Genomic DNA, 123,353 nt, shown 5'->3' on the forward strand with positions numbered 1-123,353 from the left:
AGCAGTGAACCATGACTATTGATAGCCGCAGAGTCTAGGGAGTGTTGTGCTGCTGGTTCACAGAGCAGTCGCTCCTCAAAGCCCATGACCACGCTTCAGTGCCAACACACGCTTCGCAGTACACAGCAACAGGCAGAGAGCCTATGGAGCACACATATATGCGCTTCGATAAGCATGACTCCCACAGACAGCGTGCATTCGTGGGAGAGCAAGGACTTCTCTGGAGCAAAGGGTCCGTCTGATGTGGGTTTGGGGTGACAGAGCAGAGGCGGTTAAACAGATGAAGACTTGCAGGGTTGGATGGTTAAAAGAAGGAAGAGTTTACTGTGAAGTTAAGTGTTCAAAGAGTCCGTTGGGGATAAAATCCTCAGAGGGTGAAAAGAGAGGCAGAGACCCAGAGGACGGATGTGAGGGGAGCGAGGGAGCAGACAGCAAAAAAAAGAGCCCACCAGGAGCTGTCACTGAGAGGGAGCGAGAGAGGCAGCTAAGGAAAGAGGGGTTGTGAGAAAGCTTTGTGAAGGGAGGAGGGGGGGGCTTTTCTTCTGTTGGAGTTTCTAGGCCAGCTCAGCTCCAAAACAGGGGCTAACTCAGGCATAAAGAAAGGGAGAAAAATCTTCCACTCCCGCCTTTTAATTATTACACAGTATGATTGTCGCAACCAATCAGTTTCCCAGGTTATCATGCTGTTATGAATCACTTTCCACTGCCTGTGTGCGCTAACAAACGGGGCTATACCAAATGTTACTGCCAACCAATAAAACACACAAAAATGCCTGATCTGTGCTTAAAAAGGCATGTTTTTTTTTTTTTTTTTACATACATTGTATGTATGAAATACAAAGATGCAAAGGATTGGACAGTTTTGGTTTAATGTAGAAAAAAATCTTGCACCCAAGAAAGCCCTGGTTTACACAGATTACACGGTCATATGACGATTACAAAGCTGCTATTCAAAACTGCGCATACGTGTGCACACATGACTATAGCCTATGGCTGCATCACTGCGTTACTTATCCACTGACGAGAAGTGCTTCAACACTGCTTTGGTAATATTCTATTGCAATTTCACAGCAACAGCATGGTGATCACTTTTACTAGAATTCGTATGCTTAATTATGTTTGCAGGAAACAATTCATAGGCACCATTAACGGTAGGAAAGTTGTCACTTTAGATTAATCTTATTCGTACAGGTAGTGTAAGACTTTTGTTTTATCTCTTATACTCCTATTTTTGTACAATTTCAACTGCAAATTCAATGGATATTTTTATGGTCACTATCACAACTCAGGGGTTAACAGTCTGCATTAAAACGCACACAAAATCCTATTTATATTCTCCCACAAACACCATCTAATAAGCTTAGGCGCATTGTTCTCCATAATAAAATCTTGGTGTTTGTGAGCCATCACTTCCAAAAGTGTACAAACCAATTAGGGAGAAAAAGCAAAGCAGGGAGCGTAGGGGGTAAGGCAGGACAAGGGCTACTAAAGACTTCTGTGCAGAAGCCGACAGGATGGAGGGGGAGAGGAGAGCATGAATACATGCTTTAATGAGAGAGCAGGAGGACTTAAGGGACTGGAAAAGAGAGGGTAGGATTTAGGGAAAAGGCTGCTTATATAAGAACAAACCTAACTTTCTCAAATGGGAGGGCAAGTGTGTGACATGTAGGTTTGACCCCAGTATTAAATTGATGCAACACATGGCAGCATCAGTCCTAACCCAGTCCTAACGATGCAAAAAAAAGTCAGTTATTCCAAAGGTGAATATCATGAAAGCTACATTTCCTTTATTTCCCTTCACTTTTAACACTTTCCATTTACACATACATTTCACTGTCTTTATAACTTAATTTAAGCAAGCGGCCTCACACACCCACGCGTTGGGTTACACCAGCTATTCGTAAAGTCCTTCCTAAGACCTTAGTAGCTACTGACTAGTGTCACGTACGTACATTTTGTTTTTTGTGATATGTGTAATCCTAGTCTTCCCAATTCATATCATTATTAAACAGAATTTCAATCTCAAGACAGATATGTTGACAATATTAGCAAAGCTAATGTTAGTTACCCTAGCAAGCTAGTTCATTTAGCTAGTTACACATGGCAGTTAGTAAGAGTAAATATTAAGTAACAAATAATCTCTATGTAAGAACTTGTTTGTGTGGTGTAACCCTTTTTAAATTTAGTGATTGGTAATTTGACACTTAGTAATAACAAGGCCAAGTGCGAACAGTGGGTGAACTTGTTTCTGGACTGGGAGCATAAGTACATGTAAATCTTACTTGGACTAATACAAGTTAAATTTGTCATAAGGTTGTTGTTATTGTTGTTTTTAAATGGCTTAACTGTCAATCATAAGTCACTTAGGGGAAATCCACACTGTTCAGACTAATAGGTTCATTTCAGACATGAGTCATTCTTTGCCCTGCTCTCAGTGTCATTCTAGGAATTCTAGGTCATCCAGCAGCTCCTGACAGTCCAGGAATACCCAAGCTTTCAGGGTGACTCAGGACAGGACTGGTAGCATGCCTTAACATATCTGAAATAGCAGAGTGGCTCCGCAATGAAAAATTCATAGAGGAGGTGAGGGGGTGGGGGTGAGGTTGGGGGTCCAATTTGTCAGATGAGATTTGGAGAAATTGCGTATTTTAATACTGACTGCCCAAAGACTGTGCATATTTTTTCATTAGATGCCATGTGTCTGTTCTATTCTCCACTTAACAATAATGTTGAATGTAGATATTTTCTACAGAAACAAATTTTGGGAGTTTTGTCCCAGTTTCCAGAACATGTGAAGTAGACTGGCAATTAAGTTAACTTATAGTATTTACAATAGATGCATCTTTATGTGAGTGTGTGAGTATATTTGTGCTTATGGGTACAGTAAAAAAACGCTGCTAAGATCCTTTTGTGGCATCTCATTTAATGGGTTTGAGACAGATGTGCCTTGCAGACAAAACAATTTTTCGCTCTCACACACATGCTTTTTACGCATGTGTTAAGAGGACATGACCTGCTGAACTGGTGATGTATGTGGCCAATCCAAAAGGAGGCATGCTTATCTAGTTATATGACACACTCAGCAGTAGGACAGTATCATTTGATCTATTTAGTAGCTTCTATTACAATGACTGGGAACACAGAATATGCATGACAATCATGCAAAAACGCACCAGTAACTAACTCAGTATCGCATTCAAAAAATGTTATGGAGAAATGTTAAACTTTGAAGTCTCACATTTAATTTTTTTAATTAACGTATTGGATATGTTTCATACGACCTTCATTCAACTTCACATAAATAAAGTATATAGGCTTGAGCAGAACATAGAGAACGTATTCACCCACTCTCTTTTTTCAGTTCTACGGCCTTGTTGCTGCTTTTTACTTTGGAATACATTAGAAATAAAAAATGTTTTGTTACATGTGAAGATTTTCTTACACTACTGAGATGACTTAAGTAGATGACAATGATGCAGCAAGTTGCACAGCTTTATCATTGTTATGGAAATTGAAGATTGACAGATCTAAACTAATATGTTTGTAATCATTTGGATGCCCGTCTATTTCATGTGTGGGCTGCATGCAAAAAAAGCTAAATACTCGTATTACTGTTGAAAATCAAGTATTTAAGGGACAGACAGTTTGAAATTAAGAAACAATGATATATTACAGAGAATTCTTGCCACTTGTTCAGGATGCTAATGTGAGCGATTTGTGAGTCATTTATTGCTGATTCCAACTTTCTAATATTTTTTGTTCATAGCTAGTTATCAAAATGTAGCAACTCCCTTGCTTCTATGACAGCAAGCAAGTACACAATATTCAATCTTAGCTCCACAAAATATAACTGCTTTAAAACTCAGTGCCGCCACCCTTGTATCAAACTACTACAGTGAAACTTCAATCTAATGTTTTACATGCAGGGTTTTTCTGATTTCTGGTTTGAAAACAGAGATACTGTACATTTTGAATGGACAATGCTTTGACAGATGAGCTCACACATGAAGGCATACAGAACAACTTGTGTGGAGATGTTTCCTCAGCCAGCTGACGGAGGCAACAGGATTCTCATATTGCATAATATTCATTGGGCCAGGCGGTTGCTACACAGCCATAAAAATTCTGGAAGAATCCAGAAGACAAAGGGAAGAGACTGGCTCTGATGTAAGTGGACTGGGATTGGAGAGAGGATGAATTGAGTAAGCATGATAAACAGAGAGCCATATAGAGTGAAAGTAAAACATAAAACTTGAATTCAATTAGAGAGCTAACGCAATTTTGACTACATGATGTTATAAGGCTTTTGAAGGATTAAGTTTCCCAATAATTATGCATCTATGTGTAGAATTAACTTAACCATTGTTTTACTGTGCCAACAACACCACAGTGATCATGTGATCGTAAATTGTGATGGGTTATGGTGTGGCATGGTTTGGGGGTGTGAGAGGTTACGTAAAGGCAGAAGAGCGAGCGCTTTGTCTGCACGGACGGGGATAATTCAAGCCTGAGAAAGGAGACAACCATGACTCGGGGCTCAGGGCTTGCAGAACAATACTTTCCCCATGAAAAGAAGCTCCCTGTCCAACCCTGGCTGTCCAGTCCTCCCTAGTCTAAGCTCCAGTATAATCAATGGCCCTATTAGCAGTTACATAAACCACTGGGCACTTTATACACAAGGGCCATTATGACTGGCGAGGTCAGAGAGCGTGAAACATCTTAGTAGCCAACTTCAATACCAGCATTAACAAGAGCCAGGCAGGAAGGACAATAAACAAATGTCAATAAAAACCCAAACAATTAAATGTTCTTAGTCTTATTTCCTGTCTGGACACAGATAACAGTGAATATCAGTTTAGGGTCAGAGAAGTAAGCATGTCTGTGCCATTAATTAATTAAAGTATTAGTATGTTTAAAGTCTCTGTCCACCCAAATCACTAAACACAACACAATGTTTTCTAACTTACCACTTGTGGTATCAATTAGTTCAGATTTTGAGATATCTGATTTGGAATTTGAAGAATGACATTTGAACAACTTAACACAAACATGTCTTTCTGGGGAAAAAAAAACCCTGGTAACTCTGGACAATCCACATACCTTGACGTCAACTGTTCATGAACTACTTTCTACTAAAGAGAAGAGTCTGCGTAAAAGCCCTAGAGCTGATCTATGGTAAATACAGCTGATTACAGGTTGGAAAGTATAAGGGTCGGCTAAGGTACAGTATCATGTTGGAACATTTGCTAGTGAATGAAACACATTTGGTGGGTCACTGCCTGTGCATTTTACAAAGTGTAGAGAGATGACACTGGGAAGTACATGTATATCGGCCTGCCAATTTACCCCCAGTAGAGCTAGACCAATAAATAGATGTGCCTTTATGTAGGCTAATATCAGCTTATTGCAGATATAACCATGTTGGTGTATATATTAGCCAATAAGTAGTTTGGGTAATTAGATGTTTTGATGTCCCGCTAAGTACACTTTGTGGTCAGTTATTCAATTAAAAAAATTAACGGATCCTTCATTTGTTTGTTATTTACAGTACTTTTGTAAAAAAAGAAGAAAAAAATGATATTGTTGGGTTATAACCTTGAGTGTTATCTTTTTGTTTGTATACTGTATGTATGAGTATGAATGTGCAGGTGATGGTGTAATATGTGTAAGAGACAGTGTGGGTACATCGGGCAAGAGAAAGTGTGTATGTACAGCAAAGCAGTGTGTGTACATGAAGGGAAACAGAGTGGGTACGTGGGCAGAAACAATGTTTTTCCATCGGTGGTGGTTGGTATTTGTTGGAGCTGCTTGTTTATACTCTGCCCATCCTGGTTATGCAACATGGAAACAGAAAGGGCACTGGCCCAAAATGTGTGACTTTGTCTGGCTGGATGCTGTACAATACCCAGAGTACCATGAGGCTGTATGCAGGCCCAAACAAACTACCAGCCTATTCTTAAGCAGGAAGATGAAGAATCTAGAACAAACAGTCCCAGCCTTTTGGCCCTGAAAGATTATTTGGTCTGGCTATTTTCTTGTTCCCTCCACTCAAACCCGATGCCACTCATTGTGGCCCCAAGTTGACCTCGCTACCCACTTTGAAACAGACTTATTGGATAGTCTGGGCCTGTGCACTGTTTGGGAAGTTTTAGCAAAACTTCACTATGTGAAATAGGCCACTAGGAAGCAGAAGATTTCATAACCGGAGGACATATAATGAGGATTGGCATTTTGCTAATAGGAAGTTCTCATAAGCGCTTGACAGCTTTTACCTAATGAAAATCTTAGAGGGCATTCTATCATTGCCCATTCAGATTATCTAACAATGTAATGAACTGTCTCATTTACTGAAGCTAACTTCCAAAATGGAGCTCACAATCATCAGTCAAGATCAGAGTTGAAACTGGATCAAACTCTGCTCTACTTTGTGTAAAAACTACATGCCTTCCCTATTCACCTCCATGTCTGGTGCATCATATCGTCCACCATACTGAACACAGACGGTAAACAGATCTATATCCAATTATATTAAAATGTAACAGTCCATAAGATTATACAAGGCTTGTACAGTCTTGTACAATGCTTGGTGAATAACTATTCCAGGAATGAGATTATCATACCATTACAGAACAAAAAACCAAAATGTAACAATAAATGAATATCACAACTAACTACAGCCAACTTAAATATTACAACCAACTACAGCCTTAATCCACGAGGGGGAGCTAGAGTACAAAATATGCTACACGTGTCATCTGCTGTATGGACAATCGACTCGGTCAGCCTTTAACTGCACATTTCCTGACAGGTTTCCTGTCAATAACCCTTCTTCTCTTATTGCATTCTTTTTTTTATCATTCCTCCTACTGACAAATATGCAGCCCTTTATGCAACATAATTCCGACATGATGTGGCAGTCACATTAAGGCACACAGTTACTGAGAACAGGGAGGATATGTCAAGGAGATGAACAGAAGACATGACAAGAGTGAGGGCGTTAAATGGTGTAGCCCTTGTGGTGTATATATTATTTCAAGACAGATCATGAGAAAAGATTAGAAAAAGTCATAAAAGATGAGTGTCTATGTCAGCATGCAGAAAAAGCATATTTGCGATGCTATATCATTTCAGATGGAACATTTTCAACCAACTGCATCATTTGCTTGAACAAAAACAAACATACTGCCAATGTTGTTTCAGGGATTTAGAAGTAATTTTCCGTTCTGATGCAAACTGAAAAACTGAAAGATTCCTAGGATTCCTACTGGCTGACACACGAGAGACATGAGAGAATTGTTCTGGCTTTAGTGGACTCAAAATATGACAATATTTCCCTAGAGGCTGTGATCAGATTTGAATTGTGTGTGTGTGTGTGTGCATGTGTGTTTTAAGTGGGTCAGTGGAGCAGAGCTGAGCTCAGCGATCTATAGCCTCATCTATAATTCATCAGAATTACACAAATGATAAAGGCTAGACTGAGCAGGGAGTGGCAGGGATGCAGTGTGCCCTCTCTGAGTCTGTCTTCCTGTTTTTTCTGCTCTCCCTCTCTCAGAATGAGCAATTTCCCTTTGAAAACAATCTGCTGACCTCTGAGTAAAAAGAAGAAAACCAAACACACCAATCATTTTCTGTTAATAAAAGGTGCACAGCAGTGTATTCTAAAACTGTTGCCTTAGTTAAAGAAAACACTGTAGACCATAGAAATTAAACCAGCCAGAGGACTGTTTAAGGAACTAACATGTGGGTCAAGAGTGACCAGAACATCCTCAGTGACTGAGTATGACCAAGTATGTGGCAATCCTGCAACGGCTGAGAAAACAGCATAGATGCACGTGCGTGCCCACACTAATGTCCTCTTTCACACACACACAAACACACACCAGCCAAAAGAGGAAAGACCAGCTGCAGGCCAAAAATAAATACACAAAAGATTACCCATGGTGACTCACTGCTGACATGTACACATAAGTGCACATATTCCCTGTATACCAACAGCTGCACCTCCAGTCATCTGTCCGTCAAACTCCTGAAGTTCGCAGACAACACCACCCTCTTTGCACTCATCCCTGGTGGAGATGAGTACGCCTACAGGTGGGAGATTTACCACCTGGTGCAGTCAGAACAACTTGGAGCTAAACGCTCTGAAGACCGTGGAGAAGGTTGTGGATTTCTAGAAGCTGCCCTGTAAGCCCCCATCCCCCTGGGTGACTACCCAGTCAGCACTGTGGAGTCCTTTCGCTTCCTGGGCTTCACCATCTCCCAGGACCTCAAAAAAGCCAAGCACAGATGTATTTCCTGCGACAACTGAAGAAATTCCAACTGCCAAAGACAATGATGGTGCACATCTCCTCTGCCATCACTGAGTCCATCCTCACCTTCTCCATAACCATCTGGTACGCCGCTGCCACCGCCAAGGACAAGGGCAGACTATCATACGCTCTGCTGAGAAGGTGATTGGCTGCAATCTGCCGTGCCTCCAGGACCTGTAGGCCTCCAGGACCCTGAGGCGGGCAGGAAAGATTGTGGCCGATTCCTCCAACCCCAGACAAACCTTTTGAACCTCTCCTCTGGCAGGAGGTTGAGGTCCATCAGGACCAAAACCTCACGCCACAAACCCCAAAAACTGTTTATTCCCGTTGCAGTGGGCCTCATCAACAAGGCCTGGGACCCCAACTGACAGACTCTGACAGACTCTTAACCCCCCCACCCACAGACACTACACGTTACATTAACACAGATCCTGGACTATTATCCCTGACCATTGCACACACATTATAGATACTGTAAACTTTTGCACACCCCGATCAATATTTTTGTACACCCTGCACAAACTGTACTGTTAAAGTATAAAATTGTCAAAACTCAGGTGTTTCCTGAAAAAAAATGTGGGTGTAATGTTAGTATATATAAATATATTTTACATTTAAATGCCCTTGTAAAGTGAACTTGACCAGCACTAGTTTATCTGTCTATTAATAGCAGCAGAGAAGCAGGCAGAGAGTTGGAGCTGACTCCTTCCTCATTCAGACCCAGATTAGAAACCTATAAAACTAGAGACTTCAAACTCACAGCTTTTTCTCCCCCTCTACCTTTCCCCATGACTCCATCCACCCTACTGATCAACACCCCCCACACACACACACACACATACACACACACACACACACACACACACACAAACCCCTTTTAAACATTCCTCCACCCCATCCCTCTTTTGAGCCCTTATCTGGTCCTTCCTTTCACATCATCACACCCACCTTGATGGTTTCACGCACAAATTTACATGTTATGCATCATCATGTTAGCGTGAGTGTGTAAGCAGTACACATATTCCCACTGTTGCGAATGCCAATAGCAACCAGCACCGGATAAGGGCGTTGGCCTATATGTATTATCACATATGAATATTCAACAGCCTAATTAAAACAGGCTGAGGCTTTGCTTCAAAAGGGAGCACAAACTGTTGGGTGGGGAGTTTAACCACACACATGCACGTGATGCACACACATGCACGGCTGCAAACACAATATAAGCATCTTATTCAAGGCTACCGGTACACATTCACATTGCTTGTATATACTTTGTTTTGTTTATTCTCTTTTAAGTGGAAGACAGGAGTTCCATTGAGGTATTTTAACTATCAAGCACACACTTTTCTTTACTGACACTGCCACACAATTCACTACTCTTTTTGTACATCATTCATACGACTTCATTCAAATACGCATCAGAACAGGAACAGGAAACAGGCGTTTCTTTAGCATTGAGATCTAAGTGAGAGGGTGCCATTGCAACACGTCTCCTCCTGTGTAGCTCTGGCATGTGAAATACTTGACAAAAGAGAAAGCTTAATTACAAGGTTTAGAACAAACAGTGATTAAGACAAAGTCCGTGCATTTGGAAAACTGCACAGGAGTCTAATTTTAGAAGACACCCTTTCCCCGCTCTTAGAGGTTGCTATTCCACCACACAGGCTGATGAGGTGGCTGTGAGATCAGAGGGTGAACCTGTGAGCATTCAGCTGGGTAAAGCCGCTTGAACATTACCCTGTTACCATGGAGATGGGCAACCGGCTCCACTGTCTAAGAACTGGACACAGATGAGAGGGAGAGAGATGAAGAAAAAGTGAGAGCTAAAAAAACACAGTCTCTACATGAAGAAGGACAAACAGTGAGGAGGTAAAGGGTGAAGAGAAAGAAAGAGAGATGGAAGAAAAGAAAAGAGGTGAAGCACGGCAATACCAAGCAGTGTAGCAGATTGAGATCCTTATTCAGTGAGGAAAACCTCCTGTTTGATTACAGATCCTAGACAAAGCCACATGTGTTCCTCTCACAAATGCACAAATATGTACAGACAGCTGACAAATTGAAGGAAAAACTTAAAATAAATGCACGTGATGAGTATAAAAACGCTGTGAATCATACGCTCTGGTCTTCGTTGTCACCAGATGGCAATCCAGTTCAAGTTTCAAGTTCAAGGATCATTTGTTGTCATTGTACAACACACGGTTGCACAATGACATGCAGTTGTAGTCCCTTTATGCTAAGAAATAAAATAAAAACAGTAGTGCATTCCTGTAGTGCATTTTTTGAAAGTGTTTCCCTTATTCCAATCAAGGGTCTAAGGACTGAGGGAGTTGTATACTGTACAGATTGTAACGCCACTTGAGGCAAATTTGTGATTTGTGATATTGGGCTATATAAAATAAAATTGACTTAACCTGACCAGGTAAAAGTTACTAATCCTGAGAGAAACGTGGTTAATGTTTGGTTGTTAAAATGGAGATCCTGAGACATGACAATGAGATTGCTGGGTAGGGGTGTAAGAAAAAATTGATACACTTGAGTATTGTGATATTTTATTTTGCAATACTGTATCGATTTTTTTTTTTTTAAACGTTCAAAAATATTCATGTAAGACAGTGGTTCACGTTTATGTTGTGTAAACCCCCCACCGCTAGATGGTTATGCTGAGACGCCTCACTAGTGTCCATGCCTAACAGTGCCTAGCAGTGCCTGACTTTTTGCTAGAAGCTAACAACGTAGCTACGGCTGAACTTTGGCCTACTTTAGCATATAAAAATTTTATTTTCTGTGTACTGAATTGTTTACCTAAATTAAACCTCTTTGACTTTTATGAACATCATGTCTTTTTTTAAATATTAGTTTTTCTAAAATTATACTTTCTAAAAATCCCAATATAAAAATTGGGATTTTTATCCCTTACGCATAGTATCGGAATATATTGCAATATATTGAATCGTGACCCATGTATCGTATCGCCAGATTCTTGCCAATACACAGCCCTATTACTGGCACAACCCCACTCCACAATATACACTGACCGATGGAACATTGTAAGCACTACTTAACAATAAAGTGTAGAAGCCTTTAGACAGCGCTCTCCACCACCACCATTAAAACAGCAAATGAGGTGGTTATCTTTCAGAAGAATGGTGTTTGATCTCTCCTGTAGAGTTTGAAGACTTGTTGAATCTATGCTACGCTTTTTTTTTAAAAGATTATTTTTATGGCCATTTTCGGCCTTTATTTTTGACAGGACAGCTGAAGACATGAAAGGGGAGAGAGAGGGGGAATGACACGCAGCAAAGGGCCGCAGGTCGGAGTCGATCCCAGGCCCGCTGCGTCGAGGAGTAAACCTCTATATACGGGCGCCCGACTACCAACTGAGCTATCTGGGCGCCCAACACCTTACTAAATTTTACACCCATCTGAAAATGAACAAAGTACACAAACACACACAAACAAATAATGTATTTTAGGAGAAAGCAAAGAACAGCAGATCCATTGTGTTTAATTCAGTAGATAATGGTGTTTGTTCTTCTGATCAATGACTCTTTTTGTCTCCGTTTGTTTGTTGAACATGAGGGATAGAAGACTAGTGAGAAAAGACACGAAGGAAAATGACTAAAGGGTCAATAAGACGGCAAGGACAGGATGGGGGGGGGAGATTAAACAGCGGAGAAGGGAGATTAACACATTTGCAAAGAACATTTTTTTAGTCCTCCGAAACTCTGTAAAAAACCACAAGCCACAGATCTGCAAAACCCATTAGTGGCTTTATATTACTTCCTTATCTGACTGGAACACAGTAATAAGGCCTCATAATTAATGTCAACAACTCTGAACCACAGAGGGTCATGATGGTGCACTGACAACAGCAACTCAAACACACGCACAGTGCCTGCTTCAGGCTGGTAGTTGGCAAACACAGATGGAGTGACATCACCTCTAGTGTGGACTAAGAGCACATGCTTCATCATCCCCATGGCTGTAGCCCTCTCTCTGCTGAAAAGACAATCGAAACTCAGTTGTTTGATTATGCACAGGTTTAACTGTGTTTACTGTGACTAGAGGGAATGTGCTTTGGCAGTGCTTTGATAGGTCTTGATAGTTAGCATATGCATCTGCAGCCCTGGTTATATATGTAGTTTGCATTGCCAGACCTATCTCCACAGCGCTGTGTCAGCGCTGGAGTATGGTCTGGCTACAGCGCCTATCTATTCTGGGTTAGGGGAAAAACATTCTGGCTTGTTTGTATTCCTTTAAATGATTCACAACTGCCTGGATGGCGCTCCACCCCGACAGCGGAGAAAGCGCGAGGAAAGGGACATCCGAGGGCGTGAGAGATGTGACGGATGTCAGGCTATATCCCACCAATGTACATGTACACAATGTTGAGCTAAAATAAAAGTAAATGTGACATAGCAATGGCCTGTGTTTGTCTTTTGCAGCTTTTCAAAAAACTCAATGTCACTAACATAGTGTCAGGACGAGCAGTGGTGTCCTGCTGGAAAAGGGGCACAAATGCTTTCATCAACACACAGCCAGTAGCCTGGGGAGGTGAGAGATGATGAGAGCAATGATGAGGATGTTAAACTAGCAGGGACGGAACAAGCCTCAGGGGACCAGGTGATGTTCGGCGCCTCCCACTGACGCTTCTCCTTACTGCTCTGACAGTACAAAACAAATCCCTCATACAAAACATGGCTTGAAAAAAGTATGGAAATTGTAAGAGAAGGGAAAAACTCCTTTGTATTAAGGCAAAAAAAAAAAAAAACTAATGTAGAGTTTGAGGCCTTGTTAATGCAATTTATTTATTTTATCCATCCTACAATTTCTTCAACAAACCTACATGCATTTTCTTTCTTTCATTTATTTCATTTTTCAATTCATTAACCAATATTATAATTCATTTCTCCAAATCTATTATTTTATTATATTATTTTTTCAATCCAAATGCCAGCAAAAACATAATCAAGTTGACTACAGATTAATTCAATTCATTTTGTTACCTTACAATGTACCATAACATTTTTCTTGGTTCTTTTTAATAACGTGAGCTCATATGATAGACTAAAACATAATATATTTGCCTCTATTAGATTTAACCTAAGTACTCACAAATTCCCAGACCCTCTCCCCTGTGATTCAGTATTTTTCCACTACACATTATGTACAAACTATCTTGTTTCCAAGTTTTGTTTTTTTATTTTTCTCTTTGTCAATCAATCAGTTGATTTAAAGAATTATCATCTTAACTGCATGTTGCTCCAATAAATTGTTCAAATAGGAGGCATTTTGTTTTGAGATGGTTGAGAATTACTGCAGGAGAACATGGGATGTTGTTTTTGACATGGAAGCCAAAATATAGCGATAGACAAAGAAAGACAAAGGATGAGCAGGAAGACAGGTGGAAATGTGGCCTGGGGGAAAGACGCAGGGTCATATTGGCCCTGGAGAAGGTTATGTTCTTCAAAGACAAACACAGCTTTGGTCTCTCTCAGACACAAACATTCTATGGTGTGAGAGCCTCAAGGCTTGGCTTCTGTTTCATTTCAACTCACTAGCTCATATCCCATTACAGCCTACTTCCTGGTTCTTTCCCATCTCGTCTTCCATCCGGACTAGACATATTGCACCTGTTTTTACTCCTGTTTTATCTCTCCATCCCTCCCAGAAGAGAGGAAAGACCAGACAAGATCAGTCTGGAATCAGGCCTTCCAGTCTGAAAGTGAGACTGTGCGCGTCTGTCTGCCCATGTGCGCATTTGTGCATGTGCATGTTGATGCTTCCAGGCATATGGACCCCCAGCAGCACCATTAGACAGAACTGAAGATGAACAGGAAGGGTGTAGTCAGTCAATCAATTAATCAGCAGCTAATTGTAATTAATCCCACAGGCTGAGCGCCAGCTGCAGAACAGCGGGCTCTTAACAGAGTAATGCTGAGTTTTAATACAGTCCCTCTACTCTCTTTAACAACACTACCAAAAGATAGATATATCAAACTCATGGACAGTTGTAGAGCACAGTAAACTAGCCTGTTATTGCAAATTAGTCATAATATGCTGCAATCTGCAATAACCAAATTTTATATTTATTACCAATAATTAATTACATCCCCTGGTGACGGCTCCAGCGAACCTTCTACAGGTTTTCTGCAGGTTTTACCAAGTCAAATTTAAGACCTTTTTAAATCTATTATGAATGAAATGTAAGACCTAGCTAATTGGCTGCAATATAAGTTGCATGTTGGTCTCATTTGCAGTCGTAATACAGAGAATTATATTTGGACAAGCGAAAGAAAAACACCACAGAATAAAAACTAAACAATCTAAAGCGCTGCAGGATGATTTCAATGAGCATAAGAGGTTACTCTTTAGAGGTTATTAAAGGAACGCGCCAACTTATTGGGACTTTAGCTTATTCACCGTATCCCCCAGAGTTAGATAAGTCCATACATACCCTTCTCATCTCCGTGCGTGTCGTAACACTGTCTGACGCGCACACCGCTAGCCTAGCTTAGCACAGATCCTGGAGGTAACCGGCTCCATCTAGCCTACTGCTCCCAATAAGTGACAAAATAACGCCAACATTTTCCTGTTTGTATAGTCACAGCGTGTACAAATAACAACGTCACATGAGACACAGCCATCAAACTGGGAACTATTCTCAGAAAGGCGATGCACTGCTACTTCTGCTACTTGGGAGGAGTGATTTGCTCGCAGAACTCCAGGCGAACTCTCTGCTCCTCACCACAGGGTTTCAGGTGCTGCGAGCAAATCACTCCACCCAAGTAGCAGAAGTAGCAGTGCTTTGCCTTTCTGAGAATACAGTTCCCAGTAAGTATACGGTTAGAAGATGGCTGTGTCTCATGCAACCTTGTTATTTGCACACGCTGTGACTATACAAATCACAACATGTAAATAGGAAAATGTTGGAGTTATTTTGTCACTTATTGGGAGCAGTAGGCTAGATGGAGCCGGTTACCTCCAGGATCTGTGCTAAGCTAGGCTAGCGGTCGGTGCGTCAGACAGAGTTACGAGACGCACAGCGATGAGAAGGGTACGTATGGACTTATCTAACTCTGGGGGATACGGTGAATAAGCTCAAGTCCCAATAAGTCGGCGTGTTCCTTTAACAAGAGAGATAAAGTGCAAATGAACAACTCATTTACTGTATGGATAAGTAAAGGAAAATGGAAAATCCAAGATCCAAATCCAATCCAAAAAGTTAATTTCCAAGAATTACTAAAAAAAAAAAAAATCTTTCTCCCCAGTTGTCAACTGGCTGATATATTAGTGTACATTGTTTCTGCAACTAACAAAAGAGTCAATCTTTACTATTTTGACAGCTGTCCTGAACAAAGCACTGCTCAATCAGCCAAAACAACACAAACTCTTGACACAGTACCAAATAGATGGAAGACAGAAAGATGAACTACCACATAGGGCTTTGCCAACAGAAAATGTTTACGACAACTGAGCCTTTATCCATGAATGGAGTTGCATCATGGAGATAGAAAGACACAGACATGGTTTTAATGACTAAACAGCTTGTGTTTTTTAAGCTTACCTTGGAGTACTGTCTACGAAGACTGAAGCGCTGTACCATCCTGACTGATGGTATTGTACTCACAGCTGGAACCCCTGTCTAATCCTCTCCAATGATATCCCTCCAAAGTACACACTGCCTCACATGGTACAGTCTACATTCACACACCTATATACACACACACACACACACACACACACACACACACACACACACACACACACACACACACTGAAGGTACACACGCTATCCTCCTCTCCAAACATCCATGAGCACACACATTACTAGTCCACACCGCTTTCGTCTACTATGCAAACACAAGTGAGGACAGAAAGAGAGAAATAAAAAGGGAGGGAGAGCGAGCGAGCAAAGATAAAGACAGCTCAGCTGTGTTGCCCTCTACTCATATTCACAGTGATCCCCTGAGCTCTGTCTCTCACAGACACGGTCACTCACACAAGATGCTCACACCACATGGCTATCAATGCCCAAATGATTTCCAGTGTACACACGCGCTATTTGGAACACACAGAAAAATGAGGTCTTCCAGTCACACATCCTCTTCTAAGACATTCACACGACATGCATCACACACAGCCAGTGCTCAGCTCTCACATAACTAGGACGAGGCAAGGTTGCCTCCTGCTTCCTGTCAGTGAGCCGAAGGGTGGAGTGAAAAGGAGGTGGTGGTAAAGGAGGAGGGGGAGATGGGAGGGGAGGAGGGACCAGCTGACTGCCTATACTAACTATCTCCAGGGACATAGGGAGGGGGAAAGGGAAGGAAAGAGGAAGAAAAGGCAACAGAAGTGCAGGGGGGAAATTGGTGAGAAAAAGAAAAAAAGGAAAAAAGAGAAAGAAAGAAAGAAAGAATCATCATTTCCTGACACACACTCACATTTAGACAAGCTATGCCTCCACTGACAGCAGGATGTCACACACCTCCAAAGTCAACCCCACTGTTACTATGGCAACCCAGGCAGGGCGTAGCTCTAGGCAGCTTGCTGCAGGTTTCGGGGTAACCACGGCGACTGCTTGGATGACCTGAATGACATTGCTGTGTTGCCGTGCGGAGACAGGGCTGAGAGATGGGCGAGACAGGTAATCATCTCTGCCAAGAGCGAGCCACAGACCACACAGAGGCTGATGGTCGTCCATCACAGCAGCAGGACTAAAAGGAGCACAGATGTCTGGCTCTCAGCCCTGCCCTGTCATCCCAGGTGAGGTCACTCACATAGGACAGAAGGATACTTAATTTTACAGATGAAGAAAGGGGAAATAACTTTCTTAAATTCAGCTCACAGATTAAAGCCATCGCTTTTACTTGGATAGCAACGCGTACAGGTCTAGACTTACTGTCCAGTGCCCACTGCTGGATTGATAGACAACCATCACTTAATATGTGACACAATGATACGGAGTCCTTGGCATGGCTTATTTAATTCGCCCAAAGATCAGTCTTGTCTACAACAAACATGAGCTCATAATGACAACACCACCTCTAGCTCCACATGAACCAAGCCCAGTGCCGCTCACAGCAGGTTAGCTGATCTGACAGTGACCTCTAGTGGCAGACAGAACAAACTGTATCATGGTAAGGTGGTGAAAAATCTGAACTTGAGGTAAAAGATTAGATTGTTAAGGGCTGGGAGGTTTTAACCAACCAATCCCCAGTCCCCCACACACACACACACACCCACACACACACAAATTGATGCTGATTATTTTTACATTACGAAAGTTGCAGAACATGTAACCTCATTCAATACTTTTAATGATCTTTAGATTAAACACAATGTATTTTAAAACAGACTACATAAGTACTACATAAATAGATGATTATCCAAGCAGAATAGTAAAGAAAGGATTTTTAAAGTACATTGATGTATAAAATTGTTGTATGCAGCTTTTACTGTAAGTCTAAAACAAAACCATTAAAAACTTTTTATTCCTCCTGTTAATTCTGAACATTAAAAAAATGCCTTCCCTTCCAATGGACGTGATGGCACCTGACAATTGTTTTAAGACAGACTTAAAAAGTTGTGAACCTCTCATAAAAATTGGCTGTGTGTCTCATGTGTCTCATTTGTTAGCAAGCTGCACCATGGATATCTGGTGGTCTACTGATAATGGTAGACCTAATATCTGCATTTACAGCGGATACAGCAGGGAATGTTACATCAGCAGCAAGGTGAAACTTAGCTTTTGATTAACAGTTCACTGACAAACAAGGCCGGACACCAGTGAAAGGGTAAAAGAGACACATCGATCAGGCTGTGTAGTGAAATGATTCGCGGCTGTTGTCACTTACCCTGTCCGTCTCCTCGGTGGAGTGGTACCCTGATGACAGCACCACATCACCCCCAGTGCATCCAGGTGTGGGGCTGCTGGGTGTGGTTTCAGCGGGGGAAGAGGAGCGTGGACGTCTGATGTGCTGCTGTGGATCGTGGGTGTGGCGGCGGTGCGGGGCCTGGGGGCTACCTCTCAGGAGAGGATCGTGGTCTCCGCTCGCAGATCCCGACCCGGATCCTTTACTGCGACGGCTCTGCAGGCTGGTCCCACGCCTCATCATGCCCACAGCGCCTGAGCCCTGGCCAGCTGCAGAGGGAACCACAGGAGCAGAGAGGTGGTCAGATTCAGGACAGCAGGGCCCCAAGGCATCCTCAGGGGCAGAGGGGGAGGAGCCACCTGCTGACACTACAGAGGAGGAGGAGGAAGACGAAGAGGGGATGTTGGAGCGAGAGAGGCGTTTACGTTGCTGCTGGAACAGCTGTTTCAGTCCCTGGCCAAGAACCCCCATGCTCTCCCTGGCGTTTTGGCTCATCTTACTGAAGGAGGGGTGCTCTGACTGGAATGGGGCCCTCTTCAACCCTGGGCCTTGTGATCCCCCTGCTTCTCTTTGCGCTCCAGGACCTAAAATGGGGCCCACCCCCTCTGACTCCCTTTGACTGTCATCCCCCTGCTGCATGTGTCCCTGCTGACCTCTCATGCATAGCAGGGAGGAACTGTCCTATTAATCAGTCTGCTAACACTTCCCTCTCTATCTGTAAGACATGCAGCGGGTCATACCAGAAAAATGACTAAAGGAGAGAAGAAAATAGTAGAGAACAGTGGAAGTGGAGATGGGGCTCTCTGATGGAGGGTTGGATCGGCTCAGTGGCGGTCAGAGGGATGAATCCAAAGGGGGAGCATGCATCTTTGATTCAGGAACAAGTAGCCATGCTGGTCTAGCACAGAGAGAGAGGAGATGGATTATGAGAGGCTGGAATGTTTCCTAGATCCAGTGACATGAAATCACTACTTTTCACTTTTAACTTGTGACCATTTGTATCTTTGAAATTTCATGCAAATGGTAGAAAGTGTGAATGCAGAGTAATCAGTCTGCAGGTTGGACAGCATTAGGCCCCGATCAGATGGAGCGCTTTTGCAGGTTGCAAAATGCAAGGCGCACCGCTCTGCCTTTTTTGTTGAAGACGCCCCGATCAGACAGAGTAATGCTTTTGTTATTCTTGCTAGGCAACCACCGAATCACCCATCCTTAGCCAAACGTTATTTGGCTCTGAAGTTAAATTACGTCAGGCGCTTTTCAATTTTGAGTTGAAGTTTTTTCGGTTACACTTTACTTTAACTTTTCTACATAAGACTGACATGACACTGTCATGAACTGGTCATAAAACATTATAAACAAGTCATAAACGTTTATGACATAACTCTTTTTGAGTAAGTGTCATTCGGTTTTGTCATGACACGTTATGGTTAGGGTTAGGGTCAGGGTTCATGTGTCATGACTGTCATGACAGTGTCATGTGAGTGTCATGTATTCATGACAGTGTCATGTTACTCTTATGTAGAAAACTTAAAGTTAAGTGTTACCGTTTTTTCTACTCAAGGGGTGCTCCTGCAAAAACATGAGGTGCATGGAATGGAAAAACGTGAGGCGCTCACCACCGCTAAAGCAGCAAACAACGCTTCGCTCTCATTGAAAACAATGACAAAAAGGCACCTGGCTGTGAAAACACACTCTGTCTGATTGGGTCCTTACTCTGCATTTATGTACCAAAATGAATATGCAATTGTAATTTAAAAAATAATATAGGACAAATACTGTATCATCAGTTGATGATGGTATCAGACAAGCTGACTCAGTGACAGCTTTGCCAGGCATCTGAATCATTCTACATTCAAATAGGCAAATGTTACATGAGCAAATATAAAGTAATGAAGGAAAACAAGCTGGATCCAGGTTTGCTAGCATGATACAAAGATCACAAAACAAAGTACAAATTATTTCAAAAGTAAGCAGGTACAATAAATCAGGAGTTAGTATGGAATATGAGGCTGAGAAAGGATGCAGAGAAGAATATAGGGGTGAGAGAGGGAAAGATATAATAGCTCACATCAGGGAAAAACCCACCTACCATCAGCCCAACTGTCGGCCCAGCGTGACTCACTCTTGTGGATTACCTGGGATGGAGGGAGACCAAAGAAAGAAAAACAAGGGGTCATTTTTAAAATTCAAAACTTCAATTTAATCACCGACCTTAAGATTCACAAACAATCAGGCATATCATTTGCAATCAATAATCATTGATCAATTCACTCGGAGCTGCGAACACAATAGGCATACTGAACAGAACATGGGCGATATTGTGTGACACAACTTTGTGTACGTGTTCCTCCACGGGCTCATTTAGTATCCCCAAAGGCATCCCTTCCTTATCCTGTGGTGGTATCAAGACACAATGGCTTCCGTGTCACAAACACTGAACACAGTGCATGAACGCCTCCGGCAGCGTTGCACACTGCCTAGCTGACAAAACCAGAGTGGATGCCTGATAACATACAAGCTGCCTTCCTCAAGAAGGAACCTTATTGGTGGAACAGTAATCACCTCAGAGACCCATAGACACACAGGCAGGCAGCCCGAGCCTCCATGCAGCATCTCTCATTGAGAGAATAAAAACAAGCGAGGCAGGAACAGGAGAGGGTTATAGAGAGTTATATACTCAAACTTTATTCCTTCAGCTGAACTGTCAGGTCATGAAGAATAACACAAAGTTGGACAGACAGGGACAAACACTCAAATAAATGAAGCGGTTCACTATGAATACAATCAACTGTTCAGTTTTACACTATGTCCAGAGACAAAAGGAGAAGGAGCATGAAGCTACTTGCAGGTAGCATATCACTTTTCACAATAGCCACAATGTCACAGCCAAGAAAAGGCGTATCATGCACATAAACCCATTCACACAGCAACTTTTACTTTCTCCACAAGCTGATCTTAAATCTGATCTTGTTTAATCTTTTTCAGTTTATTAGGCAGATTCAGACCAGCAGATACTGATGTGCTTAAAGTGATGGTTCGGAGTAATTTCACCCTAGGGTCCTTTGCACCATGACCTCGAGCCAAACAACCCCCCAGAAGCTTTGTTCAGCTTGGTCGAACATTGGATGAGTTAGCGTGATCAGCTGAATAGCTTAGTGCAGGCGCTAATGGATCCACGTTTGTATCTCGTAAATGACCCCACTAATAATGCCCGAAATGATACCAAACTTCTACACTAGTACAAATAGGTTATGTACTCATAAAACGATGGATTGGAAAGTTTGTAAGTACACCATTAGTTAATGTAAATAACACTTGCCTGTTGGCTTCTGGTCTCTGCTGCTACCGGGCAGTAATAGTGCTTAGGGACGTCTACAAATTACAACACCGAAAAGAGATACAACAAAAATATTTATTAATTTAATGATTAAATAAGGTAATGTCTCCAAACTTACTTCAATTATAACTTCTCTCCTGCTAGTTATACTAGAGCACTTACTTTAAAAAAAAAAAAAGTTAAATTAATAAATATTTTTGTTGTATCTCTTTTCAGTGTTGTAATTTGTAGACATCCCTAAGCGCTCTTACTGCCCGGCAGCAGCAGCAGCAGCAGCAGCAGAGACCAGAAGCCAACAGGCAAGTGTTATTTACATAAACTTCTGGTGTACTTACAAACTTTCCAATCCATCGTTTTATGAGTACATAACCTATTTGTACTAATGTAGAAATTTGGTATCATTTCGGGCATTATTAGTGGGGTCATTTACGAGATACAAACGTGGATCCATTAGCCCCTGCGCTAAGCTATTCAGCTGATAACACTACGCTAACTCTCCCAATGTTCGACCCAGGTGAAAAAAGCTTCTGGGGGGTTGTTTGGCTCGAGGTCATGGTGCAAAGGACCCTAGGGTGAAATTACTCCGAACAATCACTTTAAAGAGGTTATGTGTTAATAATGTTGGTGCCAATCAGTTAAATGTGACTATGGCCTGCCAGAGAGAAAGAGAGCAGGTGTTAAACAGGTTCAGTCACCGGCTAATAGCTATTAAGATATTGTGCTGTCAACCATTTGGCAGTGCCTTTATACTAATAATAACACAGCTTTATTTACTGATTACAGCTGGGCAATATATTTTAATAAAACAACAAAAATTTGACAAAAAGTTAATCATAATACACAATTATGTTGCAAATACTCAACTAAATATATCCCTTATAAAATATATGAAGGACATCTGCGTATAGTACCTGGAAATAATAAAGAAATGTATGTATGTAGAAAAGTATTTAAAAACTTATTTTACAATGGAGTTTATTGCAATGAAAACATTCTTATTTAACATAACTGAGCATCCGTTTCTTTTTGCAAGTTAATCTTATTTTAAGACTCCATTTTAGTTTTCTTTCTCTCTTTCTTTCAATCCTCTTTTGTTTTGTTGTTGTTCCTTTCCTGCAGGAATAAATACAAACTCAAAGACTTACGCTTGCAGATATCAACAGTATAGTGTTATATGATTACTGCGATATGAATTTCCTGTATGACCGACCGAACGACCGACCGACCGACCGACTGACAGACCGACCATACACACACACACACACACACACACACACACACACACACACACACACACACACCGGCCTGAGGTTTAAGTACACATGCACACACAATCCTGTGTAGTATACATGCATACTTGTTTTTGCATGCACCCTCAAACTGATTGCCATTTTCTGGCCGTCAGTGAAGTGTAATTGATTATGATGGAGCACTGTGGGGTTTTCCGAGCTTGTGAGTGGAGGGGTAAACCTAAATTAATCCTGTCCTGAAGCTGGAGCCCTGTCCTGACCTCGGTGCCCATCCTTCCCTCTGTCTCTATAAATCCCCTCCTTCATCCCCAGGATGATCCCAAGCTAGATTGGATGTTTTCTTGATCGCCTACGGTTATATATTCAAACTAAATCCTCTTTCAGGAGCCTTTAGAGGACAAAGGTTTATTGTCAGACTTTGTGTACATGTATATTTGTGTATGTGTGAGATGTCTTGCATCTCTGTTTAATTGAAGCAAGGCTTGTCGTTCCACCTTTATGAGGTAATGACGCAAAAGAACACTAGATGGATCTTTGAATGACGACTGTCCTGTTCGGACCCAAATTACTTAATTTTACCAAGATATACTACTCTGACAGTGTGCCAACATGCTACTGAAAAACTGGGGCAGTTAGTATTATTTGAGAAAAACTAAATTAGAAAAATAATGTGAAAGAGAAAGACATCTTAAGTTCAATATCCTTTTTCCTAACACTGAAATGTTTAACAGTGTTTGCTCCAGATAATGTTAACAAAAATGTGATACTTTGGTGATCCTCTTAAGAACATTCTCTCTTCACCTTCTCCTCGGATCAACCTCCGAAACATGTATGGATGCATTTTGGTTTATTTAAGCCCTGTCCTCCACAGAAACAGACCAGTGATTATCAGTGAATAACAGGTGTCGGTGACAGACGGGATCAGTGAGTCAGCATGTTTCTCAGAAATGTCACAATACTGTCAAAGGTGGATCACAAACAACCATATGGACAATGGCCTCTCTGGAACTTTGTTACCCTCACTCATGCCCTTGTATAAATACACACACATACGTCCTTGTCCTTAGTTCTGCAGCTCATTCCATTCAGCTGAACTGCCACTCGTTCAAGCCTGCTGTCATTGTCTTTCGAGAGATGGTGAAAGCTCAGCACAGCTCTGGCAGACTGAAAGAAAAGAAAGAAGAAAAAAAACAGCTCACACTGACAATTTGTCATTTTACAGACTGTGACAAGCATGTGTGAATAACCGTAATATAATGGATCCAAGATTGAGTATTTTGATAAATACTTGATAAATAATCTTCTATTTAACTTCCTGGTTAATTTGCTTTATTTAAACAAAGCTCTGGCTAGTGTTTAACAAGGAATAACAATATCACAGCTCCCTGTAAATGTTCACTTTTGCTTTCCAGATAGAAAACAGCTGCAGCTTCATTCATTCAGAAAGGTTATATTAATTAAGCTGTGGAACTTCAGTGTTCTAAAATCACATCCATTATCATTATTGAAACAAAGAAGACCACCAAAGGTGATTACTTAAAAGGAGATTAAGCCCCCAGAGCTACAATGGTAAGAGATCAGCTCAAATAGCGTGATAAAGTGATAAAGCAGACAATGTGCAATCTAGCAGAACCTGAGATAAATTATGTATCATTACAATGCAAAGTGTTATAGTCTTTTCATGCAAATTTTGCAATAGTCACAGTACAAATATCTGCACAATAACCTGATCACTTACTCTTCTTCACTCTTGTATTTAGTTCTTCTCTTGACATAAAAAAGTTGCAAATTTAGCATGACCAGCACAAGTGGGGGTCAATCTGGCCTGTGCTCTTTTGACACCAAAGCAGCAATGTTGTTGTTCATTGCTAAACATACAGTCGGTTAACTCAAAATATATGGCCATAGCCTAAACAAGCCCATTCAGTGTTTCCAGAGGAGTCTGAGAGCTGGCATGGAATAGACCAGTCTTTGTTCCCTCTGAACCAAACACAGGCCCATCGCTGCTCTTTGTGCTGCGCCTCTTTCACTGACAGACACACATCAATAAGAGGGGAATTAGGCCAGAGAGTTCTGGCAGCGATGTTTGTGTGCGAGCGCATGCACAAATATGTGTGTGTTTTTAATCGGAGAAAGCCAGAAAAGGAAAGAAAAAGAGAGAGATAGCCGGAATTATATTGTGTGGAAATGTGCATATGTGTGCATACGTATGTGCTTGTTTGTGTGTGTTGTCTTTGACCGATGGAAACTGGACCATATCTCATTCAGCAGCTGCATAATGACAGCATAGGCAGGAAACGGGAACAATCGTTATTGTATTTATGTGCGTGTGTGCGGCAGTGAATAGCACAGTTGTGTCAGTTCTGACAGTGCGGGAGATGACTTCAGCATACTGCAAAGAGTGTGATAAGAGACACAACTCTTTGTATCAGACAGGGAGAGTGAGTAAGTAAAAGAAGAGAGATAGAGGTGTACAGAGGGACTGAAAGAATGGATAAAAGGCATCTCATCCACGGCGTGTTACGCCCAGCCGTGTCTGGTTCACCTCGGGCGCTCAGTACAGAGTGTGTCTGAATGAGGAGGTGAATGGCAGGTAGTTCCCTGACAGAGGCAGGCACAACGCCCTATTGTGCAAGATGAAACCCTAAGGGAGGGCCTGCTACCAGAGTTGCGCTCAGCTTTCCAGGAACAAGACAAACCAGAAGACACACAATCATTTACTCCTACACATGCAGACATTAAAAACCACAACCACACATCTGTATTTTCTTAAGGGCATCACAGACTTGCATTCAAAAGAATGAAAAATGTTGTCTGCTTGTACAGCTTCCAAGAAGACTATTATTGAAGACTGATTCACACCTGATGATGTTAAACTGACCTGGATACACTTTTTCAAAAATATTTTTAATCTTGAACATGTATGACTGCTAGCTTAAATAAAGCACATTCTTCATGTGTGGATGCGTAGGATACCCAATATTTAAAAGGTAATTTTATCTCTTGGGCAATAGGAGCCATTGCCATCTGTAACTACATCCCTCGATCGCAACCCCCACTCATATTGCTGTGAAAACAAATACAAAAACTACCCATATGCACACATACACACCCACACAAAGGGAACAACAGGTGGTATACTGGGTATAAAGCAAGTCTGAGTAATCTGACTACCTAACTGAGTCTGTGAGGTGTAAAGCTGAAAAGACAAAGCAACAAAAAGACAACGTATTTTAATTTCATCTCCACAGAGGAACTAGTACAGTTGTACAGGGCTGTACGTATTACATGTATCACTGAGGTATAGGTTGTACAGAGGGGTCGGACAGTGAACAAATCTAGAAAGCAGCACAGTGATGTCATACATAATTGAAGATTGAGTCATCAGGCTGCATGTTTAACATGTGGGACAGAGCTATACAATTACTGGGGATGCCTTGTTTAAGTTACACCTTTGCATCTGTGCTCAACACCACAGCAAGTGCCCTAATGAATAATTCACCATGTGCATGGAACCGACACTGGTCCATGTTGACTACAACTACAACACTCAGTGCAGAACTAATTTGTCTTAGCTGATGGAGTGGTGGTATTGAGGATCTCATTTTGTTGCTGTTTATTAGTAAGACAGATGTTCTCAATGGGGTTTTTTAGAGAAATTAGTAGAGTATGTATGTATGTTTAGAGTATATAATGCATTTTAATCCCTGCAAAGTGGCCTTTACTTACACTAAACTGACAGGTGTTTAACAGTGGCCAGGCCAACTTGGCCAACGTAGCTCATATTCCACCAGCTCTGGCAAGGCATCATCAACTGTCAACAGGCTGGAAACCACCGACACACCAGCTGAAATCTCATACCAGAGATTGTGTTAAAGGCGCAAAACCATAAGGAATGGGAAAGGGAATGCATGTCAGCGTCAACACATACTTTGTGCGACTGAAGAGAGAAACCTGCCAAGCTCACAGGTCAAAGGGCATCTGGCTCCTTGTGGTGCCAGCAGGTGAGAACAACTGTACCCAGATATAAATCATTCACATCGTCACATATTTAAATAACTCTTCAGCCAGATCTCTGATCCCAGGTAACCAGACACCTCTACAGCCCAATAGGGGGGATTTGTGGGGATCAGCACATCCAAGCTCTGGTCTTGAAGCTCTTAGGGTTCATTCAGACTAAATGAGGCGGTCCAGCTATTCGCCGCAGGGTTGTGCAGCAGTGGGAGTGTCACTTATATGGCCAATTTGTGTGTTGTCCTGTTGTGTTCTTTAACCCCCCCCAATGTAGCACAAGTAGACTGTATATTTCAAAATGATTGTTATCCATCAGATCGTTTATAAATCTCAACATGTCTGACTGCACTTGAAGGCAGCTTCATTTCACGGAGAAAGAAAAGAGACGAGCGACTGTGCATTGTGCTGGACTTTGCTGCAGGAAACAGTCAGCTGTTACACAAACTCCTGGGCAGTTAAATGCCTGTGTTTCGTTTTTTACCCTCATACTGTTTTAAAATAGAGAGATAGATAGAGGCTACTGTACTGTACTGTACTCTCACACTGCCTCAAAATGGACTGACAAATCTGATCGCCGGTTACTAGACAAATCAGGTGGGTATCTTTCAAACAAACATTTTCTACGTGAACCTATCCTTTAATACTACAATATTTTTAAAGTGAAAACGCTTGTGACGCTGTGTGACCTCTGCTTCTTTTCTGCCTCCATCTTCAAACAGGAAGGGATCAGAGGGAAGCAGGCAGCTTGTTGCCACTAGAAACCACAGCTTTTATAAAGGAATTTCACCTTAATTCTGGAAGTGTGGGTGTCACTCCTACTGGAGAGGATAAACCCAGTCTGTCCACATGAAAAGCACGATGGTACAGCGTTTTACTAGTAAATGTTTCTTGATGGCATTGGCAAAAAAAAAAGATAGGGGGGGAGAAAGAGAGAGAGAGAGAGAGAGAGAGAGAGAGAGAGAGAGAGAGAGAGAGAGTGAGGGTGGGGGGAAGAGTGTTTCCTCTCTGAGATACAACACTTCCTCTTTAGCCACGGCTGACCTTTGGTTGAGAGAACAGTCAAAGCACTGCCTGAATGATGCTGAAATTGTTTAGACTCCAAAGGACTGAAAAAACTAGAATGCCGCCTCACAGTTGTATGCCTCCGCCAACCAGTAATGTTGCAGTTTACGTCTGTGTCTGTCCAGACTCATATAAAATATGCAAGACTTTGCAGGAATTCAATAAAAGGCAAAACGTAGATGCATCACACACATCTTCAACCTGGCAGCACAGAAGATCTATACTTTCACCACAGTTTCAAGGTGGGCACCCAAGATCAGTGTTACTAATTCAGTATCCGACCAAATGTCTGCTCTTCTGTTCCTGAGTATGGCGTAGAATAATGGCCCGAAAAGCATTTTTGTAGAACATTATGATAAGTGAAGATAAGTGAATTTGACCTGGGGTATAAAATGTCATCACGTCAACATTTTATTCTATCAGACATATGTGTAAAATGTTGTCATAATTAGCATATGAAGTGAGGTCACGGTGACCTTAGGCTCCCATTGCCAGACCTACAGTATCTCCACAGCTAGGTCTGGCTACACCGCTTATCTATTCTGGAATCACGACTGTCCTGGGCGGAATTAAGCCCCTGATGCAGCGACGGTCCCCTTGCAAAATAGATAGGGGAGATAGCGGAAGGGGAGGGACATCTGGTGCGCGAGACTGGCTTAATCAGTTCATCCTTGAGTGCAGGTGGACATTTGTGCCAAACTTAAAGACATTTTCCTCCAGGCGTTCCTGAGATATCGCGTTCACGAGTACAGGAGAGATGGACTTAAGTATAGAAAGACATACGGACAACCTGAAAACATAAAGTCTTCAGCCATGGCTTTTGCTGGTAGGAAGGCATTAAAACATATTCAGCATCTGAATCCTTTTGAATCTCTTACTGAACATTTTCACATTATTTGTTTGAAGAAGAAAAAAGGACAATGAAATTAAAAGTATAACCTATTACTTTACATATAGTAAAACCACATAACACTAGATGATAGCTGTCATAAGGTGGTTGTTTCACCTCAATTATGTTAGTATGAAGTAAAAACGGCATTGACAAGATAACTGAGAAATGTTCATTGGGTTCATGTTGAGCATTATCAATAATTGTATATATATTATATATATGCCATTTTTTTGTGTCTAAAAATTTTACAGCCATGTGCCTTCTGTGCTACACACTTTCGTCCAGGTGCCTTCAACAACCAGAAGGACTCTAGTGCAGCAAGACATGATTGCTTCCCAGCTTCCCACTCACAAAAACACTGCCGGAGGATCTGTACCACTGCCAAGAATTTAACCCAGGTCTTTGCTGTATGTCTCTCTACATTAGACAACATGTTTTCATCTGCAGCAGAGGGGACATACTAAGCATAAAACAAGAGAAATGTGTTTGTTTCTGCTCAAAATGTTCTTTACTTATTGAATTATTAAATGGGGCAAAATATTCTGGAACATCAAATAATGCATCAATTCATCCATCTTCCATACCACTTATCCTATTCAGGGGTGCAGGTGGCTGAAGCCTTAGCATGGCATACATGTGGCGAGAAGTCTAGTACATCCTGGACACAGCACAGCATATCACAGGGCTTACATATCCTCATAAACTGACAAACACAGTCACACCCATAGGCAATTTAGAGGTCAATGTATGGCCAATTCACCCAACCTGCATATCTTTGAACTATGGGGAGAAATCGGAGTACCTAGAGGAGATGTAACTTATTTAAACAAACCCTAAAATATCAGAAGCAATTTGCTTATGCAGGAGTTTCATGCTGATTGTAAAAGAAATCAAACTATTATATAGAAATATTACTGGCATGCAGAAAAACTATTTATGCATGACATTGTTATTTCACTTAACGGACTCACTGTGTTATCTTTTATAACCCAACTCTAAATTGTACATTGCCAAATAGACACACATATATTATTATATTTAATGTAAATAATCAAAAGATCACACACAAGTAAAACCACACTATACAGTATCTAACTTCTTCCCTTTTTGCTTCATTTCCTATCAAAACATCTAAAGTCTTTACAACAGAAGTCTCTACCAATATGGGTAATACATGAAATCATCACATGTATACTTTTAACTACAATCTACTTCATGTCATCTTTCTAAACCAGTGTCAGTGTGCAGCTTAGTTGTGAGAAAGTCTGGCTTCATGTACAAACGGCCAATTAATCAGCCCCTGTGACAGTCAGGCTAGCATACAGCAACCTTTGTTAATCTTGTGATCTGGTCTAGGATAAGCACATCTTCACCACATCCGATGCTAAAGTGTTACATGAAGCCGATCTCAAATCAGAGGAGGTGGCAACTCCATCTTTAGGGACCACTGAGTTCTACTTTGTTAACATTGTGCGCGCAAACACTACACATACACAAACACATTTCACTCCTACAAAGACTTTTCAATTCTAAGCTCAGCTCCCAACAGGGAGGGCACAACGTGAGTGCAAGAGAGGAGGAGGAGGAGGAGGAGGAGGAGGAGGAGGAGGAGGAGGAGGGCAGCGTCATCATGGTGGTCTGACTGTCGGAGTGAGACATGAATGGCTGCAGTGCCCTGAAGGGGCAGCCAAGCTCTCTCAGCCACTTAGCATAGTATAATGAACAGATAGTGGGATACATATCCCGGACACTTAAAAAAAAAACTTTATATGTGTATGTATACTGTTCGTACAGGGGAGAGAGAGATGAAAACAGTTAGCACAGTTATCAGAATGGATGAGTTGAGTGAGTGGGTGAAAACAAACCTTCAGTCCATATTCACAATGATGTAGTGGATTTCCTTCATTGCAGAGGAGATAACAACCTGCTACTTCATCAGGCCCACAGGTCTTCGAGAAAGAGAAGAAAAAGTGAGATAGAAAAAAGGCTTCCTTGGCACATTGTAGACTCTGCATCTGCCTGCCTGTGTGTGAGAGTGTGTATGTCTCTCTCTCACTGTCTCCTAGACACTGATAATAATAGGTTGCAGGGGGGAAATGCTCCTCTGTAAAAAATGATAGGCATCAAATGTAATTAATGAAAAATACTAGGCATCAGATGTAATAATGAGGCTGCGGATGTCCATCCTTACCGGGCCATGAAATGTCTTTAGCCCATCAGATTGCATTAGCCAGTTGAGACTGAAATAAACCCTGCTGAGGGTCTATTAGAACGTGTAGGTTGCAACTGGTCCCCTGGCTAATATCATGAGAGACAGACACATTGATATGACAGCATCATAGTAAATAAAATAAAAAGTTTCATGAATTAAATAAATAAACACCTAGCTAATTACAACTTTTAAGTCCATAACAAGCCAGCGAAGTCTTCAAACAAAATCGTATTTCCTGAAACAACGAATTATGTTATGTGCAATGAGACAAACCTGCTGTACACTATAATATTCTACAATTTCATATTTTTGCTGAAATAGGCAGCAAAAATCCCGCATGTGAATGCTATGACACCACAGGAGATGAGATATAACGTGACTGTTACGAAAGATAAGTTGAGTAGCCTAACAACATACTTTACGCTCTACAGAATTAACGTTAAAGTAGCGAACCTTCGTTTATGTTGTGAAAACACGTGAAGCAACGTGTATAACGCTACAAAAAAAAAATCGTTGAAATGTTAGTTCAGTGGCATTCAGTGAGCAGCAGCAGCGTGTTAACCTACCGTATTTTATATACAGTCTGCTGTGTTAACGGACTCGGGTTGACAGTCCCGTTAGTGTGTCATTGCACAGAGCTGCTGTTTCGATGAAAACATCTAACGCTACATCGACATTCTAAACAGATTTTCATCGCGGCACAGAGACGCAGCACACATCACACAGAGGCACAAACTGACGGTAAATCCACGCGAAAACTAACAAAAAATATATTTCACACTTACACGGGTGATAGCAAACTGTTGGAGCTGACACAGACGTTGAGCGAGCAGCACCCCTCCTCCGAGTACCGTCCGCCCCACGGTCCGCTCGTCCGCTCTCAGTTCTGACGTCATGGCGTAGGACGTAACCTAAAGCGAAGTGGCCAATGTTGTGAGAAGCCTCACTCGCGTATTAAAAACAGATAGCTAAACCTCTGGTTTAGACCATAGACTGTAATATACAGTTGAAATGTTAGTTCAGTGGCATTCAGTGAGCAGCAGCAGCGTGTTAACCTACCGTATTTTATATACAGTCTGCTGTGTTAACGGAATAACTGTAATATACAATATACAGTCTATGGTTCAGACATGAAAAAGCCTTTCGTTATGTAGCCTACCACATATGTGTGTTTAGCATTAGGCTACTAAGCAAGCAAAAATTAAAGTCTCAGCTTTTTTTTTTTTTTTTTTATTTGTTGGAAAATTAGATCAGGAAATCATCTGTTAGTAAATGCTTGGATGACATTAAAGGGTTAGGTTAGTTAACGTTTTTTCAACTCAGGCCTTTTATTGATGCTTCCAATTAAGGCTGAACAGTTTGTCGATTGGTCGATGATGAACAGAAAATTTAATTAGCCTACCAGCCTACTTATCGAGTAACTTAATGTAGTAGCAGCCTACAATGTTTTCCTCTGAAGTAGAAACACCAATTTGTTTGGATAAAAATCCACCTTCTTATACACATCTGCACTCAATGGGAAAATACAATGAATACAACTTATATATACTTATATATCTGAATGTTGCTTTAGTGAAATAGTAGCAGTAAAGTTACATTCGGATTGACTGGGAAAGTGTAAATGGGGATAAATTAATAACTCATGTTCTTCCCTCAATCCTGATTCCCAACGAGATGTCCTTGATCAAGACTAGTCCTCTTCACTCTAAACTTACCCAGATCCAAAGACTGTAAGGAATTAGCACAAAGGGTGTTCACCTTAACTATTATCAATCAAAGACCATTCAAACTATTTTCACATCTCTTCAGTACTCCTCATACAGTGGTCAATTATAGGGATCTTTATTTTGGGATCCATGTCCACTGTACGCGAGCAGACTGAAGCTTGAAACCTGACAAATGAAATGTCATCATGTCTTATTCCAGAGTACAGTGGTTCCACATCTAACACAACTTCAGTCTTTCTGTTCTCTTGCCCGCTCGGAGGATAGCATGACGTGCTGGCAGAAGCGTTTCATTTATGGATAAGTGGTCTCCTTCTCATAACCACGGTAGCTATGGCAACATAAATATCAATGCTGACAATCTTCCTTTTCATCCGCGCCTTTCAGATTTTAGGCTTCATATAGGGGTTTCGAACTTAAACCAACAAAAAGTTGACTTTGTGTTTAGTAAAGTGAAACCTGTACACACAATACATAAAAGTACAGCTTGCAAAACAAGTATAGTCTAAGATAAAGTATTTCTTGAGTCTCAACATTGCCACATTTGCGGTATGGTCATAAGGAAAGCTAGAATCGAGGACAACTGTTCAACTGTTCAAGGTGAGGAACATTTTGGAGTTTTAACATATAAAGACACATTGAATATAATTCGTCATGTTTGATGTCTATTTTTTATATTTAAAAGTATTCCCTTTTGTCACATAGTCCTCTATTAATCCCCAAAAAAGAATTAATGATGCAAATGCCATTTTTACACAAAAGCTACAAAATGTCTGCCATGGATGGATACTTTTTAAAACCTAGACTTAAATCTGTAGCTACAGTATATTTGCACGTTTCGTTCATCTGGCAATTTAATTTCTGAAGGATCTATTAAATGCTATATGATGGCATTTTATGCTGTACTTGTGCTCTAATTTCCCTCCACTAGATGGAAACATTGACACAGACATGCAGGTAATAGCGGTTGTGTTTTGACAGTGGTCTGTATGAGAACATTGCCTATCTCCTTGTTATTCAGCTTTTTTAGACAACATTTTAACTTCATTGTGTGTACTTTTTGAATGGCTGCAGGTGATGATGTACCCTGTCGGCCCAGTTCATAAATTCTGAGTGGTAGCTGAATTGGAGAGTGAATGGACTCCTGATGGGGTTTAGAGGAGGTAGACTGAGAAAGTGGAAGGGAAGGGGAATATGAGGATACATGAGAGTTTGAGAAGGAAGAGTATTGTCTGTAGTATGTGAGTGTGTGTGGATGGGTGTTTGTATTTTTTTTGCTTCCCCCTATCATCCTTTCTCATTGGCCGCCTTATGTCCCTGAGTTAAAGTTATTGTTTTCTTTGTGCCCTTAATGTTTGGGGTGTTGTATGTCAATATATGGATGGTGCACACACACATTTATGATTTATAATGAATTGTCTGTACCTTCATCAAAAATAAATGTAGGTTTAATTGAGATAACCATTTAAAAAAAAAATCCCACAAATCATTCTGCACATTATATATGCCATTTTAACCCTCTTCACCAGTACCTTATGTTAATAAATATCTTGCACTTGATGCTGAATAACTGGACCCGGCAGTGTTACTGGTATGCTTAAACTCACTGAGCATCACAAGAACCTTGTTGCTTTCAGTGACCGATCAGTCAGTAAAGATTTTTTTTTTTATATTTTTTACTTTTGTTTATTTTGTAGACAAGATGAATTACACACTTTATTAGAAGAAAATAAATATAATTTTATTAAGCCAATATACTTTAAACACATGCGAGCCATATTATTGTGAAAGAAACTAGTAAACTGCTGCATGTCAACACCAAATCCATGTTTCTGATCACAGTATCTATCTATGCAGATTTGTGTCTTTGACTTGAGACACTTAGAATTAAGTCAGAAAAACAAACATGATGATAAAGGATATAACACTTTCATTTAAAAAGCAGAGGATACGTTGAGATTTATTTGTCACTCTCATTTTGCTGATAAGGTGGAGAAGCCAAATCTGCAAGACGCATGAAAAAAGTTGAGCAAACACTTAAGGACACATTTACACTGTTTAAACCCCCTCCATCCTCCCAGTACCTTTGAGTCTTGCCCTGACCCTGTCTGGCCTTTTTATGTTTGTTGCCTCCACCCAAGAATGAGTCGTCACATCACCTTTGGAGGGAGCAAGTCAAAATTGTTACATTTTTCATTAGGCCCTCAAAGATTGTAACTGCAAGTTATTATTGCCACGCTGTAAATTGCTTTAATTTCTAAATTAAAATGTTTAATCATAATGATAAGGAATTAAATTAGACCTATTAGAAGAATGAATCACCAGAAATTAGATGTGGATTACTAAATATCAGATCTCTGTCTTCTAAAGCAGCACTAGTAAATGAATTGATATCTGATAATCAAATTGATCTATTCTGTCTTACTGAAACATGGCTGGGCCATGAAGAATATGTTAGTCTAAATGAAGCGACTCCTCCCAGTCATATTAATACTCAAATTCCTAGAGGCTCAGGCCGAGGAGGGGGAGTTGCAGCCATATTTGATTCAATCCTGTTAATTAATCCTAAACCCAAACTGAATTATAACTCTTTTGAAAGCCTTGTTCTTAATCTCGAACATCCAACATGGAAATCAGAACAGCCAATTATATTTGTTGTTGTCTACCGAGCTCCAGGTCCGTATTCTGAATTTTTATCTGAATTCTCAGAGTTTTTATCAAGTGTAGTCCTTAAATCAGACAAAGTACTTATTGTAGGTGATTTTAATATCCATGTGGACGTTGACAGCAATAGCCTTACTACTGCTTTCAACACATTACTGGATTCAATCGGTTTCAGTCAGACTGTGCACAAGGCGACGCACTGTTTTAACCACACCCTCGACCTTGTGCTGGCATATGGTATTGAGATTGAGGATTTAATAATATTTCCGCAGAATTTGGTATTATCAGATCATTTTTTAATTACTTTTGAATTCTTGCTACCTGACCATACTAAACTAGATAAAGGCTTCTACACTAGATGCCTATCTGACAGTGCTATAGCTAAATTTAAGGAAGATATTACAACAGCATTTGACTCTATGTCGTGCCTTAGAATAACAGAGGACCTCTATGTTAACCTCAGTCCCTCTCGGGTTGATGCATTTGTGGACGGTGCTGCGACTTGCCTACGGACGACCTTGGACTCTGTCGCTCCTCTCAAAAAGAAGACGATGAAGCGAAGGAAAACAGCTCCTTGGTATAACGAACAAACTCGCGCAGATTGAAACAAGTCTCGCGACAACCTCGAGGGTAAGTGGCGCCCCACCAAAGTGGAAGAATCCCGTCTGGATTGGCAAGAAAGTCTCAAAACCTATAGGAAGGCCTTAAGAAAAGCCAGATCAGACTATTACTCTTCACTAATAGAAGAAAATAAGAACAACCCAAGGTTTCTTTTCAGCACTGTAGCCAGGCTGACAGACAGTCATAGCTCTACTGAGCCATCTATTCCTCTAGCTCTGAGTAGTGATGACTTCATGAGCTTCTTCAATGATAAAATTATAACAATTAGAGATAAAATTAATCACCTTTTGCCCTCAACTTCTAACAGTTCATCTTTAAATACAGGACCGCTAGAACGAACGACTAGTCCGGACATATACTTAGACTGCTTTTATCCTATAGACCTTCAACAATTAATGTTAAAGATATCCTCAGCTAAGCCATCTACCTGTCTCTTGGACCCCATCCCAACGAGGCTACTCAAAGAAGCGTTACCCGTGGTAAACACTTCACTACTAGATATGATCAATATGTCTCTATTAACAGGTTATGTACCGCAGTCATTTAAAATAGCTGTGATAAAACCTCTTCTGAAAAAAACGACCCTGGATCCTGAGGTCTTAGCAAACTATAGACCTATATCTAACCTTCCCTTTCTATCCAAGATCCTTGAGAAGGTGGTTGCTAATCAGTTATGTGATTTTCTACATAGCAACAGTTTATTTGATGACTTTCAATCAGGATTTAGAAAGAATCATAGCACAGAGACGGCACTGGTGAAAATTACTAACGACCTTCTAACAGCTGCAGACAAAGGACTTGTCTCCATTCTTGTTTTACTAGATCTTAGTGCTGCATTTGACACTATTGATCATACAATCCTGTTACAGAGATTAGAACACTTAGTCGGAATTAAAGGAACTGCACTAAGATGGTTTAAGTCTTATATCTCTGAGCGATCCCAATTTGTTAACATTAACGATAAACCCTCCAAGCACGCCAAAGTTAGCCATGCGTTTCCTCAAGGCTCAGTGCTTGAACCAATTCTATTTTCCTTATATATGCTTCCTCTAGGCCATATTATTAGGAAACACTCAATTAATTATCACTGCTACGCAGACGATACCCAATTATATCTGTCAATTAAGCCAGATGAAAGTGGTCAGTTAGCAAGACTTCAACGCGTGTGTTGAGGATATAAAATCCTGGATGACCCACAACTTCCTGATGTTAAACTCAGACAAAACGGAAGTTATTGTGATAGGACCAACGCGCGCCGAACTCGTTTGAAAGATATAGCTACTCTGGATGGTATTGCCCTGGCCTCCAGCACTGCTGTCAGAAATTTGGGAGTTATTCTTGATCAGGATATATCCTTCAACGCCCATTTAAAACAAACCTCAAGAATAGCCTTTTTCCATCTTCGTAACATTGCCAAAATTAGGAATATCCTGTCTCAGAATGATGCTGAAAAACTAGTCCATGCATTGTTACTTCTAGATTAGATTACTGCAATTCCTTATTATCAGGTTGCCCAAATAAGTCCCTTTAAGGCTCTCCAGCTGATCCAGAATGCTGCAGTACGTGTTCTGACGAGAACTAAGAGAAGAGATCATATTTCTCCTGTATTAGCTTCTCTGCATTGGCTTCCTGTGAAATCTAGGATCGAATTTAAAAACCTCCTCCTGACTTACAAAGCTCTAAATGGTCAAGCACCATCATACCTAGAAGAGCTCTTAGTACCTTATTGTCCCACTAGGGCACTGCGGCCCCGGAATGCGGGGCTACTCGTGGTTCCTAGAGTCTCTGGAAGTAGACGGGGGCCAGGGCCTTCAGCTATCAGGCTCGCTCTGTGGAACCAGCTTCCAGTCTGGGTTCGAGGGGCAGACACCGTCGCAACATTCAAGAGTAAACTGAAAACCCTCCTCTTTGACAAAGCTTGTAGTTAAGGGAGTGAGGAGTTGCAGCGTCCACCGAACCCGGCCCACCTGCTTCTCCTCGTAGTTAGTTATGCTATTACAATTCTAGACTGCAGGGGAGGCTGTTTCCTTCCTATGACACACTGAGCTGCTCTCTCTTCTCTACTTGTTACTTCTGTATGCATCCTGTCCCAGAATTGCTTGTTACTAATCTAGCTCTGGGGAGTTTACTCCCGGAGTCCTTATGTTTCTTCTTCGCAGAGCTATGCTCTGTGATTCTCTGCAAATCCGGCCGCATCCTGCTGCATCCTGCTGCATCCTGCTGCATCCACCCATGCTCTGCAGCGCGCCAGCTACATCCCGCAACGCCCTGCTGTGATGTTCCTATGCACAGAGTAGTCTGGATACGGTATAGGGGACAGCACTACTCAGTATGACACGATGTGCCCTGCTATGACATGAACTTCCACGATAACCTTCGACATCACTGTGACCTTTAATGTGACTATTATCGCCACTGTTCATCACACCCCCAACCGGCCCGTCAGACACCGCCTACCAAGAGTCTGGGTCTGCCAAGGTTTCTTCCTAAAAGGGAGTTTTTCCTTGCCACTGTCGCGATAGCCACTGCTAATGCTTGCTCTTGAGGGAATTACTGTAATTGTTGGGGTTTTGGAAATTACAGAGTGTGGTCTAGACCTACTCTATCTGTAAAGTGTCTCGAGATAACTTTTGTTATGATTTGATACTATAAATAAAATTGAATTGAATTGAAATTAGATCAGCTGTTGACTAGTGACAGTGCAATAAAGAGACATGTATAGCAGATAGGTAAAGTTTGCAGTTTTTATGTGGCTGCCTCTGTAAAAGCTTTTAATGATTGTGTCAAAGTTGTTGTTGACACAACAGGAAGAGCAGTGCTAAGCAGAAAGGCAGAAAGTTTACGTGGAAAAACTCACCAAAAAAAACCCCACTGCTATATCAAGCTGTCAACAAGTGTCGTAGATTGGTGTAATGGTGTTCTGTTTTTCACATGATGTGATCAGACCTGAGCTCCCATTAGCCAAGAGACTCAAACTAAGCTTACGCACACACAGAACCACACTTAAGTATAACATACACTATAAAAACACACACTCCACAGGAAGGCTGTTTTTCCTACTCCCACAGTAGAGCAGAGGATAATGGGAAAGATTAGTGTGAGCGGCTGATACTTGGCGGCCTTTTCTCTGAGAGCGCCGCAGACGTGGATGCTGGCTCTCAGTGGCCCTCGCCAATTAGAGCATCTACTCTAGCAGGTTGAGCCTAATGAAGAGTCCGGAGCATGGGAGTGGAGGCGGGCAGCCAGGGATCAATCCCCATCCTGGTGAGGGCACGGGTGGGGGGCCGACATAGGAAAGCCTGGGGACTGAGGGCGAGCTATCATACATAGGATGCATAAACTGTAGGTATATCAAAGACTGTAGTATATATGGGGCAATGTAAAGGATAAAGCTGGTGTTATTTTTTTATTTTTTTATTTTTATTAGCCACACTAGCAGCTCTAAGGATGGCAACGTCTGTCGGCCCAGAAAAATCTCGACAACTATTAGATGGATTGCCATGAACTTAGGTAGAGTGAGTCATTATCCCAAAAGGATGTAACCTACTGATTTTTGTGATCCCCTGACATTTACTCTAGCGCCACTTTGAGATTGACATTTTCGGTTCTGTGTAAAATGTCTCTCAACATGAAATTTGGTACAGATCTTTGTGGTCCCCAGAGGGGGAATCCTAATGACTTTGGGGAGTGTGTTACCATGCTGATGTTAGCCTTTAGCTCAAATCACCACTGAGCCTATACAGTCTCACATAGCTGCTAGCATGGCTGTAGACTCTAAGTCTATCTTGTTTTTAACAACTACTCCCCTGAAGAGATCAAAATCAGCAAATCATTTAGTGAGTGTTGTCTGTGCAGTAGTCTCGCACAGCACAGACACATTCTTGGATAGGAGAAAAAAATGCTTTTGGTTGTTTGCATTTCTTTAAACCAATTACAATCGTCTTGGGTGGCACTAAGCTCCAGGCGCAGCGACGGTGCCTCTGCAAAACGGTCTCGGGAAGGAACTTGTTTTGGTGCACCATTTGCATCCTGCAAAAGAAAACGCCACATACAATATTAACTGAAGTTCACTACTCACACAATAAAGTGACATGAGCAATTTAAATTTGCTGGATGCATGGTTAAACGTAAATTTGCTCTTACCAGTGTATCGCAGTGTGTACTTTGTCATTAGCAATCATATCACGATCCAAATTTTCTTCAAAACTTGCCATTTTCAGCATGTAGCTTGCTATCTCGAAGTTTGTTTTCCAAAGGGATTTTGAGAAAGGAAGCACACATAGCGGAAGGTGAGGGACATTCAGATGTTAGGCAATTATCCTGGAAATGTACTTCTGTTGATCCAGACTATCTGTGCAGCCACATTGCTGTCCATAGGCAATACAGCCCAATGCCACTCCAGTGTCTTCCACAAACACATTAAAAAGCTATACTGTTGCTTTGGGTGTCATATTACCTCATTAAAATATTTAAAATATATTTTTTTAAACAATTCTGCAACTCCATGTTCACTCTACTAAACTTAAGTGTACAGCGTCTATATTCATAGTGATGTTAAACAATATGTCACCCAAAAAACAGTATGACTTGATGTGTTTTTAACAGTTTTATACAGTATGACAATGATTGTTCAAAAGACAACGCATTTTGATTTTGTTATTTTAATGGGATTTGTTATAACAAAAAAGTTGAAATACCAGCAGCCGTATCCTTTAAATGCATCCATTATTATATTTGACACTCTGTTAGCATGAAAATATGGGACTTCTACCCACAATTTACTTATTTTTAAAAATAAAAACCACACTCACTCTATATTCTGATCATCCACTGTCGCTCAGTCTTTGATAAGGTCAGGACACTCTGCCTCCTCCTCAGTGTTTCTGCATCTCCACAGTGATCAGAATGCTAATAGAGCTAATTGCCATTTCTAGTTTTGGATTAGCATTCAGAGGGAAGGGCTAGCCAGCAGGACTGACAGCTGTTGGCTAATGCTAACACAAGAGGATGTTAAAAATATTTCTGTTAGATACCATCAGGTCTACAACATGCACTAAAGCAGTTCTAAATAGCCACTGCCAGACCCATTTCACCAGTTATTCAATGCTGGGGCTTGATTATTGCCAAAATTACCTTTAGTAACACATGTTACGGGTGCTGGGTAGCTCATCCGGTAGCGCACTCACCCATATATAGAGGTTTACTCCTCGACGCAGCGGCCGCGGGTTCGACTCCGACCTGCGGCCCTTTGCTGCCTGTCATTCCCCCCTCTCTCTCCCCTTAAAAAAAATAAAGGCCTAAAATAACCAGAAAAAATAATCTAAGAAAAGAAACACCTATTACCATAACAATTATACTATACTATATTTTGCCAGGGCCATTGTGGCTCCAGCACTGTGAACACCATTTCAAAGTGCTCTATTTCTGCTATGTCTGAATGGAAATATTGTTCAGTTGGTCGCAGCATCATGGCACATTGCTATATGGATGACAATAGCTGTTTCTCAAAGTCAAGGATCCTTCCTGGGTAGGACTAGTCCTTCCAAGTCAGGTCCTTCAGAGGCTAGGCCAGGCTCCTCCTTAGCATTTGGAGAACACGTAAATGGAACAGGCTAGCAAGTGCACGTCATTGCGTGCTTGCGTCTTTGAAAATGTTTCGCCTTAACTTCAGCGCTGCATTTCAAACCACTGGACGAAATGGATGTGGAACTGTGAACTGTGCTGTTCAATTTCTTTGTTGAGATGGAGAAGGTAAATCAGCATCAGTCTGCTTGCAGGAGGAGAATATTCTGTCAGCAACTTTTGCCACGACAATCTTTAATATGACATGGACATTTCTGCCTGTGTTTTAGCTCTGGAAAAAAAGTATTTAAGACAAAGCTCAAAATTGTATTGATACCAACTTAAATAGACAATGTTTTAGAGAGAAATGTTAGGCATCTCAAGGTAGATGTAGAGTCATTGATAGTCATGGAATAGAGGAGAAGAGCCTTGTGAGATATTTTGAGAAATGCTGTGAAGATGAGGCCTAATAGCTTCTCTTTGAACCTGATTTACAGCCACAGGCTCTTGTAGGTGTGCTCATCATCAGGGAATAGTGGTTTGCTGTGATACAAACACTTCATGATACAGTGTGAGTCATGGTATGAATTATTTTATACCTGAAGTTCAACAAGAGGGAGTTCCATTGATGAGTCCCATAGCCCCTGAGGAATCTTCGACTGCATGAGATAGACAAGAAAAAATAACCAAAACGCAGGGTAATATATGAACGTAGAAGCTAGTGTACAAGATGCAATAGTTACCCTTTAAAAGTTATTGAAAAAATGGTCAGTTTTCTTTCTGAATGGCAGCATATGTTCATTTGTGCGTTTCATTGTTATTAATATTGTTAGTATCACAGAGCTACTGGCCAACTGGCTTAAATGGGCGTTCAACCTTTAAGTGCAAAGCAAAGAACAATAATTGCTGGTATGGGTTACAATTAGCAGTGGCATGCCTTATATTTTTTTTTAAACCATGTGTTTATTGAAATTTTTACATTTTACGGACAAAAACAGTACAAGGCACATAACATAAAACTGAAAAAAGACAAGGATCAAATGTGGTAGCTGTAGTATCCACAGTCATAAGTCTGTACATCCATAGGAGTATGCTTACATGAAAAACATACTGTCGTTTATCTCAACACCGTACAGATGGCACACTACAGGCATTAAGAGAAAGTTATCATATATATTAAAAAAAAACCAAAAAAAAACACGCTTGGTCCAGCTAGTTATCACTCCAACCATCCACATCCATACTGTTATTCTCAAGAAAATTGAAGAAGACGCTCCAGATTTTCCAAAACTTGTCAAGCTTATTTTTTGTTGTATAACTTATCTTTTCTAGAGCTAAGTAAAAAGTCATTCCCCTCAACCATTGTGATGTGCCACAAGGCGTGTCTGATTTCCAAGAGCAAGCAATGCATCGTTTGGCTTCTAAAAAACAAATATTCAGTAGAGACCTAACTTTGTTAGAGGTTGTAAAGCTGTCTGGGTAGAGATTTAGTAAGCATAATTTAGGGCTAAGGGGCACCTCCTCACCAGTGGTGGCGGCATGCCTTATTGATCTGAGATAATGTAATGAGAGGGATTGTGGAAGAACACGAGTGATCCATATGGCATTTGTACCGCATGTCAACCACGTCACCAAAACCGCCTTCTTTCACCTTCGTAACATTGCACGCCTCCGCCCCTCTCTGTCCACCACTGCAGCTGAAAACACTCATCCATGCCCTCATCACCTCCAGACTGGACTACTGCAACAGCATTCTTTACGGACTACCAAACACAATCACCAACAAACTCCAAAACGTCCAGAATTCAACTGCCAGCCTTCTCACCTCCACCTGCCGCCGAGACTACATCACCCCTGTCCTCCACAACCTCTACTGGCTCCCAGTCAAACACAGGATTAACTTCAAAATACTTCTCCTGACATACAAAGCACTTAATAACCTTGCCCCTCCATACCTCTCCGACCTGCTCATCCACCATACTCCTGCCTGCCTCCTCAGGTCTGTCGATGCTAACACACTCAAGACCATCAGGACTACGCTCTGGACCTGGGGCGACAGAGCCTTCTCAGATGCTGCACCCAACCTCTGGAATGCCCTCGCCGACCACATCAAACAGTGAAGCACCCTACCATCCTTCAAACAGGCCCTCAAAAATCAACTCTTCAAACTTGCCTTTTCCTGTTAACAGACTTTCCCAGTTTTTCCCTCCTTTTCATTGCCCACCTCTCTTGCTTTGCCTCTGCTTGTCCATGCACCTGTGTGTTTTCTTTCCTTTTGTCTGTTATGTAACCTTGTCTATGTACCTTGTCTGTTTATTGTATCTATGTAACCATAACTGTAAAGCATATTTGAGTGTCTAGAAAAGCGCTATAAAATAAATAATATAAAATTATTATTATTATTATTATCAGACCAATATAATGAACTTGTGTGTCGATGCAAATGAACGATTCCAAGCTGAGTCGAAACCTAATTGTTGCCTAGGTGTGATCAAATTCTACTTGTATGGATTATTTAATTGATGGATGGAAATAAAGAAATGGACAAATTAAATCTACAGACAGATAAATGGATGTATGCGATAACAAGCATTTGTTATCTGTATTCTATTTTTATTCTAAAAAAAAGTATAGGTGCAGGGAAAAGTATTTTAGTATTTAGTTATTTGGATTTAAATAAAGGCAGAGTATTCGACTGAGAAAAGTAAAAGATTACCGTAGATGGCAGTTCAGATTTAGCTTCTATTTTGAATGAAGGTCGAGGATTGGCAGCAACCAGTCTCATCTAATCTGACAACAAATCCAAGTTAAGTGTGAGCTCCTTATTACCAGGTATCAAACCACAGAGGAGCATTGAGTTATACACTAAACTGTATTTGGGGGAACGTCACTTAACTATGTGGGTGTAATCTGTCAGCCTGATTCAAGGATTAAGTATAGTGATTCCTAGGATCTAAATTTGCAGAATAGCTAAATTGCACACTGTTTTTTAAATTCTCTGTAACTCATCACTTCTTTGAAATGCCTGTTAGAACAACCTGATTTTATCTTATGTGTGATGTAAAGCAAACAGGAAACAGAACAAAGACACCCTTCAAGATTGATATCACTCTCATGTCCGTCCGTTACTGTAAACTACAGCTAGGCAATATTTAGCTTAACGCAAAGACTGGTAACAGGGTGAGGCAGCTATCCTGGCTCAGTCTAAAACTAAATAATCCATTTACTAGCATCTCTAAAGGTAAATAATGAACAGTGTATCTCATTTGTTTAATCTGAACAAAAGAAAATTAAGTTTAAAAACAGGCAGATTTTGTTACTTTTAGACAGAGCCGGGCTAGCTATTTCCCCATTTCCAATCTTTATGCTAAGATAAGCTAACTATCGCCTAGCTTTATTTAACAGACAAGTATGAGAGTGTTATCGATTCTCTCATCAGAAATCAGAAAGCAAATTAGTTTATTTCTCACGTCAAACTAGGCTATTACTTTTAAAATGGATAAGCATCCTAGAAAAACAAATCACCCAGAAGTCATCCCCTTGTACTTCTTCAATTTCAGCTTTATTTTTCATTGTTCTATTTTCATTTCCCAATGTAACAGCAGGCGAGCATTTACACTAACTAACGCTAAGCTGTGAACTTGCTGGTGATTTATCCTATTTAAAATTGTACACGGATCAAATTAAATGTAAAAGTATCAGTCAAAACACTGAGGAAATGAGCAGGAAGAAGGATAATACCAGCTCTGTGTCACCTTGACAATTTTTGGTGATTACCTGGGCAACAGGCCGACAGGCCTAATGTGCATCAGTCTGTACCAGTGACACACAGAGTTTTCCCATTCTCTTTACGTTGTGCTAATAGGACATGCCACTTTGGGTTTCAGCTATATTCTGTCTTATTAAAGTTCTCGGCTGAAGTCTTGCAAGTCTTTTTAGGACATAATGGTGAGAGCAATTAAAATCTACATTCGCCGTCTTTTGGACGACAAGGCCTTTCTGAGTGTCTTTGCACCTTTATTCTAATATTCACCATGACATTCACACCATTACTGGTACTTATACAACTGCTTCTACTACAACTACTACTTTAAGTGAGTGCATGAACGACAATATGATGCAAATTTGTCTTCAAAGTGTTAGAAAATGTAGAATTTACATTCACGTATAAACAAAAATTATTATGCCATTATGTAACTAATACAGCTGGCTCCTGGCTGTAGATAGCTTGTGTATATTCACCCTCAGTCTCAATGAAAAAAGCATCACAAGATGTGAATTATGTTCTCCAAAGCCAAGTCTCTGCACACATCGGGATGGTGTAGAGCTCCCTGACTCTGTCTTTATATGCAGATCTTAATCAATTCAGAGACTCCTGAATTGAGCAGTTCTTGAGCGCGCACACACAACAAATACATGTATACACACATACACACACACACACACACACACACACACACACACACACACACACAAACACACACACACACACACACACACACACACACACACACACACACACACACACACACACACACACACACACACACACACACACACACACACACGTGACAGCTCTGACCTTCCCAATGACAGCACCTGCCCCATTTAGTGCCTTGTTACTTGATCAATTAAAGGCGAAGAGAGTAGGAAGCTCCACCAGTCCGCAATTGTGTGCTTACATGTGTATGTTTCAATGACATGCAGATCCATAACACCCTTCTACCATACACGCCTTACATTCTTGGCTAGATAAACAGCACTCCCAGAATCCTCAGAGGAGAGTAACAACAGTCATGTAAATGATGTGGCATCTGGTTACACAGACACCATAGTGGCAGTCCTGGTTAAGCTGTTTGATGCAGGTCAGTTCACTCTCATCATCCCAGGATTCACATAAAGGAAGAGAAGTTTGCAGTGAGGTGCAACTTTTTACAGCCCCCGAGCAGCACATTTACCACATTCAAAATGCGTGTACTGTCATAAGCTGAAAATAACGAACAAAGCTTAAACTTAGAACGGTTACTGAACCGTGGACTTCAGGAGTAAAGGAACATCAATCTATATGCATCCATCACCAACGTGCAGAGTTGGTATTCCGCCTATACGGCGCCACCTCTATCCTTTCTTAAAACTTTGAAATGCGTGTGGGTGGATGGATGTTGAATTAAGGAGTTGTTTCCTCTACTGGCTACCTTTGAGTGAAATGTCTCAGGAACAACATGATGGCTTGCCATGATTGTTTGTTCTCCAATGCTTAACTAAATTGACAAAATACCTGCAAAATTAATGGCATTCCAATCATACTTTGAGTTTTGCACTACTTATAAAATATTAGCGTGCTAACCCGCTAATCTAAGATGGTGACTTTGGTAAACATTATACCTGCTAAACATTAGCATGTTAGCATTGTCATTGTGAGCATGTTAGCGTGCTGATGTCAGCATTTAGCTCAAAGCATCGCTGTGCCATTAAGTAAACTGTGCTTAATGGCACAGCGAGTATTGTTACCTGGGAGTTGTCCAGTGTGACTCTTAGATTCGCAATACTGAAACTTATCAGCATGTGAATAGGGATGCAAACACAGGGGGGTGGGTTTGCGCTCTCCCTGTAGATTTGTTACCTGTTGTGAATGCTCTAAATGCTAAATACCAGAACACATTTTTTCCTCTTCACATTTTCTGACTTCATTATTATTCCGCCAGTTGACGATTGCTGAAGTACAGCCTGATTTCTGTCTTTTAAATATGAAGTTACTGCCAGCAGCTAATTAGTGATCAGAGTACAGTGTCACAAAGCCACTAGTCTATATCCTTAAAGTGCCCATATTATGAAAAAATCACTTTTTCTGGGATTTGGGGTGTTCTTTTGTGTCTCTGGTGCTTCCACACACATACAAACTTTGAAAAAAATCCATCCATGCTGTTTTGAGTGAGATACAGTTTCTGAATGTGTCCTGCCTTCAGTCTCCTAGTGACCTGTTCAAAATCGGCTCGGACTGTGACGTCACAGTCCGAAATGAGCTGGCTAACCACAATCGTTAGCTCGTATAGCTAACGCTAACGCTTAACGCTAGTACGCTACGTCGTTCTCAATAGCAAAGCACTGCTACAACACACACAAGTTCACCATAATCTACAAAAGAACCTACTTACATGTGCGCCTCATTTAGAAGTCTCCCAGCTAATCCTGCCTTGTAACTGACCAAAGTTGGAGAAACAGGGTTTCTTTTACTGTCTCTAGAGTTAGCTAGCTGACATGCTCATACATCTGACCCTGAGCGAATGCTGTGCGAAGGCGCCACAAAGATAGTACAGAAGAAGAAGATGAAAAGAGGTCTCACTCTGTAGCTAAAACAGAAACCAGGTGAAAAGAGGATCTGCAGCAGTGAGAGAGAGCTGTGCAGTACAACAAAAATATGGTGTTTTTTGAAAATTAAACCATGTAAACCTATTCTGGTACAATCTTAAAATACAGTTATGAACCTGAAAATGAGCAGAATATGGGCGCTTTAATGTTCCTCTTACAGGATTGCTCCGTTGTCGCTGGAAAATCCGCTGGATTTCACTCATTTAGGCCGGATATCCGTTGCCTTGGGCTTCCTTTGTGTTGGCATTTTAAACTCCGGTCAATTTATGAGGACTGCAATGTAAATCCCAAGGGGCTAAGCTTCTCCTCAGAACGCGTACCTCCTATGGCGCCATTTTGATCCTAACAAGCCATCACCTCCCGTTAGCATTCCATTGACTGTCATTCATTTGGGTGCCACTTTGACAGCGAATAACTTTACATTTGAAGCGTTTAAAGACTCTATTTGTCCATTGTTTATTTCTAAAGAAACACGACAATGTATAAAACGCTCAATGACCTTGTATCTCACGTTATGGCTCCATAGTAGACTTTTTGTAAAAATAGGCTAATGATTGTGTCATAACCACGCGACTTACTGTCGCACAGTAGAGAAATTACCGTACAGTACAGGAGACGCTTGCAGGCAGTTTTGACTTACATGACCTGTTTAAAGTGCCCATATTATGAAAAAAACACTTTTTCTGGGATTTGGGGTGTTCTTTTGTGTCTCTGGTGCTTCCACACACATACAAACTTTGAAAAAAATCCATCCATGCTGTTTTGAGAGAAATATGGTTTCTGAATGTGTCCTGCCTTCAGTCTCCTGGTGAGCTGTTCAAAATCGGCTCGGACTGTGACGTCACAATCCGAAATGAGCTGGCTAACCGCAACCGTTAGCTCGTAGCGTTAGCTCGTAGCGCTAATGCTAACACTAGCATGGTACCTCGTTCTCAATAGCAAAGCACTGCTACAACACACACAAATTCACCATAATCTACTAAAGAACTACTTACATGTGCGCCCTCATTTAGAAGTCTCCCAGCTAATCCTGCCTTGTAACTGACTGAAGTTGGAGAAACAGCCTGTCTTTTACTTCTATGGAGCTAGCTAGCTGACATGATCTACATCTGAACTACTGAGCATGTGCGAGAGCAATCAAAGATAGTACAGAAGAAGAAGATGAAAAGAGGTCTCACTCTGTAGCTAAAACAGAAACCAGGTGAAAAGAGGATCTACAGCAGTGAGAGAGAGCTGTGCAGTACAACAAAAATATGGTGTTTTTTGAAAATTAAACCATGTAAACCTATTCTGGTACAACCTTAAAATACAATTATGAACCTGAAAATTAGTATAATATGGGCGCTTTAAGTTTAATTACTAATGTTAACTAGAATTTTAGTTAGCAATAATTAGGCTGTGCCTATGTTATCTCCTTACATATACCTACGCTCTCCATCTCTGCAAGATTGGGAATGATTGAGATTTCTCTTGGCACAGAAGACTTACAACTTTCAGACAGGTTGCTCACGTCACATCTACATCTTCGAGCTCAGTTGGAGGCTGTGCAGTAACGCTCAGCTATCATCAGAAAAGTGCTTCTAATAGCCTTCACTGGTCTCCGTCCAGAGCAACGGGATCTATTGGTCCATTTTATATATGTCAATGGTAAATCCAGACAGCTAGCTAGACTATCTGTCCAATCTGAGTTTTCTGTTCCACCAAAACAAGTTCCTTCCAATCCTATTTTGCAGCGGCACCGCAGCTTTTCTCCGGTGCTTAGCACCGTCCAAGACGATTGTGATTGGTTTAAAGAAATGCCAATAAACCGGAGCACATTTTCCTCCCTTCCCCGAATGCTATGTGGAGTAGCCAGACTCTCCTCCAGCGCGCTTTGGAGGAGGGTCTGGCAAAGCGAGACTACAAAGCCACTAGCATGGCTGTCGCCTAAGTGTTGATATGGATATATTTTAAGTTGTTTCCTCTTTTGTACTTGTAGTTGCGTGTGTTTATTCTCCTCTCCATGAGACATCCGTAAAAACTAGATTCAAGACAACAAAGTTGTCATAAGGCCTTGTGGTGGCCTTTGTTGCATCTAATCCCCCATCTTTCTTTCCTCTCCTTAGTAAAGTAATAAATGCCCAAAAAGATGTCCTCTGAAGATGATAGGAAGTGATGAGTAAAGGATAAATAAATGAAAACGTCCACTTCGTTTTAGTTCCATGAGTAAATAATTACTTGAGAATATACACGTCCCATCCTATTTGCAAATCAACAGTTAAATCAGTTGTGCACGTTTGAGACGTGCACGTTTGAGATGTTCCTTTGGCAGGTATTTGTAAGCACAGTTTTGTTTGTTTGTCTCTCTCCCTGTCTCACACACACATACACACACACACACACAATGCTGTGCTGCAACAAAATGAGCAATCTTGTTATAATTTGCCAGTTCTATTCATTTATTCATGAATTGGGTCCTTAAGGGGGCTAGGGGACAACCATCGGCACAGCAATGAATCCTTTAATAGAGAAACCCCTGCTGAGACTAGCGGATGGACTGAGAGACGGTGGGAGGTGGTGGCTGAGAAGAATAGACAGCCGGTAATATTACTGAGGGCCATTTCTGGTTATATAAGACTCAGCAAGTGGTGAAGAGTTAGATGAGAAGAAGAAGAAGAAGAAGAAGAAGAAGAAGAAGAAGAAGAAGAAGAAGAAGAAGAAGAAGAAGAAGAAGAAGAAAAATAAGAAGAAAAATAAGAAGAAAAATAAGAAGAAGAAGAGGTGGGATGGGAAGCGCAGAGAGGAGTTTAAAGTTGCAGGTTTACTGTTAAATGTGAAGTACACAGGCATCGTGTTGGAGTGAAATATTGCTCACAGTCATTTTTGAAAAATGTCACAGCAGACAGACGTGTGCATCTGGAGAGGCAGGGGCAGCCATTTGTAACTTACTTGTAACATAGTTTATTTCTTAGACAGTGTCTAAATTTTTTTAAGCTAGTGCAATTTTTTACAGTATATTCTGCACATTTCTTATTTTATGTATTTTAATGTAAGGCACAATGTAATGAACTGAAAACAAATCACCTTGCCTAGCAATCTGTGCATGGGAGAGGATAAGCGGAGAGAAGGGGATTGTTTGTGCGGAGAAAGAAGTAGGTGTGACTCCCCTCTCACTCTGCTGATTACAGATGGAGAGGACTCTTTGGAGTTCAGCTGCAAGTTCCTGCTGCCTCAGTGTCGAGTGTGCCTAATGCTCTCTCCTCTCAATTACAACCCACAGCACTGCGGCCATCTAACACACACACACACACACACACACACACACACACACACACACACACACACACACACACACACACACACACACACACACACACACACACACACACACACACACACACACACACACAAACCCCTTGCTATCTTTATCTCTGTAATTCTCTACTGCAGATACCATACTGTTGCCTACAAACAATATAAGATCCTGCTGGGACATTCTCTTTCCCTCTGTAGTTAATGTAAAGCGATATGTGGGTGGCAATGCTGTCAGCAAACCCTGTTAATTAATAGTTTCATGTAAGCCTACCTTATGCTAACGGTGAAGACCCTCAATTACTGTTCATGTATTGTAAAGGGCTACATTCTTCACACACACACACACACACACACACACACACAAACACACACACACACACACACACACACACACACACACACACACACACACACACACACACACAGGAGCAGAAGCGGCAGCTCAAGATCACTGAACTGCGCTGTGCCGCGTACATAGATGATACTCATAATCACAGATTTATGGGGGATGACTGCTGTGTCAGTGTATGTGTGTGTGAATCAATATCTCTTTAATTCCGCCTGTGCTGGTCATGGTGAGCAGCATCTAGCCTATGATGTGATTGAGCAAATGTCCACAACACCCTCAGTTTGCATATTCCAGGATATGTTACAGGACACAGAGGAGTTGGATTATTTTTTCTTCATAAAAATTGCATTTAAGAAATGTCTCCTTGAGCATTGGAAATTCATGTACCCTCTGAAACTCGTCATTGATCCAGACTACTAAGTAGATAAATCAAACTTTCTGTAGCATTAGTCTCCAAATCTGGTATTGTTCCCATTTGTGAAGCCAAAACCGGGGGTGTTGATCGTGTATATACTGTTCATTCTGAGGTTAAGGGTGTCTTTAGAGAACCCATTTGAGGTTGGTGAGTCAGCATGACTGTCAGCCTTGTTGTTTCTTAGCCCCATCAGTGTGGCAGCAGGCAGGCTTCGGTTGGCAGGGTGGCAGGGCAGCAGGACAGTGACAGGGGTGTCTGACAGGGAGCACAGACACAAGGCCAGGGAGGCAGAGGATGGTGCAGGAGGGGGCTTGAGACTGGCCACATTACTGTATAAAATCTAGACTTTTCTTCTCTGTTAGATGAGTAAATAACAAGATACTGTGTGTATTGTATGTCAGGGGCATGGCAAATATGCTACTACACACATTTTCTGAAATGGTCAAGTAATTAAGTCAGACTTAATCCTAAAGTGACTAAAAATGAGTAGAAATGGCTCAATTTCTGTTTTAGTGATTTCTCCCTTTCACTCATTCGCTGAAAATGATTACAGTAAAACAAATCCTAAATGGGTTTTTGAAAGCTATCATCTCAACTCTCCAACAACCCAATCTTATCAAAAGTCCATCAGAGTTTTGACAGCAGACTGAGAATCAATCTCAGAGAGTATGCGGAGCGTGGCCTTGGTGAAAGTCTTGGAAGTATCTGTTCTTTGAGCACTGGACCCAATCACAAAGCTATAATCTGTGAAAGCTAAGTCACATAAACTCCAGAGAATCAAATGTTCTGCCCTGTGTCATTAAAGTGCCTCTCCAGACACATTTTAAAGTATGTAAAAAAAAACTATACTGGTATGATTAATATTTTGTTTAACATTGTTTCCAAGATAAAAATAAAACTCAGAAAAGGGGCTGGAAAAACATTCACTCGTTCTCCCTCATTGAGAAATTCTGGATCTGGATTTGTGCCCCGTCCATTGCACTGTTGACCGGTCAAAGAACAGTGTGAATCAAGATGGCTGGAAACATCGGAGAGATTCAGCCATACATGTTTGAGCCTCACGCCGGGTTCAGACTTGAGGTGGAAGCGCTGCTTAGTGCCTGGAAACACTGCCCATTTCCTTTCGCCGTCCATGTAAACCAATTAGGAGATAATCTGTCTTGCCTGGGATACTTTTAAATCACAGATTTTAGGGAAGTAACAGACATTTGAAAACACATCTTTAGAAACAAACTTTGCACAGACACAAGTCAGTATAGTTAAGGTCAATCATTAGGAAACACATTTTTGAGTTAAGAAGAGCTTTATCTTAACTGGCCGTATTCACCTCAATACACCAATGTAACTGATTTTAACAAAAATGAATATCCCTATAGATTAGAAGCAGGAGGAAAGAGTGACGAATGAGGCAAAACTTGGTAGGAATACTAAAGGTCTTTTTGACAGAAGCTGGATTTATCTTCAACGTGACATTTGAACTTTTTCCTCATGGGAATAACTGCATCATACATAGACAGGGGAATAGGTCAGCCACAAGTAAACAAGACAGCACAGACAATTCATTTTGAGCATCAGTTTGAGCCAATAGATTGATCCCTGTGTTATTCGGAATCTGCATCGTGAAAAAAAGAAAAATCCTATCTCATTCATAGCATCAATCTGACGAAGCGGTGTGCGTTGCCATTTTAGTGAACAATAAGGAAGCCACCCACATCACAATCACCACAGCATTATATTTTTTCTTCAGCTGCCTTTTTAGTAAAATCAGCTTACTTTATGTGCAGCTCAATCGTTTTTTCAGCAGCAACAAAGGGCCTAAGTAAAAATTGTGATTCATTCAGTTGACTCACGTGATGAGATCCCATCTGTCCAACCTTTGTCAGTCTTCCCTCTCTTAACTTCCTGTCCCTAACGAAAACATACCCATTTCATTCAACTATACAGATTCTGAATGAATCAGTCTTTATTATAAGCAGCCATCTTTGAATAATGTGGTTTCAGACATTCAGGTGCTATTCTAAAGTCCTGAATATGCAGATGATTGGTTATATATTGTTCCGTTCTGTTAAAATTCAAAGAGCAGGAAGCTGCATTCTTGAAGGATAAGGCTAATCATATTCTGACGTTTATCTTATTGTAAACAAATCCCATGAAAAGACCAAAACCAACACCGACCTGATACTACATACAAGAATTTCCTGTGTAGCCAAAGTATATTCCTATGTGCCATACACTTCCATTGATGTCCAAAAACTAATGAGCCACACTGTTGCCCTCGGGGACCTGCCCCTTCATTAAGATTCATTTTGAGTTAATCCCACACCGTTTCTCCCATTCTCCAGTTGGTGAGGTCCAATAATGCCCCCAATTGCCATAGCAACCTTCTATGCACTGGTTCACCTGGGCAAATTCATGTTGCTCATGTTATGACAAATTTATTTACCTAAAGCAATAGTTCAACGTCTTGTGGAAAATGCTGTTTCGCTGAGAGTAGGCTGAGAAGATCGAAACCACTCTCATATCTGTCAGTTAAACATAACGCTACAGCCAGTAGATGGTGAGCTTATCTTATTTTAGCTTAAAGACTTAAAGCAGGGGAAAACAGCTAGTATGGCTCTGTCCAAAGGTAGTCTATATAGTCTATAATAGTGGTAGTCTATAAAGGTAGTTGATTTATGAGGACTATGTTTAACTGCTCCTCAGATCTCTGCAGGGTAAATCCAGACAGCTAGCTAGACTATCTGTCCAATCTGAGTTTTCTGTTGCACGACTAAAACAACTTCTGAACATACACGTTCCACCAAAACAAGTTCCTTTCCGAGGCCATTTTGCAGCGGCACCATGGCCCTGTCTGGCGCCGCTCATGACAGTTGTGATTGTTTTAAAGAAATGCCAATAAACCAGAGCATGTGACAGTTAAGGTAGCTTGGAAAATAGCAATACGGGGCACTGAATTTGATGAATTAAGCCTAAATAAGACAAGAATTAGCTAGCTAGCACAGCCTGCGGTCCCTCTGCCTCGCTCCCTGCCGCTAGGTTGCTGATCTGACATCAGACCTGGATCTACTATATGTTGCAATTAGTGAGCTAATCTCATTAGCTGCCGTCAGTAGCTTCATATTTAAAACCAATTGGCTTTGCGGCGCTGAGTTCCACGGACAGGGTGGGGAAGATGGAAGCTATTGTGGTGATTTCGTGGGAGTTGCTGACAGCAAGAAAAATAAAGACCACTTATCCTTTAACAGTACAGAGTACAGAGCGGTAGCCCTTATTGCAAACACTTGTCAATTACATGATTCAAACATCCATTGCCACAAGACAATTATGTTATTCCATCTGTCTAATATCAAATTTCAAGAAAAATGTTGCTAATAACAATAAAAAGCTGAGTGTAAATACATATTTCCTCCATCACACATTTCCTCCCTGTGAAGCTGCTGGGCAGGAAAACGACACATTGAACGTCTTTAAAAATAAAATACATAGTGTCACACTCAGGAGAGAATGGCTTTAGTTTGGTACTTCTGATAATTACGGGCCTGTCCTGTGACTGACTTCCAATATAGTACAACTCTGTCGGCATCTTACGGAGCTGACAAGACTTTAATCACAACGAAACATGATTGTCTGCCCCTGAGATCAACTCTATGCAGTCTGACCTTTACAACCTCTCCTAACATCGCAGAGAGAACAGTGTATCTTCATCCACGCCTGCGGACAATTAGGTTGGCAGAACAGATGACCCTGTCAGTGCTGCTCTTTACTGTAAACAACAGCTGTGTTGTCGTCCCAGGAGACAGCAGACTTGTCTGTCAGAGTGATACAATATGGTCCAAATTCAGATGGAATGACAATAGCAAATGAAATGGCAGCAGGCCTAAACTGAACACAACTTCATTAGCAAAGATAAAGCAGGAGAACAATAGTTTTGACCTAATGGGTTGTGCTTTCATTTGACCCTAACGTAATGTAAAACAACGTTATTAGTACTGATACAGGCGCACATCTCTCCGTAGTGAAAGTAAATAAAGATGTGGAGTATTGTTTTTTACGGCTACAGCCTTACCACAACTGACAGAGCAGAGAACACCTTCCCCTCTGCTGTCACCTGGGAATAGGTCAATAGGGAGAATCACCACCTGCTGCTGCAGAAACACATCTAAGGGGTTCTTCTGTGATTCAATTGACTGCCCAGATGGCCTTTCCATACATGAACCAACCTGAAGAAGACAGCAGGATAATGCAAATTTTCTTGTATAGGTGTCTATATATCTAAATGTATACTGTATCTAGATCTAAATCAGCAAGCGAGGTAAGATTTCACATGAGACAGAATAGGACTTTTCTAGTTGTGTGGAGGTTCATCCTAGCTACTTGGAGTGGTTTCACATGGGGAGCCTTTTCTTGGCAGCCTCAGGGGTGTCTCTGATTGTTGGATCTTGGTTCTATGTGATGCTCATCGAGTTCGTCAATCGCACTGCATCTCCAATCGATCATCATGGCAGACGTAAATAGCTGCTTGCACTCTGCTCTACAACTACACTATCAAGCGGTCTTTAGCAAGCCTCCCTTAAGTCCACCTTCTGATTGGGAGCTTGACCAACTGCCACTTTGCTCGTTTGAAAGCCATGATGTCTCTGGGCGGGCAAAGCAGAGAAAGGGGAGGTAACCTTGCTCCTTATGAGGTCATAAGGAGCAAGATTCCAGATCGGCCCATCTGAGCTTTCATTTTCTCAAAGGCAGAGCAGGATACCCAGGGCTCGGTTTACACCTATCGCCATTTCTAGATACTGGGGGACCATAGGCGGGCTGGGGGAACGCATATTAATGTTAAAAAACCTCATAAAGTGAAATTTTCATGCCAGGGGACCTTTAAAGTCTACAACTCTGCTGTTTACTACAGCTAGGTGTTTTTTTTTTTGTTCTGTAACTTAACTGAATCTAACCTGCATCATTTACAGTGATTGATATTATTGTTTACAGATTATCCCACGCATGTTTACCCCCCCAGGCAGGTTAAGGGAGGCTTGCTAAAGACCGCTTGATAGTGTAGTTGTAGAGCAGAGTGCGAGCAGCTATTTACGTCTGCCATGATGATCGATATATATATATATATATATATATATATATATATATATATATATATATATATATATGGCACTCATTAAAATCCAACTCATTTTTACAGACTTGTATACTATACACAGTTACATTATATATTATGATAACATCAAGTGATGGGTGTAATTCTCTTATTAAATAATTAATTCATTAATGAAATATTCAGGTATCTGATTAGGACGCCTCTCTTTGCAGGTATTCTGGGCACATTTAACCAGGAGGAGAAACTGGGATAGACACAGGGACAACTAGTTTAAGAATGTCTTGGGATTTTCCAGGAGGAGCTGAATGTCGTAGTAGCAGTACAGCAACAATAATAGTGTTTGTAGTACTACTCTCCATTTTATTGGCCCATTTCACCTGAACATCCATCCCATTTTACCAAAATGCTGACTCAAAACAGACAGAGGACATTGTGATACTAACAGCTGCAGCTCCCGGACAGTTCCTACATTTCTCTAAACAGAAATATTTAAAAGGCTCATTGTGTTTCTGAAGTATATTTTGTGTGCGCAATAAATATGACATAACCATTCCAGGAGAAGGTGACGGTGAAGAAGAGAGCAGCATTTGCATGTTGTGGCATTTACATTAGGCGATAAATATACTTTTAATATGCTTTTCAGCTGCCTACCATCCTCCCTTATTAGATTAACTAAGCTAAAGGATGTTCAGAGCGGGATACTAGAGAAGGATGCTGTGCGTGTCTGCAATCCCTCCTGGTTAGCTACACATGATGGATTGTTTGCATGTGACGGCTAAACAACTCACAGCTACAGCTTTTTGATAGTGATACACCAGTAGCACATCTTGTTACATCCTCACACTTTCCCACACAGCCACTGAGGACCCTAAAAGGCTGGAAATGCCAGCTCTCTCCGAAATGCATGTAAAATATTCTGAGGGTAGTATAGCCTGGTGAAAAATTATTTAGCGCTTGGCCAGGTTGGCTCTATTGGTAGAGCAGACGCACATATACAGTATATAGAGGTTTATGCCTCGACGCAGAGGTCCAGGGTTCGAGTCCAACCTGTGATGATTTCCTGCATGTCTTCCCCCTCTCTCTCTCCCCTTTCTCACCTAGCTGTCATGTCCATTAAAGGCGGAAAAGCTCAAAAAAAATAATCTTAAAAAAAAACATAATGATAATAATTTAGCACTGTAATGCTAAAATGTTTGAAAGTCTAAACCTCTATAATATCTGGGGGCTTTGAAATCTGAAGATATTGTAGGACAAGTACAGAGAATAACTGAAGGCACAGAAACCAGGACTAAAACGTCCGGTTAATGAACGAGAATATAAACACCTTAATTCATGTATCACATCTCAGTCAGAGCACAATGGCAATATATCTCAATCAATTTTCAGTCTCAGAAATCTTGCCTGTCTGGCTTTAAACATGCAAGATGATTTTTTTGGGCCACTTGGCAGGGGAACAGAAACAAGCTGTCAACACAACACTGATATAATGTCAACAAGCTGGTATGGATATACTGTAACTGGTTGACAGTTGTTTGTTAACACATCAAGCAGATATGGAGTAACGTTAGTGTTAATATACAGTTGTATTTCTGGTCATCTGATGAATGTAAGTCCAATCGTTACTATCCTATTAGCGGTTTTTGGTCGGCACTAACTCTAGAGGGAAATATGTGGCTCTTTACCTGCCGTTTATAGCAACTAGCTAGTTTCTAACTCAGCCGTTTGGTAGCAGTCTGACTTTTTCACTAAACAGCCAAAAACAGTGCCATGCCGTTGGTCTGAGCGACGGCGGCCTTTATTCCAAAACCCCAATAGCATAAAAAATGTCCCATTGGACCGAAAACCTATTAGTCCGATGGCCTATTATCCCGAAAACAACAGCACATGGCTCTGAAGGCCCTGAAAATACATTCTCTCACCTGGAGTTACTTGTACAGTATAGTGTATTTTGACATACAAGTGATTATTTTAACCCAAACCGTGGTCTTTCCCTTACCAGTGAAGTTGCGGGTTACAAAAACAAAACAATGAGCTGGGGGAAAAAAGCTTAATTCGTACAGCTGTGAGGAACTGCAGAGTTGGCTGATAATTCTCAGTGGGTTTATCACTACGAGCGACTCCTTTCACATAAAAGTAGTCACGTGATATCCTAACAAGCAAATTTGTCTGTTATTGAGTCCTGCGTATTTTCTCAAAACAAGCTCGTTTTGGAAACAATTTTTTTTTTTAACGATATATATTTAAAAACGTTTTTTTTTTATCTTATAAGTATAATTATCAATCTGAAAGGTTGAAAAAATTTGAAATGAAATATTTTTCAATTTATTTCAAGACAATAGAGGTTTTAGGACTCAATTGTAGACAATGACGAATAAAAAATGTCTGCAGTGCTCTGATTAGGTACTCTTTATAGAATTTTTTCCCCCATGTAATATGTTCCCTTTCATCACTCCTGGTGGAATGAAATATTTAAAACCTCACATCTGCCATTTCAGCCAGGCGTGAGACTGAAAGATCAGCTCAATCTAGCACGATTAAGACTGGTCCCAGACACTACCTGAATGTGATGGAGGGCTGCGAAGACGAGCGAGGACAGACACGGAGAGAGAGAGAGGGAGCGTGATGATAAGTGAGTTGTAGCATGTGCTAGTAGTGCACTAATCATGGTCTCCGGCTGAGGAAACACACAGGCGCCTCACAGGTTATTGAGAGATAATGGGATTCTCAGGGCAACAGACACACAGCTAAAGACAGATGAAATTTGAAAATAAATAATGCAAAATACTCTCTCTCTTGCTGTGTGTGTGTTTGTGCCTATGTGTGCGTATACAGTATTGTGACTCCAACTAACTGTTCTGTGTGATGAAAAATGAGGAAATAAGACATCAGTCAATAAGGGAACAGAAACAAACCCAGCTTTCAGAGTCTGAGTACCGATTATAGATTCCTGGCCACAAAATGGCAAAATAAAAATCACAAGGAAGGAAATTCTGATATCCAATATCCAATCATGACCACTACTTCTGGATTTGGCATTCTTGGAAAACTTTTGTAACTTTTGTAAATATGTATTTTAAGCCTAAATAGGATAAATGTGATTATCCTACTGTGAGAAGAGCTCAAATGCAGCTAATCAAAAGATGGTTTTCTCAATCTTTTTTTTTGTTTCTTAAATTATGCCATGCATTGCAGGGTTAGTTGTGTGACAAACATGGGTTTACTTGATGCCACCGCCCTGTACAGCCATTTTGCAGCTGCAGTCCGCAGAAATGTCCTCACTGTGATGGATCAAGTGTTGTTATTTTTATAAACAGCTGCAGGGGTCTCATGTAAAATCACCCAATGTGTGAGCCTTTTAACAACCCATTTTTTACTTTGAGTATATTGCCAGTGAATATACACTCTGACGCAAATTGCCCCTGTCCCTCATCCCTTCCTTTCTCGTAATTTGAATCCGGACTCCCACTAAGCATTGCAGGTCGAAGATTATTCACCAACCATTCAAGCGGCACAGCTCTCCAGCGGGGCATACAGGGTAACCAACCACCCTTACATTCTTTTGTGTAGTAATTTATCAAAAAAAAAGTTATCACACCGGTTTTAAACAAATCTACTGTAAAAAATAGAAAAGAAAAACAAATGAATCTATTGAAAGAGAAACAGTAGTAAGAAATTCATTTAAAACCAATCATGGACAGCCATGAACCAATACATTTAAATGCACATGCCAAAATATTCCAACTGGAATCACTACTGAGAAGTTTTCCTTTGAATTTATGCATATTATCATGCAAGACAAAGCCAACAAGCTGGCCACTAAAACAAGCTCTGTTTTACTGACCTGTGACACACACACACACACACCCTGTAAGCTGTCACTCATTCCCCACCACATTGACCCCTGTCAGGCCTCTGTCACTTTTGAGGGATAGGGTTATCACGCCATCCATACGCACTCACTTTTCCATTTGTTTATTTGTTTGTGTCGCTTCGTTTCACAGTGTCTGCCTTCATCCTGTCCGTCTTCTACTCTACGCTTCTTACACTCCCCTCAGATGTCTTTTAACTCGCCACCTCTGGCTGTTTTACCCTGACGTGTCAGGGTTTCACCTGTCTACACAGCCACTCTCTATTTTCAGCGAGTTTCACTGAACTTTTGGAAGACTTTTTTTATTGACTCTTCCTTCCTGAACTCATCTGTTTTTGTGCAACCAAAAAATCCTTCATTCCAAGCCCTGAAAGAAATACTGGAGAATTATTAAGCAGTAAGTCATGAGAGGATGTGTCTCTATGTGATTTTAGAGCTGCTAAGAGGCATTGTTCACCACTGTGGATTACTGCAGTATGGCTTTTGAACAGTATAAACATCATGGTTGCCAAACCAACCTGCTACCCTATGACAGCACAATTGTTCATTTAAACCTACTATTATAAATATTTTTATATTATATAACAATGGGTTAGACGACTATTTTTTTTTGGAGAAAAAACTTTTAAAACCCAATGTACACTAACTGTTCGGCACCAAACGATAGACAGGCAAAGTTAGCAACTAACTGGTGAACAAAGTGGAGCATTTAGCAGCTAAAGAGCCAGAGATTTCCCTCAGGAGTTGGTAGAGACCAAAACAGAGCTAAAGGAGAGCAGATACCTAGAAACACGACTCCAAATAACTGATGTTGCTCTTTTTCTGTTAGATGTGTACAATAGGAACTGTTTGCTAACACATTCGCCACATAAAAAGGTTACTACAGTGCAGGTTAAAAAAACAGAAAGCCATCACTCAAAAGTTTCAATATGTCTGAGATGAGGACCAGACATCTCTGTTTTATAGGATTTAGCTCATCTGCAGCAGATTTGTTTTACTGTCATCTTCTTCAATGAGTCACAAAAATTACATATCGAGAACCAAATTCAGATCACATCCTGCTCAATGAAATCCCAGTCAACCTGACAGCCAATAAAACACCCTGCTGCTGACTGAAATTGAGGATTAATGTGAATGATGTCACTGGAGATGATAAGAGTTATATATGCCAGTTTGTCAGGAGATAGTATTTAAAGCAATTTAAGTTGAATTTAACATGGATGCAATAATGTCAATTATTTGTGTTATATGTATTGCTGCGTAGGAACCAGTTTCCTCTCTGTGAAAATTAAAGTTTCATCCGTAGTCAAATGTCTAAATATGCTTATCTCTCTAGTTCAATGGTTGTATGTGTGCGTGATGTACATGGTGATATTATACTGTTTTTGTCTTTGAAGGCACTACAGTTGAAAATTAGCCGACTAGCTAACACTGGCACATTTACAGAAATGTTGATTAATGTGCATTGTCCTAATCAAAATGAATATGAAACCACAGCTGCCTTTGACTTCCCAGTACTGAAAGAGTGAGGATTACACTGAAGTCTGGCACTAAGTTACCAAGGAAAATGTTTCAGTCTCAGGAGCTGCACATTGGAAGACAGGCTGCAGGAACTGGGGCCAAAATCACAGAGCAAGTTCAACTTAGTCTTTGTGTTACCTGTCTTCACTGAGACTATTTGTGATCCTGAATAACAGGTATCACAAAGCAGGTTATAAACTGACTCTGTTAAGTCACGTGGTGGCTCAGTAAGGCATGTTTTTTTAATTTAAAAAAGAAGTCTTAACTTACCCCAAATTCATGACAAATAAACAATTTTTTTAAGATAAAAAATGAGTGTGCTTCGTGTAACCTTTTGGATTTAGACATCTGTTTGAAGTCTGGCTATTAGTTTCATCTAAGCCATAGCAAAAGTCTATCTTGTTGAACCTGTTTTGGAGCAGGTTAGCTGTGTGCAGCATAGGTTACCATGGTGATCTAACCCGGTTACAAGAAAGCCAGCTTTGTGATACTCAAAAACCTGAGTTAAACCTCAAAGATAGCTGCTAAGCCACTACAGGCTTCTGATGTGTACAGCATTAACCGCGGTACACATGTAGCCATGCTTTGCAGTAACTTTCTTTCCACACTGAAGAAGTTCACTAAGACTTTATAGAGATATATAATTAACAATAGCAAGAGTAAACAGAGGACAGAGGCTAATGAGTCTTATTATTTTCTTCCATTCCACAGGGTGTATACTTAACCTGTCCTCTTCCTCAGTACATGAGGCACATAATCCTAAATACTAATTGTTATGATTTCCCAGCTCTAAAAGTCTCTGACAGCAAGCTTCTTTTTTGTTGTACAGGATGAGTAAGAATTAATCAAGAGAAAAGGGAAGCATATTTTAATTGCGGTCTGACATAATTCCCTATAGGTCTTACAGTGATAAAAGAGCGGAAAAAAGTGGCAACCTAAATGCTGCTACACCTGCAGCAATCATTCCATCTGCTTTAATTGTTCTACATCTTCAGTATCAGGACCACCAAACAGATTCAACAGACTTTGACTCAGTGCATGCTGCCATTTTAAACTGTTTCAAATCCAACATGATTCTCTTGGACAATTAATTGGTTCCTTTGGGCGTGTCATTACACACTTGGTCCGATAGGAAGGTAGGGATATACATGACAGACAAAAGGAGGTTGTTTCCCATACAGATGAGATGTGTTTTAATTATGCCGCTACCACTTTCTGTGTCTGTCTGAAGCAACGCAGCGCAGAAAGAAATCACAATCAGACAGAGAATGGTCTTTGGCTCACTAGGAATTATTCTACCTTCATCACAATGTCGCTGAGTTTAACTGAGGAGAGAGGCATTCAACTCATCTAGTGAGGTTTAACAAAAAAAGCCCAGGATGTGGCAACAGTGCCCTTGAAAAATAGACAGCGGAGATAGTGGAAAGGGGGCGCCGGATGTCAAGCTTTATCTCTACATCCAAAAAGCCAGACTATGTTAAAGCTAAATATGAGCTAAAGATTTCTGACACTATTCAAAGAAAAATCTGTTATGAAGCACACTGTACCTAATGATTTCCACCGTCATATTGATGTTTTTGACTGCAGGATTTGTGGGAGTCTAAAACCCACTTGAAGTATTGGACATGACGGCACCTTGAAAGCAAGTAATTAGAGCATTACACGGCCAATTCAATTCACAGCAGCATTCATCAATGACTGAGTCTTACTATGCAGGTGTGATCAGGAACCCAGACAGTTGCATTCAAATCCAGTTATTCTTCTTTTTAAGTAACAGGGTAAAGGGTAGTGCATAAGTACTCAATACCAAGACCAGCTCATTCATGACAACACTCAAGTGAACTCACCAACCACCACTGACCTGACGTCCAGCTGAGAGGAAGCCTGTGTGTTTATATCCACCAGGTTGCATGCTTTTGTGATGGTCTCAAGCTGATACGACACACTTCTTTCTGTGTAAAAAAACCCCCAAAAAACAGTTTGAGACAGATCTTAGACAGCAGATATCTGCATTTTGACACCTCAGGAAATCATATCAGAGATATCGGGATGAAGAGAGAACACAAAAAGGAGAAAAAATGAGTTGTTCTATAATGGAACTTAATGGAACTGAGACATCATTGACAAAATTAGTTTCACCTGTTTTTCCTCCTATAAAGTCAAAATGTCTGCTTTGGAAGTGTAATGCTTGGGTTTCCCTATAGTTCCACAACCTTTCACCTGCAGAGGTACTGTAGCTGCATGGGTCACAAACCCAATGTAATCAAATTACCAGTGATGGAAGAAGTACTCAGGCCTTTTGCTAAAGTATCAGTAGTAGTAGTATAAGTATCAGTTCCACACTGTAAAAATATAAATAGTATGTACGATATTGATCAATCGAGATGAATTTCCTGATAATTGACTAACGAATCATCCAATCACTTTCAAATTCTAATGTATACACTCTGCAAAGTAACCAGTAACTCCAGCTGTCAGATAAATGTAATGCAGTAAAAAGCATTGTAGTGGAGTAGAAGTATACCAGAAAATGGAAATATTCTAGTATAAGTATGTCTAATTTTGTACTTATACAGTTGAGTAAATGTCCTATTACTTTTCATCACGGCATTTGACAAATTATATTAATTAGCAATAAATCTGGCTTCAGAAGTCACCACATTTGTTTTTTTTCTGTTTGCTTCATAACATACCGAGTCAAAATCCTTTGCTCCCACTCCATGTAAAACTTGTTAGAGCCCCCTCTAATACATTCAGCTGTGTTGCATCGTGACCAGAAAGTGCATTACTTGTGCTCAGAAGAACCAGATGGATTCATCTCTCCCTCCTGAGTCCTGTGACCTTAGGGTATTTATGAAAAATATGAATTAATCTCTCTGCAGCCGTTACTGGCGCCCCATAGGAGACCTTTCGATTTTTTAAGATTTGCAGACCATTTATGTCATCTGAGTGGCAAACAGCAGGGAGATAGAATAGAAACCTGTTGTACGTAGACTCATACTCCGTATATATTTTGAAAAAATGAATAAATGAAACATTTATCCACGAAAATGAAAGATAATTCAATGTAAAAGAGAAAATGGATTAGTATGAATAAATGACTTGTGTGGTCTTAAACAAGGGTCTTCAACGTGTTTTAAGCCAAGGACCCCTTAACTAAGAGAGAGATGCAACAGAGACCCCCTAAATACATGTGGCACAGTGAATCCTTAGGATAAATCATGTCTGTGTATGGCTACCTTAGTGATTTCCTTACCTATAGGCCAATATCATCAATGTGTTTATTTTCACAAATAGGCTCATTTATATTTGCTAATAATATGTTGGATTCACGTTAAGAAATTTAATTTTTTGAAAAGACTTTCAAAAATTAACAATAATTTGGTGGCCCTCCTGCAGTAACTCTGAGGACCCCCTAGGGCGCATGTTAAAGATCTCTGGTCTAAAATACACAATTTAAGCATGAATTCATCTTATCCAGTCATCCTGTAGTGCTTGCTGTCTATCTCATACTCTAGCGTTTATTTGTTTTTCAAATGAAAAACTGGGCAGCGGCCCCTATTGGGCGATCATTCGCCACATCCAGTTGCGCACGACTTGGTGACATCATTGGGGTCGAGGGATCCCGAAAAATGACTCCAGCGTTGGTGTGACGACAGTGACCGGTAAGTATAAATGCTGAGACGGGAAGTTATCTGCTCATACCTCCAGACTGGCCTTTACGGCTCACCAACCGCTGAGGCTGAGAGCAACTATCATCACTGTGCGCTCAACAGACGCTGGGAAAGAGGAGACTTTGGATACTTCCCAGGTAAGTCTGGCGCACCTCAGAAGAAACCCTTATAGTAAATATGTCTATCTTTTGGGTTGATGGCTCTGTTTCTGGGTGGGTCATATTTATTGTGGTATTCGAATTTTATTTCGACTTTTTGTTTTTAGACAGCGTGAGGTTCAGTTTACATCTATTTGTTCTGTAGAACAAGTTTCAAATGCTTTAGTAATTATTAAATACATTATTCCATTTGTTTCTATGCAGGTTGACTTTTTTTAAGGATTTTATAAGAACTTGTCACTGGTCAGAATAAAGGAAAGCAGTCAGTTTAAAAATAATTGCTCTTAAGATGAAACAATTGCAATTTTGCACTGGACCAATTTTCTCCTCCGATTGTTTAACACCTCTTCTCAGAAGAAAACTATTTTAAGCCATGTTTAGAGAGATCACCTTGCCCCCCTGGAATCTAATCTCTTATATATTATGTCCCATCTCTTTCTTTCTTTCATCAGACGACCAACTAAATTACAATGAAGACGACATGTCTGCTCATCTTGGCTTCCCTCGTGCTCTGCAACTTGACTGTATCTGGAGGACAGGGCATCCCCGCTGAGGACGAGACGGACGGAAGGACCATAGACGACATCATACTACAGAGAGCAGAAAGTATCCTGTTACGGTCCATTCTCAAAAAGATGCAGGATGAAGACGGCAGAAACGGTGCGTAAATGTTTGATCAATTTTACAGGCAACGACTGATTTGATGCAAAATAGTGCCAAACAGTATTTAAAAAAAGGTTTTATGTTCAGTTTTAAACCTGCTATCAAATTTAATTTCCCACTCCCATGACATTGATATCTGGGCTATTTGTCTCATGTTTTAAAGTAATGTTCCAAGTCGTGTTGAGTTTTACGCGTACTTTTGGATTTTTTTCTGTAAAATAATTCTAATCATCAAAAATCGAATGAAACATGAAAATGCCAAATCATCATTTTCCATTTTGATATGATTCAAGGAAGATGGACCACCAGCATTCGTTTGTGCGCAATTTACGCACGGCATAGACAAGCTGGGGAAACACATCTTTGCAGTAAAGGAATATTAAACTAGACTTTGGGCTACTTGGAGTAACCTAAATAATGTTTTCCTTTCTCCAGAGGGATCTTCCTCTCAGGCAGAATGGGTGACAAAACGACAGCATCCTGGTAAGAGATACAGCGAGGATTTTGAGAAGCGCCAGCATCCGGGGAGGAGAGAAGAAGACGAGGATGAGCAGTACTTGGATGTTCAAAGGAGACAGCACCCGGGTAAGCGCGAAGATGAAATGCACTCGTTCATGGAGCTCCAGAAAAGGCAGCACCCGGGAAAGCGCTTCACGACGGGACAGATTTCCGAAAACCCCGTAATGCTCCTGAGCGAACTTTCAAAACGACAGCACCCGGGAAAGCGCTACCTGGTGCTGCACAGCAAACGCCAGCACCCAGGTAAGCGTCATCCAGAGGATGAGGACGACGATGGGGAGTGGGATGCGGATGCGGATGGAGACGAAGACCTCGTTGAGTTGGAAAAGCGTCAGCACCCCGGAAAACGCTTTTGGGATAACTCCAATCCGGATTTAGGCACAAACAGTCCGTGTGATGTATTGGACCATACGAGCTGCAGAAAGACCAGTTTGCTGCTCGACTTTTTAGACAACATCAACAAGAGTCATGTCGACGAGAAGAGACAACACCCGGGTAAAAGGTTTGCACCCGAGGAGGATTTAGTGGAAGAGTAGATTAAACACAAGTCTGGTGTGCGTTTACTGCTGTATTATTGTAAACAAATAAATATGTGACCATAATGAATTATTAAAAATGAAAAAATAATTTACATCATTTAAACGTTTGTGCCACCGTTTTTCTTTGGCCAACGGTTACTGTATAATCATTGCAAAGCATTTATCTGCTGCTTGTTTCTTTGGAAAGCTTCTGCGTAATTGTCCTCCAAACTGACTATCGCTCTATGATTTTCATTAGACTGGGTTCCCTATGTTGAACTTTATTAACGAGTTATTATCAGAATGATTTAGTATTTATTCCGTTAATTAGGCCAGTTATGTTAAAAACCAAGTCAAAGAATGAAAGCATTAGTCTACTGGCTTTTGCGATGTTGCCTCTGTGAGGCAACACACGCTTGTCAGTACAGTACATGCTTTGATCAATGAAAGTGGCTAACGTTTACAGCTTTGCAAAATGAAATCCCTTCATTGATTGATTTGTGTTTCATTCTTTTCTACTTATGTAAAATATAATGAATATAACGCAGCAAATAAAATGTGCCATTGATTATTTTTCAACATATTATTGCATGGATTAAGTTTATTTAACTTAATGTTGTTGTAAATTAAAAGCTACCTTTGCCTTAAAGTCAATCACCAGTGTTTTTGTTGGACAATAAAACGCATTGGTAAAAATGTATGGTTTGCTTTAGTTGCAGTAATTCATGCCTTAGAGCACTATTAAACTCTATTAAACTGTTTATCCAACCCAACAGGTCTAACTAGTGTGTAGTCCAACAAAACAGTCCTTCTGTGTTAGCCTAATCTAGAATGATTAATGCACTTCAATAGCAGACAGAATGTCAGGTATATCCTCTTCTCACTTTAATAGGGCTTATTCCAACAGAGCAGCTGCACAGGCCTGATCGATATGCAAATTATTCGTCAAGCACATGGGTTAGAACTGGAGATTTCATAGAGAACCTCCACTGAAGCGCACACACAACTTTCAGCTCCAGCAGTAGTGCTTCAGTGGATCAACAAACCATTACAAGCAGGAAAACAATGCACATTATCTGATATACAGGATGAACAGCAATGCACACACTATTTTAGACAACCTGAAATGGCTTAAGGACGAAGATAGGCAATATGGCAAATTCATTCAAATTCTTTATGTTTAGGCCATACATAAAGTCTTTAAAAAGTACACAAGCCTATCTGTGAATGTACAAGTAATAGGCTATGCACACACCCCAGCACACACACTTCAATTGTTCTGTGGATAGTGTAGTTTAGTGGTTTCCAACATGTTTGGTTTGTGAGCCCTCAAAAAAAGTCTACTTGTGACCGCTCATCATCAATTACGTCCTTTGTGGATGTTGTTGAAATGGTTTTTTTCATTTGAAGGATTTTGATAGTCCTGAAAAAGGTTAAACTATCCAGGATTTTACAATACAAAAGCAAAATGGGAGACTTTACATTATACATTTTACGTACCAGAAATACTTTTTCATTCTTATACATTTAATCATCTTTAGATTTATGGTCCTGACCCCCAAGATTGAGAAATGCTGAGATAGTCCAACCAATTAATTGACTGACTAACTAGGGGGCCTCATGGCATAATGAGATTTGGGCCTCCATGGACTTCATGGCTCATGCACACGCCATAGCCTACTACACCTGGCACCTTAATTGTGTAAAATCTATATACAGTCCATAACACTATAAACGGAAATATTCAAAAAGTCTTGAAACTAGATTTTCACAGGGACACTCTCCACTCTCCCACTGCCTCAGGGCCAATAATGCAGGAATCTACTTTAGTCTCTTATCATTTCAGGTCATTTTGTAGAGCATATTCCTGAACAAATTTGCAATTAATTAAATTGTCCCAAACCAACTGACACACATTGAACCTGAGGCCCCCTGTGACTGTCTGTTTCCCGCTTTGCACGCCAACCTATAGCCTATACAGCACGCACACTAGTAGGTCTCCTGTGAGATTCCCAGTAATCATGTTGGGGTAAGTGTGGAGGGAATCATGAGTATGGAAAATGTGTGGAGACTCACAGCACCGCCTACAGGTGAGAAGGGATATTAAAACAGGAAGTAGAAATACAGAAGATTTTTTTTTTATTACTGACAAAAAAACATACAAAACTCTGGTAGGGGAAAGAGAATATACATGCGTAGATACAATACAAATGTTATCAATGTACAAGAAAGAATTACCTAAGCAAAAAAAAGGGGGGTGGGGGGAGCTATAGGCTACTTAGAAATACACAAGTCAAAAGCAAAAAGGCTAGAGAAAATAAAATTAATATTTAGAGTGGCACACAAGGGGAGATTGATCAAAACAGTAGTTTCCAAGATATGTCACTACACATTTTTCTTGCAATTTTACTAGAGGAAAAACAGAACATGAGAGTGGACAGAATAGGCTACTGACTAATACCTCTTTGCTAATACGCTGAGGCAGTGAAAAAGGTGAAAGTTATGGGTGAAAGAGCACATCCGGGTCAAATCGGAATGCACAGTAACCTAATATCGTGAAAAGACTTTAATTCCCACAATTAACTTCAGGTAAGGGGCTCATTGAAGCTCTCTTAGATGAAGGAGAGTTGGTATGTCTGAAATATGATCATTTAGTTGCATACAAGAGAGCAGTAGTGGGAAGAACAAAAAGATAAGCAAAGAGTGTTGGACAGTGAAACTGGGAGAAGTGTGGAGTATGATTAAGAGGATAGGCAGTAACAGAAGGGAGTACCAGTAGGCCACCCAGTTTTAGATTATGAAGCAGAAGTAGGCTAGCAAGTAGGCTACAGACAGGGATGAATCTGAAATGATGGTGAAAGCATTTGTTCAGATAGCCTACATAGTTCAGTATATCTGACAGAATAAGGGAAGGAGAGGAGAAATATCAGAGAGAGAGACAACGTCCAGGAGCATTGCAAAGGAGTAGCCCTAGGTTATTAACCAATCAATTTTCCTTTCAGTTTAGAATAAATTAAAATAGCTATTTATCAGATAATAGCCTACATACGTATCCAGCGAAAGTTCAAATATGTCCTGTAATGTTGAGAGATCTTGATGGGGCTTTTACGGAAACTTTTTGTTCTCTGTAACATGGTGATTAGAGGAATGAAGGCTGCCAAAAGCATGGAATGAGGCTATAATAATTGGGGTCACCTCTATGTTCCCAGGGTCCTCACTGTAAGAGATTTGTAAGGGCTATCGTCTCGTCGCAGTTCAAATTGCAAAAGAACGAAGGGAGATGGGCATTAATGCCGTTTGAATAAAAGTCCAGTCAGCCTATAATGTCAATACAATTTTGCTGGCAAATTTGAGGGCATATGTTTTAAGGAGTATAACAGTAGGTTAGTTAGATCAGTAGGCTATACTCATAGGTGGGTGATTTAAATACAGTGCCTTGCGAAAGTATTCGGCCCCTTGAACTTTTCGACCTTTTGCCACATTTCAGGCCTCAAACATAAAGATATAAAACTGTAATTTTTTGTGAAGAATCAACAACATGTGGGACACAATCATGAAGTGGAACGAAATTTATTGGATATTTCAAACCTTTTAAACAAATAAAACACTGAAATATTGGGGTGCAAAATTATTCAGCCCCCTTAAGTTAATACTTTGTAGCGCCACCTTTTGCCGCGATTACAGCTGTAAGTCGCTTGGGGTATGTCTCTATCAGTTTTGCACATCGAGAGTGACATTTTTGCCCATTCCTCCTTGCAAAACAGCTCGAGCTCAGTGAGGTTGGATGGAGAGAGTTTGTGAACAGCAGTTTTCAGTTCTTTCCACAGATTCTCGATTGGATTCAGGTCTGGACTTTGACTTGGCCATTCTAACACCTGGATATGTTTATTTGTGAACCATTCCATTGTAGATTTTGCTTTATGTTTTGGATCATTCTCTTGTTGGAAGACAAATCTCGTCCCAGTCTGAGGTCTTTTGCAGACTCCATCAGGTTTTCTTCCAGAATGGTCCTGTATTTGGCTCCATCCATCTTCCCATCAATTTTAACCATCTTCCCTGTCCCTGCTGAAGAAAAGCAGGCCCAAACCATGATGCTGCCACCACCATGTTTGACAGTGGGGATGGTGGGTTCAGGGTGATGAGCTGTGTTGCTTTTACGCCAAACATAACGTTTTGCATTGTTGCCAAAAAGTTCGATTTTGGTTTCATCTGACCACAGCACCTTCTTCCACATGTTTGGTGTGTCTCCCAGGTGGCTTTTGGCAAACTTTAAACGACACTTTTTATGGATATCTTTAAGAAATGGCTTTCTTCTTGCCACTCTTCCATAAAGGCCAGATTTGTGCAGTATACGACTGATTGTTGTCCTATGGACAGAGTCTCCCACCTCAGCTGTAGATCTCTGCAGTTCATCCAGAGTGATCATGGGCCTCTTGGCTGCATCTCTGATCAGTCTTCTCATTGTATGAGCTGAAAGTTTAGAGGGACGGCCGGTCTTCGTTAGATTTGTAGTGGTCTGATACTCCTTCCATTTCAATATTATCGCTTGCACAGTGCTCCTTGGGATGTTTAAAGCTTGGGAAATCTTTTTGTATCCAAATCCGGCTTTAAACTTCTCCACAACAGTATCTCAGACCTGCCTGGTGTGTTCCTTGTTCTTCATGATGCTCTCTGCGCTTTACACGGACCTCTGAGACTATCACAGAGCAGGTGCATTTATACGGAGACTTGATTACACACAGCTGGATTCTATTTATCATCATTAGTCATTTAGGTCAACATTGGATCATTCAGAGATCCTCACTGAACTTCTGGAGAGAGTTTGCTGCACTGAAAGTAAAGGGGCTGAATAATTTTGCACGCCCACTTTTTCAGTTTTTATTTGTTAAAAAGTTTGAAATAGCCAATGAATTTCGTTCCACTTCATAATTGGGACCCACTTGTTGTTGATTCTTCACAAAAAATTACAGTTTTATATCTTTATGTTTGAGGCCTGAAATGTGGCAAAAGGTCGAAACGTTCAAGGGGGCGAATACTTTCGCAAGGCACTGTATATAAAAAAAACATTGCTAAGAATGTACACTCTTTGTAAGGTATCCTTAATGTGTCATATTACAGGTTCTATATTGTAAAAAAATTAGATTTCCATGTCTTTTTTTATTATAAAGCAGGTCGAGGTGCTACATTATACGGTGATGTTACCAAAATACAAGTATGTACCTGAAAATGACTATGGGACCTTTAAGAGGATGAGCTGGGGAACATAGAATCCAGGTAGATATACTCCCTAATAATTCCTATAGGATTAATAGGTAGGATTTAATCTCTGGTCCACATTCTGAAGCAGAATATGGCCCAACCACTGTTAAACTTTTTTTTGTGTGATAGGGCTTCTACATTGAGGCCCACATTTCGTGTGAGTTTCGTGTCATTTGTCCCTCTTCTCTTCCCTTACCAACTGAATGCTAATCACACGACCAGGCAGGGCTGTTGCTGCTGCAGCTGGTGTTGTCGAGCTGTCAACCACACAGTTATTATTGGATTGATTTGTAAGTATAACGGATTCATCGTGTTGATTAATCAGTTTGTTTGACGTTATTTATCGCCGTGTTTTGAACAACGAGATTAACTAGAGAAATGATGGCTACAGAAAGCGAGTGCTGCTGTTAGCTAGCATGTTGCAGCTAACGTTACATTCTCTGCTCAGTATAACGGCGGCCAACGTTAGCTACATTAAACAATATAACTTTAGCCGTCTGATAGTTAATTTGCAAATATCTCATAGCGAGTAAAATAGTGTTCGCTTGCATTTAGAAAAAACAACAACTTATCGTCCAGTCGGGTGTGTTTTTTCGCTGACTGCGTGGGTTGGACACAGACTGAAGAGTAAACTCAACGTTAGCTAGCTGATGTACTGGTAAAAATGTAGCGGTAAAACTTAATCTACGTTCATTTTGACGTGCATGAGATCCAGAAAACATATGCAACTTTAAGTCGCTGTAATCGTTGTAAGATGTTTGATGTAAAATATTAATGCAACTCATAAAACTGTCTGCAGTAACGTTAGCTCGTTTGCTAGACTCTCAAAAAAAGAACATGTAGCTAAGTTAACGTTACGGCGGGACTAGGGTGGCTGTCATTTTAAACCTTTGTTACTACACGATAATTAGCCTAAATCTGTACAGGTGTAATAACCACACTTGTATTCGATTATACCAAGTATGACATGACAGTATGAATACATCTCAGCTTTAAAATCATCTCCAATTAAGTGTGTATGTCAGATATTGCTGTGATGCTGTGTATCGAATTTCGCTACCCACCCCTTTCTGCCTCCCATGTTTTACATCACAAATCCCCCCAAAGTATCAGGAATTTCCTTTATGGATTTTGCTAAAAATGTGTAGCCTCAATGTCAATGTGCTTTGCCCCACTATTCAGTGTCCCAGGACATTCTCTGGCGTGATGGAGCTATTATGGGTTGGGTTGCACACCCCATAACATGTGGACCGAAGCAAAGTCTCCCACCTTGCACCCCTTCTCCCAAAACATAGCTCACAGCTGTCATGGCCTCCAGTTATCCGCCCCCCTTTGAGGGAACAGGTGAAGTGAAGGAGGGCTTTCTTTGCCCGCTGTGCCTGAAGGACCTTCAGTCCTTCTACCAACTCCAAGACCACTATGAGGAAGAACACTCTGGGGATGACCGCCATGTTCGGGGACAGCTTAAAAGTGAGTCCAATTGATTGTACTTTGCAGACTCTGCTCACAGCCACAATGCCATTTAACTCGTATCATGTTGTGCAAAACAGAGTCTAAAGGAACAAAAATAACTTTGCCTTGACTATGGCCTTCTTAAAAAGCAGTTTAAGGAGTACAATTTGAATTTGATATACAGTACACTGCAGTGTTTGACTAGGGCAAATTGTTGCCAGGATGAATTGGCAAAATATTCTACTGCAGGGAGGGACAGTAGATGAAACAGGAAAATGATAAAATTGTAGAGAGGATGAATCTTGGTTGGAAACAAGAGGCATGAAAGAGGGTTAGCTTTCTGATTTGTATGCAGTTGTTCAGATTAATAATGAAACTGGAGATTTGGATGTGGATGTGTTTGTGGACTTGGAGGTAGCTAATGTATTTGTGTGTGCACAGGTTTGGTCCAGAAGGCAAAGAAAGCAAAAGACAAGCTGTTGAAAAGGGATGGAGATGACAGACCGGATACAGGCAGTTATGAGTCCTTCTACTACGGTGGAGTGGACCCCTACATGTGGGAGCCTCAGGAACTGGGTGAGACTGGAAACTTGGTGGAAATAAATCTCCACTCCACTTTCTTTTTTTTGGCTTGGTTTTAGGGCTGGGCGATATGGAGAAAATCAAATATCACAATATTTTTGACCAAATACCTCGATATCGAACAGTAATGTGGATATAATGACTAAGTGGGTAAAGGCAAATAATAGAACAGTTCCAACAGTCTGGTAAGTTCAGAAAATGACATCACTTTACAGTAATGCAGCCTTTAAAACCAGGAAAAGACAACACTTGTGCCATATTCCGATATCCAAAATCTAAGACGATATCTAGTCTCATATCACAATATCGATATAATATCGACATACTACATACATACGACGAGCTCTACTTGGTTTGTCATATAATTTGGATCAAATTAAATTAGTATTGATAAGGACTAAAAGCGCCTTTTAAACAGCAACCACATGTGGAACTCTTACACTTTCCTTTCTCTGCTTTTGTAGGAGCAACCAGAAGTCACCTGGACTTCTTTAAAAAACACCGGGCAGCCAGGATAGATCACTATGTCATTGAGGTCAACAAGCTCATCATTAGACTGGAAAAAGTATGCTTCGTACAATAGCACAAATCACAACTCATTCACACCATAAATCTATTCCTGCTATTGTAAAAATTACCCTTAAGTTGGGCGTAACTGTGCCAACTCATTTACTATGAAAACTGTTGTTTCAGTTGACATCGTTTGACAGGATCAACTCAGATGCCGCCAAAATCAGAGGTTTGTCCACATGTGTATTCATTACAACTCTGACTCCTCAGTGTATGTCAATAGGATTTATTTAATATTGTAAATGAATGCGTGTTCATCCTCCTTTTATAGCCATTGAGAAGTCAGTGGTGTCATGGGTGAATGACTCGGATGTCCCGCTCTGTCCTGACTGTGGAAACAAGTTCAACATCCGGAACAGGCGACACCACTGTCGTCTCTGTGGGTCCATCATGTGTAGGAAGTGTATGGAGTTTATCCCCTTACCTTTGGCTCGTACGTATGAACAAAACCCGTGCAAACTAGAGAAAATCATCAGATATCTAGTTTTGCCATATGTGTCTCAAAGCTGCGAAATGTTTGCCTTTTGTCTTTTCACAGAAAAGCTGATTATTGGGACACGAGAGGCCCTGTGTGTACCTGGGAGCCCCATTCAGTCCCAGTCTCCCCCAACAGGAGGTGGCAGCAGTGGGATGGGCTCCAGGAGAGGCAGCATCAGCAGCCTGAGCAGCGTTACCTCCATGCTGGAGGAAAAGGATGACGAGAAGATCCGCTGCTGCCACCACTGTATGGACACGCTGCTGAAGATACAGCAGAAGTTGGAAGAGAAGGACCACATGCCGGATGTAGTGAAACTTTACGAGGTTGGCGCATTAAAAAGTCTCGTAGTTAAAATGAAAAGGATCACTACATGTCTTTTTCTGGGTCAGAAAAAGACATGCAGTGGATGCGGTGTTTTCTTTTAAAGCACTTGAGTTGTATCTACACTGTTTTATCCGTCCCATCGTTCAGTGTTAGTCTTTTGGGGTTTCCTGTTTGTTCACATGCTCCAAACTTGTCTTACTGTCAGAGGCTGAGGATGTGCATGGAGAAGGTGGATGAAAAGGCTCCAGAATACATCAGAATGGCGGAGTCGCTCAAGTAAGCCCCATTAAAAAAGCAATTATTTAATAAGCATTCCTGATGTGAGAAATCATTTTTGGATCTTTGATTTGAGAAACTGCGTGCTAACCGCCATGGCTGTATGCTTTCACAGTGCCGGAGAAACCACATACAATCTTGACACTGCTGGCGGACTGAGACTGGAAGTGCAGAAATACTACGAACTAATTGATGCCCTGAGGTAGATGTTGGTCATAAATGACTGTTTCAAAATTGAACAGATGTCTTCAAATTTTTGTCAAATATGGAGTTTTTAAAAAGATCAAATGGAGTTCTGTGTTGGGTTTTTTTCTCAGTAAGAAAATTTTAACACTAAGAGCAAAAGATGATCCACCACCGCATCCAAAAGCCCTCCAGCTGCAGAGGATGATCCGCTATACAGCCACACTATTTGTCCAGGTGAAGTTCAGACAATTCTCAGCATGAAAAGAGACATACAGCAAGCCCCATTCTGACGGAATAAATATTACACACTCAAGAAATAAATTCTGTCACAATGGGGCTGTACAGTATCTCTCCAATCATCACTCTATTACATTTATACAACAGTTACATATGTCTTTCTCCTTTGATCCTTTCTTTCCCTGAATTCACCCATTCTTCATGTCCTCCTTGTTTTAGGAGAAACTGTTAGGTCTCATGTCTTTGCCCACTAAGGATAAATATGAAGAGCTTAAAGAAAAGAGGAAACAGGAACAAGAGAAGAGACTGCAACAAGAGAGACTGGTGAGATTGTGTACCGATACTTTTCTGTTGATATTTTATACACATAAAGAGTTACTAAATGTTTTTACTTCCTATATTTTTCTGCTCAACAGGCAACCCAGGAGACCCTGAAGAGAAGGCAGGAGTCTGAGAAAAACCGTCAACCTCCCAATACTAATGGAGAGCTGCCGCGGGCCCCCAGAGCTCCACGCATGACCAAAGCTGGCGGCTGGTTGCCCTCCGCAGACTCCGTCCATGCATGCAGCGAGCTGGAGGACCCCCTGCTGCAGCAGATTGAGAACATACAGTCATTCCTCCGTCAGGCACGGGAGGCCCAGAGGACAGACGAGGTGGCCATGTTGGAGGAGAACTTGCGTCAGCTGCAGGATGAATACGACCAGCAGCAGACCAGCCTGGCCATCGTGCTCTCCCAGAAGCTGGCTGAGGAGGAGAGCTTGCAGCAGGGGGAGCTAGATCGTCTGCAAGCCTGGGAAAGGGAGGAGAGGGAGCATTGGGGCCCCACTGTGGCCTCCTCCCAGCCTTCCTTCACTTGGGAGAGGTCTCTGGATATCAGTCCGGCAGGGGTCTTCCAAGAAGAGGAAGATACTGAAGCAGAGGACCTGACTCCGAAAGCTGAGAGGAGTCCGTCCTCTGTAAGAGCGTTCCCTGCTCTTACAAGCCAGGAGGAGTCACCTCCCAGGCTGAGGAGCTTAGGGGGGCATGTAACCCCCCCTGGTGGTGAAGGACCGAACACTGCCTCCCTTAACCCTTTCGATGAGGAGGACTCTACTCCCATTGAGGAGGATCCATCCAATCCCTTCTTCGAGGACATAAAGAGGGAACACAAAGAGGTAAGCAATGGGAAGAAAGAATACAACCCATTTGATGAAGAGGTCCAGGCGGACAAACAGGCGGAGACCGTACCTAGCAATCCTTTTGAGGAGGGCGACGACACCGACACAGGTAACCCTTTCCTGGAAGCCTCTGGGAATTCTCCAGGGGTCTCGACCAACCCCTTTGACAGGGATGATGATGATGATGATGAAGTTTTGCCCGACGTGGATATGATAGAGGAGGAACTGCTGCTGCAGCAGATTGACAACATTAGGGCCTACATTTTTGATGCCAAGCTCAGTGGCCGTCTCGACGAGGTGGAGCTCTTGTCCGAGAACCTGAGAGAGCTACAGCACACCCTACAAGAACAGAAGAAAAAGAAGCACTGATACCTTTCCCTCAAAATCTCCGATTACCTGCTACTTCCCAAGTCCTGCAAGGCTAGCTCACTTTACAATGACTAATGAGCCCACTGGTTTTAGTTTGGGTGAGGTCTGCTGCATCACAAAAAGATTAGGTTAGTCCCAAAATTAAATATGCACTTGAGCTAAATAGTCTGGAGTGACTCCCTTAATTTCCAAACATCTTTCTTAACCACTTATCCTGTACAGGGTCGCAGAGGGCTGGAGCCTTTCCCAGCATGCACAGTCTGAAAGCACTGCAAGTAAACATCCATCTGTACAGCACGTTGCTGTTATTAACCCTGTTGTATCAGGGAAAACACGAACAATTGAGGACAGAATAATGCCATTTAAACAATGTTTTTTTTTTTGTTGTCAGATATTTGTTTGATCGAGTGTGGCTGTAGTAGTCAGGATGGATGATTTGGAGCTCTGGCAGAAGCTATGAACAAAGTCAAGATGGAATTGTGGCCAAGGGTGAACAAATGAAAACCAAGCAATTGATGCACGTTTCCAAATGTATCGTTTAACAAAAGTTGCCCTTTAATTCCATTGAGATTAGTGCCCTCTCGTTGTACCAACAACTTTAGTTTGTGGTAATTGAACTTCCTGCTGTTCATTGAACCAATACCAAAGAACCCAGCCATGCATTACTGTTCTACCTGGACCACAAACATTCAGACAAAATAATTATCTGATAATTTCATTAGAAACAAATGAAATGAGACTTCTATGACCATATTTGGACAGCCTAGCGTTTGAAGGAAACTGATCATTAGAATAGTTGTTATATATTGAAATCTAATCACAGGCTAACATTTCTAATTCAGTCCCGCTTGTCGTTGCAGAGCCTGTGATCACTTTGTGACCTAGATTTGTAAGAAATTGAAACGCACATTGCACAGAATCAAGCCATTGTTGTTGCCCCTGTTAAGTGTCACTCATACTGACTATGACGACATTATCACGGGGACAAGCTTTTAATCCTCGATCATACTATGAACAACCACATGTACATCTGCAAATGCAATGTGTATGACAAGAGCTGAATAAGTATTTGTTCTAACAGCTTCATTTCTTTTTCAGTGAAAGTTGCTTTTTCTGTAACCCTGAATTCAAATGAATGTTAACCTATCTCTGTTAGGTGACACTTTCTGTCTGTATGGTCTTACTCAAGCAGATTCAGATCAGTAATCTTATTTTGTGTATCTTGTCCGTCATGTTGGCCTTGGCATGGTTGCATTTTAGACCTTTTATTTTTGTCTTTTAAAAGCATAGTCAATGCCACGTTGAACAAAGTATTTTCCACGTCCTAGTGTGCGGCCCCTAAAGGTTGTGATCTTATTAACAGTGGCACTACTGATCCAACTGGGCACCTTGGTTGCATGATTCATGTGTCTGTGTTTCTTTAAAGTGCTGTTGGCCTTTCGATCGAGCTAGTGTATACACACACACACACACACACACACACACACACACACACACACACACACACACACACACACACACACACACACACACACACACACACACACACACACACACACACACAAAACACACACACACACACAACACACACACACACACACACACACACACACACACACACACACACACACACACACACACAACTCACCAAGCTCCTGTTCCGTGCTGTCTGCTAAGATCTGTATGTAAAGCACGTTATCTGTTCAGTAGTTTCATCTAAGAAGTTCATTCAAAGTTTATCCAACCAGCACTCATCATAAACATACTAAACACTATCTGCCCCAGCACATCATAGGCAACTTCAAGTCAACAAATAAGACATCAATCTGAAAGTCTTACTAAAACCCTGTGTGTACAGAAGTGTATCTGTATTTGTAAAGATCAACTAAACTCTTAGAGGTCAATGCAACATTTTAGCCAGGATTTTGTTTGTCAGTTAAATTAACACTACACGAATGCCATCAAGTATTATCACTCAGTGCTGCTAAGCCTTTTTACATGATTTGTCATGCTTTCCTGTCAGTCATAAAGTCCATATTTCTCTTCATAAACAAAAAAGTGTTTTGTATTGTCTGTTGATTTTTGATGTCCACAGAAGATTTTAAGCAAAACATGCAACACTAAATGTTTTGTGACAGTGTAAATAACTCGAGGAGCTTCTTCATGTGTATTAGCAGTTGATTTTAGCTAATTTGGTAAAACAATTTAGACACACATAAATTTATTAACTTTAGAAAACTCCCATCTCAGCACCAATAAAATTGTCATCTCTGTAAAATGTTTGTCATTCTTGCCATAAATCTGTTAACATGTTCAATCTCAACTCGATACTGCCTCTTGCATGAAAATACTTAGGATTTAGATTTTCCTAATGTTTACACAGAGCGACAACTACCGCCACACAGGCAAATCGTTTTTATTTGTTTAGATTGCAGTGTTGACACTGCTTGATGTAAATTGCATCCTGATATGTGGATTTTTCAACCCCATCACCTAAAAACACCAGGTTTGACAACAAGTTAGTCATGTTTGGGTAAGTTTCTGCTACTCATGTGGACTGGAGGGTCTCAGTCCAGCCAGTGGCGTTCTCACAATGCACAGCATAGTGGGACCCATTTAGTTACATGAATTTACAACAAAATATGCAATTCGGTAGTCCTTATATGTAATCGTACAAAATCAACAGTGCCATATTGTCCAGTTCTCAGCTTCTCACTCATGTGATGCTGCCATCTGGGCACGATATTTGCCCGTCATCTCCTTGGGCAGCGGCGTGCTGCCAGGACACGGCACCTGGCCCTCCACCTCACAGATACACTCCCTCAGACAGTACTTTTTGGGCCCAAAGTTGGCGGGGTTGGACGCCTGCATCTTGGCTCGAGCCTCAGCTTGTAACACTTCTCTGTAAACAGCGAAGGAGTAAAATCAATATATTTATAGATTATCTGGTCACTGCAGGGATGGGCCTTTTTCACAGAACACATTTGACATGTCATTGTGGGAAAAGCACAGTTGTAAATATAAAACTAATGATGGCTAAACTGCATTTTGCTGCTCCTGTATTGTGCATGCTGGCTCACCATGACACTGTCATGGCTTACTAGAACACTTGAATATACAGAGCCATCATTCATGTTATTCCTAACATGAATGATGACCTGTGCTTTTCCTAATCTGACAAATCAAAATATCTGCTTGCCCAAGTAAATTCATGGTTCTCTACAGGTAGTGATCTTATAACATCCATCAGGAATACATGGATGGGACTTCAATATATACTACCTAACTCACAACAACTCTCAATAGCTTACTCTGATTTGCCCAAAATCTTCTTGACATGTTGTGAAATTTGTTTGTGGTCCTTCCCTTCCACATCTACTAGAACTTGCTCTCCATCGTCTGCAAAAGAGACAGAGGATATTAACCCAAGCTTGATACAAAAAAATAAAAAATAATAATAATAATAATAATAATAATAATAATACAGGTCAAACAAGAGTGGAAGGATACACACCCAGGTAGAACTTCAAGAATGGTGATGGTGTCATATTTTTGAACATCATTATTTGAAGCCACTGGTTTTTGTACTGAATCTGAGGAATATTGAAGAACACAAACTTTCTGCAAAACAGAGAAAGTACACGAATTAAGAAAAGCTTCACATGAGAGGCAGTCTGACTTCTTCTAAATACATTTTTTGAGAAAACAAACCACTTTTTTGGTTAGTTTAAGTTAAAAAAATATTTGTGGTTCTGATTAATGGACGTGTTTAATTTACCCAACTATTCCATACTATTTTCTTATTAACAGTTGTCATAGCAATGGTCTTAAAGGCTGACTTAAGTGAGTTTTCTGAAGTTATTTAATCTAGCCAAGGAAATTGAAAAAATATGTCCACACACATTACTCATGATCTTTGAACATTGTCACATGTATTTATCTTCTGTAATAGCGATTCAGTTGTTACATGTGAAATATAATTAAATGCTTCAAAGATCCACAGAAGTATTCATGTATACCAAGTGTAATTGATGAGAAAAAAACAGGTGCTGGTAGCTTTACATTTTATGTATGACATTTGAAGTGACAGCGTTCTATGCATCGAGCTATCACTTCAGATGTCATGCATAAAATGCACGTTACTTTTTCACAGTAACGTTAATAGCTATGTACATGTATTGTATAAGAAGATAACGTTATTATAATGTTGAATTGAGATTGACAGAATTATGCATGCGCACTGAGCAGACACCGTTTTTTAGTGTGGTGGTACTTAATATGCTTTTGAGACATATTTGCAGTGTTTTATATACTGTCTATGGTTTTAGTTAGCTAGCTGAGCTAGCTGTTGTTAGCTCTGACCTTGCTCCGTCGCTGAGTTCTCCATGTGTGTTGTAATTGACCGTCATGATCTTCACTCTGTTTTTGAAGATGATGTCGCCTTTCTGGAGATATTCCAGAGTCCTCCTGATCGGAAACCTTCCTTTCATAGGCATTTTAAAGTCCTTTGTTATTTACAAATACCATTTGAAAGCAGCCTGCGCCTGGATGTAGAGACCAGAGCCAGAGCTAGTCGTAGACGGTCGTAGAAGCAGACCGAAGCTGGACCGAAGCAGACCGAGGCGCCTTTTGATGACGTCAAAAGTCGTCACCCACCGAGCTACCCATTGACATCTATGATTAGGCTCGTTCGAGATGAACTGCGCCTCGCCTGTAAAGTAGACGAGAGCAGGCGGCAGCAGCAGCGGGGGCGGTGACAAAAGTCCGCTCTCAAGTCGGACAGTTTTCCAGCTGACTCCAGCAGCCTTCAGGCTGAACAGGAAGTGACAGAAACACGGTCGTCCGATTCCGATTTAATAAAATGTTATCAGACCCCTATATCAGCTCCTACACAGTCTCCAGTTGTTTTTATTATGACAAAGTAGCTGTCAAAATTCTCTACATGCGATCTGTTGCTGATTTTAATAAACAACAGACTGTAGATGATCCGTAATCTGAACAGATTTAGTCTCTCTGACTTTTAAACACAACTATCAGCCACACAACATGTGTTCTGTACAGAATAAGCTTTTAAATCAGACAAATCACAGTTAAAATCCCTCCGATTGAAAATCAATAAAAAGTTTATATAAAACGTCATCATGTTGAGTCGATTCTGAACCAATCAGCTGTTTGATCAGCTGAGAGGCCGGCGTTTCCCAGCATGCCCTGGGTCCACCTGCGTCCGCCTGGCTCTTGCAGTTGGTGAAAAGCAACTGCGCTACCTGCGTCTCAGAACTGCGGCCGATCGCCGGTGATCGATTCTGCGCAGAATCGATCACCGGCGATCGGCGCCCAATGCATGCCGGTTAGATTTGTGTCCGACTTGATCCCGACTTGCTCTGACGTCATGCACACGTGGGCAACGATAATCTCACGAGACCAAGGCGGCCGCAGTTCTGAGACGCAGGTAGCGCAGTTGCTTTTCACCAACTGCAAGAGCCAGGCGGACGCAGGTGGACGCAGGGCATGCTGGGAAACGCCGGCCCCACAGCTGATCAAACAGCTGATTGGTTCAGAATCAACTCAACATGATGACGTTTTATATAAACTTTTTATTGATTTTCAATCGGAGGGATTTTAACTGTGATTTGTCTGATTTAAAAGCTTATTCTGTACAGAACACATGTTGTGTGGCTAGTTGATGAGTTAGAGATTTAAAAAATCTGTTCAGATTACGGATCATCTACAGTCTGTTGTTTATTAAAATCAGCAACAGATCACATGTAGAGAATTTTGACAGCTACTTTGTCATAATAAAACCAACTGGAGACTAGTAGTAGCTGAATAGGGTCTGATTAAATAATCGGAATCGGACCACCGTGTTTCTGTCACTTCCTGTTCAGCCTGAAGGCTGCTGGAGTCAGCTGGAAAACTGTCCGACTTGAGAGCGGACTTTTGTCACCGCCCCCGCTGCTGCCGCCTGCTCTCGTCTACTTTACAGGCGAGGCGCACTTCATCTTGAACGAGCCTATTGACATACAAGCTACCAAGGGAGCGACTTATAGAAAAAAAGGCTTGTTGACTTGTAGAAAAAAAGACAAATAACAAATAGCCTACAATAAAACAATTAATTGTTGCAAAAAAAATTACAAACAAGGAAAATAAATAACTAAAAACAAGAAAGCCAATTCTTACTTACTTAAATGTTTTGTTCTTGATCTAAATCTATCTTTTCTCCTTTATTGAACAACACATTTACAAACAGCAGGGCAGGTTGAACATTGTATTAAAATCCTTATGTGTCTGACTACAGAATACTGACTGCAGGGTTTTTCTGACCAGTAGTTTGAGTGAATGAGCCATCTTTTTAGATTAGATTAGATTAGATGAGATAATACTTTATTTATCCCACAATGGGGAAATTCACTTATTACAGCAGCAGTTTTTCCACAATAAAAACAAACCAACAAACAACCGAACAAACAAACAGGCAAACAACAGACAATGAGCAAAAAAAAAAAAGAACAAAAAAAAAGTGGGGTGATGTTGTCTATGTTGTTACCAAAGCTTAAAAACCTTTCAAATACCATTGGTCATTGTTTCACTTTAGCTGTAATATCCAGGTTTTGGACATCGGACAGACGTTTTCATTACAGACTCAGTCATGTCATATTTCATAATTGTTTATTTCTTTTATAGTGTGTGGCTTCAGAGAAGCCAGACTCAGAGACTGGAATGCTGATACAGGAGCTTAGTCTTTAATACATTTGTGTTATATTTTCATCGGTGTGAGGTAGAAATGTGGGGTCATGACAAACTTGAGAAAAACATGAATGTTGTTTCTCAATCTCAATGTTTGAAGAAATACATTTTACATGAGCAGAAAAACAAAGTACATTTTACATCGTATAAAATTTTAACCATAGGATACTCAATCCACACACAAAAATTTTGCTAATCTAATATCCTCTAATGTGGGAGCTGCTCATGGTAAATATTTTAAAGCCACAACATTTAAATAAACATTTTCAAATAGCATTTAATAAAATGCACTTAAGCAATTTTTTCATGCACTGCAATGCACTATAAAATTTCATAACAATGCTTGTTTTTAGGGCAAACAGCGACAAGATTATAAAACCCAGCTTAAAAACAACATGCACTCATTTTAATGAAACTACATGTACAAAGGTCATTTCACAACAGTGCCTTTATAAACAGTCTGTACGGGTTTCAAACCCCAAATATTACAATTGACATTTATTTAACAAGACATAATCATTATTGACTTCTTTACATTCCTGTTATCATTCATGTTGCTGTGAATGTCTATTCTGAGCCATTATACAAGAGGGTGAGCCGATGCAAGTCTCAATAAGGTCTTTAAGACGCACTCGAGACTGGCTTCCTAGAAGAGCTGGGGGGTTTTTAAATCAGGGAAACCTGCCCAAAAGTACTTTAAGTACACTTAGTATGCAACAAATTAAAGTTTTTAGAAAACACAGAAAACCCAAAGTATTAGTCAGCATGAACACGGAGGCTGATTGATGTGCACACTTAAGAGTACAAATGCAAACACAAGTACAAAAACAGTAGCATAGCTACACATAAGTAACATTTCTGAACCACAAATCTTAAAAAAAAAAAAAAAAAACTGCCACTGATAAATATACAAAATGCAGAGTGAGAAGCATTGTCATGACACTGATGGGACAGAAGGAAATAACAAATTGATTGTCGTAAAGGGAAAAGTGATGAAGTGATTGCACAGGTTATATTAGCAACATGTTCATGATAATCTAGAAATAAGTGTACTCCAAAAGCTAAAATCTCTGAGATGTCATTCAGTATAAAAAAAACACATAATGGTCATCTTAACTGGCTAATTGTTGCTTTGTGAATGCGAGTTAAAAGTGAAACTGAATGAAATCAGGTCATGTTGTAATGCACTGTGTGGTAGATAAATGCTATGAAAGACAGTCCATATGAATACAGATTAAGGACTATTTCATTGAGGTTTGAGTTAGTGTTTGTACCTGATTGGAGTTCTCATTCTAACTATTATTTAAATGTATTTAAAGTAAAGAACTGTACATTAATGTCTCTCACCTTTGAGGAAATGGTGTCAATTTCAAAACTGAAAAGAGAGACAATCATTGCAGCATGTTACTATTACTTGTGGTATGACGTTCAGAAAAGTCATACCTAAGTTTTTGTAATAGCCTGAATTCTCAATTTAGCAGCACATTCATTCAAATACCAGTTTATACTGCTCCAATGTTCCAAAATAGCAACATAAACAAATACTTAACAGCTTCAAAGTACACTTTTAAAGTAAGGACTTTACTTTAGTCTTTAGACTTTTAAATAGGTGAAATTTCACTTTCACATGTAAGATTTCTGTTTGAGCTTGTCGATACAGCTCATCTATTATCTGCAACCTAATGCGATATAATGTATGGGATAAATATGAGAGCATGGTAAGGCTTAGATAAGACTACGACAATTTGAAAGGCTTAGGTCAAAAAGTAAAATAGGCTACATATGTGATTAGCTTGAAGTGCCATAAAGGCATTAAAGGAGATTAGAACAGTTGCAGCTGCAGAGGATTCCTTTTCCATTCAGTACAGATGTACTGAGTTTAGAGCCAGAAATGTAAGAATACCACACTGTGTCAGCTCCAGAAAACATTCCAAGTGTCATCCTGGTTTTCTAATCCCCAATTATCTTAATCTACCAAGGATTCCTGAATGACTTGGCACCATGCATCATTACAAAACATGGGGCTGCTGCAGAACTTTAAACTGGGGTTCAACGGTAATCCCCACGAGAGACAAATAAGAGTACCTGAAGTGGAGACTCGCTAATCTTTAATTTGACAGTTCTGGGTACTGGAGTGATGGGGTGTCATTCTGTAGGGTCAGAGTCCTGGCTGTTATACTCAGCCGTCTCCATCTTGAGGATGTAGGGAATGATGCTGTCAATAGAGACATCACCTATCAAGCCAGTGAAAAAGAGCTCCTCTGTGATGCCCGAGTTCATGAGGCGCAGGGCTGGGAGACGGGTCAGGATGCGGGTCAACCTGGGGAAACAAGCACACAACAATTACTGCAAAGTCATCTTGATATCTTAAGATGATCCTTATTGTGCATTTACAGTGCCAAAATCTATGTCAGTTAGCTAGACAGACACCTAAATCCTCTATACCAGTGATTCCCAGCCTTTTTTGTCAGATGTAGTCCCACAGCAGCATCAGATGAGCTCAAGTACCCCTCAACACCCCTGATCATGTCCCAAATGTATTCATTTTAATGTATTTTAAACTACAAAAGTGGACATAGTGGGTTAGGATTAGGGTTAGTCTATGTCCTGGATTTGTCTATGTTTAGGCTTGGTTTCTTTATTTCTGTATTGGTCAGGTTTGCATTCTTACTAGTACTACCACTTGGAGTGGATGTTTCAACCTATAACCCAGTACTTTTAGCTTTCTATCAGTTGAGCTACTACACAATCTTTTCGTGTACCATCGGCAACTGCATAAGTACCCCCTGGGGCACACATACTCAAGGTTGGGAATCACTGCCCCATACCTTAAGCTCTCAAGGAATAGAGGATACTTTTCAGGTTCCCAAGTAGGTAGCACTTAAGTATTATTGTGAAGATTGAACTACATATCAGGTTAAACCTCTTTTAAACTTACTTTCACAACGATCACCTGTAATTCACTATGGCTTACTGCTACCACTATGGTGGGCAGGTTGAGCTGACTGGTTAGACTGGAGGTATGAATGCACCTGTAGGTGTCATCTGGGTAGGTTTTCTGCACGTAGTCCTGCAGCTCCATCAAGGCTTTCTCCTGGAATTTCTCAATCTGCCCGCTGCTGTCCACACCTGGGTGATCTGATGAAGTCAAACACAACAGTTGTTGTCCAAACTGCAAATACAAGTAATTTATTCAAATCAATTTCACTCTTCCATGGAATTCTTTTTATTTGAATGATGAACGCTTGAATGTCTATTATTAACTTGACTAAGAAAAGCAGAAACTCCTCGAAGCAGACTCACCAGGGCTGAACAACACTATAGCTTTCAGGTAGGCATATTCGTAGCTGTCAGTCTCCAACCTCGTCATGCTGTTACAGAACTCCTGGAACTTCCAAATGTGCTCCATCACCTGCTTCACCCTCTCCCCCGAAAGCTTGTCTGGGAGAGAAGAAAATGTTTCACATATTAAAGTCATTAACTAACAGTAATGGGGACAACCTTTGATGGTGATATGTATTTGTTATAAGTGCCTTTCCTGGTTAGATAAAGCTTAAAGTAAGTTATGAATCTTAAAGTGATGGTTCGGAGTAATTTCACCCTAGGGTCCTTTGCACCATGACCTCGAGCCAAACACCCCCCCAGAAGCTTTTTTCACCTGGGTCTAACATTGGGAGAGTTAGCGTAGAGTAGCGTTATCAGCTGAATAGCTTAGCGCAGAGGCTAATTGACCCACGCTGTATCGGTAAATGACCCCACTAATAATGCCCGAAATGATACCAAACTTCTACACTAGTACAGGTTATGTACTCATAAAACCGATGGATTGGAAAGTTTGTAAGTACACCAGAAGTTTATGAACACTTACCTGCTCTCTTCTGCTCTCTGTTGTTGTTGCTGCTGCTGCTGCTGCTGCTACCTGCAGTTAGACGAGTGCTTAGGGCCGTCTACAAATTACTACACCGAAAAGAGATACAACAAAAATATTTATTAATTTAATGATTAAATAAGGTAATGTCTCCAAACTTACTTCAATTATTACTTGTCTCCTGCTAGTTATACTACATAATACTTAAAAAAAAAAGTTAAATTAAAAAATATTTTTGTTGCATCTCTTTTCGGTGTTGTAATTTGTAGACGTCCCTAAGCACTCGTCTTACAGCAGCAACAACAACAGCAGAGAGCAGAAGCCAGCAGGCAAGTGTTATTTACATAAACCTCTGGTGTACTTGCAAACTTTCCAATCCATCGTTTTATGAGTACATAACCTATATGTACTAGTGTAGACGTTTGGTATCATTTCGGGCATTATTAGTGGGGTCATTTACGAGATACAAACGTGGTCCATTAGCCCCCGCGCTTATAACGCTACTTCACGCTTAACTCTCCCAATGTTAGACCCAGGTGAAAAAGTTTGGGGTGTTTGGTTCGAGGTCATGGTGCAAAGGACCCTAGGGTGAAATTACTCCGAACCATCACTTTAAGATTCATAACTTACTTTAAGCTTTATCTAACCAGGAAAGGCACTTATAACAAATACATATCACCATCAAAGGTTGTCCCCATTACTGTTAGTTAATGACAGATTTTTTTCATGTTGTTTCTGTGGTATCTGAGCCATCATGTATGAAACAAACACCGTGTAATACCCTAATGTGTAACAATAGAATGATGAAACACATTATTTTTCAAAATCTAATCAACAAAGCCTACAATGCCACAAGTGTTTGACAAATTAATAAAACAATGGGAGAAAACATGGCTATAGTCCTCCCCAGACGTTCTTCTACGCTTTAGGTCTAGTCTGTTATGACAACACAAAATAAAAATCACATTTCTTGACTCCTGTTTGTACGTGTGTGTGTCCTACTGAGGAGGGATGACGAGGTCTGTGGTCCATACCATCCTGGATGCTGCTTTGAAGGTGGTTGATGATGGCAGCGAGGATGGTCGACAGGTTCATCTCATGAGCGCACTGAGCAAGACCCAAAGTGAACAGCTCATTCCAGCAGGCTCGCACCAAACTGGTGTTTGCCTCCTGACTGAGAAAAAAAAAAACTAGATGAGTGTGAGCATGTAGACAATAATGCAAGGGGCGTAACTGTATAATGTAGGTCTTCCTGTCTCAAATGCATTCTCACCCAAGAGCTGAAAAGGCAGGGATAGAGCGTGCCCAGTGCATGGAGAGAAAGAGAAGTCTAGATGCTGACTCACAGATGTAGTGTACATTCAGATACTCGGGCATGGGGCTGGGCATGGTCAGCTAGATCAAGAGGAAAAGATAGAGAAGGAGGACATAGGAAAGAAAGTTATAAATAAAATATCTGACAAATGACTACCTACAGATGAATGCCAAAGTAAAAGAAACACAAACAAGTGTCTCAATTGCAATTGACAACAAGCCACTTGAACAGTGTCTGTATGTTTCGACAGAATACAGCTTTAGCTAATACACAATTCAAGATTGTAAGATAAACATGCATGTACATGATGGTCTTCATTTTTAAGAATTAGCCATATGAATAAAGGCTTTTTTAATTGTTTTGTAATTTTATGACCCAGTGGCCCTTTTGACAACTCAGTCAATTTGTATCCCTAAATCATAAATAATAAGTATCAAATGTGTTGTTCTTTGGGCCATTAGCTGTATCAGTTGACCTCACCCACCTTAAAGCCAACATGGCTGTCTGTGAGCAGTGGTCCTTCCACCTCAATGATGGGGGTCTCCTGGTCTCGACCAATCAGCTGGATGGTTGTTCCACCGACACACTGAGGCTTATCTGCCAGACTCAGTCCAACCCCTACTTCAGGTGGGTTGAAAACTTTGGCCAGGGTGTCAAAGGCACTGTGCACAACAAACACACACACACACACACACACACACACACACACACACCTTCCTTTAAATTAACTAATTTGACAGAAAACTCTCTGCAACATAAATAAAAATGTGTTTTGTCATTTGTTTTTACTTGTTTGCCTCTGTAGAGACAAACATGCTCAATTTTAAATAATCTGACCAAGAAAAGATGAGAATTCATGAGGGGCCTGTTGAAGTGATGAGACGTTGCAGATACCGCTAACAAACTCCCCTCCTCTCTGTGAACTGCTGACTGACCGTGTTATCTCGCTGGCAGATTGCTCCTCATGTTGGCTGTCTGAGGTATCACCATTGTTTAGAGTCTCTCTTAGTGAGTCACTCAGGTTTGCCAGTGATGTTACCACATTGGCTAGTGTCCCCAAGTCTCCCTGCCCAGGATCCATCTGAAGACAAATGACACAATGCAGATCATTTTCAATCAAATAGGTCAGCTGAACTGGGATCCACTATAGACACAAAATAGTGTGTCTTAAACTGGAGCACAAGTACAACACAAGTACAAAAATGAGTTGGAGAAATGACAAATGCTTCTTTAAACATATTAAAAGGATAAATAAAGAACAATTTGTTGTTCTAAAACCAGCCATCTGCAGCTCTATATTTTTCTTTTGGTTCATAGTTCATGGTGCCTTTTTCTCTTATTTTCAACATTGAGGACACAGTTATCTTGTTTGAATAAACTTTATTGGAACTGTCAATGGACAAACCGACTGGGAGCTCAGTCCTTACACGTACAGTGGGAACATAAAAGTTGCATATTCTGGCAAAAAGGCAGATGAAAACATGTACTGTGAGTTAACATACAGTACAAGATGAATAAAAACAGGTTTACAGATTCTCAACCTTTGAAAACCTTTCAACCAAAAATCTTTATTTTTTTTTTTACCTCAAAATTCTACACCAAATATAACAGCCTTAGCTGCAATAGCAACAAAACCTTCCAACATCTCAGGAGACAGACAGCAGCAGAACAGGCAGGCAGTTATATTTACAGTTACTGCAGTAGCAGCTATACCTTTGAGTCAGTGGCCAGCAGTAAAGTTCCATCACTTTGGATGACTGGCTGCTGGATATTAACCAGCATGCCCTGGTCCAGCAGGCTGGATCTGCACATGTCACAGAGCATTATCATCATCATCATCATCATCATCATCATCATCATCATCATCATCATCATCATCATCATCATAATCAAGTTCACATATCAACAACATCAACAGCTGAGAGATAGAACAACAGAGCCTGAGGTTTGTCTGTAGGTCTGATTCCCACTGACCTGGAGCCATCTGTCTCTGTATCAGAGATAAAGGTTGGTGTGGCGATGAGCGGACTGTTTAGGTCCTTGCGAATGTAGATCTTCTGGGTGGAGGCAGCACAGTTGGCGTGCTTCTCTCTGGGCACTACATCGACTGGCTTTCTCTCACTCTGGACAGCTAAGGACAGACAAAAAGAAAATGTTAGAACTACTTTTACTGTCTATTGCAGGCAAAAAACAATATTCCAGACTTTGTAAATTATATTTTTGAGGGAACTTCAAAACCTGCAGATACCCTGATAATACTTGATGTGTTTTTGAGTGTTTTTGTCAACATGTTTTCATATGGTGTCCTGGATTTGGATGCAAACTCACAGTCAGTCTTCATCCCCATGTTAAGGCATTTCCTTAACCGGCAGAACTGGCAGCGATTGCGGTGGTGTTTGTTGATGATGCAGTCCTGTTTACTGCGGCAGCTGTAGGTCAGGTTCTTCCTCACGCTCCGCTTGAAGAAGCCTTTACATCCCTCACAACTGACTGCTCCGTAGTGACGCCCTGAAAACAGAGAAAACTAGTCAGTGTGTGAGCCACTGTATGCACCTTTGATTACTGACAATGTGCAGCATTGACTCAGGAACATGCAACACACCAAGCTAACGGACATGTGTATCAGAGTGTGTGACTGACTTGAACTAAAAGGTTTATGGACTCTATTGAAGAGCTTGACAGCTTAAACTTCACAACAGCTGGAAATGTGAGTGACAATGATAATTGTGTGGGTCGTAATTAACTGATCATAATCTACATGATTTTGAACAAGATATTGACCCTGAAAACAATATAAACAACAACTGTTATTACTCAATCAATTTAACACAAACATAAAATCTGAACCTGGAATGTTAATCATTAATTTACGGATGCGTATTGCATTCACCATAGAACAGAACCATAGAATTTTTTTTAGACACCTTATCTCGTAATTACGAGAAAATATCTCATAATTATGAGATCCTCATCTCGTAATTATGAGAAAAGATCTCGTAATTATGAGATAATTTAAAAACACCTGGAAGGCTGCATATCTAGGAAAACGCTTAACGAAAAAGCTTAACGTGGTTTAATGTATCTCAACAACGATCAATCATCACCAGATTTATCATGGTCATATCTTGTCATGAACACTTAAGTCTGTCAAAAAAACTAAATCTAAATCCAACGATTATAGAAGTTATCTCACGTTAATGTTTTCTTCATCATTGGCCCTATGGCGAGGAAAAAGCTTAACGTAGTTTAATGTACCTAAACAATGATCAATGATTACCTAATTTCTCTCTCATATTGCTCCTCATAACCACTGAAAACTGTCAGAAACTCGAACCCAAAGTCCAATTATTATGGACATTATCTGACATTAAGCGTTTCTGCTTCATTAGAGCCTATTAGGAAAAAGCTTAACGTGGTTGAATGTACCTAAACAATGATCAATCATCACCAAATTTCTCTCTTATATTACCCCTCATAACCACGGAAAACTGTCAAATAATCTAACCCAAAGTCCAATTATTATGGACGTTATCTGACATAAAGCGTTTCTGCTTCACAGCAGGGCAGCAGAGAGGCTGGGGGTTGACTCTCCACGGTTCTCATTGGCTTTATAAGTCCTAATGTGAAAAAGCTTAAATATTATGGCCGTTATCTGACACTAAAGCGATGCTGCTCAATTAAGGGTATTGTAAGGAAAAAATACAAAAAACAACGTTAAAAATTACGCTGGTTTAATCGCATAGAACGAGCGATCAATCATCACCAAAATCCTCTCCTATATGATGATTGATCGTTGTTTGTACATTAAACCACGTTAAGCTTTTTCACGTTAAGTTTTTTCCTCACAATAGGCTACCCTTAATGGAGCAGCAACGATTAGTGTCAGATATTTGGACTTTGGGTTAGATTTTTTGACAGTTTTAAGTGGTTATGATGAGCAATATAGGAGAGGAGTTTGGTGATGATTGATCGTTGTTTAGGTACATTAAACCACGTTAAGCGTTTTAGAATGTACCCTAGATATGCCGCCTTCCAGGTTTTAAAATTATCTGATAATTATGAGATCTTTTCTCAAAATTTTAAAGCTTAAAAGTATGTGTATTTTGATTTGTGGGGTGCTTTTGTGGAATAGTCTGAATGAATCGATATACACATAGTGTAAACAAGTTGCAATTTAAAAAAAGGTACAAAAGATTTATTTTTGAAAAGTACAAAAGTGAGGAAAGAGAGTTACACTGATGTTATGTTTTTTTTCTTCCTTATCTTAATATCTAGATAAAGTAGGACGGAAATTGGAGTAGTATGTTTTATTATTATTTAAAATGGTCTGTTTGATTTATCTTGTTTGACTGTGATTTAGTTGTGGTAAAGACTTGGGGTACGACCTGATAAGCCTAGGGCTTCTACCTATCCCTTTTCGAACGTTATGTTGAAAGTTCTTTTTTGTTATATATATGTTATATATAAAACATTTTTTTATTTGTTTATACATTTTAAATATATCTTTTAATAGTTCGAAATAAATATTTCATTCATTCATTCAAAACATTCAGTTACATTTGGCATCAGGATACACAAGTCAAAACACACACAAATCCTTACATCACCAGGTAATGCAGCTCTAAGCTTTAGTACCTGAAGCCTTGTCCCCACACACCACACAGTACTCCACTGGCTGTGGCCGGCTCAAGTCCCCTGACTGCCCTAACAACCGTTCCATTGACACTGGATCTGTGACGATCTGAAAAGCAATGTCAAACACAGGCCATTAATCTTGTGTTTCACCTTAAAAATGTCAAAATTATGGTTATGACATTGACTGACAACAAATATCAAGACTAAAAAGATATTGCCAATAGTATCAACACTAACCATGATGATATTGGTGATATTATGGGGAAATGTACCTGTATCCTTCCTGGCATCAGGCTGTCTGCAGCAGTGAAGATGAGCTGCTTAGTGTTGTGGCTGTCTGGTGAGGCCAGGATAACCTTGCCAGCCCCTGAGCTGTCGGCCGTAGTCAGAATGAACTGCTGTTTGGGAGCACAGGACGGCTTCATCGCTGTCACGATCTGGATCTTCTGACCTGTCTGCTGGTCAGTTACAATCTGAGGGTGTTAGAGATGGAAGAGGGAGACAGAAAGAGAGGGAGGTGGAAATAAACACGCACCAATGGGGTTGAAGTTAAAAAAAGAAAGAAGACAGAGTGCCATTGAAGGTGGGAGAGATAAGTCACATGTTTTAACTTCTTCGTTGCCAATGCGCCAAAAAAGGACAACATCAACAGGTAGCAGCAGTGTCACAAATAAAGTCAAATAATGTTGAGAGTATAGCAGTTACCTGTATCCTTTGTGGTGTTGTGGCAGGCTCAGTGGAGATGACCTGAAAGCGCTGTGGAGACTCACTCATCACTGAGTCTGAAGGAGACGATGACACCTACATTTTGAAACACATTTCAACAAGCTTAAATACATACAAATTACAATCAATAAGTTTGCAACACATATATTTTACTTGAATTTTATTATACAACACTTATATGTGAATACAGGTCTGAACGGTCTAGAAAACCTCTGTCTAGAAAGTATGTATCCATGGCAACAAATAAAAGCAGCAGCATTACATTATTTCAACTTAAATAACCTTTGTATGGGTTATATGGAACAACTCAGACTGCAAACAAACAGTGCATCATGAAATTCTCCCTCTGCACGCTCACCTCTGCCTCGTGCTCAGAGTCCACTTTCTGCTGAGAGAGCAGATTCAGGTTGGTCGTCATGATGATGTAAGGGTCATTAGTGAGGTCTGTTAGGAAAGATGCCACGGACAATCAACCACAAAGGTGCAAACTGTCACAGAAGAGCAGGCCAACGCTACGACAGATTTACTGTATGAATACAATGTCAGTGCTGGTGGATCATAGATGACATGATGACATTGGTTGAAATACAAAAGTTGAATCCATTGATGACTTAGAGGGGATGATTTGTCTGATTTTATGTGACTTGGATGATGTAGCAGCACAGCAATTATTCAACTCTCCATTGTTTTGACGCACTGTTAAAAACGTCACTCAAGACATAAAAAAAAAAAAAGTGAAACGTTTGGGTCGTGCGAGAGAAAACTCAGATTGGACAGATAGTCTAGCTAGCTCTCTCAATTTACCATGCAGAGATCTGAGGAGCAGTTAACCATAGTCCTCATAAATCCATCGGAGTTTAAAATTCCAACACAAAAAAACGGAAGGAAACAGACATCGGCAAAAAGACATGCATCCGGCGGAATATCCTGCGGCATCGGAGCAATCCCATGGAACATCGTGAATATAGACTATGTCACCAGAAGCCAAGTCTATGACCTCTGAGTGCGACCTAGACATGAGATTTGAGAGACGGTTGATAACTAGATTATACTACAGTCTGATGAAACCTCACATTTTCCAATATGACACTGTAACAAAGGCAGACAACTGATGTCCCTCTATAGAAATGTACCACCTTTTATATATGAACATCCCTACATAACATAACGGCTGCTTTTCCTGCAGTCTTCGCTTCCATTTTTAGGTAACAAACCCGGTGTGTCACTTTACATGTGACTTTATACTGATTATAGTATATATCTGCATATTCACACACAGAGAATAAGCTGACACCACAGAAAAAGATTTTTACTTCATTAGAAAAAAAGACTGCGAAAATGTAATAGTTGAACTCTGAAATCTGAGTGTTTGCACTTTTGTTAAATGTTTTTCTTTCTATGTAATAGTTGTCTAAAGAGCAAAAATAACTATGTGAAAAGAACCACAAATCATCAAATGCAAAGTGACCACACATTGAGATCACTGCATTTTGTAACAGTTGGCCGAAGTGCATCAAATCAGTGAAGAAACACTGTAATAAAGTATTATCCACTGAGGCATCTCCCCTACCCAGTCTGTTGGTTCTTGAAAGCCGATAAAACTGTATACCAATTGTGAGTGAACACTATGCATTTGGGCATCTCCTTTGGCAGAATTACGTAAGTAATAGCATCTACTCCAACCATTAATTACCTCCTTTGCACTTGATAGTTTCGACTATATCTTTGCTGAGTGGGATTATAACAAATAATAATTTGACAGCATGAACTGATTAATGTGCCTGCAGTAGCTCCTATGCTACTCCTATGCTCACTGACCAAAGGGAGGAGCATGCTGCTTCATATTGTTTACCGATTGGTCTAACAGAGTGTCCATCAGTACCTCCCTTTACAAACGCATCACAATACACAGAACAAAATGGACAATCTGGCAGTCAGCCAATAATACTGGAGACGAATCCTTGTGATATATATTAGAGCAATTTTCTTTCCAGACAGTAGAGCAGCCGACTGTTGATGTACTGGTAGTAAATGTAGAAATGCATCTTTGTTGAATAATGTAATAGTCATGTCAACACCCTTAAGTCCCCGAGATGGCAAAGGTAATAGGGTCGAGTTCAACTGCAGCTTTGCTATGTTAGCTGTTTAAGCTAGCTTAATACAATCAAACGGAACAACGGCTGCAGCAAGAGCTGACTGCACCCGTCTCTCCCCCTGGATTTGTCATTCTAGCATGCAGGGATTGGTTCAGGTTCCAGTCTACAGAGGTGTCACATATTAATAGTTAGTGTAACTGTCTGTTAAGCACATCCGCGTAGCCAGACTCCGCCCAGCGTTTCACGGTCCTTGCCCGCATCCCGAGCTGCCAGAGTCGGGCAGGAAGCAAGCTCCGCGTCGGCTAGCTAACAAGTTAGCTAGAAGATTAGCTGCGCTCTTTTATCATCCAGTATCTCAGGGAGCTTTCTACGGTTTTCAATCCGGGACTGAGACTTACCTCCGAGAAACGCTGGTCACAGATTTCGGGCTCTCTGCTATTTTATAAAATATTTGTTTTGGTTTTCTTCTGTTAAAGGTCATAGTTCGTGACCCCGCACCGCCAGCGCATTGATGATGGTTGAGGGTTTTTTTCTCCTTCCTCTCTGTCGTGTCCCCGCGCGCCTCCAACACCCCCCACCCACCCTTGGCGCGAGCCAGACAGAACTGACGTCATCATGTCTGACTGTCTATGGACTTTGTTGTCAAGTTATGTATTATACAATTAACACAGTAAAAGTGTACTAACAGACGTATTGGAGACATACGTATCATAAGCATTGTTTTCTTGTCTGCTCTCTTCGATAAAATAGAATGGCAAAGCCTGGAGATGGGAGATTGAGAGAAATTGTGACGACTAGGCCTACATTAAGTCAAGGAGATGTCATATAAGACAATACATATAACTTATCTGGTAAACAACTGGTTTAAAATGTTATATATTTCTATAATAAATAAATAAAAAAGTCAAGATATGTAACACATCTTTTAAAGAAAAATGGAGATAATGGAGTTGTGTAGTTTTGCAACTGCATTGTCCTCATCAAGTAAACCACTACATTAAATAGTATAGAATGGACATCAGTGGACTGGAAGGCTGCTGAGGTCTCTCTGGACTCACTCACTAACTGTAACTGGACTTACATTTACATTTATATTCGTAGCAACTTTGACATAGTGCAATATAAATCTTTTTGTACAATTTATATTATTCCCCATTTTGCACATCCAATGCAAAACCTGCACACTATGCATGCACCTTTAAAGGGCATATTTTTTGTTTACTTTTTAGTCTTTTACTTGTATCTATCTATATATCTATCTATCTATCTATCTATCTTGAATAAACAAATACATCATCTATTAACACACATTTCTTTCCAGTGTTTCTTTGTGCACTTGGTTCCATTTTCCATGAGAATGACTTCAAATTGGCATTAACCATTTGCTTGCATTTCGTGAGCTTAGAATTATAAGGTTCTATCTCCATTTAGGGTAGTTCTGAGATATTGAGCATCATAGTTTTTACATCCCAGCTGGCAAAACTGTTATGTAGTATAATCTACTATTAATAACTAACAAAATATTTTTTTTACAAAAATAACACCACACAGGCATTAATAAACACCTAATTGATCAGATTATGTCAAAAACTCAATTTCGACCAAAAGTGGAGATAGAACCTTATAATTCTAAGCTCACGATTTGCATGACCATCTCTCCCATTTTATGGAAACAACAATTAGGGGCCCTATCTTGCACTCAGCGCAATTGCCTTTGTACACCGATGCATGTATCATTCCTATTTTGCAGCCGACGCACAGCGGACTTTTCCCTCCACAGACGCACGTCGGTAAATTAGGGAATGTATTTGCGCTCCAGGGGGCGGTTCAGCGAAAAGAGGAGGCGTGTTCCGGCGCAAACGTTACCTGGTGCTATTTTGCCGTTTCAGAAAACAATTCCGCCACTGACCAGGAAAAACCTGGTCTAAAGTCAGTGGCGCTAGTCTAAAGTCAGTGGCGCGTTATTCAGATGCTATTTTAGAGACGGATGCTTGGCCATAATGTAGCATGTGCACAATGCGCATACACTTCTCTCATCTACAGCAATTCACATTTTTGAAAACCATACATAATTACAAAGAAAAATACTGAAAATGCGCTTCATGTGTTTGGATAGATCAGGAAGCATTTTACAGTACAATCCTCAAAAAGTCGCAGCATTCTTTGTGGCTTGTTGTGTTTTACACATTTCCATGAATCATGGATGTGTTGATGACATAAATGAGGAAATATTAGAGGACTTAAGGAGACGTGATGTTGAACTACGGTGGGATTGGACACTCCGGCGGAATCTGGTCCGGGAGTGGCAATGCGCGATGCCTCCTGATGGAGCGGGTGGACGGAGATGGAGTGGGGGGAGGAGGAAGGGGCACAACAGGTGCAGGTGGTGCGTTTGGAGGCCCACGCTGCATGGCTGCAGCAATCCTCTCCAGACTTGAGGAGACGCGCCCGAGAGGCCACAGCAACATCGCCAAAGGGCCAAGACGGGCATTTATTACTTTGCCGCAGCCCGGACAGCTCCCGCTGGCGTGCGCCAGGCAAATCCGCCGTCATAATAGCAATCCGCCACGGAACAAGCGCGCCTGCTCTTAAAGGGAATGAGAGATGACGCTCTGATTGGTTATTTTCACGTTTCGCCCAAACCACACCTAGCTACTTCAGACCAACCCATTTAAGATTTGCGTCGGGCGCAAGACTCATTTATCCCACCGGTATAATAGCAACAGCGCCCGAGATCCGCCCACAAAGCTACTTGCGTTTTGCGTTTCACACTTGCGTATCAGATCGTTAAAATAGGGCCCTAGGACTTTATTGTCCAACCTCATAAAAAAAGGAAGTACTCTGAATGACCACCAGGTGTCGGCCTGCACCACCAGGTGTGATAGGACCAGTCCAGCGCACGACAGAGAGTCACACTTATTCAAATTATGAAAATCGATATGATTTGCCCATATTGCAACTATCATCGGAATCTCATATTTAAATAGCCTTAATGCGTTAGGTCAACATTTGTCGATACTGAAAACCAATAAGGATTTTGATGGTAATTCTGCATATGCGCCTATGGGATAGCCTACTCAGACTTCTCATCACAAGCAGAAGGCATCTCATCGCCAGAGCGCGTTACCACGAAAGGGTAATTCTGATCATTTGGCATATTTTCCCTTTGTTGCAATTGACCCCAGAGTACCTCCACGTTGGCTAAAGAATCAGGGCAGAAATACCTTCGGGCTGCTGCCTAATCGACCGTTCCATGCATTTGCAGCAGCGCAGCTGCTTATCCTACTTTTGTAAAAACGGACTGGGCTGCAGCAGCACAAGGGTAGCCTATACCAGCTCCTTTTACCGCATCCTCACGGACACTACTCTCCTCCGGCTGCTGCTGCGCGTTACTGCATCTCTGAGCAAAGAGGCAACAAGGAGGCAGGAGCTGAGGAAACGCAATGCTAGCAGAAGGATTTTAACCACGGAGACAAGGGAGGAGGACCGGTGAGAAACAGGCGAGTTGTAACAGATACAGCGGTCTTTAGAGCTGCGCAGTGGTAGTGGAGGATGATTATGGTCGGACGGGGAGTATGGGTATGTAAGCCCCGGTTTGGTAAGCGGGGGGGCAGGCTTGGTGTTATGCCTTATCTGTGCGCGGCGATAGCGAGCGCATCCCTGTTGGCTCTGCTCTTTGTGGACTTCATCGAGTCATGGGTCACCTCCATGAGCATGAACACGGTGGTGGAGACGCACGCAGGCATCATCCCCCCGCAGAGCGTCTCTCCCACCAGACCCGAGGAGTTCCTGCTCATGCCCAGCCCGCTCGTGTGCCAGCGTGCCAAGCCATACCTCATTACCATGGTTACCTCGGCTCCTGCCAACCAGAGGGCACGCCAAGCCATCAGGAACACCTGGGGAGGGGAGGTGGAGGTGAGGGGCCTGCGGGTCATGACCCTATTCATGGTGGGCGTGGCGTCTGACCCTGGACTGGCTAAGCTGCTGATAGAGGAGGCCAGAGAGCGAGGAGACCTGATCCAGGGGCGTTTTCTGGACACCTACTCGAATCTCACCCTAAAAACATTGTCCTTGCTGGGCTGGGCCCGCCGGTTCTGCCCTCAGGCTCACTTCATGGCCAAAGTGGATGATGACGTCCTGTTCAATCCCAGCGCTCTCCTGCACTACCTAAACAAGAGCCGTAACCCCTATGAACAAGGAGACTTGTACCTTGGCAGGGTGCATCTCCATGTGGCCCCAGACCGTGATCCAGAGAGCAAGCACTACCTCCCTGCAGGGGCCTACCCTCCTTCTGTCTTTCCGGACTATTGCAGTGGTACGGCCTATGTTCTGTCCCGCTCTGCATTGCTCAAGATTTCCCTGGCAGCCTCTGCATCACCTTTATCCACACCTCTGCCTCCTGAGGATGTGTTTGTTGGTCTGTGTGCCCGGACAGCTGGAGTGCTGCCCTCGCACTGCCCACTCTTCTCTGGTGGCCCAGGTGTGCCATACGGGCGCTGCTGCTATCAGGCCATGGTGTCCATCCACCACATCCCACCCAGGGAGATGCTACACTACTGGGCTGATGTCCATACATCACACCCTTGCTCCTGGCTGAGTCTGCGTGCTTCTCTGGGGCTCTGCAAAGTCAGGGCAATGCTAGGGTCAGCTCTGGGGCTGGAACAGGGGTTGTGATAAGGAAAACTGTACTTATTGGGGCTGTGCCTCGCTTCAATACTGTGAACAGCACAAGTGCTCTTCAGGCTGTAAAATGTCACTATTTTTATAGCTTTATTTTTTTAAACACTATTGTGTATTTAACCGGCTTTTTCTTTGCAGGAAAGAGTATGATCAGCTGGTTGTATGAAGTAGTGTCACAATAGTCATGAGCTATCCTTAGACTGTTACAGCATCATTCATTATCACCGACACATACTGTAGATGTAGAATAAACAATGGCATGCTGACACTGAGGAAATACAGCTGATTATGTGTTGAATGCACAAGTATTTCTAACACACAAGTCTGGCATCTATAGGCTGCTACCTTCACATAAATAACAACTGTTAAGTCTATCACCAGGTACTTCAAGTGTAGATGTTAGTCTATTAAGATGCCTAAATGCATGATGCTCCAATTAATAGTACAATAACCACAGGCTTAGGAAGAAAGTAATACAAAAAGAAATGCATTCACTAAAACCTTTTATGTTCAAAACAGAAACATAATTACCTCTGTAGCCTACAGGATGTATCCGATTAATTTCAATATTGTGTTTTTCAGTAATAATAATGACATGATTATGTGCAACCTACCATTAATTGGACAGTTGAAATTGTAGACAGTGAGATGTATTCGTCCAGTTCTGGGAACAGACGAGGAATTTGATCTTTTGTCTTTGGAGGCTTGGTGATTCTGCTGCCTCATATCATCTGACATCAAAACTATAACCATTAGACTTGTACACCGCTATAATCCTAATGAATTGTAGCTATATTACTTTTCGCTGTAATAGTGAGATTAAATATTAAGTGGGATGTGAATGACGGTGTTCTGTCAGCGCAGCAAGTGTGGTATGGCTACACCGCATATCTATTCTGGGATAGGGGGAAAAAATGCACTTGTTTGTATTTATAACGGAAGGGGAGGGACATCAGATGTCAGGTATAACCAAGCAAAGTTATCCGTTGAGCCAGAAGACCACAAGAGGGACATTTTTAAAAGACAGTTTACAGTGTGTCAGGATGAAGCCCCAGGCTTCTTGATCCACTCACAATGTAAACAAAGAGAAAGTCTGTGTGTTTACACTCAGGAAATATGTTTGAATCAAATATGGTCAACAATAAACTACTCTGTATCTCACGGGAGTGTCTCGAAGTTTGTTCCACTTGTTAAATTATTCCAGTAATAAAGTGTATGTTACTGGAAACCTTTTCAGTTCTGGTATAATTTGTGTTAGTAATTTATCAAGCAATACCCCACATCTTCATTGCCTGTTTCACTTTCCTCTTACCTCTATATTTCTCACGTATATAATTTTATGTCCATGCCAAAATTATTTTACACAGCCCTACTCCGGTTGTCATCGCTACTCGTGATCATAGGCCAGATAATTTCCAAATATGTCTGCTGATGAATTTAGGAGGGAGGCAGTCTGTGCTAATATCAGTTCCTAAACATCAAGTAAACTAAAGTGCTAACAATGTGTGAGCAATATTTTAGCAGGTTTACTAGGGGTGGGAATCACCAGAGGCCTCACTATATGGTATCATCACAATACAATATTACTGCGATTTTAAACACATTACAATATTCTGCGATATATTGCAATTTATTACCTTTTTTCCCCAACTTCAAATTTTCCCAATTTCAAATGATGTCCCCAAAAGGAAACTTTGTCAACATGTTTTATCCTAAGAGATTAATGTCTCCGTTTGTTCACCACACTTCAATTTTATTGCTGACCAACTCATATATAAAAATAGATCAATGCTTGGCGTCTGTGTATCAATACTGTATTGCCACAGAAATATCGCGATACTATGCTGTATCGATTCCCCTCCCCCCATATCAAATGTTTACAGTCAGCTGTGATCTCAAATAACACTGAATTCCGAGGCTTGGCATTATGTTTATTTTAGAACATATTTATAGAAAACATTTGACGCTCAGTCAGTTCAGCCACCAAAGCACTAAAAAATTTGTGAAAAGTTGGTTTATAAGTAGAGAAAAAAAATACAACTCAACACAAATTCTGGATGACACTTATACAAGCCATGGCACCTCACATTATCCTCCCATGTAGACAGGAATGCTTCAGGCTACAGACATTAAATAGATCTGTCCTTTCACTGCACTCAACATTGATTACAGATGATCTGCCACCCATGAGAATGATTCTTTATTAACCGGCTACATCCAGAATTTTTGCAGTCGGTTTTTTTCCCAGTGGAGTAATGTGTCCAAAAAATGTGTCCTTTATTTGAAGTTCAAAAGGTCACTCCCACAGAATGTCACTGGGTTTTGGGCTGCACAAAGGGGGCTCCTTTTCTATTTTTTGAATCTGTCCAGAGCAGATCTCTGGCTAGATAACACTGCCTCCTTTTTCTCCCTCTTCTTTCTCTCTTTTTCAATCTTCATTTTGTCCTCCGCAGTTTTCCTGATTACATCCTGGGGGGTAAACAAGTCAAGAGATGAGCCAAACATTGCAGATATAGCAGAAAGATCACAATGTCGTTGCAGCATTGCTCTTAATCTTATAGTCTAGATTATTTACCCTCTGGTCCTCATGAGCCACTTGTCTCTTGCGCCTTTCAACACTGCCAGTTGAACTACGACCCTTTTTCTTGTACTTGGGAATGAATTTTTCTTTGGCAAGTGGGTCAAAGCCCTGGGAAGACAAAACATGCTTTTAGAAGGGTGTAAATGGTAATACACATGTTATGATCAAGAGTCAGTATTTCAAAATGTACAGGTCTGTATCCTAAAATAAAATTTGATGCGTGCCAATAAGATGCTTCCTGACACTGACCAGAGCTTTGACCCGGTCTTGGTGCCTTTGCTCAAACGTGGCGCGGTCAACCTGTCCCAGCTCGGTGGGGTCGAGGCTGATGAGCTCTGGCTGGATCTTCTCCAGCAGGGCTTTAACCTCCCACTCCTGCCTCTGTTTTGCACTCCTGTATGGATTTGCATCCAGTCCGTCGAAGTTAGGCTCTCCAGCACCTGTGAATGCAAATGAAGGAGGACAGAAGTAAAGATGGGAACAGTGTTAAGGCAAAGAAAAAGTCCTTTCCATAATGTTGTCAGACTCTAACAATAATAATCGGAGCATGTCAGTGGCAAAAGAAGCACTTTTAGTGGACGTAAATTGAAGGTGCGTAATGTTACATTGCAGCTTGTTTCGCTGCTGCCGGCTGCAGTGGTCTTGCTTAATACTGGAACAACTTCAACCAATCAAAAAGGCGCGTAATTGCATAAAACTATTTTTTTTTTCTTAGAAAGAAAAGGCAAATTAGAGACAGGTCTAAAATTAGACAATACTGAGGGGTCACGATGAGGCTTCTGGAGGAGAGGTCTGACCACAGCATGTTTAAAGGCAGCCGGGACAGAGCCTAAACTAAGACAAGAATTAATAAAAGTGAGTAGACTTAACCCATTAGTATTAAAAACCTCCTTCACCATGTTGGCAGGAACAACATCTAAGGGACAGTTAGTAGGTTTAATGTGTTTCACCACCTCAGTGAGCAACGACAGAGAAACTGGCTCCAACTCTTTAAACACTGCAGAACGCGCAGGAGCAGCAGGTTAAAACACACTCAATTTAACGTTGGTGTTTTGTCTGACAGAAGCCACTTCATCAGTAAAATAACAGAAACTTCTCACAGGTAGAGGTTGAAACATTTGTCAGAGAAGTGCATTTCAAAAATGGTTGTTCCCATTAGACACAAATATATGGGAAAATAGGGCCCAGGGTGAAAAATATTGAAGATACCCTTTAAAAATGGTATAATGTAAAATGGAGTCAGACCTGGTATGAGCATGCTGGTGAAACCCTCTCCGTGACCCACCCCGAGGACATCCTCAAAGGGACAGAAGTTCATCCCCCAAATAGTTCTTTGAACTCTGTGAGCCATGTAGGGTTTACTCACTGGAGTGGTCCACACATCTCTGTACACCTGCAGGGAGACAACAGTTTTCACAGACACAGATTAGGGGATATGAGAGTAAAAGGTTATCAATATGTAAAGAAGTGTCCTATGTATCTCCAGTTGAAAAAAAAAAAAAAAAGAGACTTAATTGTGATTAAAAAAAAATGAATTTAGCAACAAAGTGCACAATTTCAGCTTGTTTTTAAATTCTATCTTTGGCCAGAAGAAGTCCCTGCAGACCTTTTTCACAGCATATATTTTGTGCTGGTAATAGCAAGAAAAGCACAGGTGTGTGTGTTTCACCTGTGCTTTTGCAGCTATGACAAGACAAACATGTCTGCTTTGAAAAAGATCTACTGTCTTGTTGTAAAACTCACTTCCCATACTTCTTGCCCCATAGGTTGTGTGCCATTCTCTTAAAATAGAACTCTTATGTAACTGTGAATTCAAGCGTTCCAGTTTCCGATTTGGTAACCTTAAAAATGTAGGTTGTTTCTATAGCTGCAACTAGGGCTGTGCAATTAATCCAAATTTTTAATCGCAATCACGATTTTGCCCCTAACGATCACAAAAACAGAATAATCGAGAAAAATGATTATTTTCGCACATAACGTTTTGTAAGTTAACTCTTAATTTGTCTTGTGTTCTGAATGGGAAAAAATGGGGGAAATTAAGGGAAATTTCACAGTTCTAGGTGTTTTCACTTTTGATTTGTTTAACTTTTTCCCTGTTTCACAGTTCAATAATTGCAACATCTTTCCAAAAGACAATAAGTAATTGTGTTAAATAATCATGATTTCAATATTGACCAAAATCTGGATTAGGATTTTTCCCATAACCGAGCAGCCCTAGCTGCAACTACTAATCAATAACAAAAATAGTTGCAGACAAATTTCATCATCGATTAGATGGGTCTACATTTTGATGCATGGCATCACTCCAGTGTACAGAAACTTCTGCAATATCTGATTATTATTAATTAAAACAAAATGGTATGTATTGACATACATGTCATTGTTAATGTTTTAAAGAGCATTTTACAAGAAGACAGGGAAAATGTTTTGTTTTTTGAATAAAAAGCTGGAAATAATACAAAAATTATTTTATTATAATAATCAATGAATGGGAGTAATAATCGATGACAAATTAATCCAATATCAAAATAGGCATTAGATGCAGGCCTAATTGTTTTCATTACTGTGTTGCAATAACCAACTTGAGGCCCAGAGAAAGGATGGAATGCATCACTTCCTGTGCACTAGATCATTTTTCAATGACAAATCAGGTTGTGTGTAGTGTGGTGGTGATTATGACCTGAACAATGTCCCCTGTGGCTGCAGACAGCAGACCCCTCTGGCTCAGAGACAAACAGGAAGCTCCAGCAGGGAGGAAGTAGGACTTGAGGGGCTTGAAGGCTCTAATGTCATATACCTTCAGCTTTTTATCCATACCAGATGTCACCATATATCTGCCAAGAGGAGACCATAACAACACATTGCTCTCTGGTGGACACTGAAGAAACTGCAGTTTACTGCTCACAACATAAAATGTAATAGTTATTCCAATAGGGCTGTACAATTTGGAGAAAGTCACATTGCGATGGTAAAATAATTTACTATACAGCAATTGCGATATATTGGTATCATGAGTCTACTTGCAAATGTGCAACACTACAAAATTAAATAACAAAAAATAAATCTTTTAAAAATATAAAACAGTACAAATGAAATAAATAAAACAATAAATAAGAAAAATACATAAAGCCTCATTAAAACAATATATTTTGTATGCCCTTATAAACAATAAAATTTAAGATGGGTTACTAAATATACTTTGTACAACCTCCTCTTAGAGTAAAAGTAGATATAAAATAAAACTTCTGATACTCCCATGACCATACACGACACATTGGCTACTGCCTAAACAGAGACCGATTGGTCATATATTTTGTGGACGTTGGGACGAGGGTAGCGTAAGTGAGAGCGAGAATGGAAGGTGTGTTGAGGGAGTGACGGGAGTGTGTGAGTGGTCAAGAAAGGAGAGTGAACGGTAACTTAGTGTACGAGTGCGGCTGTGTGATAAAAAGAGGCCGCTGGTTTGACCACAGTCAAACAGAAAAGGTGTAACAATGTGGAGACTGCAGTGCACACAGAGACTAGCGTGTCACGCATACAGCACACCTTTATGTTTAATTAAATCGCACAATTTTGTTTAATGTAATCGCAATTGGATTAATGGTGCAGCCCTATATTCCAATGTGACAATAAAGTTTTTATTTATTTATGGATTTCTTTTACAAATTGTTAATTTTTAACAACCCAGTGTTCGGCCTGGGGGACACTAGCACTACAATTCACAAATGATTACAATGGAAAGCTGCATTAATAAAGAACATACATTGTATTGATAGATTAGACTCATCTTTTTGTCTTTTGCAAAAAGAACGTCCCGTCATAAAAAAATTAATCAAAGTGCAATGCAAGGCGGCCAAGTATACAACTAAATCCTTAAAAATATGTTGTCCCCAGGCAGTGGGTTGAAGAAAGGATTTTGTCAATGGTTACAATAACTTATATCACACTCTCAAAGACTGAAGTAAAATATTAATTAATGACGTTTATACTGGAGCTACTGTGAAAACCACGTCTACATAATGTCCATAATTATCCACAGCTTCATACCTCTAAAAGAAATCCAATATCCATGTACTCTTACATAGGAAGTGTTAAGTTTTAAGGTGACTCACGTGCCCGTCTTGTCTACAGTGACAGAGCGCACGCCGCCCTGGTGACAGAGCATCTTGACAAGGGCTTCTTTCTGGTTGGGAGACCAGAGGGTGACCGTGCCGTTGGAGTGGCCGAGGTGGATGACGGCATTATGAGGGTTCTGGCACATCACATCAAGCCGGCCAGTCTTGGTGCAAATGGCTGCCACCTCCTTTCCCACTGACACATCCAGGTACTGCAGGAAACTTGTAGCACTCTAAAAGACAAGAGCAAAAACAGGAAGGTTTGTCGGAGCCAATTACAATTCCAGTTGGTGAAACCAAATCTGTGTTAAAGAATCTGGAAAATAAAATGATTGGTCAATGCGATTGCTTTACATTAACTGTTTTTACTTTACATTAGATTAAGGGCTTTCAAACTGTGTGGTGTTTAGGGAGAAACAAAGATGCTGCGCGAGATGAAGAGGATCGGTAAATGCTTATTTTGTTATTGTAGTTTGTCCTGCTTATCAACACAGCTCATTAAGGTACTTTAAAGCCCTAGCGTCTAAACTTCCCGAGGATATTCATTCCAAAGAAACGTCCATAAATCTGCTTGGAAATCACAGAAAAAGACGCTTATTTTTCTTGCAGATTGAAGTTATCCAACGATAGTTGTCATACTTATAACAATTTCCCAAAATGTGACTAAATATAGTTTTAACCAAAAGGAAAACCTCTATTAATTGAGTGTATGTTAGATAACATCAGGGTTTGTGGCAAATTCAGAATCAATCAGAAGACAACTTTTTGTTATTGTAGTAATACATTCAAAATAAACTCACAATACATAGTGTCCAAAACCTGTAAATAGAGTTTTAATGAACCCACCGCTGTTGCTAGCAAAAAGTGGTAAGGGAGGAACTGCATACGAAGGACATCATTGAATTTGCGGATGCAGTGTAGCTCTATTCCATTGGAGTCATAGATATGCAGCCACTTCTTCTGAGCCACTGCATACATGGCCTCACTATGGAGCCACCTAAATAAAGGCAGAAATTGATTTGGGATTATTTACAGAAATGATATTAACAGTTGCTGGTAGGTGAAGCATGACTGTAGTGTACAAAGTGTTGGGATCTGTGTAGTGCTGCGCAATGTTAAGTTGGATGACTTACTTTACATCATTGACAGACTCCATCACGTTTATCTCACACATTAGCTGTTTGGACTGCCAGTCTATACAGGCAACATGCCCTCTCCTCCCACCAAGCAGCAGTTGACTGAAGTGAAGAAAACGCACTGTTAACAAAATGCCCACAATTCAAACATTTAAATCAATATTTCTATATAAGGTAGAAGGACTAACTTGTAGTGATAAAGCCACAGAAAGTTAACATCTGCAATTTACCCAGCTTTAAGGAGCATTTTAGCATCATTCAAATCAATTTTTTTCAAATTTTCAAATCTATATTTATATAGCCCAATATCACAAATGATAAATTTGTCTCATGGGACTTCACAATCTGCATATGACTCCCTCTGCCCTTAGACCCTCGATTTGGATATGGAAAACTCCCCCCCAAAAGCCCTTTACAGGGTAGAAAATAGAGGACACATTAGGAAGAGCAACAGAGGAGAAATCCTTCTACCTGAATGGACAGACATGCAATAGATGTCATCGTTTAGCATTTTATTATTTTCATTACCTCTCAACATTACTGTTTGGGTTCAGTCTCAATGCTGTCTTTAACACCGTTTTCAGATGCAGCAGGCCGTTGTTGTCAGTGACAAAGCTCTGAGAAACCCACTGTACTCTATCTTTGTATATTTGTATAAGTATAGAGATCGAGATACTGACCGTCCAGTCTTGCTGTAATCTACTCGATATGGTCCAAACTGAGACAATTTCAGATCAAAATACTGAGGAAGAAGAGGGACAGAGAAAAAAATGAATTAATAAAAAGGCAAACAACATGGGGAACAACATCATCAACAAGTATTTATAAAAGTGCTTGTGAAATACATAAAATAAACAATCTTGTCCCCTACTAAACATGCCGTATTTTACTTGCTTTCCACGATTATGCTTTTTTATTTTTTATTAAATCATTTAAAACACACTGGATTTATCAAGTTAAGCCCATACAAATTATCTACTAATAAGTTAATAAATTAGGTTGGAAACAACCAAAGCTGTGTACTGCATGGTGTTCCCAAAACAAACTCATAGTTTATAATGGGCAATTGCTGTAAATCAACATTTTAAGTAGCCCTTACATGTCAGAAATGAAATCTTCCAACATCTACACTAGTATCCGGTCAGTATCCCACCTTTGTCGCAGATGTTATATCCACAACATCTGCAATATCTTCCTGAGAGATTGTACACGTGTCCTCATCTTCATCTCCTTCTAGAAACCTTAGATTAGAGGAAAACATGCCACAAACAGGATTTTAAGCAATGGCTGAAAGGGACATTTTTCATAATTTATATTTTTCAATAATTTGTCACATCATACACGGTGACACAAAGCAGCCTTTTTAGAACAAATTACCCTGCATCCTCTGGGAGTAGGAGGTCCAACCGAGCAGCTTGTTTCTGGGCCATTTCTGAAGCTTCTTCCGAGCTAGCAATCATGTCTTTCAGCTTGTAATGCTGGCGGCGAGGCTAGGACAAGAAGAATAAAGGAATGAGATGTTAGCTCGTGGCAACAGATAACTTCACTTATTTACTAGAAATTATCATGGCAACATTGGGGTGCTTACCTTTTTAGTTTTATCTCTCCTCTTGAACTTCTGCAACCTGTCTTCAGGAATAGGAGCAGGCCCAGGGAAAGGGTCAGATTTCTGAGGGAGTATGAACAATAATCAGAAGACATACACTGGATTTACTTTGTGAAACATTAAAATATAGGTAAATTAATGTAGAGCTCAGAGATATATTAACATAATACCAATACTAGAGTGTGAAAATAGATATTGTTAGGATTCTGGGATAATGCAAGATTGTGGTATAGCTTAAATATAATTTTCTTACTTTGTAAATACTGGGATGATGTGTTTGAGATCTCTATCAATCAATCTCTGCTGACAGCAATATTTTGAGTAGTTGCTAAAGAGGTTACCTTCCAAGATAAAAATTAAATGCTATTGCCTTTACATCTCTGATTGCTAGACAACTAATTATTCTTAAGTGGAAGGACGAGGCACCACCCATTTGATCTGTAGTTTTGTAAGTTAAGTTTGAAACTTTGAAGGCGTTGCAAAGTATTTTATCAAACTGTAAATGTCATGAATAGCCCTTGAAATATCCCTCCTTCAGATAAATATACCTGTAACTATATAACCTATATCTATATGAAGTAGAGACACTTATACCTGTACTTCAGATTTGTACATACACATCTGTATGTAACGCATGTAGAATTACCCTTACTGTTATCCAGTTTATATTTGATGATCCACACTGTTAACCTGTATTTTGGCATTGTATGCAGTATATTTTGGATTTCCACCTTACTCTTATACCCGAGCCTTTCCTACGTTGTACTGCAGTTTTTGTATCTTATTCAGAATAAAAAATACATCTTGTGATATTCTGTAGATATATTTCCCACTTCCCTGAATGAAAGTGACACAACAATCACGTCCATTCTCTTACCCCTGATATAAACTTATTTCCATCTCCTTGATCCTCTTCTTGCTTCCTTTTCTTTGCTTTATGAGTCTGTCGCGTCTTCTTTTCCAAAGATCGTTCAGTCTGTTCTCCGTCTTCACCCACTTTGTTTTCATGTTTCCCATCCTCCTGCGGCTCCTCCCAGTAACGAGATGTGGGCTATTAAAGAGGAGCAAACGGCAGCAGGTTAGCAGTAGCGACTTTTAGAACAATACAAAGCCTAATGTATTTATTTGTGCCCGGGAGTCAGCTCGCCTCCTCCAAGACCCCGTACACTAACGTTACACACGCGCTACTTGCGTTAGCTGCCCGATGCTAGCAAAGCTAATGCCACGTACGTTGTGTGTATTTGAAAAGCACCGTCCTAGTCTTTCTTAGCTGATGGTATTAGAAGTTAGACTCTCTCACTAATGATTTATTCTTAGTTACCTTCTTCTTTTCCCCCACGTGTGTATTACCCACTGCTGCCTCGCCGGGAGACGCCATTTTTGTTGTATACGTTTTTCAGTTCCTGTGACGATAGCTTCTTAACACGTCATTTCCGGTTAAACATTGAGTTTTTATTTTGATCAAATCCCGAACATATTACTTAAAAACAACATTATAAATGTATGACATTCTTCTGCCTTCATAGTTAATTAATAGTGAGTTTGTTGATCTTGGAAATAGTATTTTTGACCATAGACTGCTTTTACAGTCTATGATTTTGACAATGGATACTTTGAAACCCAACATCTAAGCTAACCAAGAAACAACTACTAGCTCAGTGTTCCAACATCCACAGTCGCAGACTGATATCACAACTAGATTGAAGATGCACAACAAAGATGCTACGGCAAGGGGGAGACAGGACGCAAGGTCAGCAGGGGGATGTCATCACCCCCACCCTCTACAATTTGAGGTTGGGTACCAAGCCCCCCCAAAAAAGACAGGCTTAAAGTGATGGTTCGGAGTAATTTCAACCTAGGGTCCTTTGCACCATGACCTCGAGCCAAACACCCCCCCAGAAGCTTTTTTCACCTGGGTCGAACATTGGGAGAGTTAGCGTAGAGTAGCGTTATCAGCTGAATAGCTTAGCGCAGTGGCTAATAGATCCAGTGATGTATCTTAAATGACCCCACTAATAATGCCCGAAATGATACCAAACGTCTACAGTAGTACAAATAGGTTATGCATTCATAAAACGATGGATTGGAAAGTTTGTAAGTACACCAGAAGTGTATGTAAATAACACTTGCCTGCTGGCTTCTGCTCTCTGCTGTTGTTGTTGTTGTTGCTGCTGCCGGCAGTTAAACGAATGCTTAGGGCCGTCTACAAATTACAACACCGAAAAGAGATGCAACAAAAATATTTATTGGCAAAAGGATTTAAAAAAGAGCCTTTATTTAGATGGCTATTACAACACTTTGGCATGTTACAGTGATCCTGGGGAGGAAGTAAAAAATAATCTTCATCCAAGGGCAATGTACAGCTGTGGATATGTCGCAACCTTTTAATGGAACATTTCTGTTGTACACCACATTTAAAGAACAAGTCAAATTGGATGTTTGGCACAGGCTAAAGAATAAGAAAAAATAAGTTGAGTCTGTGTGTGTAAGGGGAAGGAGCATTCTCCCAAAACATGTCAAGCAAGGATAAAGTACTGTAATTATTGACTTTCTGTTACAGTTCTTTTTTGAACTATTGTGTACCCTTCTGTTTCAACCTCTTGACCTTTTCTCTTCATTGGGAGTATTTTTGAAAATGGGCCAAGACTCTTAATACACATATCCGGGAAAGGGTGGTTCTCTCTAGGACATGCTGTGTGTTTTTGTTTTGACAGAACAGAGCTGTAGATGTAAAACAGAACACTGTTAATAACAATATAATAACAATAACAAAAAAGCTTTGTTATTCTTTCCATGTATTATGAACTCAAAGGCACTTCAAAGTCAAATGAATATAGACATGTGTTGAGTTGAAACCATGCACACTGTGTAGCTAACTCCCAAGTGGCTGACATTGCTTAAATGTGCATGCAGTATGTTTTTTGTATATTTCCTGTTTAAATTCTTGATGCCCCTGCATGTTTTGTATATACTCCAAGAAGTTGATTCTTGACAAATAAGTAGGCTATATGGTTCCATATATCTCTGTACTGCTGAGAGAACAGGGGAATACAATGTAAAGGCCTGGACATCTGGAAAGGGGAGGGCCTGGATATTATATCTGTCTGAGCCTCCAATTACAATTGAGAAAGTGTTATGCAACAAGAAGAGAGAGGAAGGAAAACAGATTGCTTATCTGAGAAAAATCCGAGCAGAAGAAAGAGAAAAGTGTCCGAAATACAGCAGAGAAACCAGCAGCATTCAGAATGTCATTTGATCCGGACAAGGTATGTCTTTAATTTCATCTAAAGTCTAAACATCTTTTTTTTCAAAGAGCTACTTCACTCTCAAGTGGGGTTCATTTCTTGGTAAACATGTAATGCTGAGGAAAAGAGAATGGACTTGTGGACTGAAGTATTTTAAAATGCAACTTAACACTAAAACTTTGAGTACACCATGCCCTTTTGATGAGCTATTTGTTGTTTCTCTCCTTTTAAGATGACATGTAGAAGTTCGTTGTTTTTTTACATTCTGACTTCTGTGTCTGCAACTGACAGTGAACAATCTTTGCATTCTTTTCCACACAGTCAAATTGCTGCAGTTCAATTACTCGCACACAATGATCATATGCTTTGATTTACAATTCTTTTCTCTCTCTCTTTTTTTCATTAAGATCTCTCGACCAGAAATCTTTGATTTCCATGGCGTCTCAATGACTCACTTTTTCACAGACAACTGGGAGAACATTCAAAACTTTCAGGCCAGGCCAGATGATATACTTATTGCAACATACCCGAAAGCAGGTCAGTCCATGAACATAAACAGCAAAGATAAATGCTTTATGAGCTCATAAAAGATATGTGTATACTGCCCTACAAAGGCAAAACGCAGTAACATCATGTTTGGGCAAAAATGAGTTAATGTCACTTTTGGGGTATTTGAGACCTCCTTTATCATGTGAATAAATATCGTGAGTCAATTTGATTGTTTTAACGAGAAAATAAAGGGCTATGACAACCGTAACATCCAAAACTATACGAGAAACCACAGCAGAACGCCGTTGTAGAAACTCTTATACACTGATGGTGTTGGTTCACTGAACATCTGATGTGGTGTGCACATTCAAACACAGTGCCGTTCCAAGGGTTTATTGTTGTCAAGGCAGGGAAAGGTTTACATTGGTTGCAGGTGAATAATGGATGGATGGATGCATGGATGAATGGATGATTTTGTCTAAACAAATAAGCACATAAAGGAAATGTCACAGATCTAAACAGCCTTGAACAATACGTAACAGCTGTTACGGCTCTTTGCCTTTGTTCTGGCCACGCTGAAGTTGAGTTAAGGTGTTCTGACTTTGTTTAGCCAGGCATCAAGAGAGATGTTACTGTACTCTGGCCTCGTCATACTGCCAAAGTTTGCCGCTTTTAATTGTCACCAAACCACGTAACATACACACGACATATCTTTCAAATAAAGTGGTGATGATTCCTATTCTGTCAGTGTCAGTGACAGCCCGGAGCTAGCTAACTTTATCACGTAGCGCTCGCTGACACACCTCCTCACTTGGCGGAGCCTCACATCAGACGCCGAAAACAAATCATTAAATACACAGGCATCCTTCCTTTCCATGCAATCCGATTTAATCCATGGAAGATATAATCCATAGCAAAGCACGTCATTTGCTGTATCCACAACAATCCATACGTGTTTGAGCCATATTTCCTTCTTGCAGTTGTTCATGTCAAATCTTACACAAATCCATAAAAGCACTAAGCTAGTTATTGTTAACGTACGTACAAAGTATGCTAATCTAAATGTTATCTCAGAATTAAAAAGTAGCCTAGTAATCCAAGTCGAGTTCGTTGACTGTGCATCTTGATCAGACCTTTAGGGGGGCTCAGCCCTTAATGAGAATATGACACAGATACAGTGCCTTGCAAAAGTGTTAAACATTATATATTTATTGTTAAACAATAAATATACCTTTGTATTCAATTATAATTAAATTATCTTTATTGAGAAAATATTTCTTGTATTTATTCATACTGTATACTGTACTGCAAAGTAACTTATCTGTCATAACATAGTTGAACAGTATGACAGATAAGTTACTTTGTAGTACAATATACAGTATGAATAAATACAAGAAATAGTGTTGCCACACTATCCTGATCATTATAGCAGTAAATAGGAACAACCAAATGTCTTCTATATAATTTAAAACAAATACCATGATGACTAGACCTTGGTTAGGTGTTCTTATTATGGATGTAAGTATGGTGAACAGCAAGCAAATATTGATTATATGTCAGTTACTGTCTTTTGCCTTTGCACGACTCCTTGTTTTTGGCACATGATACAAAGGCAGAGTACAGTCAGGGTGCGAACTACGGGGGAGCTAGGGGGAGCTCGGCTCCCCTTAATAAGACATGGGCTCCCCTGAAAACGTGATTTGTGAAATTTTGGGGGGTCTCTAAAAATATTGACAATGTGTCATTTTGACGTGCAATTTCAGTTTTTTGTCATGTGATCATCGTGGATTATTATGTGTAAAACTACAAAAATATCATTCATGCATGTCGGTGATTTGAACCTAATTCACTTCAATAAAGATAACTATACATGCTATTCTTGTTATGAGCATCAAAGCGTGGCGGCTGTGGTGCAAATTCAACTCATGTTAACCATAGACAGTATATAAGAAGATGTTAACTCAAAGATTCGAGAAAAAATATAAACCCTGGAGGCCATTAATCGGCAAGGCAAAATCCTTGAAATCCATTCTGCAGTAAGCATCATATAGCCATGGCAAAAAGAAAACAAGGCAGTTTAATTAATTTTGGTTTTACTAAGAAATTGTGTAGGACGGCTATTAGCACGAACTAATTCACTGTTTGTTAAGGATGGAAGCTTGGGGCGGTCGCTAAGGTCTAATTGAACGGAGGAATTCTGGTATTCTTCAGTAGCCTGAGTAACTTTAACCGTTGTTCATGTGAAAGCTCAAAGACAGCCTGATGCTTTTTGTTTATAGACTATTTGTGGCTGGCTGTTTGCTATTTGACCTATCTACCCCTGTCGATAAAGTATAATAGTATATCGCAACGGCACCCCCCATGGAAAAAAAGTGGGCTCCCCCGAAGGCGACGGTATAGTTCAAACATGTCTTCATTATAACAACTAGTTATTTTGGGAGTTCTATCTATAATACCTTTGTCTGGACAAAACAGAAACTTTAAAACATTTTTCTCAGTTTCACACTCTCGCGAGTTAAGTCTTTTGCCTTTGCAGGGCAGTATAGCAGTCAGGTGTTGCGATCATTTCTCTCTCTCTCTCTCTCTCTCTCTCTCTCTCTCTCTCTCTGTCTCTCTGTCTTTTAGGAACCACATGGGTCTCCTACATCCTCGACCTGCTGTATTTTGGTCAGACAGAGCGTCAGACATCCATCCCAATCTTTGAAAGAGTGCCTTTTTTGGAGATCATCGTCCCGTCTTTCGGTTCAGGTTGATCAAACATACATGTACATGCATCACAAACATACAAACACTTATTGAACCTTAAGTGTGGGGATTTTTTCCTTTTGCTTAAACTTCATTAAACATTACTATTGTATCTGAAAAGTTGATATGCCCTTTATTAGTTTATTATTAAACTGTTAAAGCATTTAACAGAATCAGGGCTTTTGTAAGTGGGGAAATGGGGGTTGGATTTTCTTTCCAATCGGGTGGAGAGCGACACTTCAAACAGCCAAGCAGAAAAATTAAACCCAATACGTAAAATCATGCAACATAAAAACCACAGCAAACAAATGTACCCATTACTTCTGCCCTGTGACACTTTGCTTACTCCATCTTTACCTCTTCATACAGGAAAAGACCATGCAGACAACCTCCTGACTTCTCCTCGACTCATTAAAACTCACTTTCCATTCCAGTTCGTGCCAAAGTCCTTTTGGGAGCAAAACTGCAGGGTCAGTAGTTTGTGTGTTCTTTGCATTATATCAACTACAAGTAAGCCCCCTTTGGTCGCCCTTTTCCTCTGACCCTCACTTGACTCCTGAGACCTTTGTCCCTGCACCCCAGCCCTCTCCACTGCTTTCACCTAAAACCTCTCCTGATCCCCCTTGACCCTCTTGCCCCATCCCTTGAAAGTATCCTGTGCAAAGGGCAGAACTCCAAGCTGTATTAATTGTACATTTGGAAGGGATGTGACAAAAGGTGCATGATTCATATCTGAAAAAGCACACACAACTCTCACATTATAGTGCAGTAACAACAGAATGCCTTTATGGCCATTGCACATTACACAACTACATTTGCTGTGGATTTCCTGAGAAGGTACAGTATCATTCCAAACATGCTCGCACACTTACACACCGCATACACACATACAGTACATGCACCTGTCGTGCTGAAAAAACTAATAATAAAAAAGAAAGTTTTGAGTAGAACTTGAGGCTTGTCTACCACCAGCTACTACAACAAACACTTGGTGTGTAAAAGTATATTATGTCTCATGTAATGTTGGTCTTCAGATCATTGAAGCGTTTTTTTCTTCTTCTGTAGATGGTCTACGTGGCCCGCAATGCCAAAGACAACATGGTGTCTTATTTTCACTTTGATCGCATGAACAAGATTCAGCCAGAGCCGGGAGAATGGAGCAGCTACATCCACAGATTCATGGAGGGAAAGAGTATGTATGATTTATGATGATGTATTTTATTGATACAGAGATGCATGGATTTTTCCTGAATATTACAGTGATTTTATGCATTGGTCTGTTGCTATACAGTGGTGTTTGGATCCTGGTATGACCATGTGAACGGCTGGTGGAAGAAGAAACAGACTTACTCAAAACTCCATTACATGTTCTACGAAGATCTGATTGAGGTAATTTAGTTGTTGTTCTGTGTCTCTTCCTACTCAGGCTACCTTTCATTTCTAGCTGGTAACAATGCATTGATTGAGACAACTATGTTTCCAGGATACTGGACGGGAAATAGACAAACTCTGCTCCTTTCTTGGTTTGTCTCGTTCAGTCGAGGAGAAGAAAAGAGTTACAAGTGGAGTGCAGTTTGACAATATGAAAAAGAACGACATGACCAACTACTCTACGAACTTTGTTATGGACTTCAAAATTTCTCCTTTTATGAGAAAAGGTAAGCTTTAGTGCGTAACGTTTTGATATTAATGAACATCTGTTACATTCAAGCCATTACCAAATAAGTTGATACAAAGCTAATTAAGACTTTCACCTCCTTACAACTCTCTATGTATTTCTCAGTATGGCTATGTTCAGAAGATTGTGACATCCGGCAACTTCGTGCACAAACATAAATAAAAAAAATAAATAATAAAAATGACCTCTTCTGAAGAGTTCATGTTTTTTTAATCCTCCGTGTCCTCCTTGGCTACTAGCAACTGTATGGAGGAGGGGTGGGTGTTAAGTGCGATCACAGAAGGCTTGTATCATGTGGCTGTACTGACAGAATTGTTGTCATTACTTAGAATTCCTCATGGGGGCGACAAAAACCACGCACTTTAGCTTCAATGAATAAATAGTTAATGTGTGTGACAAGAAAAACTAAATCAGATCTCCTCTTTTAGCTAAAAAACCCAGTGATTCTCTCTGTTGTTCTGCAGGGAAGGTTGGTGACTGGAAGAACCATTTCACTGTGGCCCAGAATGAACAGTTTGATGAAGACTACAAGAAAAAGATGAAGAATTCCACACTTCAGTTCCGCACTGAAATTTAAACAGGACTGGACAGGCTGTGTATATTTGGAGATGGATCTATGACGGACTGGACATGTGGTGTTTCTATGAAAAAATCAAGTTACAGTTGCTTCTAATGCAGTGATTTCTCAAAGTGGGGTTTGTGGCACTCTCCCAGGGGATCCGTGAAAAGTTTCACATTCATTCATTTAAATTATCATGATGTAGGCTAATGTTTTTTTTTTTCAAAAGGCTTTAGAGTTCCACAAATAATATTTTAATTCTTAAATCTATAATAGTTCATAGATAAATTTCATAGATTTCATATTTCTTTCATAACAAGAAAATGTAGCACGTAGAAAATTAACCAATGATGTAATTGGTCAAAAATCCTTAAATAAAAAACTGTATAGTATCCTGTCCACCATATTGTCCACATGTACAGTCTAACTCTTCAGAAGAATGAAATGTTAATGTGTAATTAAAGAGCAGCTGTATGACTAAACAATTTACACTGATATTCTCTAATGAGATCAATAAAATGAATCCAAATGTTTTTATTCATATCTATAATTTTTATATTTGCAACAAAAACAACAATAAATCATTCATGATGTTCATTTTGTTTTTTTCTATGCATGAGACATCAAATAACAAAATGATCAGATAATAGGTAATAGGCTTTACTTAAACACAATTTTTAAGTACTGGTACTTGAGTATTTCCACTTCCTGCCACTTTATACTTTTACTCCACTAATCAATTATGATTATTATAGATTAAAAACCCATAATCAATTGAAATCACTTCCTCTTTCACCAGCTGCAAGTGATGCTTACACATGAATTCATCACTAATTATAATTCAATAATATAATGTTCATTTATTATGAAATGAGTCATTCTGCATAATGAATACTTTAACTTTTGGTACTTTAAGTAGATTTTGATTCTAATGCTTGTTGTACTTTTAGTTGCAGTAGCGTCCCACTGCAGAGCTTCAGGCTCGGGCCCATCTCTAACAGCAGGACCCATGGTGGAAAATCACATATTCACATATTATAATTACATTATATTGTGCAGTGTATTGTATTATTGTATTAATACATAAATAGCCTAAATACTTTAGTATATATGTAATAATGTTATCACGTCCATGCCACTGTATAAGTAAGCTAGGCCACACAACCTCCACCAATAACACCAAGGTGGGCATCTGGTAAACATGTCCCCGGGCCTCCGTGAGATGTGTTCCAGGCACGTCGAGCTGGGAGGAGGCCTATTATAGATAGCAGTTTCCTAACGTTAAATGCTACCTTACATAGCAAAGCTTAGCTAGCTGTAACTTAACAACAAAACGCCGATACAGCACAGAAAACATATATGATCAATACTAAGACTTTATAAATCGTGACAGGAATACAGTAGTGCCACTGTTTTAGGGCCCGTCATTATTAAAACTCAGCTGCTGCACTGAATGTCTGGCTTTCACTTAAAAACTCATTAGCCAATGGGGACGCACCTCTGAAAAGACCCGCCCATGCAAGAGGTGTGTCAGGCAGTGCAATCAAGGGAGCTGGTATTATGACTGCAAAGCTGAAAGAGTCTGATCAGTGCAGAAAGAAGAAAAGGGAACTGTAAACAAAGTTGTACGTTTTACTTTTTGCCTTAGTGAGTGATTTTTGTTTGATACTTAAGAAGTGTTGTTTGAACATATTGGCACAAATCTAATTCCACAATTCGGTGGCTGTCAAATCACATCTGCCAGGAGAGGTGATTAACGTTACAGTAAAGTAAAATGTAGGCTACTATTAACACAGGTGAAGAAACACACTGGGAGAAGAGGAAAATACAACCAGGAAAGAGCAGTCAAAGGAAACCATCAGTAATTTGGACATGGTATGACTCCAGATAATTTAATTCTTTATAATGTCCTGTTTTTCTTTTTTTTCAATATATGCGTCCCGCTTTTCAGTGGGGTTCAATTAGACGCATAGTCAGGAAGAGGTATTCAGATCCTTTACTTAAGTAAAGGTAGCAATACACCACTGTGAAAATACTCCACTACAAGTAAAAGTCCTGCATTCAAACCTTACTTAAGTAAAAGTATGTAGGTATAACAGTAACTGTTGGGTAGTTTAATTTAGCAATGCATCATATTCTCCAAGATCATCTTATGTTTGTAGTGTTGTCGCTTTCCTGTGAGAACCACCTATCTCCAAAAAGTCAACTTTTCATGCATATCAGAAAAACAGCCCTGTTTTCACCTTTTTTAAAGGTCCCATGGCATGAAAATTT

The 123,353-nt window shown here is 40.5% G+C and overlaps 8 protein-coding genes and 1 long non-coding RNA gene across 29 annotated transcripts in view; 5 read left to right on the top strand and 4 right to left on the bottom strand.

The window, feature by feature from the left end:
- Nucleotides 1-774, top strand: part of LOC120558722 — a 1,567-nt gene extending 793 nt beyond the window's left edge. The window contains exon 2 of the long non-coding RNA XR_005639171.1: nt 1-774. This exon is cut by the window's left edge and continues 355 nt beyond it. This is a non-coding gene — a long non-coding RNA (uncharacterized LOC120558722).
- Nucleotides 1-32,025, bottom strand: part of tmcc1a (transmembrane and coiled-coil domain family 1a) — a 48,569-nt gene extending 16,544 nt beyond the window's left edge. Inside the window, exons 1-6 of one of the 19 annotated variants that reach the window (XM_039799892.1) lie at nt 31,734-31,821; nt 30,928-31,034; nt 30,602-30,685; nt 23,822-23,932; nt 20,271-20,316; nt 18,164-18,549 (exon numbers count right to left, since the gene is read on the bottom strand). In XM_039799892.1, the coding sequence (XP_039655826.1) occupies nt 18,164-18,549; nt 20,271-20,316; nt 23,822-23,932; nt 30,602-30,685; nt 30,928-30,963 (663 nt within the window). In that variant the 5' untranslated portion in view covers nt 30,964-31,034; nt 31,734-31,821. Of the gene's footprint in view, nt 531-15,876; nt 15,998-18,163; nt 18,550-18,921; nt 19,080-20,266; nt 20,317-23,821; nt 23,933-24,506; nt 24,526-30,601; nt 30,841-30,927; nt 31,859-32,007 lie in introns of those variants that run through there. The other 18 variants (XM_039799897.1, XM_039799893.1, XM_039799889.1 and 15 more) reach the window with 18 other exon arrangements.
- A 34,130-nt stretch (nt 32,026-66,155) lies between these two features.
- trh (thyrotropin-releasing hormone) lies at nt 66,156-68,727 on the top strand. The gene is made up of 3 exons (XM_039800554.1): nt 66,156-66,250; nt 66,724-66,931; nt 67,370-68,727. The coding sequence occupies exons 2-3, from the start codon at nt 66,742-66,744 to the stop codon at nt 67,987-67,989; spliced, it is 810 nt and encodes a 269-aa protein (XP_039656488.1). The 5' UTR covers nt 66,156-66,250; nt 66,724-66,741; the 3' UTR covers nt 67,990-68,727.
- A 4,674-nt stretch (nt 68,728-73,401) lies between these two features.
- On the top strand, nt 73,402-80,357 carry LOC120559103 (rabenosyn-5). Its single transcript, XM_039800555.1, has 12 exons — nt 73,402-73,520; nt 74,413-74,700; nt 75,124-75,258; nt 75,729-75,829; nt 75,958-76,003; nt 76,106-76,267; nt 76,373-76,635; nt 76,842-76,912; nt 77,028-77,114; nt 77,230-77,332; nt 77,555-77,659; nt 77,752-80,357. Exons 2-12 carry the CDS (start codon nt 74,538-74,540, stop codon nt 78,859-78,861), a joined length of 2,346 nt encoding a protein of 781 aa, XP_039656489.1. The 5' UTR covers nt 73,402-73,520; nt 74,413-74,537; the 3' UTR covers nt 78,862-80,357.
- A 708-nt stretch (nt 80,358-81,065) lies between these two features.
- mrps25 (mitochondrial ribosomal protein S25) lies at nt 81,066-83,357 on the bottom strand. Its single transcript, XM_039800557.1, has 4 exons — nt 83,224-83,357; nt 82,376-82,482; nt 82,173-82,260; nt 81,066-81,763 (listed from the first exon to the last, which is right to left on the bottom strand). The coding sequence occupies exons 1-4, from the start codon at nt 83,355-83,357 to the stop codon at nt 81,574-81,576; spliced, it is 519 nt and encodes a 172-aa protein (XP_039656491.1). The 3' UTR covers nt 81,066-81,573.
- A 2,153-nt stretch (nt 83,358-85,510) lies between these two features.
- nr2c2 (nuclear receptor subfamily 2, group C, member 2) lies at nt 85,511-98,809 on the bottom strand. 3 transcript variants are annotated; one of them, XM_039801804.1, is made up of 15 exons: nt 98,644-98,809; nt 96,508-96,593; nt 96,129-96,224; nt 95,696-95,896; nt 95,424-95,529; nt 93,117-93,296; nt 92,763-92,919; nt 92,502-92,592; nt 91,724-91,869; nt 91,273-91,450; nt 90,747-90,868; nt 90,508-90,647; nt 88,909-89,046; nt 88,638-88,743; nt 85,511-87,925 (listed from the first exon to the last, which is right to left on the bottom strand). In XM_039801804.1, exons 2-15 carry the CDS (start codon nt 96,565-96,567, stop codon nt 87,751-87,753), a joined length of 1,896 nt encoding a protein of 631 aa, XP_039657738.1. In that variant the 5' UTR covers nt 96,568-96,593; nt 98,644-98,809; the 3' UTR covers nt 85,511-87,750. The 3 variants fall into 3 exon arrangements, with proteins under 3 accessions (XP_039657738.1, XP_039657737.1, XP_039657739.1); XM_039801803.1 differs by having other exon boundaries at nt 88,544-88,743; XM_039801805.1 differs by lacking the exons at nt 85,511-87,925; nt 88,638-88,743 and having other exon boundaries at nt 88,915-89,046; nt 90,476-90,647.
- A 2,312-nt stretch (nt 98,810-101,121) lies between these two features.
- Nucleotides 101,122-104,086, top strand: b3galt4 (UDP-Gal:betaGlcNAc beta 1,3-galactosyltransferase, polypeptide 4). The gene has a single exon (XM_039801225.1). It carries the CDS (start codon nt 101,798-101,800, stop codon nt 102,917-102,919), a length of 1,122 nt encoding a protein of 373 aa, XP_039657159.1. The 5' UTR covers nt 101,122-101,797; the 3' UTR covers nt 102,920-104,086.
- Nucleotides 104,087-104,835: 749 nt separating this feature from the next.
- On the bottom strand, nt 104,836-113,741 carry wdr46 (WD repeat domain 46). Its single transcript, XM_039801227.1, has 14 exons — nt 113,685-113,741; nt 113,241-113,414; nt 112,346-112,426; nt 112,135-112,247; nt 111,911-111,998; nt 111,438-111,499; nt 110,755-110,859; nt 110,468-110,618; nt 109,619-109,854; nt 108,187-108,340; nt 106,752-106,899; nt 105,756-105,946; nt 105,501-105,614; nt 104,836-105,394 (listed from the first exon to the last, which is right to left on the bottom strand). The coding sequence occupies exons 1-14, from the start codon at nt 113,739-113,741 to the stop codon at nt 105,275-105,277; spliced, it is 1,794 nt and encodes a 597-aa protein (XP_039657161.1). The 3' UTR covers nt 104,836-105,274.
- A 1,664-nt stretch (nt 113,742-115,405) lies between these two features.
- LOC120559510 (cytosolic sulfotransferase 1-like) lies at nt 115,406-121,588 on the top strand. Its single transcript, XM_039801230.1, has 8 exons — nt 115,406-115,629; nt 116,016-116,145; nt 118,723-118,845; nt 119,212-119,312; nt 119,908-120,034; nt 120,134-120,231; nt 120,326-120,500; nt 120,985-121,588. The coding sequence occupies exons 1-8, from the start codon at nt 115,609-115,611 to the stop codon at nt 121,095-121,097; spliced, it is 888 nt and encodes a 295-aa protein (XP_039657164.1). The 5' UTR covers nt 115,406-115,608; the 3' UTR covers nt 121,098-121,588.
- Nucleotides 121,589-123,353: the final 1,765 nt, after the last annotated feature.

This window comes from Perca fluviatilis, chromosome 5 (genome assembly GCF_010015445.1).
Source record: "Perca fluviatilis chromosome 5, GENO_Pfluv_1.0, whole genome shotgun sequence".
Taxonomy (NCBI): domain Eukaryota; kingdom Metazoa; phylum Chordata; class Actinopteri; order Perciformes; family Percidae; genus Perca; species Perca fluviatilis.

Coding starts and splice junctions, on each gene's coding strand:
- LOC120559103 (XM_039800555.1), top strand. CDS start 74,538: ATGGCCTCCAGTTATCCGCCCCCCTTTGAGGGAACAGGTGAAGTGAAG. Junction 75,830..75,957: donor TCATCATTAGACTGGAAAAA/GTATGCTTCGTA, acceptor CTGTTGTTTCAG/TTGACATCGTTTGACAGGAT. Junction 76,636..76,841: donor ATGTAGTGAAACTTTACGAG/GTTGGCGCATTA, acceptor TCTTACTGTCAG/AGGCTGAGGATGTGCATGGA.
- mrps25 (XM_039800557.1), bottom strand. CDS start 83,357: ATGCCTATGAAAGGAAGGTTTCCGATCAGGAGGACTCTGGAATATCTC. Junction 82,261..82,375: donor ATTCTTGAAGTTCTACCTGG/GTGTGTATCCTT, acceptor TCTCTTTTGCAG/ACGATGGAGAGCAAGTTCTA. Junction 81,764..82,172: donor AAGATTTTGGGCAAATCAGA/GTAAGCTATTGA, acceptor CGCTGTTTACAG/AGAAGTGTTACAAGCTGAGG.
- wdr46 (XM_039801227.1), bottom strand. CDS start 113,741: ATGGCGTCTCCCGGCGAGGCAGCAGTGGGTAATACACACGTGGGGGAA. Junction 112,248..112,345: donor GGAGAGATAAAACTAAAAAG/GTAAGCACCCCA, acceptor TTCTTGTCCTAG/CCTCGCCGCCAGCATTACAA. Junction 110,619..110,754: donor GAGTCTGTCAATGATGTAAA/GTAAGTCATCCA, acceptor GCCTTTATTTAG/GTGGCTCCATAGTGAGGCCA.
- trh (XM_039800554.1), top strand. CDS start 66,742: ATGAAGACGACATGTCTGCTCATCTTGGCTTCCCTCGTGCTCTGCAAC. Junction 66,932..67,369: donor GGATGAAGACGGCAGAAACG/GTGCGTAAATGT, acceptor TCCTTTCTCCAG/AGGGATCTTCCTCTCAGGCA.
- b3galt4 (XM_039801225.1), top strand. CDS start 101,798: ATGATTATGGTCGGACGGGGAGTATGGGTATGTAAGCCCCGGTTTGGT.
- LOC120559510 (XM_039801230.1), top strand. CDS start 115,609: ATGTCATTTGATCCGGACAAG. Junction 118,846..119,211: donor CGTCCCGTCTTTCGGTTCAG/GTTGATCAAACA, acceptor CTCTTCATACAG/GAAAAGACCATGCAGACAAC. Junction 120,035..120,133: donor CAGATTCATGGAGGGAAAGA/GTATGTATGATT, acceptor GTTGCTATACAG/TGGTGTTTGGATCCTGGTAT.
- nr2c2 (XM_039801803.1), bottom strand. CDS start 96,567: ATGACGACCAACCTGAATCTGCTCTCTCAGCAGAAAGTGGACTCTGAG. Junction 93,297..95,423: donor GTGTGGGGACAAGGCTTCAG/GTACTAAAGCTT, acceptor CTCTGTTTTCAG/GGCGTCACTACGGAGCAGTC. Junction 92,593..92,762: donor ACAGAGACAGATGGCTCCAG/GTCAGTGGGAAT, acceptor TGACATGTGCAG/ATCCAGCCTGCTGGACCAGG.